Source organism: Coregonus lavaretus, assembly GCF_964263955.1.
Source record: "Coregonus lavaretus genome assembly, chromosome: 8".
Classification (NCBI taxonomy): Eukaryota; Metazoa; Chordata; class Actinopteri; order Salmoniformes; family Salmonidae; genus Coregonus; species Coregonus lavaretus.
Window position 1 is genome coordinate 59,808,110 of NC_139995.1, and position 116,720 is coordinate 59,924,829.

Here is a 116,720-nt window from a genome sequence, read left to right on the forward strand (position 1 = left end):
GGTGATCGGGGGCTGTTGTCCGAGCCTTTACCGTGTGGAGGCATTGGCTCGAGGGTGCAAAACACCCTTTCCTCGTCTGGACGGACCACCGTAACCTGGAGTACATCCGGGCAGCGAGGAGGCTGAATCCTCGCCAGGCCAGGTGGGCCCTATTCTTCATCCGGTTTGATTTCACTCTATCATACATCCTGGGTACGAAGAACGTGAAGGCAGACGCGCTGTCCCGGCTGTATGACACAGAGGAGAGGCCCAGAGACAACACTCCCATACTGCCGGCCTCCTGCATTGTGGCGCCGGTAGTGTGGGCGATGGACGCGGATATAGAGCAGGCGTTATGCACAGATCCATCTCCACCTCAGTGTCCAGCTGCGCTGCAGTACGTGCCTGCTCTTATCCGTGATCGTCTGATCTACTGGGCACACACGTCACCCTCCTCTGGTCACCCAGGTATCGGCCGTACAGTGCACTGCCTGACCGGAAAGTACTGGTGGCCTACCTTGGCTTAGGACGTGAGGCTGTATGTCTCCTCCTGCTCGGTGTGCGCCCAGAGTAAGGCACCTAGGCACCTCCCAGCGGGTAAGTTACAACCTTTACCAGTTCCACAACGACCATGGTCTCACCTAAGTGTTGATTTTTCTAACTGATCTTCCCCTCTCCCAAGGTAACACCACCATCCTGGTCATGTGGACCTCTTTTCTAAAGCCTGCTGCCTCCTTCCTCTGCCCGGTCTCCCCACGGCCCTGCAGACTGCGGAGGCCCTGTTTACACACGTCTTCCGAGTTCCGACACTACGGGGTACCAGAGGATATAGTGTCTGACCGAGGTCCCCAGTTCACATACAAGGTCTGGAAGGCATTCATGGAACGTCTGGGGGTCTCGGTCAGCCTGACCTCTGGGTTCCACCCCGAGAGTAATGGGCAGGTGGAACAGGTAAATCAGGACGTGGGTAGGTTCCTGTGGTCGGTGTTCTTGCCATGGGCAGAATATGCCCAGAACTCTCTCCGGCACTCCTCCACTAACCTAACGCCTTTCCAGTGTATTCTAGGTTACCAACTGGTTCTGGCACTGTGGCACCAGAGCCAGACCGAGGCTCCTGCGGTGGATGACTGGTTTCGGCGTGCGGAGGAGACGTGGGATGCTGCCCATGTTCACCTCCAACGTGCTGTGCGTTGTCAGAAGGCCAACGCTGACCGCCACCGCAGTGAGGCCCCCGTCTTTGTACCGGGGGATCGGGTCTGGCTCTCGACCCAGAATCTGCCCCTCCGCCTGCCCTGCCGGAAGCTGAGCCCGCGGTTTGTGGGGCCGTTCAAAGTCCTGAGGAGAGTCAACGAGGTCACTTATAGGTTATTACTTCCCCCTGATTACCGTATTAACCCCTTGTTTCATGTGTCTCTCCTCAGGCCAGTGGTAGCTGGTCCACTCCAGGAGTCTGAGGTGCGGGAATTCCATCCTGGATTCGAGGCGTCGGGTGGGGGGCCTTCAGTACCTCGTGGAGTGGGAGGGGTACGGTCCGGAGGAACGGTGCTGGGTTCCGGTGAGGGATATCCCCGATCCCTCCATGTTGCGGGATTTCCACCGTCGCCATTCGGCTCGCCCTGCTCCGCGTCCTCCTGGCCGTCCCCGAGGCCGGGGTCGGCGCGCTGCTGGAGCCGCGCGTCAAGGAGTGGGTACTGTCACGACTTCCGCCGAGGCTGCCTCCCCTCCTTGTTCGGGCAGGTTTCGTCGTTCGTCGTCACCGGCTTACTAGCTGCTGCCGATCCATTTATCATCACTCCACTTGTCTTGTCTAATTAATCACACACACCTGGTCCTTATCCCCAATTAGTCATTGTATAAGTGTTCCCTCTGCTTCCTTGTCTGTGTGGGTGATTGTTTGTAGTGAGCTGTGTGTAGCTCGGTTGAGCTACCCTTACCTTGTTGTTGCCAGGGTAGATATTTCCCCTGTGCCTGAGTGTTGTTGTCGCATGCTTGTGCAACTGTTTATCGACGGAATAAACTCTTTGGATACGTATTACTCTCCTGCGCCTGACTCCTTCTATCACACGCATCACAGAATATATATATACAGTGCTATGAAAAAGTATTTTCCCCCTTTCTAATTTTCTCGACTTTTGCATATTTGTGATACTGAATGTTATCAGATCTTCAACCAAAATCTAATATTAGATAAAGGGAACATAAGTGAACAAATAACACAACAATTACATATTTATTTCATAAACAAAGTTATGCAACACCCAATTCCCCTGTGTGAAAAAGTAATTGCCCCCTTACACTCAATAACTGCTTCATATAGTTGTTGATCAGTCTCTCACATCGCTGTGGAGGAATTTTGGCCCACTCTTCCATGCAGAACTGCTTTAACTCAGTGACGTGTGGGTTTTCAAGCATGAACTGCTCGTTTCAAGTCCTGCCACAACATCTCAATTGGGATTAGGTCTGGACTTTGACTAGGCCATTCCAAAACTTCCAATTTGTTGCTTTTTAGCAATTTTCATGTAGACTTGATTGTGTGTTTTGGATCATTGTCTTGCTGCATGACCCAGCTGCGCTTCAGCTTCAGCTCACAGACGGATGGTCTGACATTCTCCTGTAGAATTCTCTGATACAGAGCAGAATTCATGGTTCCTTCTATTAAGGCAAGTCATCCAGGTCCTGAGGCAGCAAAGCATCCCCAAACCATCACACCACCACCACCATGCTTGACCTTTGGTATGATGTTCTTACTGTGGAATGCAGAGTTCAACAACTACAGGAAGCATTTGGTTGGAGTCATTGCAGCTAAAGGTGGCACAACCAGTTATTGAGTGTAAGGGGGCAATTACTTTTTCACACAGGGGAATTGGGTGTTGCATAACTTTGTTCATGAAATAAATGAAATAAATATGTAATTGTTGTGTTATTTGTTTACTTATGTTTTGTATACATCTGGCCCTTCATTGGACACTGTGTTAACAAACCTCCAAACGAGCTTCAATGCCATACAACACTCCTTCCGTAGCCTCCAATTGCTCTTAAACACTAGTAAAACTAAATGCATGCTCTTCAATCGAACGCTGCTGGCACCCGCCCACCCGACTAGAATTACTACTCTCGACGGGTCTGACCTAGAGTATGTGGACAACTACAAATACCTAGGTGTCTGGTTAGACTGTAAACTCTCCTTCCAGACTCACATTAAGCAACTCCAATCCAAAGTTAAATCTAGAATCGGCTTCCTATTTCACAACAAAGCCTCCTTCACTCATGCTGCTAAACATGCCCTCGTAAAACTGACTATCCTACCGATCCTTGACTTCGGCGATGTCATTTACAAAATAGCCTCCAACACTCTACTCAGCAAATTGGATGTAGTCTATCACAGTGCCATCCGTTTTGTCACCAAAGCCCCATACACTACCCACCACTGTGACCTGTACGCTCTTGTTGGCTGGTCCTCACTACATATTTGTCTCCAAACCCACTGGCTCCAGACCATCTATAAATCACAGTTGTAAATGAGAACTTGTTCTCAACTGGCTTACCTGATTAAATAAAGGTGAAAAATAAAAAATAAAAATGTAATTTAATATTAGGTTTTGGTTGAAGATCTGATAACATTCAGTATCACAAATATGCAAAAGTAGAGAAAATTAGAAAGGGGGCAAATACTTTTTCATAGCACTGTATATGCAATTAAAAGTCTCATTAAAGTTTGGATACATTTTCAGGCGTGTCAGCATCGGTCTGGACATGACAGGCTGTAGCCAATAGTCTATCACCTACAATTCGACATTCTAATTATTTATGTACATTTACATACACATGTTTTTCTTACCAGAATACCTTGTTTTTCAGTTTTCAAATTAATTTCATTATTTTGGTTAATGGCCTTGGTGCCCTGGCAGATTGGGCACCTTCTGAAGGCAATCACGAAATTCCAGGCCTGTAGTTGTAGTTGTGTGGTTGTGTTGTGGTCCTCTGTAGCTCAGCTGGTAGAGCATGGCGCTTGTAATGCCAGGGTAGTGGGTTCGATCCCCGGGACCACCCATACGTAAAAATGTATGCACACATGACTGTATGTCGCTTTGGATAAAAGCGTCTGCTAAATGGCATATTATTATTCTTTGGTATGTATGGACGTGGTCAGTAGTTGTGGTTGTGAAGTGTAGTTGTGCTATAGTAGTTGTGGTCAGTAGTTGTGTTGTTCAGTGGTTGTGGTTAGTAGTTGTGTGGTTGTGGTCAGTAGTTGTGTGGTTGTGGTCAGTAGTTGTGTGGTTGTGGTCAGTGGTTGTAGTCAGTAGTTGTGTGGTTGTGGTCAGTAGTTGTGTGGTTGTGGTCAGTAGTTGTGTGGTTGTGGTCAGTAGTTGTGTGGTTGTGGTCAGTAGTTGTGTGGTTGTGGTCAGTAGTTGTGTGGTTCAGTGGTTGTGGTTAGTAGTTGTGTGGTTGTGGTCAGTGGTTGTGGTCAGTAGTTGTGTGGTTGTGGTCAGTAGTTGTGTGGTTCAGTGGTTGTGGTCAGTCATTGTGTGGTTGTGGTCAGTAGTTGTGGTCAGTAGTTGTGTGGTTCAGTGGTTGTGGTCAGTCGTTGTGTGGTTGTGGTCAGTATTTGTGGTCAATAGTTGTGGTCAGTGTCTAAATTACAGTTGTTGCATGTGAAAACTGAAAGGAGGACGATGCGCTGTTGCCTCCTTGTAGCTATTTTCTTGGTGTTCACAGTTCATCATCATCATTATACTATTGTTCTGAATTCAATAACCATCTTCACCTTCCTAATCATTTTGGCCTGCGCTGCCACATGTGCTCCTCTGCGTCTGAGAGTATCCATAGCAACGGCTCCGTTTGGACTGTTAGCTGACATTTGCTAGCTACTGTTTGTCACTCTAAACTCCGACAAACAGCTGTAACTTTTGATTAGTAGGAGATAATTATGTTCTGAGTCCAGATTTGTTTGGAAAAGGTTGTTAATGTGGTTACTAAAACAGCTGTATTGTTAGATTGGTAACAGATATGTTTGTTCCGACTTCAGATTTGAATCAGCAGAGAGGTAGATGAAGTCGTTATACCCTCTAACTCTTTGTCCAACTTGTGAAAAAGGTCAAAGTAGCTGATTTGTGTCAAAAGTTGCATTGCTGCGTTCACAGTGAATGGAATGTTGGAAGTCATGATGTCACAATGGAAGCTTTAGAATGTTGAAGAAATCCTATGAAAGTTGATGAAGTTTAATATGTTTAATAAAAGTGCAGTAGTTTAAAAAAGTATAAATAGTATCAAATCAGTTGTATGCAAGCACACTATTCCAGACCAGTCTGTATGGTGTTTCTAGCTTAAACGGTGTAAGAGGAGTAGCGTTGTAAAGAAAAAATAATCAGAATAAAGTCAGAACTAGATGGTAATTTTCCATTAAGAAAAATTGTGTGACTTGCTTCAGCTCTTTAAAAGTATTTTTGTGGCAGTGGATAGGATAGCCTGAACCTGTGAAAGCTTAAACGGTTCAAGAGTTACTGTTGGTGGGTTATTCTATGCTAATTTATGCACATTTATATAATTTCAACTTAGGATAGCCTGAAGATGTGAATGTTGGTTTGGTGTCTCTAGCTTGAGCAGTTCAAGAATGACTACTGGTGAGTTATTTCATGCAGATTAATACACATTTTTTAAAGTTATATTTGATAAAAGTTTTGAAGAATTGGGAAAGTGGTCAAAGTAACTGACGTGTCAAACGTTCCATTGTTTTACAGTGAATAGAGTAGAATGTTGGGAGTGATGATGTCACAATGGGACCTTTAGAATGCCCGAGGAAAATCCCATGAAAGTGGACGGAGGACAAAAAAAAAGGACAACAAGTGTAATATTTGAAAAGTTTAAAAGATATCAAAAAGTTGTACGCAAGCACACTATTCCAGACCCGTCTGCATATTTTAAAGTTTGAACAGCATGAACATATGAAAGTTGGTTTGCTGTATCTAGCCTGAACAGTTCAAGAGTTACCGTTGGTGGGTTATTTTTATGCAAATGCACGCAAATGTATATAGTCACAGTTGACACAAGTTTTAAAGAATTTGAAATTAGGAAAGCCTGAACATGTGACAGTTGGTTTGGTGTCCCTAGCATGAATGGTTCACGAACTACTGTTGGTGAGTTATTTTCTGCAACAAAAAATGTTTTACCCACGCTACAGAAGGCTATATGGGTCTGCTAATGCGGGACTGGTAAAGGCTCAGGGCACTACTTTTGTGTTTTTTTATAATAAAAAAATTATAAAAAAAGTTTTTATTATTGTGATTTTTCAGGGGGTCTGCAGCACCCTCAGCACTCCTATGCTCAAAACGGCAGTTGTTTGGAAAAAGTAGGGAAAAATGTGTTAATGCAGTTACTAAAACAGCTGTATTGTTAGATCCGTAGTGGATATTTTTGTTTCCGCGATCAGATTTGAATAGCACAGAAGTAAATGAAACTTGTTGGGGAAGTGGTCAAAAGTTCAGTTGTTTCAAAAAAGTTAGAGAAAATGTTGTTGATGCGGTTACTTAAACAGGTGTAACGTTTGATCGGTACCAGATAATTCTGTTATTATTTCATATTTGAATAGCAGGGAAGTAGAGGAAGCAATAACGTTTTGTCTAGGTTGGTTGCAAAGTGGTCAAAGTAGCTGATGTGTCAAAACTTACATTGTTTACAGTGAATGTTGGAAGTGATGTCAAATAATAATAATATTAAAAAGTCAGAAATAATTTGTACAATATTTAAAGTGTGGCTGCTTTTGCAAGCCACATGAATTACTGGCACAAAGGAGCTGATTGGCTGACACTGGCCATTCCAAAATGGTAGTGGTGGAAAAGTATTAAATTGTCATACTTGAGTAAAAGTAAAGATACCTTAATAGAAAATGACTCAAGTAAATGTCACACAGTAAAATACTACTTGAGTAAATGTCTAAAAGTACTTAGAGTAAGTAGAGTGGTGGAAAGTACTCAATTGCCATACTGGAGTAAAAGTAAAGAGTAAAAGCTATACATCAAATTCTTTATATTAAGCAAACCAGGCGTTTTAATTGGCGTATACTTACTTCTATTTTGACGTTACGCTGACTAAGATAAGCAGAGTGAGGCGTTTACATGACTATTGGATAATCTGACATAATCAGTTTAATATCGAATTATGAACGTGCATGGAACTATACTCTTACGTGTTGTTGTCATCCTTACGGTCTCTGATCTGGTGGACTAACTAAACACAAATACCGTGTTTGTAAATCAGTGCGGTTACATGCTCATAATAATGTTATTATTGTGGATAGTCAATATAATATTTAGATTAAAACATTTACAGTGGGGAGAACAAGTATTTGATACACTGCCGATTTTGCAGGTTTTCCTACTTACAAAGCATGTAGAGGTCTGTAATTTTTTATCATAGGTACACTTCAACTGTGAGAGACGGAATCTAAAACAAAAATCCAGAAAATCACATTGTATGATTTCAAAGTAATTAATTAGCATTTTATTGCATGACATAAGTATTTGATACATCAGAAAAACAGAACTTAATATTTGGTACAGAAATTGTTTGCAATTACAGAGATCATACTTTTCCTGTAGGTCTTGACCAGGTTTGCACACACTGCAGCAGGGATTTTGACCCACTCCTCCATACAGACCTTCTCCAGATCCTTCAGGTTTCGGGGCTGTCACTGGGCAATACGGACTTTCAGCTCCCTCCAAAGATTTTCTATTGGGTTCAGGTCTGGAGACTGGCTAGGCCACTCCAGGACCTTGAGATGCTTCTTACGGAGCCACTCCTTAGTTGCCCTGGCTGTGTGTTTTGGGTCGTTGTCATGCTGGAAGACCCAGCCACGACCCATCTTCAATGCTCTTACTGAGGGAAGGAGGTTGTTGGCCAAGATCTCGCGATACATGGCCCCATCCATCCTCCCCTCAATACGGTGCAGTCGTCCTGTCCCCTTTGCAGAAAAGCATCCCCAAAGAATGATGTTTCCACCTTCATGCTTCACGGTTGGGATGGTGTTCTTGGGGTTGTACTCATCCTTCTTCTTCCTCCAAACACGGCGAGTGGAGTTTAGACCAAAAAGCTATATTTTTGTCTCATCAGACCACATTACCTTCTCCCATTCCTCCTCTGGATCATCCAGATGGTCAATGGCAAACTTCAGACGGGCCTGGACATGCGCTGGCTTGAGTAGGAGGACCTTGCGTGCGCTGCAGGATTTTAATCCATGGCGGCGTAGTGTGTTACTAATGGTTTTCTTTGAGACTGTGGTCCCAGCTCTCTTCAGGTCATTGACCAGGTCCTGCCGTGTAGTTCTGGGCTGATCCCTCACCTTCCTCATGATCATTGATGCCCCACGAGGTGAGATCTTTCATGGAGCCCCAGACCGAGGGTGATTGACCGTCATCATGAACTTCTTCCATTTTCTAATAATTGCGCCAACAGTTGTTGCCTTCTCACCAAGCTGCTTGCCTATTGTCCTGTAGCCCATCCCAGCCTTGTGCAGGTCTACAATTTTATCACTGATGTCCTTACACAGCTCTCTGGTCTTGGCCATTGTAGAGAGGTTGGAGTCTGTTTGATTGAGTGTGTGGACAGGTGTCTTTTATACAGGTGACAAGTTCAAACAGGTGCAGTTAATACAGGTAATGAGTGGAGAACAGGAGGGCTTCTTAAAGAAAAACTAACAGGTCTGTGAGAGCCGGAATTCTTACTGGTTGGTAGGTGATCAAATACTTATGTCATGCAATAAAATGCAAATGAATTACTTAAAAATCATCTCTCACAGTTGAAATGTACCTATGATAAAAATTACAGACCTCTACATGCTTTGTAAGTAGAAAAACCTGCAAAATCGACAGTGTATCAAATACTTGTTCTCCCCACTGTACATGCTTTGCAAAAATAACGATTTCCCTAATAATCCTGTTTCCATGGACACATCTGAAATCAGGCTACCTGATGGCGCTCTGATAAATGCAGAACATCGGCAATCAAAATTAACGTTCTACCACAGCGACCATGTTGTTTTTTTGAGATTCATATTTGATTCAGAGATCGGACATCTAAAGTTTGTATGTGAAAACTACTTCCAAGAGGCATACATTCAGTTGTTCCGAACACACTTCACTCGCGCTGAAGAGGTAGGCTTGCTCGGCTGGTGCTATCACACAGGCTATGCCAGGGATGGCCAACTTTAATGGGGGTGGGGGCCACAAAAAAACGGAACTCATCATGAGAGCCCCCCCCCCCCCCTCCCCTCCCCTCCCCCACATTGCGAGCAAAACAAGAGAAACATTTACGTTTTAATGTTCATTTCCTGCAATTCTGCACATTTTGCCATGGGGCGTACAGAAAATGTTGCCATTTTAAAGCACGTTTGCTGCAATTCTACACATTTTCCATGGGGCGGAGAAAATATTGAGCAATTCTACACATTTTGCCATAGGGTGGAAGCAAATGTTTGCAGTTTTTAATATGATAACTGATGATCAATGGGCCCCACCCAGGTCGGTAATTCAACCCATGCTTACTACAAGTTTAGATAGCTGGCAGCTAGAGTAACCTATCAAATTAAAATGTTTTTGCTGACATGGGCTAATTTGCACACACTCGCTACATTTGCACACACTGTATATATATTTTCTGTTGTATTTTTTTGACTTTGTTTTTTTTACCCCATATGTAACTCTGTGTTGTTGTTTTTATCGCACTGCTTTGCTTTATCTTGGCCAGGTGGCAGTTGTAAATGAGAACTTGTTCTCAACTGGCTTACCTGGTTAAATAAAGGTGAAATAAAAAAATAAAAAATAAAAATTGAGTGGCTGTTGATGCACAACCACATTATGAAATTGCACCTTGTCTACTCCATTAAGTTAAGTAAGTTGAGACCGATTGTTATTATTTTTTTAATTGGTCCGCGGGCCTTCAAAAAGGTGAGGCTGCCAGTTGCCCATCCATCCTTGGGCTACGCAGATCAAATACACCGCTGGAACAGCATAGGTGCGTGAATTGGACCCCCACTGCTGTCCTGCCTGAGCATTCGAAATGTAACGAGTACTTTTGGGTGTCAGGGTGAAATGTAATGGGAGTAAAAAGTACAATATTTTCTTCAGGAATGTAGTGAAGTAAAAGTAGTCAAAAATATAAATAGTAGAGTACAGATGCCCCAAAATTCTCCTGAAGTTGTACGTCAATGTAGTTTTACTTACGCACATCACTGCCAAATGGCTGTGGTTGCCATGAGGACGAAAAGGGAAAACCAGCACCATTTTAATCTACTCGATAGGGCAGGGTGGATTAAAGGTCCAGTGGCACATCCCATCCCATCCAGCAGATCCGACCCGCTTGCCTACAGCTGCACTCGGGTCTGACAGCACGACTGTGTAGATCCAGACACCGTGGGATACGGCTCAGAAAACGTACCTCAATCCAGGGATGACAAATGCGTCGTACTCCCAATGGTCCCATTATCCCAACTGTTACACTGAGAAGATTGAACGACCGGTAGTTTTTCCCAGAAAGCTGACCTTTTCGTCCTCAAGCTAGGTAGCAGAAGCCACATAAGCCATTTTTGAAATGGCGCCAGAGAGTCCGTTGAATCAGGCTCTGTGCGGACTACGTCGTTGGAAATGTCAAAATAATGGCTTAGTATACACTGAATGTACAAAACATTAGGAACACCTGCTTTTTCCATGACCGACTGACCAGGTGAAAGCTATGATCCCTTATTGATGTCACTTGTTAAATCCACTTAAATCAGTGTAGATGAAGGGGAGGAGACGGGTTAAGGATTTTTAAGCCTTGAGATATGAATTGTGTATGTGTGCCATTCAGAGGTTGAACGGGCACGACAAAATATTTACTGTAAAATAGCTAATTAATTCACAGTGACAAATTCCTAACATCCAGTTGCAGGGGGTCCGTTTGAATATAGAAAATGCTCCATAATTGTTTTGCTCCATGAAGTGATCCAACAATGTGTACGCCGCCACCTTGTCTATTTCAAGTCCTCTCTCATCGAGACAGGTGGGTCCACCCCAAAGTGCTGCATGTTAAGATGAGACAAGACTTGAAAACAGACAAGATGGCGGCGTACACATTGTTGGATCAATTCATGGAGCAATTTTTTAATTTATTTTCTAAATTCAAAACTGACCCTCTGCAACTGGGCAATAACCTTTTAATGAGACAGCAGTCAGCTTGGCGATACTAAGGTTGGTCGAATTCTCTGTGCTACACCAAAACCGTACCTAACCTGGAAATCCCAGTATAATGGAAACCGAACATGTTTGGTTAAATCACATATCGTCTGGCGTTACAATCCATAGCTAGCTGCTGCAGTGAGTTGGTCAGTCGGAAATTGAAAACATGGCACCAACAACGGCAAGATCAAAAAAGGGGGATGCTCCACCAAAGATGGTTTGTAAGACTCCGCTGCCTGCGCCACAGAAATCGCGACTAGACGACCAACCAACCGCAACATTGCAACTATTAGCCAACTCTCCACTTCGATGTTCTTCTGATTAGGCACGCCTGAGCGCCAGTCTGTGCTATCATGCCAAATCCTTGTCACTCATTATGGTATTTAGCGGCTCTGGTCCATGGCGTTACATGCGGCCTGCATGACCCCGTCGCCTTGCGCACTGCCACACATGTAACGCCATGGACCAGAGCTAGGTACAGTAATTAGCGACTAAATTTTTTTTATTTTGCTTGTCTACAAAGATATTTGGAATGCAGCTATATCCTGGGAGGGCTTGTAATGCATACCTGTTTCCTAGTTGTTCAACGTCATCACCAAGCGAACGTCATCACCAAGCGAACGTCATCACCAAGCGAACGTCATCACCAAGCGAACGTCATCACCAAGCGAACGTCATCACCAAGTGTGAGAATAAAAGCGGCATTTCAAGACTGATAAAATGGGGAGTTTTATTTCTGTAACAAAGCCATTTACAGCAACAAAATAACAAGTGTTACAATAATAAATCGGCCATAATAAATACACTCCATTAAATCAACTGTAAATGTATTTGAGTTAGTCTCTCTTTTTCCATCAACAGATCTGTACAATACAAAGTTCATGTTGGTGTTATCACCGTCTTGTCTGTCCACCAACCAATCAGGAAACAGAAGTGCAAGTACTTGTAGGTATTACTGTATCTGAATAAGGACTATTTTCCTGTAGTCATGTGATGTGCGTATATTTACTGTTTAAGTTGACATGGGGGAGGAAATAAGTACAGTAAATACTGTACAAGTACTTACTATTGTATAAGTAAATAAGTACTTAGAAGTACTTAAAAAGGTTAATAAGGTCGGTTTGCAAGAAAAGGAGGGAGGGAGGGAGGGAGGGAGACATGGTGGGAGAGACATGGTGGGAGAGACATGGTGGGAGAGAAATGGTGGGAGAGACATGGTGGGAGAGACATGGTGGGAGAGACATGGTGGGAGAGACATGGTGGGAGACATGGTGGGAGACATGGTGGGAGAGACATGGTGGGAGACATGGTGGGAGACATGGTGGGAGACATGGTGGGAGACATGGTGGGAGACATGGTGGGAGAGGGAGGGAGACATGGTGGGAGAGACATGGTGGGAGAGACATGGTGGGAGAGACATGGTGGGAGACATGGTTGGAGAGACATGGTGGGAGACATGGTTGGAGAGACATGGTGGGAGACATGGTGGGAGAGACATGGTGGGAGAGGGAGGGAGACATGGTGGGAGAGACATGGTGGGAGAGACATGGTGGGAGAGACATGGTGGGAGAGACATGGTGGGAGAGACATGGTTGGAGAGACATGGTGGGAGAGACATGGTGGGAGAGAGAGGGAGACATGGTGGGAGAGACATGGTGGGAGAGACATGGTTGGAGAGACATGGTGGGAGAGACATGGTGGGAGAGAGAGGGAGACATGGTGGGAGAGACATGGTGGGAGAGAGAGGGAGGGAGACATGGTTGGAGAGACATGGTGGGAGAGGGAGGGAGACATGGTGGGAGAGACATGGTGGGAGAGACATGGTGGGAGAGGGAGGGAGACATGGTGGGAGAGACATGGTGGGAGAGACATGGTTGGAGAGACATGGTGGGAGAGACATGGTGGGAGACATGGTGGGAGAGAGAGGGAGACATGGTGGGAGAGACATGGTGGGAGAGACATGGTGGGAGAGAGAGGGAGGGAGACATGGTTGGAGAGACATGGTTGGAGAGACATGGTGGGAGAGGGAGGGAGAGGGAGACATGGTTGGACAGGGAGGGAGACATGGTTGGAGAGACATGGTGGGAGAGGGAGGGAGACATGGTTGGAGAGGAATGGTTGGAGAGGGAGGGAGACATGGTTGGAGAGGAATGGTTGGAGAGGGAGGGAGACATGGTTGGACAGGGAGGGAGACATGGTTGGAGAGGAATGGTGGGAGAGGGAGGGATACATTGGTATGTTTACATATTCAAGACCTTCTTGACTGAGAAGATGATGTCTTTGATCTGAGGTACACTGTGGTCCTCCAGGATCTTAGCGTATGGCATTGGGATGTCTACACCAGTCACTCTGACGGCAGGGGCGTCCAGGTAGTTGAAGGCTGGCCCTGGAAACAGGACAGATGGATCATCATTAACATAAACCTGAGAATGACTTGTATACGTTTCATGCTTTTTAAAAATTGTTAACTCTTACAAAACACTTTCCCCATGCATGCATTCCCATGTACAGTGCATTTCGGAAAGTATTCAGACCCCTTGACTTTTCCACATTTTGTTACGTTACAGCCTTATTCTAAAATTGATTAAATGTTGTATTTTTCTCTCTTCAATCTACACACAATAATGACAAAGCAAAAACACGTTTGCAAATGTATTAACAATAAAAAAAACGGAAATATCACATTTACGTAAGTGTTCAGACCCTTTACTCAGTACTTTGTCGAAGCACCTTCGCCAGCGATTACAGCCTCAAGTCTTCTTGGGTATGACGCTACAAGCTTGGCACACCTGTATTTGGGGAGTTTCTCCCATTCTTCTCTGCAGATCCTCTCAAGCGCTGTCAGGTTGGATGGGGAGCGTCGCTGCACAGCTATTTTCAGGTCTCTCCAGAGATGTTCGATCAGGTTCAAGTCCGGGCTCTGGTTGGGCCACTCTAGGACATTCAGAGACTTGTCCTGAAGCCACTCCTGCGTTGTCTTGGCTGTGTGCTTAGGGTCGTCGTCCTGTTGGAAGGTGAACCTTCGCCCCAGTCTGAGGTTCTGAGCGCTCTGGAGCAGGTTTTCATCAAGGATCTCTCTGTACTTTGCTCCGTTCACCTTTCCCTCGATCCTGACTAGTCTCCCAGTCCCTGCCGCTGAAAAACATCCCCACAGCATGATGCTGCCACCACCATGCTTCACCGTATGGATGGTGCCAGGTTTCCTCCAGACGTGACACTTGGCATTCAAGCCAAAGAGCTCAATCTTGGTTTCATCAGACCAGAGAATCTTGTTTCTCATGGTCTGAGAGTCTTTAAGTGCCTTTTGGCAAACTCCAAGCAGGCTGTCATGTGCCTTTTACTGAGGAGTGGCTTCCGTCTGGCCACTCTACCATAAAGGCCTGATTGGTGGAGTGCTGCAGAGATGGTTGTCCTTCTGGAAGGTTCTCCCATCTCCACAGAGGAACTCTAGAGCTCTGTCAGTGACCATCAAGTTCTTGGTCACCTCCCTGACCAAGGCCCTTCTCCCCCGATTGCGCAGTTTGGCCGGGCGGCCAGCTCTAGGAAGAGTCTTGGTAGTTCCAAACCTCTTCCATTTAAGAATGGCCACTGTGTTCTTGGGGACCTTCAATGTTGCAGATATTTTTTGGTACCCTTCACCAGATCTGTGGCTCGACACAATCCTGTCTCGGAGCTCCACGGAGAATTCCTTCGACCTCATGGCTTGGTTCTTGCTCTGACATGCACTGTCAACTGTGGGACATTATATAGACAGGTGTGTGCCTTTCCAAATCATGTCCAATCAATTGAATTTACCACAGGTGGACTCCAATCAAGTTGTAGAAACATCTGAAGGATGATCAATGGAAACAGGATGCACCTGAGCTCAATTTCGAGTCTCATAGCAAAGGGTCTGAATACTTATGTAAATAAGGTATCTGTTTTATTTTTAATACATTTACAACAACTTCTAAAAACCAGTTTTTTCTTTGTCAATATGGGGTATTGTGTGCAGATTGATAAGGGAACAAAATGATTTAATCAATTTTAGAATAAGGCTGTAACATAAAATGTGGAAAAGGGAAGTTGTCTGAATACTTATAAACTCAGCAAAAAAAACAACGTCCTCTCACTGTCAACTGCATATATTTTCAGCAAACTTAACATGTGTAAATATTTGTTTGAACATAAGATTCAACAACAGACAAACTGAACAAGTTCCACAGACATGTGACTAACAGAAATTGAATAATGTGTCCCTGAACAAAGGGGGGGTCAAAATCTAAAGTAACAGTCAGTATCTGGTGTGGCCACCAGCTGCATTAAGTACTGCAGTGCATCTCCTCCTCATGGACTGCACCAGATTTGCCAGTTCTTGCTGTGAGATGTTACCCCACTCTTTCACCAAGGCACCTGCAAGTTCCCAGACATTTCTGGGGGGAATGGCCCTAGCCCTCACCCTCCGATCCAACAGGTCCCAGACATGCTCAATGGGATTGAGATCCGGGCTCTTCGCTGGCCATGGCAGAACACTGACATTCCTGTCTTGCAGGAAATCACGCACAGAACGAGCAGTATGGCTGGTGGCATTGTCATGCTGGAGGGTCATGTCAGGATGAGCCGGCAGGAAGGGTATCACATGAGGGAGGAGGATGTCTTCCCTGTAACGCACAGCGTCGAGATTGCCTGCAATGACAACAAGCTCAGTCCGATGATGCTGTGACATACCGCCCCAGACCATGATGGACCCTCCACCTCCAAATCGATCCCGCTCCAGAGTACAGGCCTCGGTGTAACGCTCATTCCTTTGACGATAAACGAGAATCCGACCATCACCCCTGGTGAGACAAAATCGTGACTCGTCAGTGAAGAGCACTTTTTGCCAGTCCTGTCTGGTCCAGCGATGGTGGGTTTGTGCCCATAGGTGACGTTGTTGCCGGTGATGTCTGGTGAGGACCTGCCTTACAACAGGCCTACAAGCCCTCAGTCCAGCCTCTCTCAGCCTATAGCGGACAGTCTGAGCACTGTTGGAGGGATTGTGTGTTTCTGGTGTAACTCGGGCAGTTGTTGTTGCCATCCTGTACCTGTCCTGCAGGTGTGATGTTCGGATGTACCAATCCTTTGCAGGTGTTGTTACACGTGGTCTGCCACTACGAGGACGATCAGCTGTCCGTCCTGTCTCCCTGTAGCAATGTCTTAGGCATCTCACAGTACGGACATTGCAACATATTGCCCTGGCCACATCTGCAGTCCTCATGCCTCCTTGCAACATGCCTAAGGCACGTTCACGCAGATGAGCAGGGACCCTGGGCGTCTTTCTTTTGGTGTTTTTCAGAGTCAGTAGAAAGGCCTCTTTAGTGCCCTAAGTTTTCATAACTGTGACCATAATTGCCTACCGTCTGTAAGCTGTTAGTGTTTTAATGACCGTTCCACAGGTGCATGTTCATTAATTGTTTATGGTTCATTGAACAAGCATGGGAAACAGTGTTTAAACCCTTTACAATGATGATCTGTGAAGTTATTTGGATTTTTACGAATTATCTTTGAAAGATAGGGTCCTGAAAAAGGGACGTTTCTTTTTTTGCTCAGTTTATATTCACATGCATGTATTCCTACTACACTGAACAAAAATATAAAACGCAACATGCAACCATTTCAATGATTTTACTGAGGGAATCAGTCAATTTAAATACACTGCTCAAAAAAATTAAGGGAACACTTAAACAACACATCCTAGATCTGAATGAATGAAATAATCTTATTAAATACTTTTTTCTTTACATAGTTGAATGTGCTGACAACAAAATCACACAAAAATTATCAATGGAAATCAAATTTATCAACCCATGGAGGTCTGGATTTGGAGTCACCCTCAAAATTAAAGTGGAAAACCACACTACAGGCTGATCCAACTTTGATGTAATGTCCTTAAAACAAGGCAAAATGAGGCTCAGTAGTGTGTGTGGCATCCACGTGCCTGTATGACCTCCCTACAACGCCTGGGCATGCTCCTGATGAGGTGGCAGATGGTCTCCTGAGGGATCTCCTCCCAGACCTGGACTAAAGCATCCGCCAACTCCTGGACAGTCTGTGGTGCAACGTGGCGTTGGTGGATGGAGCGAGACATGATGTCCCAGATGTGCTCAATTGGATTCAGGTCTGGGGAACGGGCGGGCCAGTCCATAGCATCAATGCCTTCCTCTTGCAGGAACTGCTGACACACTCCAGCCACATGAGGTCTAGCATTGTCTTGCATTAGGAGGAACCCAGGGCCAACCGCACCAGCATATGGTCTCACAAGGGGTCTGAGGATCTCATCTCGGTACCTAATGGCAGTCAGGCTACCTCTGGCGAGCACATGGAGGGCTGTTCGGCCCCCCAAAGAAATGCCACCCCACACCATGACTGACCCACCGCCAAACTGGTCATGCTGGAGGATGTTGCAGGCAGCAGAACGTTCTCCATGGCGTCTCCAGACTCTGTGACGTCTGTCACGTGCTCAGTGTGAACCTGCTTTCATCTGTGAAGAGCACAGGGCGCCAGTGGCGAATTTGCCAATCTTGGTGTTCTCTGGCAAATGCCAAACGTCCTGCACGGTGTTGGGCTGTAAGCACAACCCCCACCTGTGGACTTCGGGCCCTCATACCACCCTCATGGAGTCTGTTTCTGACCGTTTGAGCAGACACATGCACATTTGTGGCCTGCTGGAGGTCATTTTGCAGGGCTCTGGCAGTGCTCCTCCTGCTCCTCCTTGCATAAAGGCGGAGGTAGCGGTCCTGCTGCTGGGTTGTTGCCCTCCTACGGCCTCCTCCACGTCTCCTGATGTACTGGCCTGTCTCCTGGTAGCGCCTCCATGCTCTGGACACTACGCTGACAGACACAGCAAACCTTCTTGCCACAGCTCGCATTGATGTGCCATCCTGGATGAGCTGCACTACCTGAGCCACTTGTGTGGGTTGTAGACTCCGTCTCATGCTACCACTAGAGTGAAAGCACCGCAAGCATTCAAAAGTGACCAAAACATCAGCCAGGAAGCATAGGAACTGAGAAGTGGTCTGTGGTCACCACCTGCAGAACCTTTCCTTTATTGGGGGTGTCTTGCTAATTGCCTATCATTTCCACCTGTTGTCTATTCCATTTGCACAACAGCATGTGAAATTTATTGTCAATCAGTGTTGCTTCCTAAGTGGACAGTTTGATTTAACAGAAGTGTGATTGACTTGGAGTTACATTGTGTTGTTTAAGTGTTCCCTTAATTTTTTTGAGCAGTGTACATTCATTAGGCCCTAATCTATTGATTTCACATGATACAGATATGCATCGGTTGGTCACAGATACCTTAAAAAAAAAAAAGGGCCTCAGGATCTCAACACTGTATCTCTGTGCCTTCAAATTGCCATCGATAAAGTGCAATTGTGTCTGTTGTCCGTAGCTTATGCCTGCCCATACCATAACCCCACCGCCACCATGGGGCACTCTGTTTACAAAGTTGACATCTGCAAACGGCTCGCCCACACACCACCATACACGTGGTCTGCAGTTGTGAGGCCGGTTGGACGTACTGCCAAATTCTCTAAAACGACGTTGGAGGAGGATTATGGTAGAGAAAATAAACATTAAATTATCTGGCAACAGCTCTGGTGGACATTCCTGCAGTCAGCATGCCAATTGCACGCTCCCTCAAAACTTGAGACATTGTGTTGTGTTACAAAACTGCACATTTTAGAGTGGCCTTTTATTATCCCCAGCACAAGGTGCACCTGTGTAATGTAATGATCAAGCTGTTTAATCAGCTTCTTGATATGCCACACCTGTCAGGTGGATGGATTATCTTGGCAAAGGAGAAATGCTCACTAACAGGGATGTAAACAAATTTGTGCACATCATTTGGAAAAATAAGCTTTATGTGCGTATGGAAATTGTCAGGGATCTTTTATTTCAGCTCATGAAACATGGGACCAACACTTTACATGTTACGTTTATATTATTCCCATGCATGTATTGGCCCTCCAACACCAGAAGGAGACCTGTACTGGCCCTCCAACACCACTCTCAGCAGCAACCTGATCTTCCCAGGAAGCATTCCATCTAGTTCGCCCATGTTTACCCAGGCCCAACGTAGCCTTCAGAGAAAAGCCAGCGTGGGGATGCATGGTGTTATGGCTGCAGTGAATGTGTCACACAACAATGCCAGCTTGAAGGCTGGTTTCCCAGACAGATAAAGCCCTGGACTAAAAAGCAAGCGAATCTCCATTGGAAATACTCTAGTCCAAGATTAGGCTTAATCTGCGTCCGGGAAACCAGTCCGTAATGTATAAATCAAGAGAACGTACCCTCCATGATCCTGGCACAGATCTCAGCCCCCACTCCGTACTGAGGCCAGCCCCCCTCCACTGTGACCAGATGGCCGGTCTTGATCACACTGGCCTCAATGGTGTCCACATCCAGAGGCCTTATAGTGCGCAGATTAACCACCTGGCAAGGGGAAGGGGACAGAACTTTTAAAAGAAAAAAAAAGAAAAAAACAACGGAAGTCTTTTGTACATCTATTAGATCGATAGAGGTGATAGGTAAGAGAGAGCACTGAAAGAGCAGTGAGACGGATTGAACTGATGCTGGCAGCGTTCCAATGTCCATGTGCTCCAGAAGCAGTGGCTTTGGACCGCTACACCAACGTAGGACACATGTACAATTTCAAACTTTGAAATTTAAATACAAATCGCCTGACTCGAACCTCAATCCAGACCGTATTTACAAGCGTAGATGTATGTATTCAACCATAGTCAAAACTTCAGCAAGCGCAGTGGGAGTTTCTAGAGGTTAAAAGTTAATACAAATCTGTTGTTTTTGAACACATACCTAAAGACGACACTCACCTCACATTCAACTCCCTCTTTAGCCAGGAAGGCCGCTGCATCCAGGCAGAAACCCACACACCGGGAATGTGACACTAGAGTGATGTGAGTTCCTGACGAAAAACACACAATGGTTGAGTACAACATTTTGTACAGTGCCTTCAGAAAGTAGTCCTACCTGGACCTATTCCACATTATGTTGGGTTACAGCCTGAATTCAAAATATATTATTTCCTCACCCATCTACACACAATACTGACAAATGGCAAATGTATTTAAAAAGAAAACACAGAAATAATTTACATACAGTGAGGGAAAAAAGTATTTGATCCCCTGCTGATTTTGTACGTTTGCCCACTGACAAAGACACGATCAGGTATGGCAGGTTTATTTGAACATTGAGAGACAGAATAACAACAAAAATCCAGAAAAAATGCATGTCAAAAATTTTATAAATTGATTTGCATTTTAATGAGGGAAATAAGTATTTGACCCCCTCTCAATCAGAAAGATTTCTGGCTCCCAGGTGTTTTTTATACAGGTAACGAGCTGAGATTAGGAGCACACTCTTAAAGGGAGTGCTCCTAATCTCAGCTTGTTACCTGTATAAAAGACACCTGTCCACAGAAGCAATCAATCAATCAGATTCCAAACTCTCCACCATGGCCAAGACCAAAGAGCTCTCCAAGGATGTCAGGGACAAGATTGTAGACCTACACAAGGCTGGAATGGGCTACAAGACCATCGCCAAGCAGCTTGGTGAGAAGGTGACAACAGTTGGTGCGATTATTCGCAAATGGAAGAAACACAAAATAACTGTCAATCTCCCTCGGCCTGGGGCTCCATGCAAGATCTCACCTCGTGGAGTTGCAATGATCATGAGAACGGTGAGGAATCAGCCCAAAACTACACAGGAGGATCTTGTCAATGATCTCAAGGCAGCTGGGACCATAGTCACCAAGAAAACAATTGGTAACACACTACGCCGTGAAGGACTGAAATCCTGCAGCGCCCGCAAGGTCCCCCTGCTCAAGAAAGCACATATACAGGGCCGTCTGAAGTTTGCCAATGAACATCTGAATGATTCAGAGGAGAACTGGGTGAAAGTGTTGTGGTCAGATGAGACCAAAATCGAGCTCTTTGGCATCAACTCAACTCGCCGTGTTTGGAGGAGGAGGAATGCTGCCTATGACCCCAAGAACACCATCCCCACCGTCAAACATGGAGGTGGAAACATTATGCTTTGGGGGTATTTTTCTGCTAAGGGGACAGGACAACTTCACCGCATCAAAGGGACGATGGACGGGGCCATGTACCGTCAAATCTTGGGTGAGAACCTCCTTCCCTCAGCCAGGGCATTGAAAATGGGTCGTGGATGGGTATTCCAGCATGACAATGACCCAAAACACACGGCCAAGGCAACAAAGGAGTGGCTCAAGAAGAAGCACATTAAGGTCCTGGAGTGGCCTAGCCAGTCTCCAGACCTTAATCCCATAGAAAATCTGTGGAGGGAGCAGAAGGTTCGAGTTGCCAAACGTCAGCCTTGAAACCTTAATGACTTGGAGAAGATCTGCAAAGAGGAGTGGGACAAAATCCCTCCGGAGATGTGTGCAAACCTGGTGGCCAACTACAAGAAACGTCTGACCTCTGTGATTGCCAACAAGGGTTTTGCCACCAAGTACTAAGTCATGTTTTGCAGAGGGGTCAAATACTTATTTCCCTCATTAAAATGCAAATCAATTTATAACATTTTTGACATGTGTTTTTCTGGATTTTTTTGTTGTTATTCTGTCTCTCACTGTTCAAATAAACCTACCATTAAAATTATAGACTGATCATTTCTTTGTCAGTGGGCAAATGTACAAAATCAGCAGGGGATCAAATACTTTTTTCACCTCACTGTATGTATTCACACCCTTGAGTCAATACTTTGTAAAAAGCACCTTTTGGCAGCGATTACAGCTGTGAGTCTTTCTGGGTAAGTCTCTAAGAGATTTCCACACCTGGATTCTGCAACATTTGCCCATTATTCTTTTCAGAATTGATCAAGTTAAGAAGGTCGCCTGTATCTTTGTAGTGACTGGGTGTATTGATACACCATCCAAAGTGTAATTAATAACTTCACCGTGCTCAAAGGGATATTCAATGTCGGCTTTTTTAAATGTTTACCCATCTACCAATAGGTGTCCTTCTTTGCGAGGCATTGGAAAACCTCCCTGGTCTTTGTGGTTGAATCCGTGTTTGAAATTCACTGCTAGACTGAGGAACCTTACAGATAATTGTATGTGTGGGGTACAGAGATGAGGTAGTCGTTCAAAAATAATTATTAAACACTATTATTGCACCCATAACTTATGTGACTTGTTAAGCACATTTTTACTCCTGAACTTATTTAGGCTTGCCATAACAAAGGGGTTGAATACTTATTGACTCAAGACATTTCAGCTTTTAATTTTTTATGAATATGTAAAAATAAAAACATAATTCCCCTTTGACATTATGGGGTATTGTGTGTAGGCCAGTGACACAATCTAAATTTAATCAATTTTAAATTCAGGCTGTAACAACAAAATGTGGAAAAAGTCAATGGGTGTGAATACTTTCTGAAGGCACTGTATCTATCTGTAACACAGAGTGTATCCCAAATTGCACCCTATTCCCTATAGTGCACTACTTTAGACCAGATTTGGGACGCACCTTATGTAGATCTCAATAAGCCATAATGAAAAATGTGTGTTTTACCAACGATGCAATTTGCTAACAACGCTACATCTGAAGCTATTTTCAATGAAATTGTCAATTATCTTTCACAATGAAATTCTCAATAAAATTCTCAATTCTCTCAATGTTTTAACAGAGGATGTTACAATTTACATTTACATTATTGTTAAAAATCGAATAAACATTCCTTTTCTCCAGCTCTTGTTATTTACATTTTTAGTCATTTAGCAGACGCTCTTATCCAGAGCGACTTACAGGAGCAATTAGGGTTAAGTGCCTTGCTCAAGGGCACATCGACAGATTTTTCACCTAGTTGGCTCGGGGATTAGAACCAGCGACCTTTCGGTTACTGGCACAACGCTCTTAACCACTAAGCCACCTGCCGCCTCTTACCTTGTCTTTCCACCTTGGCCTTTCCAATAGGTACGACAAAGTCTTTATGCATGACCTCCTCAGACAGCTCGAAGGGAACACCATACATCAACTCATTCTCCAGGAACACCACTGTTGGGAGAAAAAATAAATAAAAGGGTTTTGATTAGCAAGCGTCACCATGGTTACAGCACAGGAACTTAAATGTCTATACCACCGGACATCATCAGATCTACAGTGATCCCCCTCATCTACACTACAGGACATCATCAGATCTACAGTGATCCCCCTCATCTACACTACAGGACATCAGCAGATCTACAGTGATCCCCCTCATCTACACTACAGGACATCAGCAGATCTACAGTGATCCCCCTCATCTACACTACAGGACATCAGCAGATCTACAGTGATCCCCCTCATCTACACTACAGGACATCAGCAGATCTACAGTGATCCCCTCATCTACACTACATCAGCAGATCTACAGTGATCCCCTCATCTACACTACAGGACATCAGCAGATCTACAGTGATCCCCCTCATCTACACTACAGGACATCAGCAGATCTACAGTGATCCCCTCATCTACACTACAGGACATCAGCAGATCTACAGTGATCCCCCTCATCTACACTACAGGACATCAGTAGATCTACAGTGATCCCCTCATCTACACTACAGGACATCAGTAGATCTACAGTGATCCCCTCATCTACACTACAGGACATCAGCAGATCTACAGTGATCCCCCTCATCTACACTACAGGACATCAGCAGATCTACAGTGATCCCCCTCATCTACACTACAGGACATCAGTAGATCTACAGTGATCCCCCTCATCTACACTACAGGACATCAGCAGATCTACAGTGATCCCCCTCATCTACACTACAGGACATCAGCAGATCTACAGTGATCCCCTCATCTACACTACAGGACATCAGTAGATCTACAGTGATCCCCCTCATCTACACTACAGGACATCAGCAGATCTACAGTGATCCCCCTCATCTACACTACAGGACATCAGCAGATCTACAGTGATCCCCTCATCTACACTACAGGACATCAGTAGATCTACAGTGATCCCCCTCATCTACACTACAGGACATCAGCAGATCTACAGTGATCCCCCTCATCTACACTACAGGACATCATCAGATATACAGTGATCCCCCTCATCTACACCACAGGACATCAGCAGATCTACAGTGATCCCCCTCATCCTCGACCTGGGACCACCTTCTGCAAGGAATCATGGAAAGGCAAAATGGACCCTAGTCCCCCAAAAGTAGTGTGCTATATAGGGAATAGGGTGCCATTTGGGATGCAGGTCATTGCTCACCAGGGTTATCGTCTCTGATAGATGCTTTGAGGAGTCCTCTGGCGTCCTCGGAGTTCCAGGGGCTGACTACTTTGAGTCCGGGGCAGTGGCCGTACCAGGCAGCGAAGCACTGGGAGTGTTGGGCTGCAACGCCTGCAGACAGAGGAACCAAAATAACATTCTTCACCCCAGGACATTACAACTATCCCAGAAAGAAAAAGAAAAAAAGGAGCTCTGGTGTCTGTTACCCAATCCTGGTCCTGGGGACCCAAAGGGATGCACGCCTGTGTTTGTGCCCTAGCACTAAGACACTTAATTCAACTAAATCATTTCATTTTCATTTTGTTTGTTAACAGGTGTGTTAGTGCTGGGGCAAAAACTAAAATGTGCACCCTTGAGTCCCCAAGGACCCGGATTGGGAAACACTGGCATTGATGTTTGTTTATTTACCTGCGGAGGAGCCGTTGGGGCCGCGGAACACAATGGGGACAGGCTGCGCTCCGGCTGACATGTAGTAGGTCTTGGCAGCTGAGTTGATCACCTGGTCGATGGCTTGCATGGAGAAGTTCCAGGTCATGAACTCACAGATCGGCCTCAGCCCTGCCTGGAAACACAGGGGGAGAAGATGGCTGAGTCCTATATCGTTTACTGTTGACTAGGACCCATTAGGCTCTGGTCAAAAGTAGTGCACTACGTAGGGAATAGGGTTCCATTTAGTATGCACACAATGATAAGTCTCATCTTCCTACCATGATCAGACATTCAAATTGTTTGGGAAAATCTACCATTTACACTTGATTTGAGGGGTTAGTGAAGATATGCTTGTACAATGTTACTTTCTATAGGAATAGGACATTTCCATAAATGCCATAATAATAATAATAATAGTACTAACACTAATAATACTAATAATAATAATAACACTAATAATACAAATACTAATAATACTAACACTAATAATAATAATAATAATACTACCACTAATAATACTAATACTACTAATAACACTAATAATAATACTACTACTAACACCAATAATAATAATAATACTACTACTACTACTACTAACACTAATAATAATAATACTACTAACACTAATAATAATACTACTAACACTAATAATACTACTAATACTACTACTAATAATAATACTACTAACACTAATAATAATAATACTACTAACACTAAGAATAATAATAACAACAATACTAATTGACTTACGAATGCAGCACCAACGGCGATGCCTGCAAAGCCCATCTGTAAGGGGAGAAAATGCATCTGTTACAACATGTTCTAGAGCCCCATTACATTTAGGGCCACAACATGTTCTAGAGCCCCATTACATTTAGGGCCACAACATGTTCTAGAGCCCCATTACATTTAGGGCCACAACATGTTCTAGAGCCCCATTACATTTAGGGCCACAACATGTTCTAGAGCCCCATTACATTTAGGGCCACAACATGTTCTAGAGCCCCATTACATTTAGGGCCACAACATGTTCTAGAGCCCCATTACATTTAGGGCCACAACATGTTCTAGAGCCCATTACATTTAGGGCCACAACATGTTCTAGAGCCCCATTACATTTAGGGCCACAACATGTTCTAGAGCCCATTACATTTAGGGCCACAACATGTTCTAGAGCCCATTACATTTAGGGCCACAACATGTTCTAGAGCCCATTACATTTAGGGCCACAACATGTTCTAGAGCCCATTACATTTAGGGCCACAACATGTTCTAGAGCCCATTACATTTAGGGCCACAACATGTTCAAGAGCCCCATTACATTTAGGGCCACAACATGTTCTAGAGCCCCATTACATTTAGGGCCACAACATGTTCTAGAGCCCATTACATTTAGGGCCACAACATGTTCTAGAGCCCCATTACATTTAGGGCCACAACATGTTCTAGAGCCCCATTACATTTAGGGCCACAACATGTTCTAGAGCCCATTACATTTAGGGCCACAACATGTTCTAGAGCCCCATTACATTTAGGGCCACAACATGTTCTAGAGCCCCATTACATTTAGGGCCACAACATGTTCTAGAGCCCCATTACATTTAGGGCCACAACATGTTCTAGAGCCCCATTACATTTAGGGCCACAACATGTTCTAGAGCCCCATTACATTTAGGGCCACAACATGTTCTAGAGCCCCATTACATTTAGGGCCACAACATGTTCTAGAGCCCCATTACATTTAGGGCCACAACATGTTCTAGAGCCCCATTACATTTAGGGCCACAACATGTTCTAGAGCCCATTACATTTAGGGCCACAACATGTTCTAGAGCCCCATTACATTTAGGGCCACAACATGTTCTAGAGCCCCATTACATTTAGGGCCACAACATGTTCTAGAGCCCCATTACATTTAGGGCCACAACATGTTCTAGAGCCCATTACATTTAGGGCCACAACATGTTCTAGAGCCCATTATATTTAGGGCCACAACATGTTCTAGAGCCCCATTACATTTAGGGCCACAACATGTTCTAGAGCCCCATTACATTTAGGGCCACAACATGTTCTAGAGCCCCATTACATTTAGGGCCACAACATGTTCTAGAGCCCCATTACATTTAGGGCCACAACATGTTCTAGAGCCCCATTACATTTAGGGCCACAACATGTTCTAGAGCCCCATTACATTTAGGGCCACAACATGTTCTACAGCCCCATTACATTTAGGGCCACAACATGTTCTAGAGCCCATTACATTTAGGGCCACAACATGTTCTAGAGCCCCATTACATTTAGGGCCACAACATGTTCTAGAGCCCCATTATATTTAGGGCCACAACATGTTCTAGAGCCCATTACATTTAGGGCCACAACATGTTCTAGAGCCCCATTACATTTAGGGCCGCAACATGTTCTAGAGCCCATTACATTTAGGGCCACAACATGTTCTAGAGCCCCATTACATTTAGGGCCACAACATGTTCTAGAGCCCATTACATTTAGGGCCACAACATGTTCTAGAGCCCCATTACATTTAGGGCCACAACATGTTCTAGAGCCCCATTACATTTAGGGCCACAACATGTTCTAGAGCCCCATTATATTTAGGGCCACAACATGTTCTAGAGCCCCATTACATTTAGGGCCACAACATGTTCTAGAGCCCCATTACATTTAGGGCCACAACATGTTCTAGAGCCCCATTACATTTAGGGCCACAACATGTTCTAGAGCCCCATTACATTTAGGGCCACAACATGTTCTAGAGCCCCATTACATTTAGGGCCACAACATGTTCTAGAGCCCCATTACATTTAGGGCCACAACATGTTCTAGAGCCCCATTACATTTAGGGCCACAACATGTTCTAGAGCCCCATTACATTTAGGGCCACAACATGTTCTAGAGCCCCATTACATTTAGGGCCACAACATGTTCTAGAGCCCCATTACATTTAGGGCCACAACATGTTCTAGAGCCCCATTACATTTAGGGCCACAAACAGAAACAACAAATAAAAACCAGCGTTGTCTTATTTCCAGTGTGTGTGTCTTTACCTCGGTGATCGGAGTGTCGATGATCCGCTTGTCTCCATATTTCTTCCACAGTCCCCTGCTCACCTACAAATTCACCAGTCAGGAGAAATAAACACCAATCAAGTAGTCAAAATTAGCAGTTTGAACAAAATACATTTCAAATATATTGTAATGATAATATCATAGAACAAAATACATATACAAAATATACATTGAACAAATATAGAGAAAATATCATAGAACAAATATCCTGAACATAAATATAAACGGAACAATTTCATTGATTTTACTGAGTTCATGTGAGGAAATCATTTAATTTAAATAAATAAATTATGCCCTAATCTATGGATTCACGACTGAGAACACATTTGCATCTGTTGGTCACAGATACCTCAAAAAAAAAAAATGGGCCTCTGTATCTCGTCACGGTATTTCTGTGCATTCAAATCGCCATCGATAAAATGCAATTGTTTTCGTTGCCTGCCCATGCCATAACCCCACCGCCACCATGGGGCACTCTGTTCACAACGTTGACATCAGCAAACCACTCGCCCACACAACACCATACATGTGGTCTGCAGTTGTGAGGCCGGTTGGACGTACTGCCAAATTCTTTCAAATTACATTGAGGTGGCTTATGGTAGAGAAATTAACGTTCAATTCTCCGGCAACAGCTCTGGTGGACATTCCTGCAGTCAACATGCCAACCGCTCACGCTCCCTCAAAACTGTAGACATTTGTGGCATTGTGTTGTGTGACAAAACTGCACATTTTAGAGTGGCCTTTTATTGTCCCGAGCACAAGGTGCACCTGTGTAATGATCATGCTGTTTAATATGCCACACCTGTCAGGTGGAATAAGCTTTTTGTGCATATGTAAAATTTCTAGGATCTTTAATTTCAGCTCATGAAACATGGGACCAACACTTTACATGTTGCATTTATATTTTTGTTTAGTGTATATTTATTTTTTAAACAACTTTTTTGAAATCTGCATCCCTATTAGCATGTAGTTTGTCATTGTGTATTCATACCTTGTAAGCTCCATCATACTGGGCCACCTCCTCCCCCAGAAGGAAGACCCGCTCATCCCTCTCCAGCTCCTCATCCATCGCCTGGTTGAGGGCATCTCGGACGTTCACCTGAAACAGAGACATACACGACGTGACTATACAAAAATGACTTGATAATAAAGATATAAAATAAATCTATAGCGCTTTTCTTTACAAGCAGAATCTCAGTCGCTTTAAAAGATCAAAACAAGTGCAGAGCCCGGGGTCATGCAGTAACGGGGTCCTGCAGTAACGGGCTCTAGACATACAGTCCTCTCCCCACCAGAGACCGGGATTCAACCCCATCTCCAAAACGTCATACTGTTTCTCTCATCTCTCTGTCTACCGCTATGTGATTTCATAGCTGTTTTAATAAAGTGGGGATGGTGTTAGGGTTCTTGGGGGTGTTCTTGGGGGATGGTGTTAGGATCCTTGGGGGTGTTCTTGGGGGATGGTGTTAGGATCCTTGGGGGTGTTCTTGGGGGATGGTGTTAGGATCCTTGGAGGTGTTCTTGGGGGATGGTGTTAGGATCCTTGGATGTGTTCTTGGGGGATGGTGTTAGTATCCTTGGGAGGGTTCTTGGGGGATGGTGTTAGGATACTTGGGGGTGTTCTTGGGGGATGGTGTTAGGATCCTTGGGGGTGTTCTTGGGGGATGGTGTTAGGATCCTTGGGGGTGTTCTTGGGGGATGGTGTTAGGATCCTTGGGGGTGTTCTTGGGGGATGGTGTTAGGATCCTTGGGGGTGTTCTTGGGGGATGGTGTTAGGATCCTTGGGGGTGTTCTTGGGGGATGGTGTTAGGATCCTTGGATGTGTTCTTGGGGGATGGTGTTAGTATCCTTGGGAGGGTTCTTGGGGGATGGTGTTAGGATACTTGGGGGTGTTCTTGGGGGATGGTGTTAGGATCCTTGGGGGTGTTCTTGGGGGATGGTGTTAGGATCCTTGGGGGTGTTCTTGGGGGTTGGTGTTCGGTGGTTGAGGGTTTCTTGGGGGGTGGTGTTAAGGGTTTTTGGGGGTGTTCTTGGGGGATGGTGTTAAGGGTTTTTGGGGGTGTTCTTGGGGGGTGGTGTTAAGGATTCTTGGGGGTGTTCATGGGGGGTGGTGTTCCACAGCAGATGAAGATAGGCAGTTCAGAATGGCAGTAGTATCTTGAGCGGAGATATGACATACATTTGACTACATACAAAAATGACATACATGTGACTACATAAATGACATACACGAAACGGTGACCCAGACTACACAAAAATGACAGATTTGATTACATACAAGATTAAATACATTTGACACTTGAATAAATGGCAGATGTGGCTACTGCTAGTTAAAATGAGGACAAAACGGCAGTTGACCTAAAAACTATAAGTCGTTCAATCTTCTCGGTGTAACAGTTGGGATTATGGGACAGTTTGGAGTACAAGCCATTTCTGAACAGTGGATTGAGGTACGTTTTCCAAAACATTTCTCCTGCAGGGTCTGCGGTGTCTTAATCTACGAACCCCGAGTGCAGCTGTTTGTGAGCGGGTCGGATCTATTGGCTAAGGTCAGGTCCTAGACATCCCACATGAATACAACGTTCATCATACGCCGTGAGCTGGTTAACATTTCATGATTTCTTGAATCTATGTGTTACCATATAAGCTATTCACTGCTTTTCTTAACAGCGTAATTGCTCGTAGTGAACACAGTTGACAGCTGCAGTGAAGGTTATTAGCTAGCTAGCTAGATTAGCAAAGATGCTAGCTAGTTCTCACCTGCACAGCCACCGGAGAGGTCTTGCTGAACTCTCTTCGCAGGACCACCGAGACGGCACTCTACACAAGACAAGACAGAAAAGGGCTCTCATTAATGTCTCATCCTTATTTGAACAATATAATTGTCTGAACTTTGAATGAAAGTGTATAAATACCTTCCCGGATCGAAGAAAACACCTCAACGACGCCATCTTTGACCTGTCCTCTGTGTGGGAGGAGCGATTTGTCCTGGAAAAGGATATGGTCCAATCAGAGCGTTTCTTGGCGAGTCAGTCGAGGGCAACCGGTGTCGAAAACCAATCACGACTATTCTCATGGAAAGGAAGCGGAAGAACTCTGAGCGACTGGGAAAATCCAAGGGCAAAAGCAAAAAAGCAGCAGAATCACCAGCTTTTTGCATCCGAACGATATCTGTTTTACAAAAAAAACAGCCAACTACTCGTAAATGTAGAATAGCAGAGGTGTTATTCCGATATTTGTGCGCAGCTGCCACTTTAGATTGACAATGCTGAAGTTTTTGGTGTAGCCTAGCATAGCCCAGACTAGACAGTGATGACGCTGACAGCTACCACCAGAGACTGTATTTACATAGCAGGCTCAAAACACTAATCATATTTAGACATATGACGTTTGTATGTACATACCATAGTTGGACAGCACACAGGCTATCAAACCTGTCAGTTCTGTGCAGAGAAACTCATTAGACACTAGAAAGTGCATGTGAAGGTTGCTAGGAGACTTAGGTCCTGTGATGTGTTTTTTGTAGGGATCGTTACCTGTGGGGTGTCAAGTTACTTTACTACTGACAGAACTATACATTTCTATCCACTAAAATAACACGCAGAGCAAAGAGTACCACAAACCACACATTTCAGTCCATGATTTTAATAAAATAAGTATAATACGGCAATGTAGATAACATTGGATTGTTTTTAAGACACAGCTGTGCAGGGTCAAACATACAAACCCCAAACAGTTATGGATTTTAATGTTTTAATGCAGCAGACGGACAAAATATGTTTCATACAACACCCCCCACCCAAACTCAAAAAGAGTTTGGAAAATATTAGTAACTTCATCTTAAAGTGCAGTCATCTTCAATCATAAAATACTTTTGTTTTCCTGTCAACATGTTGTTACTCCATACTGCCAAAAGGCGGTATAGTATTTACTTGAAAACTCCATATTCAGCAGTGCAAATCAGAAAGGTTGGCAGCCAGCGATGATGGATTGGAGAAACGGCTGCCAAATGAACACAGAATTAATGTCATACTGAAGCCTCACTCAGACCCTGAACTGGACAAACAGAGCGAGAGAGGTGGAATTGGATAAAATGACATAATGGAGGGGAAATGTATTCTGGGTATTGTTACATAGAAGTGCTCACCACTGTTGGTGATGTAAAGAGCTGGTAACAATAAGCAAGAGATATTATTAAAACTCGATGGCTGCGTTTACACAGGCAGCACAGTTCTTATTTTTTTGCCCAATTATTGGCAAAGGATCTGATCTGATTGGTCAAAATACAAATTATTGGCAAAAGATAAGAATTGGGCGGCCTGTGTAAACGCAGCCAATTAGTAATTGTCCTGAATGTATCAATCTTCAGAACAGGTTAATCTTGTAAATGTTGACAAGACAAAGCATTTCAGACAGTTCTGCAGATTGTAACTTTGCTTTTCAGACAGAATGAGGGTGTCCCTTCAGTGCCTCTGACAGTGGTTGAATGTAGCAGAGGTACATGATGGTCAACGTCAGATTGTGACGATCAATAACAGTTTGACAAACAGATTAGCAAAATTAACTCATTTCAGGATTAGGATTATTTATTGTAAACACCAGAATCCATTCAGATACATTCTCCCAGTAAACTGCTCACAGTTGTGTGTCAATCCTGGATCATTGAGAAAACCCCTCCCTATCGGTAAAGTGCAGCAGAGAAATGGTCAATTCTTCAACAACTTTACACTGCTATTTTGGAGAGGAAAAGGCAAAACAATCTTTTAAAAGGTATTTGAATCTTAACTTGTTACTGATTTAATACCAGTAAGTACAGTATGTCATATCATTTGGGTTAATTATTTTGCATACTGAATGATGACAGATTTCTGGTGGTCCTCATTTACTAAACAAGCGGCCATGGGTAATCTGGGAGGTTTTAATCCTTGCAGCATCCATGATTTTTGAATCTATGTGTGCGTTTGAAATGGCACCCTATTCCCTATATAGCGCACTACTACTAAGTAGTGCACTATAAAGGAAACGGGATGCCATTTGGGAAGCAGACCAGGTATTGACGCAGGCACAGAGATGAATGTGGCACATAGACGTAAGCAACACAGACAGTCCAACAGCATCACATCTCCTTCCATTCATTCCAAGACAACAAAAAGCGAAGAGGAAAAAAATAAAGAATACAGATACGATAAACATTGAAGTACACAACTGTCCAAATTCAATACACATAATACAGACTGACAGTTCTTTCATTTTGTCGTCTCACTGTGGTCGAAACTGACAGTTCTTTCATAGTCGCTGTTGGTTGGTGGATGTCAGGTCAGAGTCCCAGTCCCTCTGAAACACGTGTGGTTCATGTGCTTGCTTTCTGAATCACTTCCCTCACAGTTGCTTGTACGTTCTATTCAGGTCATTTCGCTGGATTGACAAATAAGGGTTGGTAAATAAAAAGAAACACGCTCCACTGAAATCATCAGTCATTCACTGCAGTCCACCAGATAGACACCAGACTTGGCTGATGCCACCTCATCTTTAAATCCCCCTTTAAACCACCTGTAGAGTCCACTGACCAGTCATTTTAAACCACCTGTAGAGTCCACTGACCAGTCATTTTTGTGCTAAAGGGAGAACCAACCAGGCGGCTCTATTGGACAGGAGTTGATGCCCCGTCCCCTACCTCAAACCTTAAAGGGCCGGGGCTGGGGGTTAACTCATCGGACGGGAACGAAATTTAGAAGCAAAAAAACTAAAGGAGCAAAAAAGTGAATGAGCAGGACGACAGGTAACCTTTAGGGGTGGCTCGAACCACAGGGTCAGGATGACAGGTAACCTTTAGGGGTGGCTCGAACCACAGGGTCAGGATGACAGGTAACCTTTAGGGGTGGCTCGAACCACAGGGTCAGGATGACAGGTAACCTTTAGGGGTGACTCGAACCACAGGGTCAGGATGACAGGTAACCTTTAGGGGTGGCTCGAACCACAGGGTCAGGATGACAGATAACCTTTAGGGGTGGCTGGGACCACAGGGTCAGGATGACAGGTAACCTTTAGGGGTGGCTCGAACCACAGGGTCAGGATGGCAGGTAACCTTTAGGGGTGACTCGAACCACAGGGTCAGGATGACAGATAACCTTTAGGGGTGGCTCGAACCACAGGGTCAGGATGAGAAGGATGAGCGATACTCTTCAGAGTGTTGGATGTTGGGGTCGACGGTCACTGCTTTCTTCAGTTTGCCTATACTGAATGACGTGATGGAGCTGAGGAGGGCACCACGCCCCACACCGTTAGCAGGAGGAGGACCTGACCCAAGGGGAGGAGGATGTGGAGGGGCGTGGGACTGGCCAGGATTAGCACTTGGAGGAGGTAGAGGAGGAGGTGGTGGCGGTGGCGGTGGTGCAACTCCTACATCAACAAGAAATCAACTGTTAGAACACAGAGTGGTAGTCTTATGTAGAAGAATACATCAATATATATTTTTTCTGTAACAGTGTTTCCAATCCCATCAACAATACCACCACCAAAGGATCACAATCTGCAATGTACACTGGAGCTTCAAGCAGTGTTTGAGCCTCCAAGGGTTATCTGTGCAAAACGTTTGTTGGAGGTGGACAATATCCATGACAATGGTGAAAATAAATATCCCAAAAAAAGGAATAACCATTAATGTGTGGATCATTGCAGATTGTGACTTTTTAAAGTTGCAGACACCCTTTTACCAAGCAAGCAAAGGCAAATCAATGCAGGGAGATGAAATAAAATAAATATTTAAATTAAATTGTAACTACTAATCTTTGATGTTTAAGTGAGCAGAAATCTGAAGAAGGTTGGTGTTAGAGAAGTTGAAAGACCTTTACAGCAACTGACATCTCACTATTACAAAACGGATGTAATTTACTATGTTAATCAAGATGATGTCATCTAGAATAGGTTCTAGGTTCTATAGTATAAAGCTCTAAAATATTTCCATAATTAAAGATATGGTTCCTGCAAAACAATACGTTTCTCCGTTAGTATTCATTTATTTTGCTTTCATCTCGTTTTTTTTCTCTGAGCAACGTCATTCCATCCTTCTACTATGAGACATGCCAAACTACAGTGGTACAGAGACAGTCCTGTATTGTGGTGTACTTGCTGTGATTCAGGGGGCGACTACAGCTTTAAAAAACATATAGGAATCATTATTGATTTACTTTACCCCACACATGTTCAAAATGGTGCATGCTCTACTTGGCAGACAGACAGCAAAAGGGAGGAAAAGAGAGATAGATGGATTACTGTTATTGGTCATTGGTTCCTTGAGAGTTCAATCAATACTGCTGTTAATCAAAACTAAAAGCTCATTATTTACAGTATGTCGTGATTACTGATTAGCTGAGTGGAAAATGAATAAGTATGAAAACAAGAAGAAGAAAAATAACGTTGAAGTATGACCAGAATAACTACAATATTATCACATGATGACATGAGGACGAAGACATTAAAAACACCTTTAAAGTAACCAGTCAGCTTCACCAGCTAAAACGAATAACCTTCCTAGTCTAATATACAGTGTGGTTGTTGAAAAAATAAAATAATGATACACCATGCATACAAATGCAATCTTCCTTGTAATCACAGGCAATAACATTACATTTACATTTTAGTCATTTAGCAGACGCTCTTATCCAGAGCGACTTACAGTTAATTAGTGCCTACATTATGTTTTTCATACTGGCCCCCCGTGGTAATCGAACCCACAACCCTGGTGTTGCAAACGCCACGCTCTACCAACTGAGCTACATCCCTGCCGGCCATTCCCTCCCCTACCCTGGACCAATTATTCGCCGCCCCATAGCCTGGATTCGAACCAGGATCTCTAGTGGCACAGCTAGCACTACGATGCAGCGCCTTAGACCACTGCGCCACTCGGGAGGTTATTATTACATTGTCATGCTTTTGGTTTAGAAGTTAAGACATCATGAAGAGACATGAATCATAAAAAATTTTAAAAAAGTCTCAAACTGTCTCCATCTAACCTTCTAACACCATGTATGGTGTATCTATTCTCTATAACCATCTGATTGCCTCTTTCTGTCTTACCACAAGGGGGAGCACCACCACCATATGGAACACTGCTAAGACATGGTTACAAACGCAACACAGACCTCATGCACATCACTGAAGAGGAACTACTACTCCCATCAGCCATCAGTATTGGAACTACTACTCCCATCAGCCATCAGTATTGGAACTACTACTCCCATCAGCCATCAGTATCAGATGGGCAGGGTGCTGACTGATTTCAAAGCTGCCAGAGTTATAGTCTATGTGAACCTGAGGGTCTGGTATTTACCATACAGTTATAGTCTAGGTCCTGGTACACTGGCACCTAGCATAGACATATTTAACCAGTGTTTTCCACAAAGTACTTAGAGTAGCCAGCCAAATCGGAAAAGTAGGTGCCCTCAGGGCCGGGGAGGTCCGGGAGGCTTGCCACTACCTATTGTTTCTGCAGTGTTGATTCACCATCTTCGTCGAATGTTTTCATCGTTTATCTGCAGATAATCATCAAAAAGCCTTGGCCTACCAGTGGCCAATGTAAATTAGGGAGCCAAATGAACGTCTCTCTCACCGATGCCATTCGGTAGGCTACACTGGCTGACGAGACCAGAGTCACTCACTTTAGTGTCACTGTCTGTCAAGCCTCGACATCCTAGGAAAGGAAATCCTTCGGTTTACTTGTCCCAAAGCGATACCATGGACAAACAGTGCCTTTAGTATAATATAATAATAATAATAATAATAATAATATAATATGCCATTTAGCAGACGCTTTTATCCAAAGCGACTTACAGTCATGCGTGCATACATATTTTTTTGTTTAGAAAGTATTCACACCCCTTGACTTTTTTGCATATTTTGTTGTGTTACAGCCCGAATTTAAAATGTATTAAATTGAGATTTGTTGTCACTGGCCTACGCACAATACCCCATAATGTCAAAGTGGAACTATGTTTTTAGAAATGTTAACAAATTAATAAACAATGAAAAGCTGAAATTTTTTGAGTCAATAAGTATTCAACCCCTTTGTTATGGAAAGCCTAAATAAGGTCAGGAGTAAACATTTGCTAAACAAGTCACATAATAAGTTGCATGGACTCACTCTTTGTGCAATAATAGTGTTTAATGTGATTTTTGAGGGACTACCTCATCTCTGTGCCCCACACATACAATTATCTCTAAAAGGTCCCTCAGTCGATCAGTGCATTTCAACCAAAATGGCCAGGGTTGTTTTCCAACACCTCGCAAAGGAGGGCACCTATTCTTAGAAGAGTAAAAAAAATCAAAATAAAAGCAGATATTGAATATCCCTTTGATCATGGTGAAGTTATTAATTACACTTTGGATGGTGTATCAATACACCCAGTCACTACAAAGACACAGGCGCCCTTCCTAACTCAGTTGCCGGAGAGGAAGGAAACCGCTCGAGAATTTGATGAGGCCAATGGTGACTTTACAACAGTTACACAGTTTAATGGCTGTGATAGGAGAAAACTGAGGATGGACCAACAACATTGTAGTTACTCCACAATACTAACCTAAATGACAGAGTGAAAAGAAGAAAACCTCGACAGAATAAAAACATTCCACAACATGCTGTCTGCAATAAGGCACCAAAGTAAAACTGCTAAAAAGGAATTTACTTTCTGTCCTGAATACAAATCGTTATGTTTGGGGAAAATCCAATACAACACGTCGCTGAGTACCACTCTTCATATTTTCAAGCATGGTGGTGGCTGCATCATGTTATGGGTATGCTTGTCATCGTTAAGGACTAGGGAGTTTTTTAAAAATTAAAATAAACGAGGAAAATCTGGTTCAGTCTGCTTTCCAACCGAAACTGGGAGACAAATTCACCTTTCAGCAGGACAATAACTTAAAACACAAGGCCAAAGGTGATTCTAACATGTATTAACTCAGGGGGTTGAATACTTTGCATCTAATCAAGATAGTAGTATACACACACACACACACACACACACACACACACACACACAACCAGTCAAAAGTTTGGGGTTTTTCTTTATTTTTACTATTTTCTATATTGTAGAATAATAGTGAAGACATCAAAACTATGAAATAACACATATGGAATCATGTAGTAACCAAAAAAGTGTTAAACAAATCAAAATATATTTTACATTTGAGATTCTTCAAATAGCCACCCTTTGCCTTGATGACAGCTTTGCACACAAGGTAGGGTTGGTATACAGAAGATAGCCCTATTTGGTAAAAGACCAAGTCCATATGATGGCAAGAACAGCTCAAATAAGCAAAGAGAAACGACAGTCCATCACTACTTTAAGACATGAAGGTCAGTCAATATGGAAAATGTCAAGAACTTTGAACGTTTTTTCAAGTGTAGTCGCAAAAACCATCAAGCGCTATGATGAAACTGGCTCTCATTAGGACCGCCACAGGAATGGAAGACCCAGAGTTACCTCTGCTGCAGAGGATAAGTTCATTAGAGTTACCAGCCTCAGAAATTGCAGCCCAAATAAATGCTTCACAGAGTTCAAGTAACAGACACATCTCAACATCAACTGTTCAGAGGAGACTGCGTGAATCAGGCCTTCATGGTCGAATTGCTGCAAAGAAACCACTACTAAAGGACACCAATAATAAGAAGAGACCTGCTTGGGCCAAGAAACACGAGCAATGGACATTAGACCGGTGGAAATTTGGCCTTTGGTCTGGAGTCCAAATTTGAGATTTTTGGTTCCAACCGCCGTGTCTTTGTGAGACGCGGTGTGGGTGAACGGATGATCTCCGCATTTGTATTTCCCACCGTAAAGCATGGAGGAGGAGGTGTTATGTTGTGGTGGTGCTTTACTGGTGACACGGTCTGTGATTTATTTAGAATTCAAGGCACACTTAACCAGCATGGCTACCACAGCATTCTGCAGCGATACGCCATCCCATCTGGTTTGGGCTTAATGGGACTATCATTTGTTTTTCAACAGGACAATGACCCAACACACCTCCAGGCTGTGTAAGGGCTATTTTACCAAGAAGGAGAGTGATGGAGTGCTGCATCAGATGACCTGGCCTCCACAATCACCCGACCTCAACCCAATTGAGATGGTTTGGGATGAGTTGGACTGCAGAGTGAAGGAAAAGCAGCCAACAAGTGCTCAGCATATGTGGGAACTCCTTCAAGACTGTTGGAAAAGCATTCCTCATGAAGCTGGTTGAGAGAATGCCAATAGTGTGCATAGCTGTCATCAAGGCAAAGGGTGGCTATTTGAAGAATCCAAATATATTTTGATTTTTTTAACACTTTTTTGGTTACTACATGATTCCATATGTGTTATTTCATAGTTTTGATGTCTTCACTATTATTCTACAATGTAGAAAATAGTAAAAATAAAGAAAAACCCTTGAATTAGTAGGTGTGTCCAAACTTTTGACTGGTACTGTATATATATATATTTATAAATTTTTCAAACGTTAGAATTATTCTTCCACTTTGACAGAGTATTTTGTGTTAACAAAAAAAAAGACAATTAAATTCATTTGAATCCCACTTTGTAACAACAAAATATGGAAAATGTCAAGGGGTGTGAATACTTTCTGAAGGCAATGTATGATTTACATTTGCATGATTTATGAATGGCAAAGGGTTATATTAGATCAACTTTAAATCAGTAAGTTCGACAACTTTTATAAACTAGTCAACACTTGCTGTTCAGTTGTCAATTAAAACACAGTAAATGGCCTACTATGTGCCACGACTCCGCAAGGCTGGCTATGTGAAACACACAAAATAAAATAAATGAATGTGTCAGAAAACAATAAATTAGGCTAAGTGGATTTCAACTCATCGTTACCACTTCCATTACATTGGATGTGCAAATTCACCAGCATCGTGCTCTCCCCCTCCGCGTAAAGAGACTCGACTGCAACCAGAGATCTGTATATAATGACGAGATGCTCATGTCTTCGCCCTAACAATGGGAGTCGTTGTCGCAAAGGCGGGAAAGCAGGCGACAAGCTCAGGTCCAAAATAAGCTCATAGAAACGCATTGGGCTTTATTTTGGACAGATTTAGGTGAGAGAAAGGACCTCTCGCTTCGCCTCTTCCTCTCCGATGCGTTTCCCTGTCATGGCTTTGTGACTGACAGGAGCCTGTCCTGTCAACAGATCGCTAGAAGATGCACATGGTTAATTCTAGTGGGAGAGGTCTCGACGGACTAGCAAATTGAAAAACTTTTAAATGACAAGTAGCCTAGTTAATATGAAGTGGAAAATGTATCCGGCTGAAAATGAGTCTGTAACCGGCTGATTAGCCAGCCGCCAGCCGGCGCTATTGGAAAACACTGTTTAACATAACAGGCTGATTAGTTACTAAAGGCTACATATCGTCATGTTGATATAGTTGGTACCTACCTGTAGTGTGAGGAGGAGTGGGGGAGGAGGGAGAGGTGGGGGGGGAGCTGGCTCCTGAACCTAAAGACAGGAAGATGGACATCCGATCAGTCAGTCAGTCAGTCAGTCAGTCACTATGTGGAAGTATTGCATTGTAAACAGTGTTGCCATGTCAGTGTTGCCAGGATAAACAAAGCTGCCATGTCATCCACGTGTATTTACATTTTCTAACGACAGTGTTCAAATCCTAAACTATGGTACTATATATCCATCTAGGTCAGGGATCTCTAACCCTGTTCCTGGAGAGCTACCCTCCTGTAGGTTTTAACTCCAACCCTGTTCCTGGAGAGCTACCAGGAGGTTAGCTCTCCAGGAACAGGGTTGGAGTTAACCTACAGGAGGGTAGCTCTCCAGGAACAGGGTTGGAGTTAACCTCCAGGAGGGTAGCTCTCCAGGAACAGGGTTGGAGTTAACCTACAGGAGGGTAGCTCTCCAGGAACAGGGTTGGAGTTAACCTACAGGAGGGTAGCTCACCAGGAACAGGGTTGGAGTTAACCTACAGGAGGGTAGCTCTCCAGGAACAGGGTTGGAGTTAACCTCCAGGAGGGTAGCTCTCCAGGAACAGGGTTGCAGAGTCCTGATCTAGGCCTAATTCTACTGTGTGTTATTAGCCAATACTATATAACTACCTAGTTGTACTATGCTATTACCTTGCAGTCTCCACTAGAGCATGCTTTAGCCACATTGAAAACACAGTTCACATTTTAGTCTTATAATATTATAGAGTCAGGATAAGAACCTGACCTTAATATAATAATAATAATAATAATAATAATAATAATAGCCATTTAGTAGACACTTTTATCCAATGCTTTTTCCCATGCATACATACATTCTGAACCTGAAGATAATGAACATATTCGTAGACATTTCTGTTCGAGCACTCAGTAAGAGTGTATTCTCCTGGTCTGTTTAAAGCAGAGCGCTGAGGACGTACCAGAGTTGTTGTTGTACTTCACAGAGAGATCCTCCTCGTTCTCATAGGCCGACTGTCTGGACTTCTACAACAACAAACATATTTCTATCAACAACAATTCTGCTACAAAATGATAATGAATCTGCTTCTTTCCCATTCAAGATGATTCAATACATCTAGAGACATGGACTGATACCATCCAGGATCCATACGTATCTAGAGACATGGACTGATACCATCCAGGAGCCGTACGTATCTAGAGACATGGACTGATACCATCCAGGAGCCATACGTATCTAGAGACATGGACTGATACCATCCAGGAGCTATACGTATCTAGAGACATGGACTGATACCATCCAGGAGCCATACGTATCTAGAGACATGGACTGATACCATCCAGGAGCCATACGTATCTAGAGACATGGACTGATACCATCCAGGAGCTATACGTATCTAGAGACATGGACTGATACCATCCAGGAGCCATACGTATCTAGAGACATGGACTGATACCATACAGGAGCCATACGTATCTAGAGACATGGACTGATACCATCCAGGAGCCATACGTATCTAGAGACATGGACTGATACCATCCAGGAGCCATACGTATCTAGAGACATGGACTGATACCATCCAGGAGCCATACGTATCTAGAGACATGGACTGATACCATCCAGGAGCCATACGTATCTAGAGACATGGACTGATACCATCCAGGAGCTATACGTATCTAGAGACATGGACTGATACCATCCAGGAGCCATACGTATCTAGAGACATGGACTGATACCATCCAGGAGCCATACGTATCTAGAGACATGGACTGATACCATCCAGGAGCCATACGTATCTATAGACATGGACTGATACCATCCAGGAGCTATACGTATCTAGAGACATGGACTGATACCATCCAGGAGCCATACGTATCTAGAGACATGGACTGATACCATCCAGGAGCCATACGTATCTAGAGACATGGACTGATACCATCCAGGAGCCATACGTATCTAGAGACATGGACTGATACCATCCAGGAGCCATACGTATTAGTTTGAAACCATTTGGAGCGATTTGGTTTGACTAGAGAACGAATCGGTTCGATGCGATGCATTAACATTTGTTGCAAAAAATAATTAATTTTCTATTCCAAATTAAAATCTGCTGCTGATGGAGCTTGTGAGCAGGGCCTGTCTGACCTGGGCCTCTCTGACCTGGGCCTGTCTGACCTGGGCCTGTCTGACCTGGGCCTGTCTGACCTGGGCCTGTCTGACCTGGGCCTGTCTGACCTGGGCCTGTCTGTGAATGATGATCTGAGCCATTAGGTAGACTAGTCATCTACCATCTCACTACCACTATCCCCCCACTGGTTCTGAAATCACCATCACCCACTAATTAACTTGTCATGTTTGCAGATTAAGTGTTTGAGCTATTAATGTATCAATATTTATCGCTAACAAATTAGCTGTGACATAGCCAATGAATATATAGCACCATTTTGGATTTCACCCCTCTCCATCTCAAAATCGAATGGTTTTGACCGTTTGGAAGTTTTTACAGAGTGATCTTCTCTTCTCCTCTCACTTCGGCCCATGCAGTGGGGCTCGCAAAAGTGATTGCTGTCCTCGTTATGACATTTCAACTATACCCTGTATATCTAAAAATGCCCAAATACACGGATAGTTTAAAGCAAAACTACCAAAACTATTGTTGATGATTAACCTGAACAATCGAAAATAAAATCGATTGTAAGCCCCGTTCAGCAGGTATAGCCAGATGAGAGTTGTCCCTCTTAGCTTACTTTTATTCTGGTTAAACACAATGTTCAACAGCGCATAGATAACAATAACCTAGCAGATTACATACAGTGAGGGAAAAAATAATTTGATCCCCTGCAGCTCCGTCCACAGATTTTCTATGGGATTAAGGTCTGGAGACTGGCTAGGCCACTCCAGGACCTTAATGTGCTTCTTCTTGAGCCACTCCTTTGTTGCCTTGGCCGTGTGTTTTGGGTCATTGTCATGCTGGAATACCCATCCACGACCCATTTTCAATGCCCTGGCTGAGGGAAGGAGGTTCTCACCCAAGATTTGACGGTACATGGCCCCGTCCATCGTCCCTTTGATTTTTTTTTTTTATTTCACCTTTATTTAACCAGGTAAACCAGTTGAGAACAAGTTCTCATTTACAACTGCGACCTGGCCAAGATAAAGCAAAGCAGTGCGATAAAAAACAACAATACAGAGTTACATATGGGGTAAAACAAAACAAAGTCAAAAATACAGAAACAGAAATACATATATATACAGTGTGTGCAAATTTAGCAAGTTATGGAGGTAAGGCAATAAAATAGGCTATAGTGCAAAATAATTACAATTTAGTATTAACACTGGAATGATGTGCAAGAGATGATGTGCAAATAGAGATACTGGGGTACAAATGAGCAAAATAAATAACAATATGGGGATGAGGTAGTTGGGTGGGCTAATTACAGATGGGCTGTGTACAGGTGCAGTGATCGGTAAGGTGCTCTGACAACTGATGCTTAAAGTTAGTGAGGGAGATAAGTGTCTCCAACTTCAGAGATTTTTGCAATTTGTTCCAGTCATTGGCAGCAGAGAACTGGAAGGAATTGCGGCCAAAGGAGGTGTTGGCTTTGGGAATGACCAGTGAGATATACCCGCTGGAGCGCAGACTACGGGTGGGTGTTGCTATGGTGACCAATGAGCTAAGATAAGGCGGGGATTTGCCTAGCAGTGATTTATAGATGGCCTGGAGCCAGTGGGTTTGGCGACGAATATGTAGTGAGGACCAGCCAACAAGAGCGTACAGGTCACAGTGGTGGGTATTATATGGGGCTTTGGAGACAAAACGGATGGCACTGTGATAGACAACATCCAATTTGCTGAGTAGAGTGTTGGAGGCTATTTTGTAAATGACATCGCCGAAGTCAAGGATCGGTAGGATAGTCAGTTTTACGAGGGCATGTTTGGCAGCATGAGTGAAGGAGGCTTTGTTGCGAAATAGGAAACCGATTCTAGATTTAACTTTGGATTGGAGATTCTTAATGTGAGTCTGGAAGGAGAGTTTACAGTCTAACCAGACACCTAGATATTTGTAGTTGTCCACATACTCTAGGTCAGACCCGTCTAGAGTAGTGATTCTAGTCGGGTGGGCGGGTGCAAGCAGCGTTCGGTTGAAGAGCATGCATTTAGTTTTACTAGTGTTTAAGAGCAGTTGGAGGCTACTGAAGGAGTGTTGTATGGAATTGAAGCTCGTTTGGAGGTTTGTTAACACAGTGTCCAATGAAGGGCCAGATGTATACAAAATGGTGTCGTCTGCGTAGAGGTGGATCTGAGAGTCACCAGCAGCAAGAGCGACGTCATTGATATACACAGAGAAAAGAGTTGGCCCAAGAATTGAACCCTGTGGCACCCCCATAGAGACTGCCATAGGTCCAGACAACAGGCCCTCCGATTTGACACATTGAACTCTATCTGAGAAGTAGTTGGTGAACCAGGCGAAGTTGTCCTTCAAATCGCACCAACTGTTGTCACCTTCTCACCAAGCTGCTTGGCGATGGTCTTGTAGCCCATTCCAGCCCTGTGTAGGTCTACAATCTTGTCCCTGACATCCTTGGAGAGCTCTTTGGTCTTGGCCATGGTGGAGAGTTTGGAATCTGATTGATTGATTGCTTCTGTGGACAGGTGTCTTTTATACAGGTAACAAGCTGAGATTAGGAGCACTCCCTTTAAGAGTGTGCTCCTAATCTCAGCTCGTTACCTGTATAAAAGACACCTGGGAGCCAGAAATCTTTCTGATTGAGAGGGGGTCAAATACTTATTTTCCTCATTAAAATGCAAATCAATTTATAACATTTTTGACATGCGTTTTTCTGGATTTTTTTGTTTTTATTCTGTCTCTCACTGTTCAAATAAACCTACCATTAAAATTATAGACTGATCATTTCTTTGTCAGTGGGCAAACGTACAAAATCAGCAGGGGATCAAATACTTTTTTCCCCTCACTGTAGGTTGTGCCACTCTCTCTCTCTCTCTGTGCGTCTCTCTCTCTCTCTGTGTCTCTCTCTCTGTGTCTCTCTCTCTCTGTGTCTCTCTCTCTCTGTGTCTCTCTCTCTGTGTCTCTCTCTCTGTGTCTCTCTCTCTGTGTCTCTCTCTCTGTGTCTCTCTCTCTGTGTCTCTCTGTGTCTCTCTCTCTCTGCGTCTCTCTCTGTGCGTCTCTCTCTGTGCGTCTCTCTCTGTGCGTCTCTCTCTCTGTGCGTCTCTCTCTGTGCGTCTCTCTCTGTGCGTCTCTCTCTGTGTCTCTCTCTGTGTCTCTCTCTGTGTTCTACCTTTCTAGCCAGTATCTTTCTCCTCCTCTTCTCCTCCTCTGAGCCGTGGTGGGACTGAGCTCTGGTCAGCCTCCTGTGCTGCTGGTTCTGAGGAGATGATCAAACACCAATCAATCCATCAATCAATCGTTCCTTCCTTCCTTCCATCCTTCCATCCATCCATCCATCCATCCATCCAAGCTCATCTGGCTCCAGGAAACTGGCCGTAATACTTACCATTTTCTGCTGTTCTTGGAGTCTCTTTTCCATGCACTCTTTGGCAGTTTTCAAGGCGTCTCTTAATTTGGTGGGGATCTTGAACTGGAGTTTTTCTGAGTGAAACAGCAGCACATCGCTGAACAGCCTGCCGGGACAGAGAGAAAGAGACAGAAACTTCATTATATTCCGCTTCAAAGATGTGCAGCGCTTGTGTGCTCTCTAAAAAGGCAAAGTGATGACTGCTTCAGTGGTAGGCTATGATCAATCAATCAAATATATTTATGAAGCCCTTTTTACATCAGCAGATTCCACAAATAGCTATACAGAAACCCAGCCTAAAACCCCAAACAGCAGCAATGCAGATGTAGAAGCACGGTGGCTAGGAAAAACTCCCTAGAAAGGCAGAAACCTAGGAAGAAACCTAGAGAGGAACCAGGCTTCTGGCTGTGTGTGTCTCTCTCTCTGTGCCGGGTGGAGATTTTAACAGTACATGGCCTTTAAGGCCAGATTTTTCTCCAAGATGTTCAAACATTCATAGATGACCAGCAGGGTCAAATAATAATCTCACTGATGGGTTGTTGTAATGTACTCTACTCAAGGTGTCTGCAGCAGTGTGTGTGTGTGTGTTACTGTACTCTACTCAAGGTGTCTGCAGCAGTGTGTGTGTGTGTGTGTGTGTGTGTGTTACTGTACTCTACTCACAGTGTCTGCAGCAGTGTGTGTGTGTGTGTGTGTGTGTGTGTGTGAGACTGTACTCACGGTGTCTGCATCAGTTGTGCAACAGTGGGCATCCCAGTCTTACAGGCCTCTGTGGACAGGATGGATTGCAGCACAGACACTAAGGAGAGAGGCGAGGAAGGGGAAACATCAGGGTCACGTTCATTAGGAGAGGACAGGGAAACGTCAGGGTCACGTTCATTAGGAGAGGACAGGGAAACGTCAGGGTCACGTTCATTAGGAGAGGTCAGGGAAACATCAGGGTCATGTTCATTAGGAGAGGACAGGGAAACATCAGGGTCATGTTCATTAGGAGAGGACAGGGAAACGTCAGGGTCACGTTCATTAGGAGAGGACAGGGAAACATCAGGGTCATGTTCATTAGGAGAGGACAGGGAAACATCAGGGTCATGTTCATTAGGAGAAGACAGGGAAACGTCAGGGTCACGTTCATTAGGAGAGGACAGGGAAACATCAGGGTCACGTTCATTAGGAGAGGACAGGGAAACATCAGGGTCACGTTCATTAGGAGAGGACAGGGAAACATCAGGGTCATGTTCATTAGGAGAGGACAGGGAAACGTCAGGGTCACGTTCATTAGGAGAGGACAGGGAAACATCAGGGTCACGTTCATTAGGAGAGAGGAGAGGACAGGGAAACGTCAGGGTCACGTTCATTAGGAGAGGACAGGGAAACGTCAGGGTCACGTTCATTAGGAGAGGACAGGGAAACATCAGGGTCATGTTCATTAGGAGAGAGGAGAGGACAGGGAAACATCAGGGTCACGTTCATTAAGAGAGAGGAGAGGACAGGGAAACGTCAGGGTCCCGTTCATTAGGAGAGGACAGGGAAACATCAGGGTCATGTTCATTAGGAGAGAGGAGAGGACAGGGAAACATCAGGGTCACGTTCATTAAGAGAGAGGAGAGGACAGGGAAACGTCAGGGTCACGTTCATTAGGAGAGGACAGGGAAACGTCAGGGTCACGTTCATTAGGAGAGGACAGGGAAACATCAGGGTCACGTTCATTAGGAGAGGACAGGGAAACATCAGGGTCATGTTCATTAGGAGAGGACAGGGAAACATCAGGGTCACGTTCATTAGGAGAGGACAGGGAAACATCAGGGTCATGTTCATTAGGAGAGGACAGGGAAACATCAGGGTCACGTTCATTAGGAGAGGACAGGGAAACATCAGGGTCACGTTCATTAGGAGAGAGGAGAGGACAGGGAAACGTCAGGGTCACGTTCATTAGGAGAGGACAGGGAAACATCAGGGTCATGTTCATTAGGAGAGGACAGGGAAACGTCAGGGTCCCGTTCATTAGGAGAGGACAGGGAAACATCAGGGTCACGTTCATTAGGAGAGAGGAGAGGACAGGGAAACGTCAGGGTCACGTTCATTAGGAGAGGACAGGGAAACATCAGGGTCATGTTCATTAGGAGAGGACAGGGAAACATCAGGGTCACGTTCATTAGGAGAGGACAGGGAAACATCAGGGTCACGTTCATTAGGAGAGGACAGGGAAACATCAGGGTCATGTTCATTAGGAGAGGACAGGGAAACGTCAGGGTCATGTTCATTAGGAGAGGACTGGGAAACATCAGGGTCATGTTCATTAGGAGAGAGGAGAGGACAGGGAAACGTCAGGGTCCCGTTCATTAGGAGAGGACAGGGAAACATCAGGGTCATGTTCATTAGGAGAGAGGAGAGGACAGGGAAACATCAGGGTCACGTTCATTAAGAGAGAGGAGAGGACAGGGAAACGTCAGGGTCACGTTCATTAGGAGAGGACAGGGAAACGTCAGGGTCACGTTCATTAGGAGAGGACAGGGAAACGTCAGGATCACGTTCATTAGGAGAGGACAGGGAAACGTCAGGGTCACGTTCATTAGGAGAGGACAGGGAAACGTCAGGGTCATGTTCATTAGGAGAGGACAGGGAAACGTCAGGGTCACGTTCATTAGGAGAGGACAGGGAAACATCAGGGTCATGTTCATTAGGAGAGGACAGGGAAACGTCAGGGTCACGTTCATTAGGAGAGGACAGGGAAACATCAGGGTCATGTTCATTAGGAGAGGACAGGGAAACGTCAGGGTCATGTTCATTAGGAGAGGACAGGGAAACGTCAGGGTCCCGTTCATTAGGAGAGGACAGGGAAACATCAGGGTCACGTTCATTAGGAGAGAGGAGAGGACAGGGAAACGTCAGGGTCACGTTCATTAGGAGAGGACAGGGAAACATCAGGGTCATGTTCATTAGGAGAGGACAGGGAAACATCAGGGTCACGTTCATTAGGAGAGGACAGGGAAACGTCAGGGTCACGTTCATTAGGAGAGGACAGGGAAACATCAGGGTCATGTTCATTAGGAGAGGACAGGGAAACATCAGGGTCATGTTCATTAGGAGAGGACAGGGAAACATCAGGGTCATGTTCATTAGGAGAGGACAGGGAAACATCAGGGTCATGTTCATTAGGAGAGAGGAGAGGACAGGGAAACATCAGGGTCATGTTCATTAGGAGAGGACAGGGAAACATCAGGGTCATGTTCATTAGGAGAGAGGAGAGGACAGGGAAACGTCAGGGTCCCGTTCATTAGGAGAGGACAGGGAAACATCAGGGTCATGTTCATTAGGAGAGGACAGGGAAACATCAGGGTCATGTTCATTAGGAGAGGACAGGGAAACATCAGGGTCATGTTCATTAGGAGAGAGGAGAGGACAGGGAAACATCAGGGTCATGTTCATTAGGAGAGGACAGGGAAACATCAGGGTCATGTTCATTAGGAGAGAGGAGAGGACAGGGAAACGTCAGGGTCACGTTCATTAAGAGAGAGGAGAGGACAGGGAAACGTCAGGGTCACGTTCATTAGGAGAGGACAGGGAAACATCAGGGTCATGTTCATTAGGAGAGGACAGGGAAACATCAGGGTCATGTTCATTAGGAGAGAGGAGAGGACAGGGAAACGTCAGGGTCACGTTCATTAGGAGAGAGGAGAGGACAGGGAAACGTCAGGGTCACGTTCATTAGGAGAGGACAGGGAAACGTCAGGGTCATGTTCATTAGGAGAGGACAGGGAAACATCAGGGTCATGTTCATTAGGAGAGAGGAGAGGACAGGGAAACGTCAGGGTCATGTTCATTAGGAGAGGACAGGGAAACATCAGGGTCACGTTCATTAGGAGAGAGGAGAGGACAGGGAAACGTCAGGGTCACGTTCATTAGGAGAGAGGAGAGGACAGGGAAACGTCAGGGTCATGTTCATTAGGAGAGGACAGGGAAACATCAGGGTCATGTTCATTAGGAGAGAGGAGAGGACAGGGAAACGTCAGGGTCACGTTCATTAGGAGAGAGGAGAGGACAGGGAAACGTCAGGGTCACGTTCATTAGGAGAGAGGAGAGGACAGGGAAACGTCAGGGTCACGTTCATTAGGAGAGGACAGGGAAACATCAGGGTCATGTTCATTAGGAGAGGACAGGGAAACATCAGGGTCACGTTCATTAGGAGAGAGGAGAGGACAGGGAAACGTCAGGGTCATGTGCGGTACCTACCCACTGAGGTGTAAGGTACAGGAGGGTACTGGTCGACAGGTACAGCATCGGGTGGTCTTCCGTACGTCATTTCATACAGTAAGTGTCCAAATGAGTATACATCTATACTCTCTGTTGTCTGAAAGGGTTAACACCAGAAACAACACATTAGGGTTAGACATTGTCTGCATCTCAAAGCCCTATGGGCTCTGGTCAAATGTAGTGCACTATGTAGGGAAGCAGCGATTGACATTTACAGACAAAAATAAATTAAACACTCGTCACCACAGATGATTTATAATCCATTTTGTCATCAACTATTTAGGCTGGTTTACCAGACCTAGATTCGACTAATACACTTTGAGTGGAGATTCCTTCATTGAGAAAGCTTAATCTATGTCCGCGAAACTGGCCCTTTAAGTAGGGCCCTGAACTTTCCCTGGTGACGCCTTGCCTATAAGGTCAGTATTGTCCGACACTGCATTATAATCCTATGTGACCTGTATCAAAGACACTACAACATCTAAAATTGACATTTTAGTCTTTCAGCAGACGCTCTTAACCAGAGCGACTTACAGTAGTGAGTGAATACATTATATATATATATTTTATTCCCCATCCTTTTTCATATTGGTCCTTCGTGGGAATCTAACCCACAATCCTGGCGTTGCAAGCACCGTACTCTACCAACTGATACGCATCATGCTGTCCCAACAGATACGCATCATGCTGTCCCAACAGATACACACATCATGCTGTCCCAACAGATACGCATCATGCTGTCCCAACTGATACGCATCATGCTGTCCCAACAGATACGCATCATGCTGTCCCAACAGATACGCATCATGCTGTCCCAACAGATACGCATCATGCTGTCCCAACTGATACGCATCATGCTGTCCCAACTGATACGCATCCTGCTGTACCGACTGATACGCATCCTGCTGTCCCGACTGATACGCATCCTGCTGTCCCAACAGATACGCATCATGCTGTCCCGACTGATACGCATCCTGCTGTCCCAACAGATACGCATCATGCTGTCCCAACTGATACACACATCATGCTGTCCCAACAGATACGCATCATGCTGTCCCAACAGATACGCATCATGCTGTCCCAACAGATACGCATCCTGCTGTACCGACTGATACGCATCATGCTGTCCCAACAGATACGCATCATGCTGTCCCAACAGATACGCATCATGCTGTCCCGACTGATACACACATCATGCTGTCCCGACTGATACACACATCATGCTGTCCCGACTGATACACACATCATGCTGTCCCAACTGATACACACATCATGCTGTCCCGACTGATACGCATCCTGCTGTCCCAACTGATACACACATCATGCTGTCCCAACTGATACACACATCATGCTGTCCCGACTGATACACACATCATGCTGTCCCAACTGATACACACATCATGCTGTCCCAACTGATACACACATCATGCTGTCCCGACTGATACACACATCATGCTGTCCCGACTGATACACACATCATGCTGTCCCGACTGATACACACATCATGCTGTCCCGACTGATACGCATCCTGCTGTCCCGACTGATACACACATCATGCTGTCCCAACTGATACACACATCATGCTGTCCCAACTGATACACACATCATGCTGTCCCAACTGATACACACATCATGCTGTCCCAACTGATACACACATCATGCTGTCCCAACTGATACACACATCATGCTGTCCCAACTGATACACACATCATGCTGTCCCAACTGATACACACATCATGCTGTCCCAACTGATACGCATCATGCTGTCCCAACTGATACGCATCATGCTGTCCCAACTGATACGCATCATGCTGTCCCAACTGATACACACATCATGCTGTCCCAACTGATACACATATCATGCTGTCCCAACTGATACACACATCATGCTGTCCCAACTGATACACACATCATGCTGTCCCGACTGATACGCATCATGCTGTCCCGACTGATACGCATCATGCTGTCCCGACTGATACACACATCATGCTGTCCCAACTGATACACACATCATGCTGTCCCAACTGATACACACATCATGCTGTCCCAACTGATACACACATCATGCTGTCCCAACTGATACACACATCATGCTGTCCCGACTGATACACACATCATGCTGTCCCGACTGATACACACATCATGCTGTCCCGACTGATACGCATCATGCTGTCCCGACTGATACACACATCATGCTGTCCCGACTGATACACACATCATGCTGTCCCAACTGATACACACATCATTCTGTCCCAACTGATACACACATCATGCTGTCCCAACTGATACACACATCATGCTGTCCCAACTGATACACACATCATGCTGTCCCAACTGATACACACATCATGCTGTCCCAACTGATACACACATCATGCTGTCCCAACTGATACACACATCATGCTGTCCCAACTGATACACACATCATGCTGTCCCAACTGATACACACATCATGCTGTCCCAACTGATACACACATCATGCTGTCCCAACTGATACACACATCATGCTGTCCCAACTGATACACATCATGCTGTCCCAACTGATACACATCATGCTGTCCCAACTGATACACACATCATGCTGTCCCAACTGATACACACATCATGCTGTCCCAACTGATACACATCATGCTGTCCCAACTGATACACATCATGCTGTCCCAACTGATACACACCTCCACTTACGACAGTTAACAGAGTCAACTTATAAAACATGTTATCATTCATGAACCCTATAAATTGATACAAGTCAGTATTATCTGAGATATTTAAATTCTCCACAGCATCCTGCTATAGTCCTTCTGTTGTGATCTCCCTACGTTGATTTTCCTGAACTGTATGATGTATGGCCGGTAGTACGAGGGCAGGCCCAGTAGGCTGTTCTCTATGTCCAGTACTTACGTTGATTTTCCTGAACTGTATGATGTATGGCCGGTAGTACGAGGGCAGGCCCGGTAGGCTGTTCTCTATGTCCAGTACTTACGTTGATTTTCCTGAACTGTATGATGTATGGCCGGTAGTACGAGGGCAGGCCCAGTAGGCTGTTCTCTATGTCCAGTACTTACGTTGATTTTCCTGAACTGTATGATGTATGGCCGGTAGTACGAGGGCAGGCCCAGTAGGCTGTTCTCTATGTCCAGTATTTTACATGTGTTGTCTTCTATCACTATGTTAGAGGCATGGAGGTGGCCGTATGGAAAGCCCCTGTCATGGAGGAACTTCAGAACCTGATGGGAAAGAAACAGGAGAAGAGTTCAGATGGCATCACTCTGAACAGTGACATGTAGAAAACCAAGTGACTGGACTGCCATTGAGTGAAATAGGAATTAAGGACTGTGGCTTTAACAGTGACATGTAGTGTGACAATGACATTTAATAGCTACAGGGGGTGATGCTCTGAGGCTGATCCAGGGGGGTGATGTCCCTGATCCTGGGGGTGATATCCCTGATCCTGGGGGTGATGCTCTGAGGCTGATCCAGGGGGGTGATGCCCCAGATCCTAGGGGTGATACTCTGAGGCTGATCCAGGAGGGTAATGTCCCTGATCCAGGGGGGTAATGTCCCTGATCCTGGGGGGTGCTGTCCCTGATCCTGGGGGGTGCTGTCCCTGATCCTGGGGGGTGCTGTCCCTGATCCTGGGGGTGCTGTCCCTGATCCTGGGGGTGCTGTCCCTGATCCTGGGGGTGCTGTCCCTGATCCTGGGGGTGCTGTCCCTGATCCTGGGGGTGCTGTCCCTGATCCTTGGGGGTGCTGTCCCTGATCCTGGGGGTGCTGTCCCTGATCCTTGGGGTGCTGTCCCTGATCCTTGGGGGTGCTGTCCCTGATCCTGGGGGTGCTGTCCCTGATCCTGGGGGTGCTGTCCCTGATCCTTGGGGGTGCTGTCCCTGATCCTGGGGGGTGCTGTCCCTGATCCTGGGGGTGCTGTCCCTGATCCTTGGGGTGCTGTCCCTGATCCTTGGGGGTGCTGTCCCTGATCCTGGGGGTGCTGTCCCTGATCCTGGGGGTGCTGTCCCTGATCCTGGGGGTGCTGTCCCTGATCCTGGGGGTGCTGTCCCTGATCCTGGGGGTGCTGTCCCTGATCCTTGGGGTGCTGTCCCTGATCCTTGGGGTGCTGAACATGGCCTTGAGCTTTGTGTGAGTGTGTGTGTGTGTGTGTGCGTGCGTGATGTCATCAGGGATGGTTGAGGGGATAAAATACATTGAAAGACCACATTTTACAAATATTAGTGTTCATTCTTTCAGCTTGTGTGTACCTCCAGAATCTGTCGTCCGAAAGTCCTGATCTGCTGCAGCTCCAGCCCCTGGATCTTCCTGGGGTTGCAGTACTTCCTCATAAAGGCCTCTTTGGGCTTCACCTACAGTCAGGAACGAAAGCTTCAATTGAAAATGAACGAACGTCGCAAAAATGTATCTGTATTATTATTATTATTATTATAGTGTTTTAACCCTTTACACTCCTACCCCTATATCTGTAGTATTATTATAGTGTTTTAACCCTTTACCCTCCTACCCCTATATCTGTAGTATTATTATAGTGTTTTAACCGTTTACCCTCCTACCCCTATATCTGTAGTATTATTATAGTGTTTTAACCCTTTACACTCCTACCCCTATATCCGTAGTATTATTATAGTGTTTTAACCCTTTACCCTCCTACCCCTATATCTGTAGTATTATTATAGTGTTTTAACCCTTTACCCTCCTACCCCTATATCTGTAGTATTATTATAGTGTTTTAACCCTTTACCCTCCTACCCCTATATCTGTAGTATTATTATAGTGTTTTAACCCTTTACCCTCCTACCCCTATATCTGTAGTATTATTATAGTGTTTTAACCCTTTACCCTCCTACCCCTATATCTGTAGTATTATTATAGTGTTTTAACCCTTTACCCTCCTACCCCTATATCTGTAGTATTATTATAGTGTTTTAACCCTTTACCCTCCTACCCCTATATCTGTAGTATTATTATAGTGTTTTAACCCTTTACCCTCCTACCCCTATATCTGTAGTATTATTATAGTGTTTTAACCCTTTACCCTCCTACCCCTATATCTGTAGTATTATTATAGTGTTTTAACCCTTTACCCTCCTACCCCTATATCTGTAGTATTATTATAGTGTTTTAACCCTTTACCCTCCTACCCCTATATCTGTAGTATTATTATAGTGTTTTAACCCTTTACCCTCCTACTCCTATATCTGTAGTATTATTATAGTGTTTTAACCCTTTACCCTCCTACCCCTATATCTGTAGTATTATTATAGTGTTTTAACCCTTTACCCTCCTACTCCTATATCTGTAGTATTATTATAGTGTTTTAACCCTTTACCCTCCTACTCCTATATCTGTAGTATTATTAGTGTTTTAACCCTTTACCCTCCTACCCCTATATATGTAGTATTATTATAGTGTTTTAACCCTTTACCCTCCTACCCCTATATCTGTAGTATTATAGTGTTTTAACCCTTTACCCTCCTACCCCTATATCTGTAGTATTATTATAGTGTTTTAACCCTTTACCCTCCTACCCCTATATCTGTAGTATTATTATAGTGTTTTAACCCTTTACCCTCCTACCCCTATATCTGTAGTATTATTATAGTGTTTTAACCCTTTACCCTCCTACCCCTATATCTGTAGTATTATTAGTGTTTTAACCCTTTACCCTCCTACCCCTATATCTGTAGTATTATTATAGTGTTTTAACCCTTTACCCTCCTACTCCTATATCTGTAGTATTATTATAGTGTTTTAACCCTTTACCCTCCTACCCCTATATCTGTAGTATTATTAGTGTTTTAACCCTTTACCCTCCTACCCCTATATCTGTAGTATTATTATAGTGTTTTAACCCTTTACCCTCCTACTCCTATATCTGTAGTATTATTATAGTGTTTTAACCCTTTACCCTCCTACCCCTATATCTGTAGTATTATTATAGTGTTTTAACCCTTTACCCTCCTACCCCTATATCTGTAGTATTATTATAGTGTTTTAACCCTTTACCCTCCTACCCCTATATCTGTAGTATTATTATAGTGTTTTAACCCTTTACCCTCCTACCCCTATATCTGTAGTATTATTATAGTGTTTTAACCCTTTACCCTCCTACCCCTATATCTGTAGTATTATTATAGTGTTTTAACCCTTTACCCTCCTACCCCTATATCTGTAGTATTATTATAGTGTTTTAACCCTTTACCCTCCTACCCCTATATCTGTAGTATTATTATAGTGTTTTAAACCTTTACACTCCTACCCCTATATCTGTAGTATTATTATAGTGTTTTAACCCTTTACACTCCTACTCCTATATCTGTAGTATTATTATAGTGTTTTAACCCTTTACCCTCCTACCCCTATATCTGTAGTATTATTATAGTGTTTTAACCCTTTACCCTCCTACTCCTATATCTGTAGTATTATTATAGTGTTTTAACCCTTTACCCTCCTACTCCTATATCTGTAGTATTATTAGTGTTTTAACCCTTTACCCTCCTACCCCTATATATGTAGTATTATTATAGTGTTTTAACCCTTTACCCTCCTACCCCTATATCTGTAGTATTATAGTGTTTTAACCCTTTACCCTCCTACCCCTATATCTGTAGTATTATTATAGTGTTTTAACCCTTTACCCTCCTACCCCTATATCTGTAGTATTATTATAGTGTTTTAACCCTTTACCCTCCTACCCCTATATCTGTAGTATTATTATAGTGTTTTAACCCTTTACCCTCCTACCCCTATATCTGTAGTATTATTATAGTGTTTTAACCCTTTACACTCCTACCCCTATATCTGTAGTATTATTATAGTGTTTTAACCCTTTACACTCCTACTCCTATATCTGTAGTATTATTATAGTGTTTTAACCCTTTACCCTCCTACCCCTATATCTGTAGTATTATTATAGTGTTTTAACCCTTTACCCTCCTACTCCTATATCTGTAGTATTATTATAGTGTTTTAACCCTTTACCCTCCTACTCCTATATCTGTAGTATTATTAGTGTTTTAACCCTTTACCCTCCTACCCCTATATATGTAGTATTATTATAGTGTTTTAACCCTTTACCCTCCTACCCCTATATCTGTAGTATTATAGTGTTTTAACCCTTTACCCTCCTACCCCTATATCTGTAGTATTATTATAGTGTTTTAACCCTTTACCCTCCTACCCCTATATCTGTAGTATTATTATAGTGTTTTAACCCTTTACCCTCCTACCCCTATATCTGTAGTATTATTATAGTGTTTTAACCCTTTACCCTCCTACCCCTATATCTGTAGTATTATTATAGTGTTTTAACCCTTTACCCTCCTACTCTTATATCTGTAGTATTATTATAGTGTTTTAACCCTTTACCCTCCTACCCCTATATCTGTAGTATTATTATAGTGTTTTAACCCTTTACCCTCCTACTCTTATATCTGTAGTATTATTATAGTGTTTTAACCCTTTACCCTCCTACCCCTATATCTGTAGTATTATTATAGTGTTTTAACCCTTTACCCTCCTACCCCTATATCTGTAGTATTATTATAGTGTTTTAACCGTTTACCCTCCTACCCCTATATCTGTAGTATTATTATAGTGTTTTAACCCTTTACCCTCCTACCCCTATATCTGTAGTATTATTATAGTGTTTTAACCCTTTACCCTCCTACCCCTATATCTGTAGTATTATTATAGTGTTTTAACCCTTTACCCTCCTACCCCTATATATGTAGTATTATTATAGTGTTTTAACCCTTTACCCTCCTACCCCTATATCTGTAGTATTATAGTGTTTTAACCCTTTACCCTCCTACCCCTATATCTGTAGTATTATTATAGTGTTTTAACCCTTTACCCTCCTACCCCTATATCTGTAGTATTATTATAGTGTTTTAACCCTTTACCCTCCTACTCTTATATCTGTAGTATTATTATAGTGTTTTAACCCTTTACCCTCCTACCCCTATATCTGTAGTATTATTATAGTGTTTTAACCCTTTACCCTCCTACCCCTATATCTGTAGTATTATTATAGTGTTTTAACCCTTTACCCTCCTACCCCTATATCTGTAGTATTATTATAGTGTTTTAACCCTTTACCCTCCTACCCCTATATCTGTAGTATTATTATAGTGTTTTAACCCTTTACCCTCCTACCCCTATATCTGTAGTATTATTATAGTGTTTTAACCCTTTACCCTCCTACCCCTATATCTGTAGTATTATAGTGTTTTAACCCTTTACCCTCCTACCCCTATATCTGTAGTATTATTATAGTGTTTTAACCCTTTACCCTCCTACCCCTATATCTGTAGTATTATTATAGTGTTTTAACCCTTTACCCTCCTACCCCTATATCTGTAGTATTATTATAGTGTTTTAACCCTTTACCCTCCTACCCCTATATCTGTAGTATTATTATAGTGTTTTAACCCTTTACCCTCCTACCCCTATATCTGTAGTATTATTATAGTGTTTTAACCCTTTACCCTCCTACCCCTATATCTGTAGCATACAGTAGAAGACTTCGGTGGGTACGGATATCTAAACGCGTCTGGCAGGGAGACTACGGTGGTTACGGATATCTCCGTTCATCCAGGGTTTTTGGTTGGGGTATGTCCGGATTGTTATTGTGGGTACAACATCAGAATAGTCAACTTACACACAGCTCTGACACACACACACACACACACTTACCCCACCAGACATGCCACCAGGGATCTTTTCACAGCTCTGACACACACACACACACACACTTACCCCACCAGACATGCCACCAGGGGTCTTTTCACAGCCCTGACACACACACACACACACACTTACCCCACCAGACATGCCACCAGGGGTCTTTTCACAGCCCTGACACACACACACACACACACTTACCCCACCAGGGGTCTTTTCACAGCCCTGACACACACACACTTACCCCACCAGACATGCCACCAGGGGTCTTTTCACAGCTCTGACACACACACACTTACCCTACCAGACATGCCACCAGGGGTCTTTTCACAGCTCTGACACACACACACACCACCAGGGGTCTTTTCACAGTTCTGACAAACACACACTTACCCCACCAGACATGCCACCAGGGGTATTTTCATAGTCCGCAAATCCAGAATAAAGAAAGCGTACAGTATTATATAGAGCCATTATTGCATGTAACTCCCTTCCATCTCATATTGCTCAAATGAACAGCAAACCTGGTTTAAAAAAACAGATAAAGCAACACCTCACGGCACAACGCCTCTCCCCTATTTGACCTAGATAGTTTGTGTGTATGTATTGATACGTGCCTTTTTAAATTGATTTAGTTCTGTCCTTGAGCTGTTCTTGTCTATTAATGTTCTATATTATGTCATGTTTCATGTTTTGTGTGGACCCCAGGAAGAGTAGCTGCTGCTTTTGCAACAGCTAATGGGGATCTTAATAAAATACCAAATACCAAAAATCAACACATTTCCTAATGAAGCCTGTGACTGACAATGTACTGTATATTCTTCAATTCTTCAATGTTGATGGGTCCTGGTGGATGAATCTTCGAACATAGTAGAATTAATATTCTAAAAACAGTTCTGCAGCATTGAGTCCGCCTCCTCAATTGCATTGTGAAAGCCTAACACTAATATCTTATTAGCTATTCATGTTGGCAATAGTCATGTTGGCAATAGAACAAGCTTTCAAATGATGCCCACCTGACGCAGATTGAGATTTATAAAATGGACTGTTTTTGGGTTGCGTAAACAACAACAGTAACTGTGTGATGGCGGGGATGCAGGGTTGTGTTCCAAAGAAAACAACTACAAGTGTGTTTGCTCTAGTTTCTCAACAGCACAGCTAGGAGAGCTCAATAGAGCGTCTTATGTTACTGAATGTATCCAGAGTACTTTCAGATTTCGTTATCAACAAATGCGCCGAAAAGTACAGTAAACGTAAAAATCAACAGTGTAACGTCTTGTCAGGTGAACTGTTGTATCCTCACCTTTTGGTCTAATCATTTCCATCATAATCTCCAAAACTGTTCCCGTTCAATTGCTACCGTGGTTACGCATACGCTTTTCATATTTCTTCTGTAAGACACATATCCATATTAGGCCATATTCCCAGGAGTGTAAAGGGTTAAGATCAACCTGAGAGCAGCACCATGGTCATGTTCAGTAAGAACCAAACAGGGAGGTATTTAGTTGAATTTGTCCAATGAGAAATGTTTTTTTTTTTTTTTTTTTTTTGCTACGGTGTGTCCTAATGAACACAACCCAGCCTTGATGGTGCATTTACCTTACATATGTGATCCCTCAGAGTGCCTTTTTCGTTAAACATCCTGATGACCAGAGCAGACAACTCACTGGTGCTGGCAAACGTCACCGGGTAGATGTACGGATTCTGGAGAGGAAAAACGACATCAGTAACTCAGCCATTCTGTCCGTCTCAGTTCAGAGAGAGACTGTATACCAAATGGCACCCTATTCCCTATAGTGGAGTCCCAAATTATTGACCCCCTTGATAAAGATGAGAAAAAATTACTGTATAAAATAAATAATTATAATACTGAGCTATATTGTATGCTCCAAAAAAAAAAAAATATGGGGGAATGATATTATTTAATAATAACATTTCTCAGAGAAATAGATTTTGTGTAACAAGTAATATTTTTTTCTATCTAAAAAAATTAGACCCCTAAAGATTCTTAGAAATAAAGTAGTCAAAAGTGTAGTATTTGGTCCCATAGTCATAGCACGCAACGACTACATCAAACATGTTGGCTGCATTTGCACTTTGTTTTGGTTGTGTTTCAGATTAGTTTGTGTAATGGTAAATAATGTAGTCTGTCATTTTGTAATTTGTATTTTTGTAAATAAGAATAGAATTTGTTTCTAAAAATGTCTACATTAATGTAGATGCTACCATGGTTACGGATAATCCTGAATGAGTTGTGAATAATGATGAGTGAGAAAGTTTTAGAGGCTCAAAGATCATACTCAAGACATGCTAACCTCCTGTGTTATTGGTAATGGTGACATGCTAACCTCCTGTGTTATTGGTAATGGTGACATGCTAACCTCCTGTGTTATTGGTAATGGTGACATGCTAACCTCCTGTGTTATTGGTAATGGTGACATGCTAACCTCCTGTGTTATTGGTAATGGTGACATGCTAACCTCCTGTGTTATTGGTAATGGTGACATGCTAACCTCCTGTGTTATTGGTAATGGTGACATGCTAACCTCCTGTGTTATTGGTAATGGTGACATGCTAACCTCCTGTGTTATTGGTAATGGTGAAACTGCAAATGCATCCAGCACGTTTCTAGAATCACAAGCTTGATGTAGTCGTTGCGTGCTATGAATATGGGACCAAATACTACACTTTTGACTACTTTATTTCTAAGAATCTTTAAGGGGTGCCAATAATTTGACACCTATCTTTGACAACAAAATAATATTACTTGTTAAACAAAATCTCCTTCTCTGAGCATTTATATTAGTATAAAATAATACAATTCCCCCATTTTTTTGGCGCATACAATATAGCTCAGTACTTGAATTAATAATTTTATACAGTAATTTTCAAGGGTGCCATTTGGAACGAAGCCATGTTGAAGTATTAACCCGAGTCACAACTCTGTTAGCGTTTTAATTGGAAATTACTCGTGTTAACTTGGGAAGCGTGAATGGAGGGTAAGAGATGTTCAGCTGACTAAACTCATGCTTAGCATAGATAATGTCATCGTGTTTCTGTCGCGCTACAGACAGAGACAATGTCCCACACGGTACCCTATTCCCAACATAGCGCACTACTTTTGACTAGTGCCCATAGGGCTCTGATCAAACTTTGGTGCACTACACAGGGAACAGGGTGGCGTGAAGGACGCAGCCGTAGAGAGACGGGAGCACATTTTGAATCTGCACTCCGTTCAGCACAGGCAGTCACGCGATTTTCTCCACCCCATTTCTCTTACGTTTTAACCCAAAATGACACCCTATTCCCTACACAGTGCACTACTTTTGGCTAGGGCCCATAGGAAATAGGATGCTATTTGGGATGTAACCTTAGGCTACAATTTACTGCTCCGGGAACTACAGAGAGAGAGCTTGAGAAAGTGTAAAAAGGTGTATACAGGAGTATGAGGGGGAAATGACATGATTCTTACTTCTGGTCAGGTGGTTAGATCAAAATGTAATCTAGCCCACACCAGAACAACTACACACCCATATTCTAAAACACACACTTGGTATTAAAATGTGTCATGGGAATATTTAGGATCAATAAATTCATATTCAATTAGGAGTAAGTAACATTGCATAAGCACATTGATGTCGTCTCTGTCTGTAATACACACGAATTCCAGTGTTCCGTTCGACACTCATTTGTAGGGGTTGACGGTCAACACATTTGATAGTGAATGTTCCGGATTGTTCTTCTATATCTGTTGATAGTGGTTGACGTCAGAGCGGACACGTCATGTTATTGTATTGTGTGTTTACAGAAAATGTTTGATTAGGATATAAAGGGGCCTGCTCAGAGAAATTAGACTTTTCTCTCTGTGACTATAACTGTATGATCTTACGCCCTACTCGGAGGGGATATGTTTTACTGGGGGAGCTCAGGTAGCATTGGCAGGAAGGTTATTATCCCATCCCTAAAAAAACTAAAATGTTTTTTCGGCAAACGCCAAGGTCCTCTGATAATACTTCTCCCGTGTGAATCGTCCTCCCTGTGTTTTGAGGGATATTTCAGAGTTTAACAGGTGCTGTACCCAGTTTGGGTAAGAACATAGGAACAAATTGATGGTTAAAACAAAGTGCTATGCAGGCAGCCCACAGATGACTGATCTGTTTTTATCACATATCAACTTTCCTAGAGCCGTACTTCTCTTTTAAAAAGATGAAGTGGACGATATTGTGCAAATTAATTGATAAATTGCCAAATCCGTCAGGTATTTCAATGTCTGCGTAGGTTACAGTTCATGGTTGTTACTTTGACTTTCTGTGAACTGAAGGCCATTAGACCAATATTAGACTATCCCTAGACATTTGAAATATCTTCACGCCTAGAAGAGTGTCTCCAGGCATCCGTTATAACGGTCAGTTTTGAATTAGGAAAAACATTTATCACAGGGGCAGTTTGGTCAAACTAATCCCGTTCGAATCGTCCACTGGAAAAACACGGACATGCTGGGGTAATAATTACATAACCAACGTTCTATAGTAATACTAGACCCGTGCGAATAGGGCGATACTCCCCCTAAAGCAGCCCTTTGACTTGCTGAAGAGCTGCCGTGTTATTGTAGTCTGTACGGTACCAACAGACAGGCCCCACTGTTCCTTGTTTAGAGCTCCTCCAAGATTCAGTAACATTGTTGACAGAACAGTTGTTCCTGATAGTGGTTATCAGGGCCTTCTCTAGGAAGGCTTGGTACCTTGTTGACAGAACAGTTGTTCCTGATAGTGGATATCAGGGCCTTCTCTAGGAAGGCTTGGTAACTTGTTGACAGAACAGTTGTTCCTGATAGTGGATATCAGGGCCTTCTCTAGGAAGGCTTGGTACCTTGTTGACAGAACAGTTGTTCCTGATAGTGGTTATCAGGACCTTCTCTAGGAAGGCTTGGTACCTTGTTGACAGAACAGTTGTTCCTGATAGTGGATATCAGGGCCTTCTCTAGGAAGGCTTGGTACCTTGTTGACAGAACAGTTGTTCCTGATAGTGGTTATCAGGGCCTTCTCTAGGAAGGCTTGGTACCTTGTTGACAGAACAGTTGTTCCTGATAGTGGATATCAGGGCCTTCTCTAGGAAGGCTTGGTACCTTGTTGACAGAACAGTTGTTCCTGATAGTGGTTATCAGGGCCTTCTCTAGGAAGGCCTGGTACCTTGTTGACAGAACAGTTGTTCCTGATAGTGGTTATCAGGGCCTTCTCTAGGAAGGCCTGGTACCTTGTTGACAGAACAGTTGTTCCTGATAGTGGTTATCAGGGCCTTCTCTAGGAAGGCCTGGTACCTTGTTGACAGAACAGTTGTTCCTGATAGTGGATATCAGGGCCTTCTCTAGGAAGGCTTGGTAACTTGTTGACAGAACAGTTGTTCCTGATAGTGGATATCAGGGCCTTCTCTAGGAAGGCCTGGTACCTTGTTGACAGAACAGTTGTTCCTGATAGTGGATATCAGGGCCTTCTCTAGGAAGGCTTGGTACCTTGTTGACAGAACAGTTGTTCCTGATAGTGGTTATCAGGGCCTTCTCTAGGAAGGCTTGGTACCTTGTTGACAGAACAGTTGTTCCTGATAGTGGATATCAGGGCCTTCTCTAGGAAGGCTTGGTACCTTGTTGACAGAACAGTTGTTCCTGATAGTGGTTATCAGGGCCTTCTCTAGGAAGGCTTGGTACCTTGTTGACAGAACAGTTGTTCCTGATAGTGGATATCAGGGCCTTCTCTAGGAAGGCCTGGTACCTTGTTGACAGAACAGTTGTTCCTGATAGTGGATATCAGGGCCTTCTCTAGGAAGGCTTGGTACCTTGTTGACAGAACAGTTGTCCCTGATGGTGGTTATCAGGGACTTCTCTAGGAAGGCCTGGTACCTTGTTGACAGAACAGTTGTTCCTGATAGTGGTTATCAGGGCCTTCTCTAGGAAGGCCTGGTACCTTGTTGACAGAACAGTTGTTCCTGATAGTGGATATCAGGGCCTTCTCTAGGAAGGCTTGGTACCTTGTTGACAGAACAGTTGTTCCTGATAGTGGTTATCAGGGCCTTCTCTAGGAAGGCTTGGTACCTTGTTGACCGAACAGTTGTTCCTGGTAGTGGTTATCAGGGCCTTCTCTAGGAAGGCTTGGTACCTTGTTGACAGAACAGTTGTTCCTGATAGTGGTTATCAGGGCCTTCTCTAGGAAGGCCTGGTACCTTGTTGACAGAACAGTTGTTCCTGATAGTGGTTATCAGGGCCTTCTCTAGGAAGGCCTGGTACCTTGTTGACAGAACAGTTGTTCCTGATAGTGGATATCAGGGCCTTCTCTAGGAAGGCTTGGTACCTTGTTGACAGAACAGTTGTTCCTGATAGTGGTTATCAGGGCCTTCTCTAGGAAGGCCTGGTACCTTGTTGACAGAACAGTTGTTCCTGATAGTGGTTATCAGGGCCTTCTCTAGGAAGGCCTGGTACCTTGTTGACAGAACAGTTGTTCCTGATAGTGGTTATCAGGGCCTTCTCTAGGAAGGCCTGGTACCTTGTTGACAGAACAGTTGTTCCTGATAGTGGATATCAGGACCTTCTCTAGGAAGGCCTGGTACCTTGTTGACAGAACAGTTGTTCCTGATAGTGGATATCAGGGCCTTCTCTAGGAAGGCCTGGTACCTTGTTGACAGAACAGTTGTTCCTGATAGTGGATATCAGGGCCTTCTCTAGGAAGGCCTGGTACCTTGTTGACAGAACAGTTGTTCCTGATAGTGGATATCAGGGCCTTCTCTAGGAAGGCCTGGTACCTTGTTGACAGAACAGTTGTTCCTGATAGTGGATATCAGGGCCTTCTCTAGGAAGGCTTGGTAACTTGTTGACAGAACAGTTGTTCCTGATAGTGGATATCAGGGCCTTCTCTAGGAAGGCCTGGTACCTTGTTGACAGAACAGTTGTTCCTGATAGTGGATATCAGGGCCTTCTCTAGGAAGGCTTGGTACCTTGTTGACAGAACAGTTGTTCCTGATAGTGGTTATCAGGGCCTTCTCTAGGAAGGCTTGGTACCTTGTTGACAGAACAGTTGTTCCTGATAGTGGATATCAGGGCCTTCTCTAGGAAGGCTTGGTACCTTGTTGACAGAACAGTTGTTCCTGATAGTGGTTATCAGGGCCTTCTCTAGGAAGGCTTGGTACCTTGTTGACAGAACAGTTGTTCCTGATAGTGGTTATCAGGGCCTTCTCTAGGAAGGCTTGGTACCTTGTTGACCGAACAGTTGTTCCTGGTAGTGGTTATCAGGGCCTTCTCTAGGAAGGCTTGGTACCTTGTTGACAGAACAGTTGTTCCTGATAGTGGTTATCAGGGCCTTCTCTAGGAAGGCCTGGTACCTTGTTGACAGAACAGTTGTTCCTGATAGTGGTTATCAGGGCCTTCTCTAGGAAGGCCTGGTACCTTGTTGACAGAACAGTTGTTCCTGATAGTGGATATCAGGGCCTTCTCTAGGAAGGCTTGGTACCTTGTTGACAGAACAGTTGTTCCTGATAGTGGTTATCAGGGCCTTCTCTAGGAAGGCCTGGTACCTTGTTGACAGAACAGTTGTTCCTGATAGTGGTTATCAGGGCCTTCTCTAGGAAGGCCTGGTACCTTGTTGACAGAACAGTTGTTCCTGATAGTGGTTATCAGGGCCTTCTCTAGGAAGGCCTGGTACCTTGTTGACAGAACAGTTGTTCCTGATAGTGGATATCAGGACCTTCTCTAGGAAGGCCTGGTACCTTGTTGACAGAACAGTTGTTCCTGATAGTGGATATCAGGGCCTTCTCTAGGAAGGCCTGGTACCTTGTTGACAGAACAGTTGTTCCTGATAGTGGATATCAGGGCCTTCTCTAGGAAGGCCTGGTACCTTGTTGACAGAACAGTTGTTCCTGATAGTGGATATCAGGGCCTTCTCTAGGAAGGCCTGGTACCTTGTTGACAGAACAGTTGTTCCTGATAGTGGATATCAGGGCCTTCTCTAGGAAGGCTTGGTAACTTGTTGACAGAACAGTTGTTCCTGATAGTGGATATCAGGGCCTTCTCTAGGAAGGCCTGGTACCTTGTTGACAGAACAGTTGTTCCTGATAGTGGATATCAGGGCCTTCTCTAGGAAGGCTTGGTACCTTGTTGACAGAACAGTTGTTCCTGATAGTGGTTATCAGGGCCTTCTCTAGGAAGGCTTGGTACCTTGTTGACAGAACAGTTGTTCCTGATAGTGGATATCAGGGCCTTCTCTAGGAAGGCTTGGTACCTTGTTGACAGAACAGTTGTTCCTGATAGTGGTTATCAGGGCCTTCTCTAGGAAGGCTTGGTACCTTGTTGACAGAACAGTTGTTCCTGATAGTGGTTATCAGGGCCTTCTCTAGGAAGGCTTGGTACCTTGTTGACCGAACAGTTGTTCCTGGTAGTGGTTATCAGGGCCTTCTCTAGGAAGGCTTGGTACCTTGTTGACAGAACAGTTGTTCCTGATAGTGGTTATCAGGGCCTTCTCTAGGAAGGCCTGGTACCTTGTTGACAGAACAGTTGTTCCTGATAGTGGTTATCAGGGCCTTCTCTAGGAAGGCCTGGTACCTTGTTGACAGAACAGTTGTTCCTGATAGTGGATATCAGGGCCTTCTCTAGGAAGGCTTGGTACCTTGTTGACAGAACAGTTGTTCCTGATAGTGGTTATCAGGGCCTTCTCTAGGAAGGCCTGGTACCTTGTTGACAGAACAGTTGTTCCTGATAGTGGTTATCAGGGCCTTCTCTAGGAAGGCCTGGTACCTTGTTGACAGAACAGTTGTTCCTGATAGTGGTTATCAGGGCCTTCTCTAGGAAGGCCTGGTACCTTGTTGACAGAACAGTTGTTCCTGATAGTGGATATCAGGACCTTCTCTAGGAAGGCCTGGTACCTTGTTGACAGAACAGTTGTTCCTGATAGTGGATATCAGGGCCTTCTCTAGGAAGGCCTGGTACCTTGTTGACAGAACAGTTGTTCCTGATAGTGGATATCAGGGCCTTCTCTAGGAAGGCCTGGTACCTTGTTGACAGAACAGTTGTTCCTGATAGTGGATATCAGGGCCTTCTCTAGGAAGGCCTGGTACCTTGTTGACAGAACAGTTGTTCCTGATAGTGGATATCAGGGCCTTCTCTAGGAAGGCTTGGTAACTTGTTGACAGAACAGTTGTTCCTGATAGTGGATATCAGGGCCTTCTCTAGGAAGGCCTGGTACCTTGTTGACAGAACAGTTGTTCCTGATAGTGGATATCAGGGCCTTCTCTAGGAAGGCTTGGTACCTTGTTGACAGAACAGTTGTTCCTGATAGTGGTTATCAGGGCCTTCTCTAGGAAGGCTTGGTACCTTGTTGACAGAACAGTTGTTCCTGATAGTGGATATCAGGGCCTTCTCTAGGAAGGCTTGGTACCTTGTTGACAGAACAGTTGTTCCTGATAGTGGTTATCAGGGCCTTCTCTAGGAAGGCTTGGTACCTTGTTGACAGAACAGTTGTTCCTGATAGTGGATATCAGGGCCTTCTCTAGGAAGGCTTGGTACCTTGTTGACAGAACAGTTGTTCCTGATAGTGGTTATCAGGGCCTTCTCTAGGAAGGCCTGGTACCTTGTTGACAGAACAGTTGTTCCTGATAGTGGTTATCAGGGCCTTCTCTAGGAAGGCCTGGTACCTTGTTGACAGAACAGTTGTTCCTGATAGTGGTTATCAGGGCCTTCTCTAGGAAGGCCTGGTACCTTGTTGACAGAACAGTTGTTCCTGATAGTGGTTATCAGGGCCTTCTCTAGGAAGGTCTGGTACCTTGTTGACAGAACAGTTGTTCCTGATAGTGGATATCAGGACCTTCTCTAGGAAGGCCTGGTACCTTGTTGACAGAACAGTTGTTCCTGATAGTGGTTATCAGGGCCTTCTCTAGGAAGGCCTGGTACCTTGTTGATAGAACAGTTGTTCCTGATAGTGGTTATCAGGGCCTTCTCTAGGAAGGCCTGGTACCTTGTTGACAGAACAGTTGTTCCTGATGGTGGTTATCAGGGCCTTCTCTAGGAAGGCCTGGTACCTTGTTGACAGAACAGTTGTCCCTGATGGTGGTTATCAGGGACTTCTCTAGGAAGGCCTGGTACCTTGTTGACAGAACAGTTGTTCCTGATGGTGGTTATCAGGGCCTTCTCTAGGAAGGCCTGGTACCTTGTTGACAGAACAGTTGTTCCTGATAGTGGTTATCAGGGCCTTCTCTAGGAAGGCTTGGTACCTTGTTGACAGAACAGTTGTTCCTGATAGTGGTTATCAGGGCCTTCTCTAGGAAGGCTTGGTACCTTGTTGACAGAACAGTTGTCCCTGATGGTGGTTATCAGGGACTTCTCTAGGAAGGCCTGGTACCTTGTTGACAGAACAGTTGTTCCTGATAGTGGTTATCAGGGCCTTCTCTAGGAAGGCCTGGTACCTTGTTGACAGAACAGTTGTTCCTGATAGTGGTTATCAGGGCCTTCTCTAGGAAGGCTTGGTACCTTGTTGACAGAACAGTTGTTCCTGATAGTGGATATCAGGGCCTTCTCTAGGAAGGCCTGGTACCTTGTTGACAGAACAGTTGTTCCTGATAGTGGATATCAGGGCCTTCTCTAGGAAGGCCTGGTACCTTGTTGACAGAACAGTTGTTCCTGATAGTGGATATCAGGGCCTTCTCTAGGAAGGCCTGGTACCTTGTTGACAGAACAGTTGTTCCTGATAGTGGATATCAGGGCCTTCTCTAGGAAGGCTTGGTAACTTGTTGACAGAACAGTTGTTCCTGATAGTGGATATCAGGGCCTTCTCTAGGAAGGCCTGGTACCTTGTTGACAGAACAGTTGTTCCTGATAGTGGATATCAGGGCCTTCTCTAGGAAGGCTTGGTACCTTGTTGACAGAACAGTTGTTCCTGATAGTGGTTATCAGGGCCTTCTCTAGGAAGGCTTGGTACCTTGTTGACAGAACAGTTGTTCCTGATAGTGGATATCAGGGCCTTCTCTAGGAAGGCTTGGTACCTTGTTGACAGAACAGTTGTTCCTGATAGTGGATATCAGGGCCTTCTCTAGGAAGGCTTGGTACCTTGTTGACAGAACAGTTGTTCCTGATAGTGGATATCAGGGCCTTCTCTAGGAAGGCTTGGTACCTTGTTGACAGAACAGTTGTTCCTGATAGTGGTTATCAGGGCCTTCTCTAGGAAGGCCTGGTACCTTGTTGACAGAACAGTTGTTCCTGATAGTGGTTATCAGGGCCTTCTCTAGGAAGGCCTGGTACCTTGTTGACAGAACAGTTGTTCCTGATAGTGGTTATCAGGGCCTTCTCTAGGAAGGCCTGGTACCTTGTTGACAGAACAGTTGTTCCTGATAGTGGTTATCAGGGCCTTCTCTAGGAAGGTCTGGTACCTTGTTGACAGAACAGTTGTTCCTGATAGTGGATATCAGGACCTTCTCTAGGAAGGCCTGGTACCTTGTTGACAGAACAGTTGTTCCTGATAGTGGTTATCAGGGCCTTCTCTAGGAAGGCCTGGTACCTTGTTGATAGAACAGTTGTTCCTGATAGTGGTTATCAGGGCCTTCTCTAGGAAGGCCTGGTACCTTGTTGACAGAACAGTTGTTCCTGATGGTGGTTATCAGGGCCTTCTCTAGGAAGGCCTGGTACCTTGTTGACAGAACAGTTGTCCCTGATGGTGGTTATCAGGGACTTCTCTAGGAAGGCCTGGTACCTTGTTGACAGAACAGTTGTTCCTGATGGTGGTTATCAGGGCCTTCTCTAGGAAGGCCTGGTACCTTGTTGACAGAACAGTTGTTCCTGATAGTGGTTATCAGGGCCTTCTCTAGGAAGGCTTGGTACCTTGTTGACAGAACAGTTGTTCCTGATAGTGGTTATCAGGGCCTTCTCTAGGAAGGCTTGGTACCTTGTTGACAGAACAGTTGTCCCTGATGGTGGTTATCAGGGACTTCTCTAGGAAGGCCTGGTACCTTGTTGACAGAACAGTTGTTCCTGATAGTGGTTATCAGGGCCTTCTCTAGGAAGGCCTGGTACCTTGTTGACAGAACAGTTGTTCCTGATAGTGGATATCAGGGCCTTCTCTAGGAAGGCCTGGTACCTTGTTGACAGAACAGTTGTTCCTGATAGTGGATATCAGGGCCTTCTCTAGGAAGGCCTGGTACCTTGTTGACAGAACAGTTGTTCCTGATAGTGGATATCAGGGCCTTCTCTAGGAAGGCTTGGTAACTTGTTGACAGAACAGTTGTTCCTGATAGTGGATATCAGGGCCTTCTCTAGGAAGGCCTGGTACCTTGTTGACAGAACAGTTGTTCCTGATAGTGGATATCAGGGCCTTCTCTAGGAAGGCTTGGTACCTTGTTGACAGAACAGTTGTTCCTGATAGTGGTTATCAGGGCCTTCTCTAGGAAGGCTTGGTACCTTGTTGACAGAACAGTTGTTCCTGATAGTGGATATCAGGGCCTTCTCTAGGAAGGCTTGGTACCTTGTTGACAGAACAGTTGTTCCTGATAGTGGTTATCAGGGCCTTCTCTAGGAAGGCTTGGTACCTTGTTGACAGAACAGTTGTTCCTGATAGTGGATATCAGGGCCTTCTCTAGGAAGGCTTGGTACCTTGTTGACAGAACAGTTGTTCCTGATAGTGGTTATCAGGGCCTTCTCTAGGAAGGCCTGGTACCTTGTTGACAGAACAGTTGTTCCTGATAGTGGTTATCAGGGCCTTCTCTAGGAAGGCCTGGTACCTTGTTGACAGAACAGTTGTTCCTGATAGTGGTTATCAGGGCCTTCTCTAGGAAGGCCTGGTACCTTGTTGACAGAACAGTTGTTCCTGATAGTGGTTATCAGGGCCTTCTCTAGGAAGGCTTGGTACCTTGTTGACAGAACAGTTGTTCCTGATAGTGGTTATCAGGGCCTTCTCTAGGAAGGTCTGGTACCTTGTTGACAGAACAGTTGTTCCTGATAGTGGATATCAGGACCTTCTCTAGGAAGGCCTGGTACCTTGTTGACAGAACAGTTGTTCCTGATAGTGGTTATCAGGGCCTTCTCTAGGAAGGCCTGGTACCTTGTTGATAGAACAGTTGTTCCTGATAGTGGTTATCAGGGCCTTCTCTAGGAAGGCCTGGTACCTTGTTGACAGAACAGTTGTTCCTGATGGTGGTTATCAGGGCCTTCTCTAGGAAGGCCTGGTACCTTGTTGACAGAACAGTTGTCCCTGATGGTGGTTATCAGGGACTTCTCTAGGAAGGCCTGGTACCTTGTTGACAGAACAGTTGTTCCTGATGGTGGTTATCAGGGCCTTCTCTAGGAAGGCCTGGTACCTTGTTGACAGAACAGTTGTTCCTGATAGTGGTTATCAGGGCCTTCTCTAGGAAGGCTTGGTACCTTGTTGACAGAACAGTTGTTCCTGATAGTGGTTATCAGGGCCTTCTCTAGGAAGGCTTGGTACCTTGTTGACAGAACAGTTGTCCCTGATGGTGGTTATCAGGGACTTCTCTAGGAAGGCCTGGTACCTTGTTGACAGAACAGTTGTTCCTGATAGTGGTTATCAGGGCCTTCTCTAGGAAGGCCTGGTACCTTGTTGACAGAACAGTTGTTCCTGATAGTGGTTATCAGGGCCTTCTCTAGGAAGGCTTGGTACCTTGTTGACAGAACAGTTGTTCCTGATAGTGGTTATCAGGGCCTTCTCTAGGAAGGCTTGGTACCTTGTTGACCGAACAGTTGTTCCTGATAGTGGATATCAGGGCCTTCTCTAGGAAGGCTTGGTACCTTGTTGACAGAACAGTTGTTCCTGATAGTGGTTATCAGGGCCTTCTCTAGGAAGGCTTGGTACCTTGTTGACCGAACAGTTGTTCCTGGTAGTGGTTATCAGGGCCTTCTCTAGGAAGGCTTGGTACCTTGTTGACAGAACAGTTGTTCCTGATAGTGGTTATCAGGGCCTTCTCTAGGAAGGCCTGGTACCTTGTTGACAGAACAGTTGTTCCTGATAGTGGTTATCAGGGCCTTCTCTAGGAAGGCCTGGTACCTTGTTGACAGAACAGTTGTTCCTGATAGTGGATATCAGGGCCTTCTCTAGGAAGGCTTGGTACCTTGTTGACAGAACAGTTGTTCCTGATAGTGGTTATCAGGGCCTTCTCTAGGAAGGCCTGGTACCTTGTTGACAGAACAGTTGTTCCTGATAGTGGTTATCAGGGCCTTCTCTAGGAAGGCCTGGTACCTTGTTGACAGAACAGTTGTTCCTGATAGTGGTTATCAGGGCCTTCTCTAGGAAGGCCTGGTACCTTGTTGACAGAACAGTTGTTCCTGATAGTGGTTATCAGGACCTTCTCTAGGAAGGCCTGGTACCTTGTTGACAGAACAGTTGTTCCTGATAGTGGTTATCAGGGCCTTCTCTAGGAAGGCTTGGTACCTTGTTGACAGAACAGTTGTCCCTGATAGTGGTTATCAGGACCTTCTCTAGGAAGGCCTGGTACCTTGTTGACAGAACAGTTGTTCCTGATAGTGGATATCAGGGCCTTCTCTAGGAAGGCTTGGTACCTTGTTGACAGAACAGTTGTTCCTGATAGTGGATATCAGGACCTTCTCTAGGAAGGCCTGGTACCTTGTTGACAGAACAGTTGTTCCTGATAGTGGATATCAGGACCTTCTCTAGGAAGGCCTGGTACCTTGTTGACAGAACAGTTGTTCCTGATAGTGGTTATCAGGGCCTTCTCTAGGAAGGCTTGGTACCTTGTTGACAGAACAGTTGTCCCTGATAGTGGTTATCAGGGCCTTCTCTAGGAAGGTCTGGTACCTTGTTGACAGAACAGTTGTTCCTGATAGTGGTTATCAGGGCCTTCTCTAGGAAGGCTTGGTACCTTGTTGACAGAACAGTTGTTCCTGATAGTGGTTATCAGGGCCTTCTCTAGGAAGGTCTGGTACCTTGTTGACAGAACAGTTGTTCCTGATAGTGGTTATCAGGGCCTTCTCTAGGAAGGCCTGGTACCTTGTTGACAGAACAGTTGTTCCTGATAGTGGATATCAGGGCCTTCTCTAGGAAGGCCTGGTACCTTGTTGACAGAACAGTTGTTCCTGATAGTGGTTATCAGGGCCTTCTCTAGGAAGGCTTGGTACCTTGTTGACAGAACAGTTGTCCCTGATAGTGGTTATCAGGGCCTTCTCTAGGAAGGTCTGGTACCTTGTTGACAGAACAGTTGTTCCTGATAGTGGTTATCAGGGCCTTCTCTAGGAAGGCTTGGTACCTTGTTGACAGAACAGTTGTTCCTGATAGTGGTTATCAGGGCCTTCTCTAGGAAGGTCTGGTACCTTGTTGACAGAACAGTTGTTCCTGATAGTGGTTATCAGGGCCTTCTCTAGGAAGGCCTGGTACCTTGTTGACAGAACAGTTGTTCCTGATAGTGGTTATCAGGGCCTTCTCTAGGAAGGCTTGGTACCTTGTTGACAGAACAGTTGTCCCTGATAGTGGTTAGCAGGGCCTTCTCTAGGAAGGTCTGGTACCTTGTTGACAGAACAGTTGTTCCTGATAGTGGTTATCAGGGCCTTCTCTAGGAAGGCTTGGTACCTTGTTGACAGAACAGTTGTTCCTGATAGTGGTTATCAGGGCCTTCTCTAGGAAGGTCTGGTACCTTGTTGACAGAACAGTTGTTCCTGATAGTGGTTATCAGGGCCTTCTCTAGGAAGGCCTGGTACCTTGTTGACAGAACAGTTGTTCCTGATAGTGGATATCAGGGCCTTCTCTAGGAAGGCCTGGTACCTTGTTGACAGAACAGTTGTTCCTGATAGTGGTTATCAGGGCCTTCTCTAGGAAGGTCTGGTACCTTGTTGACAGAACAGTTGTTCCTGATAGTGGTTATCAGGGCCTTCTCTAGGAAGGCCTGGTACCTTGTTGACAGAACAGTTGTTCCTGATAGTGGATATCAGGACCTTCTCTAGGAAGGCCTGGTACCTTGTTGACAGAACAGTTGTTCCTGATAGTGGTTATCAGGGCCTTCTCTAGGAAGGCCTGGTACCTTGTTGACAGAACAGTTGTTCCTGATAGTGGTTATCAGGACCTTCTCTAGGAAGGCCTGGTACCTTGTTGACAGAACAGTTGTTCCTGATAGTGGATATCAGGACCTTCTCTAGGAAGGCCTGGTACCTTGTTGACAGAACAGTTGTTCCTGATAGTGGTTATCAGGGCCTTCTCTAGGAAGGCTTGGTACCTTGTTGACAGAACAGTTGTCCCTGATAGTGGTTATCAGGGCCTTCTCTAGGAAGGTCTGGTACCTTGTTGACAGAACAGTTGTTCCTGATAGTGGTTATCAGGGCCTTCTCTAGGAAGGCTTGCTACCTTGTTGACAGAACAGTCGTTCCTGATAGTGGTTATCAGGGCCTTCTCTAGGAAGGTCTGGTACCTTGTTGACAGAACAGTTGTTCCTGATAGTGGTTATCAGGGCCTTCTCTAGGAAGGCCTGGTACCTTGTTGACAGAACAGTTGTTCCTGATAGTGGATATCAGGGCCTTCTCTAGGAAGGCCTGGTACCTTGTTGACAGAACAGTTGTTCCTGATAGTGGTTATCAGGGCCTTCTCTAGGAAGGCTTGGTACCTTGTTGACAGAACAGTTGTCCCTGATAGTGGTTATCAGGGCCTTCTCTAGGAAGGTCTGGTACCTTGTTGACAGAACAGTTGTTCCTGATAGTGGTTATCAGGGCCTTCTCTAGGAAGGCTTGGTACCTTGTTGACAGAACAGTTGTTCCTGATAGTGGTTATCAGGGCCTTCTCTAGGAAGGTCTGGTACCTTGTTGACAGAACAGTTGTTCCTGATAGTGGTTATCAGGGCCTTCTCTAGGAAGGCCTGGTACCTTGTTGACAGAACAGTTGTTCCTGATAGTGGTTATCAGGGCCTTCTCTAGGAAGGCTTGGTACCTTGTTGACAGAACAGTTGTCCCTGATAGTGGTTAGCAGGGCCTTCTCTAGGAAGGTCTGGTACCTTGTTGACAGAACAGTTGTTCCTGATAGTGGTTATCAGGGCCTTCTCTAGGAAGGCTTGGTACCTTGTTGACAGAACAGTTGTTCCTGATAGTGGTTATCAGGGCCTTCTCTAGGAAGGTCTGGTACCTTGTTGACAGAACAGTTGTTCCTGATAGTGGTTATCAGGGCCTTCTCTAGGAAGGCCTGGTACCTTGTTGACAGAACAGTTGTTCCTGATAGTGGATATCAGGGCCTTCTCTAGGAAGGCCTGGTACCTTGTTGACAGAACAGTTGTTCCTGATAGTGGTTATCAGGGCCTTCTCTAGGAAGGTCTGGTACCTTGTTGACAGAACAGTTGTTCCTGATAGTGGTTATCAGGGCCTTCTCTAGGAAGGCCTGGTACCTTGTTGACAGAACAGTTGTTCCTGATAGTGGATATCAGGACCTTCTCTAGGAAGGCCTGGTACCTTGTTGACAGAACAGTTGTTCCTGATAGTGGTTATCAGGGCCTTCTCTAGGAAGGCCTGGTACCTTGTTGACAGAACAGTTGTTCCTGATAGTGGTTATCAGGACCTTCTCTAGGAAGGCCTGGTACCTTGTTGACAGAACAGTTGTTCCTGATAGTGGTTATCAGGGCCTTCTCTAGGAAGGCCTGGTACCTTGTTGACAGAACAGTTGTTCCTGATAGTGGTTATCAGGGCCTTCTCTAGGAAGGCTTGGTACCTTGTTGACAGAACAGTTGTCCCTGATAGTGGTTATCAGGGCCTTCTCTAGGAAGGTCTGGTACCTTGTTGACAGAACAGTTGTTCCTGATAGTGGTTATCAGGGCCTTCTCTAGGAAGGCTTGCTACCTTGTTGACAGAACAGTCGTTCCTGATAGTGGTTATCAGGGCCTTCTCTAGGAAGGTCTGGTACCTTGTTGACAGAACAGTTGTTCCTGATAGTGGTTATCAGGGCCTTCTCTAGGAAGGCCTGGTACCTTGTTGACAGAACAGTTGTTCCTGATAGTGGATATCAGGGCCTTCTCTAGGAAGGCCTGGTACCTTGTTGACAGAACAGTTGTTCCTGATAGTGGTTATCAGGGCCTTCTCTAGGAAGGCTTGGTACCTTGTTGACAGAAGTTGTTCCTGATAGTGGATATCAGGGCCTTCTCTAGGAAGGCCTGGTACCTTGTTGACAGAACAGTTGTTCCTGATAGTGGTTATCAGGGCCTTCTCTAGGAAGGCTTGGTACCTTGTTGACAGAACAGTTGTTCCTGATAGTGGATATCAGGGCCTTCTCTAGGAAGGCTTGGTACCTTGTTGACAGAACAGTTGTTCCTGATAGTGGATATCAGGGCCTTCTCTAGGAAGGCCTGGTACCTTGTTGACAGAACAGTTGTTCCTGATAGTGGTTATCAGGGCCTTCTCTAGGAAGGCCTGGTACCTTGTTGACAGAACAGTTGTTCCTGATAGTGGATATCAGGGCCTTCTCTAGGAAGGCTTGGTACCTTGTTGACAGAACAGTTGTTCCTGATAGTGGTTATCAGGGCCTTCTCTAGGAAGGCCTGGTACCTTGTTGACAGAACAGTTGTTCCTGATAGTGGTTATCAGGGCCTTCTCTAGGAAGGCTTGGTACCTTGTTGACAGAACAGTTGTTCCTGATAGTGGATATCAGGACCTTCTCTAGGAAGGCCTGGTAGACGACTTCTATGCCGATGCTGGATACTGTCTCCTTGTTGCAACTTGAATTAAACCAGATCGATTTTTGATTGACTTTATCAACGATTGTTCTCCTTTTTGTTTCACCTGGAAATGCCCTTTACAATATGAATCTGATCATCATCATCATCTGATCACCATCTGATCATAGTCTGGTTGATTTTGTGATACCAGCCCAGTATTGTCCACAACAACAGATACAGGCCTATACAGTAAATTTAACTATTTGTTTAGTAAATAGAGATAGACAAATCAAAGTATATTTGTCACAGCGGGCGTAAACGGTACAGTGAAATGCTGACTAGCCGCTATTCCTCAGTGCAGAATACATGTAAAGCAGCAAAGATAATCAATAGACAACACATAGATGAGGTACTAAGGCAACTCTCTGGGTCCTGGTCTAAAGTAGTGCACTATAAAGGGAATAGGGTGCTATTTGGGATACAGCCTGTGTCTGGAACGCAGATGCAGTATTGTGGTTAGCAGACTATGATGGTTACATTCCTGTGGGGCAGCAGATTAAATCTGGGCAACAGGATTGTCTCTAAATAAGGAATGCATCAGACCAGCTCATTCCGGCAGTCAGGGGGCAGGTAGTTGATTCCGGCAGTCAGGGGGCAGGTAGTTGATTCCGGCAGTCAGGGGGCAGGTAGTTGATTCCGGCAGTCAGGGGGCAGGTAGTTGATTCCGGCAGTCAGGGGGCAGGTAATTGATTCCGGCAGTCAGGGGGCAGGTAATTGATTCCGGCAGTCAGGGGGCAGGTAGTTGATTCCGGCAGTCAGGGGGCAGGTAGTTGATTCCGGCAGTCAGGGGGCAGGTAGTTGATTCCGGCAGTCAGGGGGCAGGTAATTGATTCTGGCAGTCAGGGGGCAGGTAGTTGATTCCGGCAGTCAGGGGGCAGGTCATTGATTCCGGCAGTCAGGGGGCAGGTAGTTGATTCCGGCAGTCAGGGGGCAGGTAATTGATTCCGGCAGTCAGGGGGCAGGTAGTTGATTCCGGCAGTCAGGGAGCAGGTAGTTGATTCCGGCAGTCAGGGGGCAGGTAATTGATTCCGGCAGTCAGGGGGCAGGTAGTTGATTCCGGCAGTCAGGGGGCAGGTCATTGATTCCGGCAGTCAGGGGGCAGGTAATTGATTCCGGCAGTCAGGGGGCAGGTAGTTGATTCCGGCAGTCAGGGGGCAGGTAGTTGATTCCGGCAGTCAGGGGGCAGGTAATTGATTCCGGCAGTCAGGGGGCAGGTAGTTGATTCCGGCAGTCAGGGGGCAGGTAATTGATTCCGGCAGTCAGGGGGCAGGTAATTGATTCCGGCAGTCAGGGGGAAGGTAATTGATTCCGGCAGTCAGGGGTAAGGTAGTTGATTCCGGCAGTCAGGGGGCAGGTAATTGATTCCGGCAGTCAGGGGGCAGGTAATTGATTCCGGCAGTCAGGGGGCAGGTAATTGATTCCGGCAGTCAGGGGGCAGGTAATTGATTCCGGCAGTCAGGGGGCAGGTAATTGATTCCGGCAGTCAGGGGGCAGGTAATTGATTCCGGCAGTCAGGGGGCAGGTAGTGTGCTGTGAGGCCTCTTTTCAGAGAATATTCACACAGACAGCATTGGTAGGAGCTAGATGTTACATACATACCGACAGTGGGCAGAAGAAATCTGCTACTAGAAATCTATTTTCAAAGATTATACGTACAGACTGGCTGGGTAGGAGCTTCATGGTCGACTGAAGATCTTTGTCTGACAGGAATTTATCTGGACCCAAATCAACCTGTGCAGCAACAAAACCACATAAACTTAACACATACTTTACCAGCCAAATACCTTCAGGTGATAACAACACAATATAATTAGTTTAGAACTATAAAATGCAGATACCAAAACAACAAGACTGTCGCCAGCAAGTCAAAACCAGTCGGCGCCTGGCCCAAGACAAGCTGCACCTACAGTATAAAACAATTTTTGATTCGACCTCTCTGTACTTGTAAAGTAGATACAAGATAACAATTAAGTTCTAAAATCATTTATTAAAAAGTACCAATAGCAATAGTAAACAGTAGACTCACCCAACTCAACACTTGTCGTTCCTTGGGTTGATCTTTGTTTTTGATTAAGAAATATTTCTTCCGTATCCTCCAGCCTGAAAGGTTATAAAACAAGTCCATTTTAATATCACAGTTTCCTGATTAACAGTCCACTTAACATGTCAGGTTTTATCTGAGTCACAATGGTAAGTTCATGGTCAAATAGAGATGGTGCATTTAACCAATCAATTTAGCCCACCTAATTATGAAATCAATTCACTTTATTTACAAAAGCACTTCAAGGCTATCTGAGCTTTAAAAGCACTCACTAACTGTGGGGGGGGGGGGGGGGCAGTATGAAAAATGTATGCACTCACTAACTGTAAGTCGCTCTGGATAAGAGCGTCTGCTAAATGACTAAAATGTAAAATGTCATAACATCAGCTGTCTCAGCCACTGCCTGTCACCAAGGGAGTACCCCAAGGCTCCATCCTAGGCCCCACGCTCTTCTCAATTTACATCAACAACATAGCTCAGGCAGTAGGAAGCTCTCTCATCCATTTATATGCAGATGATACAGTCTTATACTCAACTGGCCCCGCCCCGGATTTTGTGTTAAACGCTCTACAACAAAGCTTGTTTAGTGTCCAACAAGCTTTCTCTGCCCTAAACCTTGTTCTGAACACCTCTAAAACAAAGGTAATGTGGTTTGGTAAGAAGAATGCCCCTCTCCCCACCGGTGTGATTACTACCTCTGAGGGGTTAGAACTTTAGGTAGTCACCTCATACAAGTACTTGGGAGTACGGCTAGACGGTACACTGTCCTTCTCTCAGCACATATCAAAGCTGCAGGCTAAGGTTACATCTAGACTTGGTTTCCTCTATCGTAATCGCTCCTCTTCCATCCCAGCTGCCAAACTAACCCTGATTCAGATGACCATCCTACCCATGCTAGATTACGGAGACGTAATTTATAGATCGGCAGGTAAGGGTGCTCTCGAGTGGCTAGATGTTCTTTACCATTCGGCCATCAGATTTGCCACCAATGCTCCTTATAGGACACATCACTGCACTCTATACTCCTCTGTAAACTGGCCATCTCTGTATACCCGTCGCAAGACCCACTGGTTGATGCTTATTTATAAAACCCTGTTAGGCCTCACTCCCCCCTATCTGAGATACCTACTGCAGCCCTCATCCTCCACATACAACACCCGTTCTGCCAGTCACATTCTGTTAAATGTCCCCAAATCTCCTATTTTCAGTTCTCTGCAGCTAGACTGGAACGAGCTGCAAAAAACACTCACACTGGACAGTTTTATCTCCATCTCTTCATTCAAAGACTCAATCATGGACACTCTTACTGCCAGTTGTGGCTGCTTCGCCTGATGTATTGTTGTCTCTACCTTCTTGCCCTTTGTGCTGTTGTCTGTGCCCAGGAATGTTTGTACCATGTTGTGCTGCTACCATGTTGTGCTGCTGCCATGTTGTGTTGCTACCGTGTTGTTGTCATGTTGTGTTGCTACCATGCTGTGTTGTCATGTGTTGCTGCCATGCTGTGTGGTTGTCTTAGGTCTCTCTTTATGTAGTGTTGTGGTGTCTCTCTTTATGTAGTGTTGTCTCTCTTTATGTAGTGTTGTGGCGTCTATCTTTATGTAGTGTTGTGGCGTCTCTCTTTATGTAGTGTTGTGGTGTCTCTCTTTATGTAGTGTTGTGGTGTCTCTCTTTATGTAGTGTTGTGGTGTCTCTCTTTATGTAGTGTTGTGGTGTCTCTCTTTATGTAGTGTTGTGGTGTCTCTCTTTATGTAGTGTTGTGGTGTCTCTCTTTATGTAGTGTTGTGGTGTCTCTCTTTATGTAGTGTTGTGGTGTCTCTCTTTATGTAGTGTTGTGGTGTCTCTTTATGTAGTGTTGTGGTGTCTCTCTTTATGTAGTGTTGTGGTGTCTCTCTTTATGTAGTGTTGTGGTGTCTCTCTTTATGTAGTGTTGTGGTGTCTCTCTTTATGTAGTGTTGTGGTGTCTCTTTATGTAGTGTTGTGGTGTCTCTTTATGTAGTGTTGTGGTGTCTCTTTATGTAGTGTTGTGGTGTCTCTCTTTATGTAGTGTTGTGGCGTCTCTCTTTATGTAGTGTTGTGGTGTCTCTCTTTATGTAGTGTTGTGGTGTCTCTCTTTATGTAGTGTTGTGGTGTCTCTTTATGTAGTGTTGTGGTGTCTCTCTTTATGTAGTGTTGTGGTGTCTCTCTTTATGTAGTGTTGTGGTGTCTCTTTATGTAGTGTTGTGGTGTCTCTCTTTATGTAGTGTTGTGGTGTCTCTCTTTATGTAGTGTCTCTCTTTATGTAGTGTTGTGGTGTCTCTTGTCGTGATGTGTGTTTTGTCCTATATTTGTCCTATAGGCCTTTTACATTTTGGTAGGCCGTCATTGTAAATAAGAATTTGTTCTTAACTGACTTGCCTAGTTAAATAAAGGTTAAATAAAATAAATAAATAAACTTACCGATGTCTTTCAAAGGCTCCACCACCTCCCACTTGGGATCTGACCTGAAGAACATGGACACCTGCTGTAAGGCGATTTCTGTAGAGAAGAAGAGATGGGGCTCAGTTTAACAACCATACAGAAAAACAACTATTAGCCAATTTATCAACAACAAAAAATACTAACAAAAAAATATATATATATGGGATAATAGTAGTTTGAAATATGAATATATTTGACTCTTTTAGAGGCGCTCTCACACCAGGGTTTCCGTTAGCTGGTAATAGCCGTCTTTTGGCCGATAACAAAATAGAAAAGCCAATAAATAAAAATAGTGAAATCCCATTGTGAAATAATGTTTTTAGCCTCTTGACTGATGGAGTACCAGTCGACCGGTCAGGCTTATTGGTCTATAGGTTAATTTGCATAATTTAATGGAATTAAATTGGTGCGTGTCTACAGTATATTCGTTATGTATCTTATTTATCACACGCATACAGATAGGGAGCCTTGGAGCGGAAAATCTGTCAGACAGCGAGAGAGCAGCTACTGCATCTTTAACAGCAAACGTAGGCAACCGAAGGCAGGCCAAAATCAGACCATATCCGTGGAGCCAATTATTTCATATCAAAGGCCAAAATCAGACCATATCCGTGGAGCCAATTATTTCATATCAAAGGCCAAAATCAGACCATATCCGTGGAGCCAATTATTTTATATCAACTTTCTTTCGTTGTCCAGTAGCCAAAGGCACAATCCTAGTCGACCTTTCTACGATGGGGGAGAGCAGACTGACAGACTAGTGATTTTTGCTGTTCGTTACTCGTCTTGTTGGCTGAGGAAAAGTAAATGTGACCAGTTATTCTAACATCTTCAAAGTGCGCGTCAGAATTCGGTAAGAAGGACGCGCACATCGTTGCATCTTCGACTAGCATGTTCTGTTAATACGAACGACAATAATCTAAATGTGATTTCTGTCATTCTGAGCACCGTGGGTGGACACCCTAATCAGGTTACGCACCCAATGCAAATGGGTCTGGTACATTTCTCAAATGTCCGGTAAATTTAAAAAATGCTGCCGGTCAAACATCCGGCGCCATATTTTCCTAACAGAAACCCTGCGTCACACCCCACAACCTCAACCCTAAGAGGTCACACACCTGTGTAGTTGGCAGAGTAGTTGTTGGTGTCGAGGAACTTCTTGACCAGTTGGCAGGTGGCTAGGATGTGATGCTGGGTAATAAAGTCTAGGTAGACCTGTAGTCCTCTCTGTCTCTCTGCTATGAACTCCCTGTCCATGTTACCTAGCAACTTCTTAGGTGGTAGAGGTAAGCTGACGCCAGAGACCTGGGGGGGGGGGGGGGGGGGGTAGCGAGAGGGAGAGAGAGAAAGAGAACGATAGAATGAGCGAGAGCGAGAGAGAGAGAGAGAGAGAGAGAGAGAGAGAGAGAGAGATAAAGAGAGAGAGAGAGAGAGAAAGAGAGAGAGTTAAAGAGAGACAGAGAGAAAGAGAGAGATCGAGTTCACACATAGGAATGTAGAGTTCATTGAATGAATAACCGTCAGGAAATGAGCTAGTAAAACCTCAGCAGAAACCTCAGCTTCCTCTTAACAATGGCTTCTCAACAATTAGTAATGACCAAAAAAGATTAGTCAGTATGTTCATAAAAACACAAAGACTGCATCCCAAATGGCACCCTATTCTCATAGGGTTCTGGTCAAAAGCAGTGAGCTATGTAGGGAATTGGGGGACATTTGGAACGCAGACAGAAAGATGTGGTGCGGGAAAAGATACTTGTGACCTTTTTGTACCGGTGAAAGTCAAGCTGCACTTACCAACAAACTGCTATTCAGCATATCAAAGTCACTGTATCGCTTTATGACCTGCAACAATAAGAAACTTGTTGTATTGGGGGGAAACAACAACCAAAGGCTTCTTTCTTGAGGTTGAGAGAGCTCAGTCAAAAAGGTAAAAATAGATTTATAATCTTATTTACAGTACACAACATGAAAATGTGTTGTGTTGAAGAACAAAAAGTCTCGTTGAGGTAAGGTTGAGGTTTAAGTAGGCTAAAAATAGATTCTTATTTACCTGCCAACTGTTTTCTGTAGTCACACCCCTCTGTACTCGGATGATGTATTCCTGGACAAGAAATTAAAAAAATACAATATGATTCCACTATATTATATACACAGTGAGCTCCAACAGTGCTGGGACAGTGACAAACGTGTTGTTTTTAGGCTCTGTACGCCAGCACAAATATCATACCCCCAAGACATGCTAACCTCTCACCATTACAATAACAGGGGAGGTTAGCATTTTATATCATACCCCCAAGACATGCTAACCTCTCACCATTACAATAACAGGGGAGGTTAGCATTTTATTTCATACCCCCAAGACATGCTAACCTCTCGCCATTACAATAACAGGGGAGGTTAGCATTTTATATCATACCCCCAAGACATGCTAACCTCTCGCCATTACAATAACAGGGGAGGTTAGCATTTTATATCATACCCCCAAGACATGCTAACCTCTCGCCATTACAATAACAGGGGAGGTTAGCATTTTATATCATACCCCCAAGACATGCTAACCTCTCGCCATTACAATAACAGGGGAGGTTAGCATTTTATATCATACCCCCAAGACATGCTAACCTCTCACCATTACAATAACAGGGGAGGTTAGCATTTTATATCATACCCCCAAGACATGCTAACCTCTCGCCATTACAATAACAGGGGAGGTTAGCATTTTATATCATATCCCCAAGACATGCTAACCTCTCGCCATTACAATAACAGGGGAGGTTAGCATTTTATATCATACCCCCAAGACATGATAACCTCTCACCATTACAATAACAGGGGAAGTTAGCATTTTATATCATACCCCCAAGACATGCTAACCTCTCGCCATTACAATAACAGGGGAGGTTAGCATTTTATATCATACCCCCAAGACATGCTAACCTCTCACCGTTACAATAACAGGGGAGGTTAGCATTTTATATCATACCCCCAAGACATGCTAACCTCTCACCATTACAATAACAGGGGAGGTTAGCATTTTATATCATACCCCCAAGACATGCTAACCTCTCACCATTACAATAACAGGGGAGGTTAGCATTTTTGGGGAGGTATGATATTTGTGCGTCTTTCTCACTCATCATTATTCACGATTAATTCAGGATTATCTGTAACCATGGTAGCATCCACATTAATGTAGAAGTGTTTAGAAAGATATTCTATTCCTATTTACAATAAAAGTGACTCCAAAATGACACAATATATTATTTACCATGAATTCCTAATGGGCACAAAATAATCTGAAACACAACCAAAACAAACAGCAAATGCATCCAACAAATCTGTGGAGTCACAATCTTGATCTAGTCAGTGTTTCAATAAAATTTCCCCCCTGGGGACAAAGGTTTACTGAACTGAAGGCCTACTTTTCTAGATGAAAAAAATATGAAAAAGATGACTATTAGAAATGTTTATTGATAACTAAGGCCTACTTTCTCCTTGCCTGGATCCATAATGAAATTATAATGAATATTTTTCACTTTTCATCAAACTTCGAAACGGAAGGATTGCGTTAGGATCCAGGCTAACTTTCCCTGCCTTATGTGAGGCATGGCTAACTGAGATGAACTTGCTGTAGTCTGCTTGTCATGCCCGACTCATGTGATTCCTCCGTGATAAAGTTACCTCCACAGCACAGCAGTCAGGGATAAAAGGAGATGACACAGAACAAGAAATACCAGAAGGGGTAAAGCCCCTCAGAACATGGCAAGACTGTTCTGATAGTTGTATTTCTATGGGAGAGGACACAGCGGTAAGCAACCTTCATCCGCCTCGAACGATGTCTCACTCCAGGTCGCAATGTTCTATGACGATAAACGCGTATGTTTCACTGCATATTTAGTTAACCAGGGACATATTTCACAGAGCAGGTGTGCTAATCTAAGATCAGTGTTGCCTTTCAGATCATAACGAATCAGATTACATGGAGACCTGATCCCAGATCAGCACTTCTACTCCGATACTCTTTATTTGAATAATAGGTTCCCCAAATCATTCACTACGGCTGAAGGCTAACACTATAGGCCTGAGTGGGGTGGTACTGTGGCTACATCTCAAATGGCACCCTATTCCCTTAACAGCGCACTACTTCTGACCACTACCCTATAGGCCCTGATCAAAAGTAGTGCACTACATAGACAATAGGGTGCTGTTTGGGACACACCTAAAGGTCTGACAGTTGTGACACGGTAGTACGGTGGCTGGAATAACACAAGCAAAGGGTCCAAAGGTCTGGCTTAAACCTCACCAGGATAATCCACTGCAGGCCACTTAAACGCCACTGAGCTTCAGCTATATACCATTCACATAAACATTACTGTTCAATGTGCTAAAGGTGATACATTCAGGCTGGCAGCAAACGGTGGTACATCCCAGTTCAAAACAACTACACCTGAGTGTATAATTAAGTCTTTTTTTATTTTTATTTTTTTACATTCAATTCACATCAGAGGGGGCACCTGCTCATAAGGGGCAACTGCCTCCTCAGATTTGTCCTGTAAAAAAAAAAAAAATCTGAAATAATACTAGCCACCTAGCAGTTTTATGAAGTTGCCTTTAGCTAGCCCAGATAGTTTTCCAATCAATCAAGTTAGAGTGGCAAGGTTGGTAGACTCTAGATAAGCAAGCAATAACTAGATGTACTGAATAAGACTCACATTCCTTTCAATCTTTTACCCAGATTTTTAGCAGAGAAGCATAGTTTCTAAAAGATTGAGACAGCTCACGAGCAGAGGAGGCTGGTGGGAGGTGTTATAGGAGGACATGCTCGTAATGGCTAGAATGGAATAACCGGAAAGGTGTCAAACGTGGTTTCCATGTTTGATACCGTTCCATTCCAGCCATTGCAATGAACCTGTCCTCCTATAGCTCATCCCACCAGCCTCCTCTGCACAAGAGGTACACTTAACATGCAGACCACACCCCTCGCGTTGCAAAATAAAATGTACACATACATGTTATTCAATCATTGCACCCACACTGCTCGCGCGCATCAACTAGCATCTGTGTAGCCAGGCGCTAATATAGAACTTGGTTCTATTTGTGATGCTTGAGGCCCTGCAAGTCCCGCCTCTCCCGTCTCCTCATTGGGTTTTAGGAGCATCTACCGACGTGGGTGATTGAAAGATGAACTGAGGTCCACACTCCAGTCCAGTTGGTGGTGGTGATGCACCTTAAAGTTGGTTGCCAACCCCAATATAAAATCCAAAGAAGAAGCGATTACTAGAAATAACTCGATTTACCCTTTTATCTGTGGATTAATTGTCAGGGTAGAGGACCTTGTGCATTTCGTAAAATAACAACCCAATGTTTATACAAATTAGATAGCAACAGCAAGCCATACATGTTTAATGCTTTTCGACCTGTCCCCAAATTAATATAGTTGGTTCAGAGTTCGTTTTTATATTTCAACTGGCGTGTCCTGATCGTGTCTGGACAAAAATAAATATGCCCATGCGAGCAAGCGGTCTCGTCAGCATATAAAATAAGCAGAAAAATATGTATATATATTATTATTTTTTACATTGAATTAAGCGTAATGATTATGGCTCTAGGTTGGTCTTTGAAAAATGCTAAATAAAAATGGTATCCACGAGTTCATCTGACTTTGGGAAAGTAGAGAAAAGGGCCTCATTGCCAATAAACCCGAAGTACCCAGCCATCCTCAAGTACTTTGTGGCTCCTCAGATTTTTGGGGTGCATGACGGCCCTGGTTCGAATCCATATTATCTAGTTAGCTGTAGGCTACCTTAAGTTATCACTTCACCCTGACCTCACCCAACACAATGGTATCATCAAGATGTGGCAATTTGTCTGCCAGTGCTTTGGCCGTGCTTATTGTCAAAGACTCAACCATGACAACGACAGGAAGACTCCAACCAGCTCACATTCCACAAACAACCATCAACCGTCACAGACTATTTAGCAAAAGGCCCCATAAGCGATACATTGCATTTTAGTTAGGCGTCTAACTAACAGCTGTCATTGTTAAGACAGGAAGAAAAGAGCTGTTAGGTTAGTTAAACGTTTGCTCATTTTACTCTGTTTGCTTCCGTTTGGTTCTTAAAACGGTAAACGACTTCCGTAATGAATGCACCCCTAAGCTAAACTAGCTACAGTAACTAGCTAAATAGTTAGCAGCTGAGCTAACTATACAGCTGACGGTCAAAATGTCAACAAGCGATTCAATGGCAGCCGTTTTTACAGCGACCTGGTTGATAAACCCTTTCCAACACATGCAGTAAACAACCGGTAATGTTAAAGACCAGCAACGACACCGGTTTATAGAAGCGGTCTGACACCATAAATAGCTGTTTGTTAAACCTTCGCCGTGATAAATTAGCTAGCTAACGTTAGCTAACTACTTCCGCGGCTTGTCCGTGCCTGACCCGAACCAGACTCACCGTGTGAGAATTTATATTTTGGCTGGCCTCGATCAGCGCTGTAAGGGCCACCGTATCATCCAACAGCACCCTTCCCGGGGACTGCTTCTCCAAAAACGCCATCCCGGCGCCCGATCAGTAACGAACCCAACGATAAAACACCTCTGGGGTGGGGAAACCAACGCAGGTTAACGCGCAGTCAAGCTAGCCGACTAAGCTAGCTGAGTATGTCGTCAGAAATGAGAGCAGGAAGCGCAGGGCTGACACTTTGACAGAATAGATTCCGACCCTGCGCTTGGTAACAGCTGCACTGGGGTCAGACAGACTTCCCGTTTAGAGCTGCACTGGGGTCAGACAGACTTCCTGTTTAGATTAAAACACGACTGAGCCAGCGAGAGTTATGGCTAGGAAAACCTATCTCAAACCAGGGATGAGGAGATTGAAACATCTGGTCGTTTTTTGTTTTTTTTAGCAGTCTTTCAATCTTCTCAGTGTAACAGTTGGGATAATAGGACCATTTGGAGTACAACACATTTATTTCTCATCTCTGGATTGAGCTACATTTTCTAAACCATATACGATCTTGCGTCGGCTCTGCAGGTGTTTTAATCTAAACAGGAAATCTGTCTGACCCCAGTGCAGCTGTAAGCAAGCGTAGGGGTCGGAATCTATTATGGCTGGCTGTTGTCATCCGACCAAGTTCAGGGCTGGTAATGGGGCTAGTAGATAGTACATAGCTGCCTGCAGGTACACGCCCCCAGTCAAGGGATTGAGACAGCAAACGGTCGGAGTTTTTTATTTCACAAAACAGGTTTGGCCATACATTTGGTAATCTGATTAGGAAACACATTTCGAATAAATACAAAAATAGGGTTGGAAATATCTATGAAGTATATGTCCATGTGTGATTAACTAGGAGTTTATATTTATCACTAAATAAATAATACAAAATGCATAGTAGGCAGCCTTTAAAATGCTTAGATTCAATTTATTTGGAACTCAGGTATGCCTACATACATTGACCTAGGTCTTCATAATGCAATTTATTTAACAACTGCTAAGAAGGATCTTTGATCAAACAAAAGTAGCCAAAAAAGTAGCCAAAAATTCAATAAATCATTTAACTTAAGAACATTGGGCACAATTATTTGTAATACAAGAGCACAAGACCATAACAGTTATCAGAAAATTAAGAACACACACACACACAAAACAAGGACCATTCCAATGCCACTGATTTAACAGGCATTTGTCAGAAGATGCTTTGGAGAGGCAATGAGGCACATCCCACAACATAGACATCTCTGAGCTGTTCCTAGAGAGATCCGTGAGACGGATACATTGTCTATCACACAGGTACCCAGCGATACAAACATAAAAACGATCTCCAAGAGCCAGTTAAACAAAAAGTACTTTTCAGCAGGTTCACCACAACATATTTTTTTTTAAATCCCTGCCCGCCAGAACCAAATCACACGTTAGCTCAAGTCTGTCATGTCAAGAGATACTACAATATTCTCCACCAACTAGCCTCAAATGCAGTCCGTTAGTGCTGTTTGGCGTGACAAGGAGTGGAATGTTAGCACAAACGGAGTGGGATTTCAGGCTACAATATTCCCTCCAACTTAACATCATCGCGCCCTTGGTTGCTGATCCTCTGGCATCATAATCATGACCTCCCCCTCCATGACCACTTTATCTTTGACGGAGCAGGTCACTGCGATGAAGGCGAACGACATCTTGATCTTCTTCACCTCTGCCTCAGCCAGCACCTCCTCCCCGATGTACAGCGGCGCCGGGAACCTGATCTCCTGGTACAGGAAGACACAGCCGCTCCCCGGCATCTTGGTCCCTAGGATGGCCGAGATCAGTCCATTTATCAGCACGCCATGGACGATGGGCATCTCGAACGACGTGGTCTTGGCGTAGGTCGGGTCAAGGTGAATGGGGTTTACGTCCCCGGTGAGCTCGGCGAAGAGCGCCACGTCCCTGGCGCTGAAGGCCTTGGTGAGCGAGGCCCGCTCCCCGACATGGAGGTGACGTGGCTGGGGTAACGTAGCCAACGGCAGGGGGCCCCTGGCCCTTTGAATGCGGTTAAGGGCTGCAGAGTTGAAAGCAGAGCACAAACGTTGTTTACTAAAGACATTTCTGAAAATGAAGCTCATTCTAGGTTTTGTTTTGTCTGGTCTTCACAGTGTTATGGGATTCAAGAACCAACAGCTCTGCTCAGTCCAGCTCCAGCTCACGACTATTCCCAGACAGAGCTAACAGGAAAGGTGACACCTGGGAAGAGGAAAAAGTTAAGTTTTGATACAGATGTTTACATTATGCAGCAGGGTTGGTCAATTCGAATGAAAAAGGCGGTCAGTAGTTTACCTGAGTAACTCTGAAAGAGCACAGCTCATTCTGATAGGATCCCAACAGTGTCAGGGCGCTCCACAACTTCACCAGACCACTGAAAGAAAGAAACAGACCCAAGGAATAGTCACATCCTCTAAAGCAGGAATCTCCAACCCTGTTCCTGGAGAGCTACCCTCCTGTAGGGTTAACTCCAACCCTGTTCCTGGAGAGCTACCCTTCTGTAGGGTTAACTCCAACCCTGTTCCCGGAGAGCTACCCTCCTGTAGTTAGATTTTTGTTGTTGTTGTTGTATTTTACATCCTTTTTCGATCTCGTCTCATCGCTGCAACTCCCCAACGGGCTCGGGAGGCGAAGGTCGAGTCATGCGTCCTCCGAAACATGACCGTGCTTCTTAACACCCGCCCGCTTAACCCGGAAGCCAGCTGCACCAACGTGTCGGAGGAAACACTGTTCAACTGATCACCAGGGTCAGCCTGCAGGCTCCCGGCCTGCCACAAGGAGTCGCTAGAGCGCGATGAGCCAAGTAAAGCCCCCCCCTGGCCAAACCCTCCCCTAACCCAGATGACGCTGGGCCCTATGGGACTCCTGATCACGACCAGTTGTGATACAGCCTGGGATCGAACCCAGGTCTGTAGTGACGCCTCTAGACTTAGACCGCTGCGCCACTTGGGAGTCCACCCTCCCTCCTGTAGGTTTTAACTCCAACCCTGTTCCTGGAGAGCTACCCTCCTGTAGGTTTTAACTCCAACCCTGTTCCTGGAGAGCTACCCTCCTGTAGGTTTTAACTCCAACCCTGTTCCTGGAGAGCTACCCTCCTGTAGGTTTTAACTCCAACCCTGTTCCTGGAGAGCCTCCTTCCTGTAGGTTTTAACTCCAACCCTGTTCCTGGAAAGCTACCCTCCTGTAGGTTTTAACTCCAACCCTGTTCCTGGAGAGCTACCCTCCTGTAGGTTTTAACTCCAACCCTGTTCCTGGAAAGCTACCCTCCTGTAGGTTTTAACTCCAACCCTGTTCCTGGAGAGCCTCCCTCCTGTAGGTTTTAACTCCAACCCTGTTCCTGGAAAGCTACCCTCCTGTAGGTTTTAACTCCAACCCCGTTCCTGGAGAGCTACCCTCCTGTAGGTTTTAACTCCAACCCTGTTCCTGGAGAGCTCCCCTCCTGTAGGTTTTAACTCCAACCCTGTTCCTGGAGAGCTACCCTCCTGTAGGTTTTAACTCCAACCCTGTTCCTGGAGAGCTACCCTCCTGTAGGTTTTAACTCCAACCCTGTTCCTGGAGAGCTACCCTCCTGTAGGTTTTAACTCCAACCCTGTTCCTGGAGAGCTACCCTCCTGTAGGTTTTAACTCCAACCCTCTGTTCCTGGAGAGATACCCTCCTGTAGGTTTTAACTCCAACCCTGTTCCTGGAGAGATACCCTCCTGTAGGTTTTAACTCCAACCCTGTTCCTGGAGAGCTACCCTCCTGTAGGTTTTAACTCCAACCCTGTTCCTGGAGAGCTACCCTCCTGTAGGTTTTAACTCCAACCCTGTTCCTGGAGAGCTACCCTCCTGTAGGTTTTAACTCCAACCCTGTTCCTGGAGAGCTACCCTCCTGTAGGTTTTAACTCCAACCCTGTTCCTGGAGAGCCTCCTTCCTGTAGGTTTTAACTCCAACCCTGTTCCTGGAGAGCCTCCCTCCTGTAGGTTTTAACTCCAACCCTGTTCCTGGAGAGCCTCCCTCCTGTAGGTTTTAACTCCAACCCTGTTCCTGGAGAGCTACCCTCCTGTAGGTTTTAACTCCAACCCTGTTCCTGGAGAGCTACCCTCCTGTAGGTTTTAACTCCAACCCTGTTCCTGGAGAGCCTCCCTCCTGTAGGTTTTAACTCCAACCCTGTTCCTGGAAAGCTACCCTCCTGTAGGTTTTAACTCCAACCCCGTTCCTGGAGAGCTACCCTCCTGTAGGTTTTAACTCCAACCCTGTTCCTGGAGAGCTACCCTCCTGTAGGTTTTAACTCCAACCCTGTTCCTGGAGAGCTACCCTCCTGTAGGTTTTAACTCCAACCCTGTTCCTGGAGAGCCTCCCTCCTGTAGGTTTTAACTCCAACCCTGTTCCTGGAGAGCCTCCCTCCTGTAGGTTTTAACTCCAACCCTGTTCCTGGAGAGCTACCCTCCTGTAGGTTTTAACTCCAACCCTGTTCCTGGAGAGCTACCCTCCTGTAGGTTTTAACTCCAACCCTGTTCCTGGAGAGCCCTGCTCTAAGGACCAACTAGGCTGCATTCCAATTCTCTCCTCTTCTCCAGAAGTGTGGACTCGTTCACTCCCCCTGGAGGAAGTCTCCACCATATTCATCATTACCTGTCCATTCCTTTTAAATCCATGAGGGAGAGAGAGTGTACAAGTGCCCACTATAGGAGAAGGGTGGAGAATTAGAATGTTGCCCAAGACTTGCCTGGGGGTAAATTGTATGGCCAGTTAACGTACCTGTTGTACACACGGAGCACGCCTGTTAGTGTGCTCTCATCAAACTTCAACAGATCAAAAGGGAAGGCACCTCCAACCTAAAACAGAGGACAGAAGATAAAGTTGCCCATTAATGTTAAGCACTGTTTTTCAGCTCAGACTGTCCTAAGGGAATCCCAAAGTGAGCTCGAATAGAAATAACATTACATTTACATTTTAGTCATTTAGCAGACGCTCTTATCCAGAGCGACTTACAGTACTCACCCCCCAGGCTAATGGAATATAAATAACCTCACCCCCCAGGCTAATGGAATAGAAATAACCTCACCCCCCAGGCTAATGGAATAGAAATAACCTCACCCCCCCCAGGCTAATGGAATAGAAATAACCTCACCCCCCCCAGGCTAATGGAATATAAATAACCTCACCCCCAGGCTAATGGAATAGAAATAACCTCACCCCCCAGGCTAATGGAATAGAAATAACCTCACCCCCCAGGCTAATGGAATAGAAATAACCTCACCCCCCAGGCTAATGGAATAGAAATAACCTCACCCCCCAGACTAATGGAATAGAAATAACCTCACCCCCCAGGCTAATGGAATAGAAATAACCTCACCCCCCAGGCTAATGGAATAGAAATAACCTCACCCCCCAGGCTAATGGAATAGAAATAACCTCACCCCCCAGACTAATGGAATAGAAATAACCTCACCCCCCAGGCTAATGGAATAGAAATAACCTCACCCCCCAGGCTAATGGAATAGAAATAACCTCACCCCCAGGCTAATTGAATAGAAATAACCTCACCCCCCAGACTAATTGAATAGAAATAACCTCACCCCCCAGACTAATTGAATAGAAATAACCTCACCCCCAAGGCTACACTCTATACATGACATCTATATCAGCAACATTCAATACATTACAACACTCTATACATTACATCTATATCAGCAACATTCAATACATTACAACACTCTATACATTACATCTATATCAGCAACACTCAATACATTACAACGCTCTATACATTACATCTATATCAGCAACACTCAATACATTACAACGCTCTATACATTACATCTATATCAGCAACATTCAATACATTACAACGCTCTATACATTACATCTATATCAGCAACACTCAATACATTACAACACTCTATACATGACATCTATATCAGCAACATTCAATACATTACAACGCTCTATACATTACATCTATTTCAGCAACATTCAATACATTACAACGCTCTATACATTACAGCTATATCAGCAACATTCAATACATTACAACACTCTATACATTACATCTATATCAGCAACATTCAATACATTACAACGCTCTATACATGACACCTATATCAGCAACATTCAATACATTACAACACTCTATACATGACATCTATATCAGCAACATTCAATACATTACAACACTCTATACATTACATCTATATCAGCAACACTCAATACATTACAACGCTCTATACATTACATCTATATCAGCAACACTCAATACATTACAACGCTCTATACATTACATCTATATCAGCAACACTCAATACATTACAACGCTCTATACATGACATCTATATCAGCAACATTCAATACATTACAACGCTCTATACATTACATCTATATCAGCAACACTCTATACATTACATCTATATCAGCAACACTCAATACATTACAACTCTCTATACATTACATCTATATCAGCAACACTCAATACATTACAACGCTCTATACATTCCATCTATATCAGCAACACTCAATACATTACAACACTCTATACATGACATCTATATCAGCAACACTCAATACATTACAACACTCTATACATTACATCTATATCAGCAACATTCAATACATTACAACACTCTATACATGACATCTATATCAGCAACATTCAATACATTACAACACTCTATACATTACATCTATATCAGCAACACTCAATACATTACAACGCTCTATACATTACATCTATATCAGCAACACTCAATACATTACAACGCTCTATACATTACATCTATATCAGCAACACTCAATACATTACAACGCTCTATACATTACATCTATATCAGCAACATTCAATACATTACAACACTCTATACATTACATCTATATCAGCAACATTCAATACATTACATCTATATCAGCAACATTCAATACATTACAACACTCTATACATTACATCTATATCAGCAACACTCAATACATTACAACGCTCTATACATGACATCTATATCAGCAACATTCAATACATTACAACGCTCTATACATTACATCTATATCAGCAACACTCTATACATTACATCTATATCAGCAACACTCAATACATTACAACACTCTATACATTACATCTATATCAGCAACACTCAATACATTACAACGCTCTATACATTACATCTATATCAGCAACACTCAATACATTACAACACTCTATACATTACATCTATATCAGCAACACTCAATACATTACAACACTCTATACATTACAACACTCTATACATTACATCTATATCAGCAACATTCAATACATTACAACACTCTATACATGACATCTATATCAGCAACATTCAATACATTACAACACTCTATACATGACATCTATATCAGCAACACTCAATACATTACAACACTCTATACATGACATCTATATCAGCAACATTCAATACATTACAACACTCTATACATGACATCTATATCAGCAACACTCAATACATTACAACGCTCTATACATTACAGCTATATCAGCAACATTCAATACATTACAACGCTCTATACATTACATCTATATCAGCAACATTCAATACATTACAACACTCTATACATTACATCTATATCAGCAACACTCAATACATTACAACACTCTATACATTACATCTATATCAGCAACACTCAATACATTACAACACTCTATACATTACATCTATATCAGCAACATTCAATATATTACAACGCTCTATACATTACATCTATATCAGCAACACTCAATACATTACAACACTCTATACATTACATCTATATCAGCAACACTCAATACATTACAACGCTCTATACATTACATCTATATCAGCAACACTCAATACATTACAACACTCTATACATTACATCTATATCAGCAACACTCAATACATTACAACACTCTATACATTACATCTATATCAGCAACACTCAATACATTACAACACTCTATACATTACATCTATATCAGCAACATTCAATACATTACAACACTCTATACATTACATCTATATCAGCAACACTCAATACATTACAACACTCTATACATGACATCTATATCAGCAACATTCAATACATTACAACACTCTATACATTACATCTATATCAGCAACACTCAATACATTACAACACTCTATACATGACATCTCTATCAGCAACATTCAATACATTACAACACTCTATACATTACATCTATATCAGCAACACTCAATACATTACAACACTCTATACATTACATCTATATCAGCAACACTCAATACATTACAACGCTCTATACATTACATCTATATCAGTAACACTCAATACATTACAACACTCTATACATTACATCTATATCAGCAACACTCAATACATTACTACTAGTGGTATTTATTCCCCTGCTGTCTTTAAGCTCTGGTTGTAATGGATTTGGTTGAGTGTGTATTTGTATTTGGAATGGTTTACTTTAGCCTGGATCCATATTAGAGCTGGCTGGTATACCGTATTTCTCCATGCTGCCTGCCACCTCCCACACCAAGCCCTGCCACCTCCCACACCAAGCCCTGCCACCTCCCACACCAAGCCCTGCCACCTCCCACACCAAGCCCTGCCACGTCCCACACCAAGCCCTGCCACCTCCCACACCAAGCCCTGCCACCTCCCACACCAAGCCCTGCCACCTCCCACACCAAGCCCTGCCACGTCCCACACCAAGCCCTGCCACCTCCCACACCAAGCCCTGCCACGTCCCACACCAAGCCCTGCCACCTCCCACACCAAGCCCTGCCACACCAAGCCCTGCCACCTGCCACACCAAGCCCTGCCACCTGCCACACCAAGCCCTGCCACACCAAGCCCTGCCACCTGCCACACCAAGCCCTGCCGCCTGCCACACCAAGCCCTGCCACCTCCCACACCAAGCCCTGCCACCTCCCACACCAAGCCCTGCCACCTCCCACACCAAGCCCTGCCACCTCCCACACCAAGCCCTGCCACCTCCCACACCAAGCCCTGCCACGTCCCACACCAAGCCCTGCCACCTCCCACACCAAGCCCTGCCACACCAAGCCCTGCCACCTCCCACACCAAGCCCTGCCACCTCCCACACCAAGCCCTGCCACCTCCCACACCAAGCCCTGCCACCTCCCACACCAAGCCCTGCCACCTCCCACACCAAGCCCTGCCACGTCCCACACCAAGCCCTGCCACACCAAGCCCTGCCACGTCCCACACCAAGCCCTGCCACCTCCCACACCAAGCCCTGCCACCTCCCACACCAAGCCCTGCCACGTCCCACACCAAGCCCTGCCACCTCCCACACCAAGCCCTGCCACCTCCCACACCAAGCCCTGCCACCTCCCACACCAAGCCCTGCCACCTCCCACACCAAGCCCTGCCACGTCCCACACCAAGCCCTGCCACCTCCCACACCAAGCCCTGCCACGTCCCACACCAAGCCCTGCCACCTCCCACACCAAGCCCTGCCACACCAAGCCCTGCCACCTGCCACACCAAGCCCTGCCACCTCCCACACCAAGCCCTGCCACCTGCCACACCAAGCCCTGCCACGTCCACACCAAGCCCTGCCACATCCCACACCAAGCCCTGCCACACCAAGCCCTGCCACCTGCCACACCAAGCCCTGCCACCTGCCACACCAAGCCCTGCCACCTCCCACACCAAGCCCTGCCACCTCCCACACCAAGCCCTGCCACCTCCCACACCAAGCCCTGCCACCTCCCACACCAAGCCCTGCCACCTCCCACACCAAGCCCTGCCACCTCCCACACCAAGCCCTGCCACATCCCACACCAAGCCCTGCCACCTGCCACACCAAGCCCTGCCACCTGCCACACCAAGCCCTGCCACCTGCCACACCAAGCCCTGCCACCTCCCACACCAAGCCCTGCCACCTCCCACACCAAGCCCTGCCACCTCCCACACCAAGCCCTGCCACCTCCCACACCAAGCCCTGCCACGTCCCACACCAAGCCCTGCCACACCAAGCCCTGCCACCTGCCACACCAAGCCCTGCCACCTGCCACACCAAGCCCTGCCACCTCCCACACCAAGCCCTGCCACCTGCCACACCAAGCCCTGCCACCTCCCACACCAAGCCCTGCCACCTCCCACACCAAGCCCTGCCACCTCCCACACCAAGCCCTGCCACGTCCCACACCAAGCCCTGCCACGTCCCACACCAAGCCCTGCCACACCAAGCCCTGCCACCTCCCACACCAAGCCCTGCCACCTGCCACACCAAGCCCTGCCACGTCCCACACCAAGCCCTGCCACCTCCCACACCAAGCCCTGCCACCTCCCACACCAAGCCCTGCCACGTCCCACACCAAGCCCTGCCACGTCCCACACCAAGCCCTGCCACACCAAGCCCTGCCACCTCCCACACCAAGCCCTGCCACCTGCCACACCAAGCCCTGCCACGTCCCACACCAAGCCCTGCCACCTCCCACACCAAGCCCTGCCACCTGCCACACCAAGCCCTGCCACGTCCCACACCAAGCCCTGCCACACCAAGCCCTGCCACCTGCCACACCAAGCCCTGCCACGTCCCACACCAAGCCCTGCCACCTCCCACACCAAGCCCTGCCACCTCCCACACCAAGCCCTGCCACCTCCCACACCAAGCCCTCCCACACCAAGCCCTGCCACACCAAGCCCTGCCACCTGCCACACCAAGCCCTGCCACCTCCCACACCAAGCCCTGCCACCTCCCACACCAAGCCCTGCCACCTCCCACACCAAGCCCTGCCACCTCCCACACCAAGCCCTGCCACCTCCCACACCAAGCCCTGCCACCTGCCACACCAAGCCCTGCCACGTCCCACACCAAGCCCTGCCACCTCCCACACCAAGCCCTGCCACACCAAGCCCTGCCACCTGCCACACCAAGCCCTGCCACGTCCCACACCAAGCCCTGCCACACCAAGCCCTGCCACCTGCCACACCAAGCCCTGCCACCTGCCACACCAAGCCCTGCCACCTCCCACACCAAGCCCTGCCACCTCCCACACCAAGCCCTGCCACCTCCCACACCAAGCCCTGCCACGTCCCACACCAAGCCCTGCCACCTCCCACACCAAGCCCTGCCACCTCCCACACCAAGCCCTGCCACGTCCCACACTCACCTCCCACACCAAGCCCTGCCACGTCCCACACCAAGCCCTGCCACCTCCCTGTTGAAGGCACACCGTTTTGAAAATTGTTTTACGTGAAACCACACTTTCTGCGCTGTTGTTCAAATAATTTGTTTTATTTAGTATAGTATAAGCTTTTGTCTTAAGCATCCTAAATAATGCCATAGATTCATTTTTTTTAGTATATAGTCAACTTGAAGGCAACAAAGGGAAGAATGATACGATGCGAACCTGGGATTCCAACTCATTACAGGCTACTAAAGCCAACAACTTACTACGGAGTTTTGATGAAAACAGTGGAAAGAAATTACATTTATCTGATAATCCCATGCTGCTATATTGCTGACCAGCAGATGTCACTAATGTGCATAATGAAGCGCAGAGTAATTCACAGTTTTTTCCAGGCACAATTTGGTGAAAGCACCGAAGCCTTCACAAGCACTTTCTTGCGCTTCACTCTGCATGGTCAGACAGATGCAACAACACATTGGTGACATGCTGCTTTCCACAACTACTATATTTACACTATTAGTGTAAATGAATTGTGGTCCTCCGTAGCTCAGCTGGTAGAACACGGCGCTTGTAACGCCAAGGGTAGTGGGTTCGATTCCCGGGACCACCCATACGTAAAAATGTATGCGCGCATGACTGTAAGTCGCTTTGGATAAAAGCGTCTGCTAAATGGCTTATTATATTATATTTATTATTATATTATATCTTACTGTCAGCTAATTTTGTCTTTTCATAGAAAGTTGTTTCTAAAATAAATCTTGTTAGCCGCTTATGCTAATCGCTAGTTAGCTGGCTAGCTACATGTACTAAGAGTCGGAGCAAACGTAGCTTAGCTAATAAAGCCTGCCACCAGTACTGGTGTAGGCCCAGACAAGCCCGTTGTATCTTCTAAAACAAAGAGGAATAGACTAAGCATGAATATGTTAGCTAGCTACACGAAGTAAGAAAACATGTAACGCAATATCTAATTAGGGTCACCTGTTGATGTAGTTCTGTACTTGTCTGTTAATGTTCTGTATTATGTCATGTTTCATGTGGACCCCAGGATGAGTAGCTCCTGCTTTTGCAATTGCTAATGGGGATCCTAATAAAATACCAAATACCTGGAAACACTGACCAACACTTTGGTTCCTACCCTGTCAACAATTCCTCCCTGGCTTATTAATTCCTGTCGTGTCAAACAACAATGTATTCAAGGTTCTGCCCACTATGTTCCAACTATATAAATTAGAATATTCATTCTCTTTCCATGATTCCAACAGTTAAATGAACTAGGCCTAGATGTTTAGCCCATATCATGCAGCCTGTCGTGGCACAGTGTGGAAATGATAACAAAAGTGCAGGAAATAAAGAAATTAAGGCTGTCCCCGACTAAAAAAAAAATATTGCTAGACTGAGAGTCGTCTGTTCTTTCGACCAATCGATTGGTCAACATTTTTATACGTGTATTTTTCCATATATAGACACATCCTATGTGTTTTAATCAAATCAACTATATGTACTGAGCTTGTCTGATGCTTTAAGTGTACTGTTTGATTAAATAATTAAGACATGACTAGAGGGAGTCCGACCACAATTGATTTGATTGTTATATATTATGTTATATTATGTTATATTATGTTACATTATGTTACATTATATATGTTATATTATAATATGTTATGTTATATATTATGTTACGTTATATTACGTGATATTATATGTTATATTATATAATGTTATTATATTATGTTACATTATGTTATATTAGATGACAACATAATTCTTCTGACCATTTGGAACAATGTAAACACTGCATTCGTGAATGAAATTGCCAACATGGAACGGTTTATTTATTGTTTACGCTAATTATTCAAGGGTCGCTTTGTTATTTTAAAACAAACGCTTGATTACATTTCAAATCATGAATGACTCGTGTGCTGTGCTATGACGTGAACGAATGAATGATTGATACAGTAGCCTATATGAGTATTGAAATATAGGCCTAAGTTACGGTATTAAGTCCAAACAGGCCTACAGCTCAATGGTGATAATGACATTACTTATTATAAAGATGATCATAATAATAATAATAACAATAAGAAGGCGATCAAGAAAAAGGAGGGTTATTATTATAATAAATATTATTCTCCTGACAATTTGGAACAGTGTAAACACTAAATGAAATGATAAGTAATACCAGAAAGGCTGTTCTAACGAAACAAAAGTGTAAAGCATTTATTACAGCACAACAAAAGATTAAAAACAGCCACATTTGTGAAATTGTTTATCAGACGTTGTGGTTGCCGTGGTGCGCATGGAATCCGTAGGCTATTAAACAAACACTCAAACAGGAAACACAAGCAGGATCTGTCTTATTTCTGTAGCTTTATGGATGATTTATAAAGCCAGGCCCATTTAACAGTTAGGCTGTTGATTATACACCTAATTAAAGTTGGCGTTTCCTCTCTCCTCACTATTCTTAGACAATTAAGGCAAGGGCTGTTTTCTCGTCTCCTAACTCCGCTGCTGCCTCCGCCGCATTGTTCTCAACACCATTACGCACATAGCAACATGGTCTAGGAAAAGGTGCCAATTCAACAGCGCACTGATGTTTCAGAACCGCGGACAGCGACCGCTATCCAACGCGGGAGAAAGTGCATTTGTTATAAAATAATTGTATTTTGTATTAGTGTTGCATCATTGTTCTTACAGTGCCTTTGGAAAGTATTCAGACCCCTTTACTTTTTCCACATTCTGTTACGTTACAGCCTTATTCTTTTTTAAGATCTTCAGCAATCTACACACAATACCCCATCATGACAAAAGCGAAAACAGGTTTGGACATTTTTGCAAATGTATTAAAAATAAAAAACAGAAATACCTTATTTACATAAGTATTCAGATCCTTTGATATGAGACTCGAAATTGAGCTCAGGTGCATCCTGTTTCCATTGATCATCCTGAGATGTTTCTACAACTTGATTGGAGTCCATCTGTGGTAAATTCAATTGATTGGACATGATTTGGAAAGGCACACACCTGTCTATATAAGGTCCCACAGTTGACAGTGCATGTCAGAGCAAAAACCAAGCCATGAGGTCGAAGGAATTGTCTGTAGAGCTCTGAGACAGGGTTGTGTCAAGGCACAGATCTGGGGAAGGGTACCAAAAAAATTTCTGCAGCATTGAAGGTCCCCAAGAACACAGTGGCCTCCATCATTCTTAAATGGAAGATGTTTGGAACCAAACTGAGCAATTGGGGGAGAAGGGCCTTGGTCAGGGAGGTGACCAAGAACTTGATGGTCACTGACAGAGCTCTAGAGTTCCTCTGTGGAGATGGGAAAACTCTCTGCAGCACTCCACCAATCAGGCCTTTATGGTAGAGTGGCCAGATGGAAGCCACTCCTCAGTAAAAGACACACAACAGCCCGCTTGGAGTTTGCCAAAAGGCACCTAAAGACTCTCAAACCATGAGAAACAAGATTATCTGGTCTGATGAAACCAAGATTGAAATCTTTGGCCTGAATGCCAAGTGGCACATCTGGAGGAAACCTGGCACCATCCCTAAGGTGAAGCATGGTGGTGGCAGCATCATACCGTGGGGATGTTTTTCAGCGGCAGGGACTGGGAGACTAGTCAGGATCGAGGCAAAGATGAACGGAGCAAAGTACAGAGAGATCCTTCATGAAAACCTGTTCAGGACCTCAGACTAGGGAGAAGGTTCACCTTCCAACAGGACAACGACCCTAAGCACACAGCCAAGACAACCCAGGAGTGGCTTCGGGACAAGTCTCGGAATGTCCTTGAGTGGCCCAGCCAGAGCCCGGACTTGAACCGATCAAACATCTCTGGAGAGACTTGAAGCTTGTAGCGTCATATCCAAGAAGACTCGATTCTGTTATCGCTGCCAAAGGAGCTTCAACAAAGTACTGAGTAAAGGGTCTGAATACTTACGTAAATGTGATTTCAGTTTTTTATTTTAAATAAATTAGCAAACATTTCTAAAAACCTGTTTTTGCTTTGCCATTATGGGGTATTGTGTGTTGATTGATGAGGGAAAAAATAACTTAATCAATTTTAGAATAAGGCTGTAACGTAACAAAATGTGGAAAAAGTCAAGGGTTCTGAATACTTTCCTAAGGCTCTTCCAAAGGCAATATAACCATATAGCCTACGATTTCAGTAGCAAGTCTTAGAGTGATGGACTGTGCCATCCCCACGGCCTCCACAACGGATCAGTCCACTCAGACAGGAGCCAATCAGAATGGAGAAAGCCTAATTGAAATCACTTATAATGCCACCCTAGGGTCATGAACTACACATAAAGTATATTTAGAAATTGTACATTTAAGTCACTTTAGCAGACGCTCTTATCCAGAGCGACTTACAGGAGCAATTAAGGTTAAGTGCCTTGCTCAAGGGCACCGATTTTTAACCTAGTTGGCTCTGGGATTCGAACCAGCGACCTTTCTGTTACTGGCTCAACGCTCTTAATCGCTAGGCTACCTGCCTCAAGTTTTTCAAAAACATGAAATACCGACAAAAATACCATTCAAAACTGTAAAAACAAAAAAAAGGAAGATATTGTGGTTTGATATTTTGGCCATATCACCCAGCACGAATCCATATGGATTTATTCTGTTTAATTCAGTTCGGATCCAGCCAACCAGGCTAGCTTCACTTTACCTCTCCATACAGGTCCCTGAGGCCAGAGACGATGAGCTGCTTCAGTTGGGCTGCACTGAGTCTGATGCTTTCATTCTCCAACTCTCTGAGGAGGGAAGTGTTCAAAATAGGACATGAATGAACAAGCGTTTACTATGAAGCTTTCAAATCAAATCTTTGTGAATGCATGCATCCTTACTGGAGGTTCAAAGCGCACAAACAGCAGGAAGTAGTTTGAAAGTGAGTTGTGAACACTGATGCTCTGGCACCTCAGTTGTTTGTCTAGTGTTTACTCAGGGAAAGGAGTTTTTCCTGACCACATCAAGAAAAACTCTAGTGCTTCGAAAAAGAGGCAGAAAGTAATTTGAAAAAGAAACATTTTGCATCAAATGGAAAGAAACTTTGATCGAGTGATGGTGACACTTACAGGGAGATCCTCATATAGTGGTAAACGGATGTGTTTTTGTACACAAGTCGCTCATAAGTCGCAGGTTCGTCCTTTATGTCTGCGCGCCGCATTCTATTTGGCTACAAGCGTCGCGTGTCCTTCAAAACAAACAAGCAGCAGTACGGTTAAACCTGCTACGGTCTGATAATGTAACGTTAGGTCAGTATTCTAGCTACAGCATGTCAAGGGTGATATACAAATTGGCGATTCAATGCATTGCAATGTGTAGATAATAATGATTGAACGTTATGTACAGTTCCGCTGTCGCAGAAACCTGGAACTGATGAGGCTAACTAGCCAGCTACTGAGGATTGAAATGGGCCTAGCTAAATATCTGAAATATTACATTGGTTCTTGATGACATAATAGTTTACTGTACTCTGTACACTCACCAACTGCTTCAACTTGTTCTGCTGAAACCACTTTAACCTGTTATAAAAGGCTGTAATAACAAACTTGCTTGTTGAGAAGCGCTTGACCCAACGTGATTGACACAACGTGCTTGACCTGAAGCTACGCATGCGCAGAAAATTGTAATTTTGTAAACAGTGGTAGAATTGTCCTCGCCTCCTTCTTAAAACCCATTGGATAAGAAGGTCAGAGGGGCGGGACCTCTGGCTTTCTCATCCAATGGATTTTGAGAAGGAGGCGAGGAGAGAGCAGAGAGGACGCGAGGAGATCAATTGAGATTTTCCCAACGACAGCGGAAGCGCTAAGCACTCTTGCTAAAATCAAGTGTCGCCACCTAGCGAGACAATGAGGCATTAACACAAATCAAAGCGTATTGGTCGCGTACACAGTTTAGCAGATGTAATAGCGTGTGCAGCGAAATGCTTATGTTAATAGCTCCTAACAATGTAGTAAAATGTCAAACAAGTATACAAATTATAAAAAATTAAAAATTAAAAAGAATTAACAAATAGAACAATGAGACAGATATTTCACCAGATGTATATATGTGAAGCATCCGGTTGGCGTTTCCTCTCACTACCAAATATGGTAGTGAGAGGAAGCCCAGTGGCCGGCAGTGGGAGAAGATGGAGCTAGAGGAATTTCTGGCCGACATTCTGCAAATTCTCTCATCAATGAAACGTTTGATCTCCATACAGTTTTCTGTTTCCAAAACTACAATCTGTAACAAACTAAGTTTGGTGGACTTGACTTTATAGAGATTACTTTGTTTAGGACGAGTGCACTAGATAGTGGGCGTTTTCCTAATGAACGTCATGCATATTCAGTAAGGCACAAATGGTCTTCATCCTCTTCTATCTAGCTGGCGTGTCCCAAGTAGATATCTAGCTAGCTTGTCCCAAGTAGATATCTAGCTAGCGTGTCCCAAGTAGATATCTAGCTGGCTTGTCCCAAGTAGATATCTAGCTGGCGTGTCCCAAGTAGATATCTAGCTAGCTTGTCCCAAGTAGATATCTAGCTAGCTTGTCCCAAGTAGATATCTAGCTGGCTTGTCCCAAGTAGATATCTAGCTAGCGTGTCCCAAGTAGATATCTAGCTAGCTTGTCCCAAGTAGATATCTAGCTGGCTTGTCCCAAGTAGATATCTAGCTAGTTTGTCCCAAGTAGATATCTAGCTGGCGTGTCCCAAGTAGATATCTAGCTAGCTTGTCCAAAGTAAATATCTAGCTAGTTTGTCCCAAGTAGATATCTAGCTGGCTTGTCCCAAGTAGATATCTAGCTAGTTTGTCCCAAGTAAATATCTAGCTGGCTTGTCCCAAGTAGATATCTAGCTAGTTTGTCCCAAGTAGATATCTAGCTGGCGTGTCCCAAGTAGATATCTAGCTAGCTTGTCCAAAGTAAATATCTAGCTAGTTTGTCCCAAGTAGATATCTAGCTAGCATGTCCCAAGTAGATATCTAGCTGGCTTGTCCCAAGTAGATATCTAGCTAGCGTGTCCCAAGTAGATATCTAGCTGGCTTTTCCCAAGTAGATATCTAGCTGGCTTGTCCCAAGTAGATATCTAGCTGGCTTGTCCCAAGTAGATATCTAGCTGGCTTGTCCCAAGTAGATATCTAGCTAGTTTGTCCCAAGTAGATATCTAGCTGGCGTGTCCCAAGTAGATATCTAGCTAGCTTGTCCAAAGTAAATATCTAGCTAGTTTGTCCCAAGTAGATATCTAGCTGGCTTGTCCCAAGTAGATATCTAGCTAGTTTGTCCCAAGTAAATATCTAGCTGGCTTGTCCCAAGTAGATATCTAGCTAGCGTGTCCCAAGTAGATATCTAGCTAGCTTGTCCAAAGTAAATATCTAGCTAGTTTGTCCCAAGTAGATATCTAGCTGGCTTGTCCCAAGTAGATATCTAGCTAGCGTGTCCCAAGTAGATATCTAGCTAGCGTGTCCCAAGTAGATATCTAGCTAGCTTGTCCCAAGTAGATATCTAGCTGGCTTGTCCCAAGTAGATATCTAGCTAGTTTGTCCCAAGTAGATATCTAGCTGGCGTGTCCCAAGTAGATATCTAGCTAGCTTGTCCAAAGTAAATATCTAGCTAGTTTGTCCCAAGTAGATATCTAGCTGGCTTGTCCCAAGTAGATATCTAGCTAGTTTGTCCCAAGTAAATATCTAGCTGGCTTGTCCCAAGTAGATATCTAGCTAGTTTGTCCCAAGTAGATATCTAGCTGGCGTGTCCCAAGTAGATATCTAGCTAGCTTGTCCAAAGTAAATATCTAGCTAGTTTGTCCCAAGTAGATATCTAGCTAGCATGTCCCAAGTAGATATCTAGCTGGCTTGTCCCAAGTAGATATCTAGCTAGCGTGTCCCAAGTAGATATCTAGCTGGCTTTTCCCAAGTAGATATCTAGCTGGCTTGTCCCAAGTAGATATCTAGCTGGCTTGTCCCAAGTAGATATCTAGCTGGCTTGTCCCAAGTAGATATCTAGCTGGCTTGTCCCAAGTAGATATCTAGCTGGCTTGTCCCAAGTAGATATCTAGCTAGCGTGTCCCAAGTAGATATCTAGCTGGCTTGTCCCAAGTAGATATCTAGCTAGCTTGTCCCAAGTAGATATCTAGCTGGCTTGTCCCAAGTAGATATCTAGCTGGCTTGTCCCAAGTAGATATCTAGCTGGCTTGTCCCAAGTAGATATCTAGCTAGCGTGTCCCAAGTAGATATCTAGCTGGCTTGTCCCAAGTAGATATCTAGCTGGCTTGTCCCAAGTAGATATCTAGCTAGCGTGTCCCAAGTAGATATCTAGCTGGCTTGTCCCAAGTAGATATCTAGCTGGCTTGTCCCAAGTAGATATCTAGCTAGCTTGTCCCAAGTAGATATCTAGCTGGCTTGTCCCAAGTAGATATCTAGCTGGCGTGTCCCAAGTAGATATCTAGCTGGCGTGTCCCAAGTAGATATCTAGCTGGCGTGTCCCAAGTAGATATCTAGCTAGCTTGTCCCAAGTAGATATCTAGCTGGCTTGTCCCAAGTAGATATCTAGCTGGCTTGTCCCAAGTAGATATCTAGCTGGCTTGTCCCAAGTAGATATCTAGCTGGCTTGTCCCAAGTAGATATCTAGCTGGCTTGTCCCAAGTAGATATCTAGCTGGCTTGTCCCAAGTAGATATCTAGCTAGCGTGTCCCAAGTAGATATCTAGCTGGCTTGTCCCAAGTAGATATCTAGCTAGCGTGTCCCAAGTAGATATCTAGCTGGCTTGTCCCAAGTAGATATCTAGCTAGCGTGTCCCAAGTAGATATCTAGCTAGCGTGTCCCAAGTAGATATCTAGCTGGCTTGTCCCAAGTAGATATCTAGCTGGCAAGCTAATTCACAACAAAAATAATTAAGTACTTGGCTTAAATAGCTAGAAATCGATGTCTTTGCAAGTTTTTCCACTACTAGTACTCCTTCTGTGAATAAAAATGTTTTACGATAAGAAACATATGTCATCAATAAATACCTTGTTTACTGTAAAATTGTATCTGTGATTTTGTTTAGGGGGAGGGGTAGCAATATAAAAAAAACAAATCATTATGCAAAGCTAATTTCCTGCTTGATTATGAAATTGTTGAGCTGGAATGTCGTGTTTGTTGTCAAATATACTGATAACTACTGCAATTATTAGGAAGATACAAAGATGAGGCAATGTGCAGCAATCGGCTGCAATACTGTCCAGAGGAAGGGAGGAAAATAATTTTTCCAGTTTCCAACAGACGTTGAAAGGTATGTAATAAATAATGAGAAGATGCATTTGGAGTAATTATTGCATGGTGAGGAACAAGTCATTGGTTGTGTAATCAGTAGTGTGCTGTATCCATGACTACCCATCAAATCAATCACCAAAGCAATGATCACTGATAGATAAAACATGCTAGCTACCAGTAATGAAACAAAACTATAGCTGGGTTTAACACAACTAGCACGAGGCAGCATGTCCAGCTAACGTTAGTTTACCAATGTGTCCAACTATATTACATCCAAGGCTATCCCAGGATATGCTGCACAATCAATAGAAGCCATCATTTGTGACACTGGGTCATTGCTAAGTAATTTATCGAGCTGTAGAACACCATTAAGTACCTCTTAAGTTATGGTAGATGTCTATAAAACATTGTATAGGAAACTACTTATGTTCTGTTGCCCTATGATCAGATTAGGTCAGAATACCATAAAAAATAGTCTACTATAATTACAGTTGAAGTAGGAAGTTTACATACACTTAGGTTCGAGTCATTAAAACTCGTTTTTCAACCACTCCACAAATGTCTTGTTAACAAACTATAGTTTTGGCAAGTCGGTTAGGACATCTACTTTGTGCATGACACAAGTAATTTTTCCAACAATTGTTTACAGACAGATTATTTCACTTATAATTCACTGTATCACAATTCCAGTGGGTCAGAAGTTTACATACACTAAGTTGACTGTGCCTTTAAACAGCTTGGAAAATTCCAGAAAATGATGTCATGGCTTTAGAAGCTTCTGATAGGCTAATTGACATTATTTGATTTGAGGTGTACCTGTGGATGTATTTCAAGGCCTACATTCAAACTCAGTGCCTCTTTGCTTGACATCATGGGAAAATCGAAAGAAATCAGCCAAGAAAAAAATTGTAGACCTCCACAAGTCTGGTTCATCCTTGGGAGCAATTTCCAAACGCCTGAAGGTACCACGTTCATCTGTACAAACAATAGTACGCAAGTATAAACACCATGGGACCACACAGCCGTCCTACGTGTTCTGTCTCCTAGAGATGAACGTACTTTGGTGCGAAAAGTGCAAATCAATCCCAGAACAACAGCAAAGGACCTTGTGAAGATGCTGGAGGAAACAGGTACAAAAGTATCTATATCCACAGTAAAACGAGTCCTATATCAACATAACCTGAAAGCAAGGAAGAAGCCATTGCTCCAAAACCGCCATAAAAAAGCCAGACTACGGTTTGCAACTGCACATGGGGACAAAGATCGTAACTTTTGGAGAAATGTCCTCTGGTCTGATGAAACAAAAATAGAACTGTTTGGCCATAATGACCATCGTTATGTTTGGAGGAAAAAGGGGATGGCTTGCAAGCCGAAGAACACCATCCCAACCGTGAAGCACGGGGGTGGCAGCATCATGCTGTGGGGGTGCTTTGCTGCAGGAGGGACTGGTGCACTTCACAAAATAGATGGCATCATGAGGAAGGAAAATTATGTGGATATATTGAAGCAACATCTCAAGACATCAGTCAGGAAGTTAAAGCTTGGTCGCAAATGGGTCTTCCAAATGGACAATGACCCCAAGCATACTTCCAAAGTTGTGGCAAAATGGCTGAAGGACAACAAAGTCAAGGTATTGGAGTGGCCATCACCATCACATCAGTGGCCATCAGCCCTGACCTCAATCCTATAGATTTGTGGGCAGAACTGAAAAAGCGTGTGCGAGCAAGGAGGCCTACAAACCTGACTCAGTTACACCAGCTCTGTCAGGAGGAATGGGCCAAAATTCACCCAACTTATTGTGGGAAGCTTGTGGAAGGCTACCCGAAACGTTTGACCCAAGTTAAACAATTTAAAGACAATGCTACCAAATACTAATTGAGTGTATGTAAACTTCTGACCCACTGGGAATGTGATGAAAGAAATAAAAGCTGGAATAAATCACTCTCTACTATTATTCTGACATTTCACATTCTTAAAATAAAGTGGTGATCCTAACTGACCTAAGACAGGGAATTTTTACTAGTATTAAATGTCAGGAATTGTGAAAAACTGAGTTTAAATGTATTTGGCTAAGGTGTATGTAAACTTCCGACTTCAACTGTATATGCATCTTCAGAAAATAGACATAACTCAAAAGGTTGTACATTTATTAAACACCCGTTAACATGGTGAAAAATATATAACATCTAGAAACCATGAAAGTAGAGCATTTGATCACAACCTGAAAGAACACATTGAATTCTCCTCAACAGCAACATGGTCAAAAACAGAAACACAGTCATTGTCAAAAGTATTGGTCTTCACAAAGTTCGCTGCTTCAGTGTTATGAGATAATTTTGTCAGATGTTACTATGGTATACTGAAGTATAATTACAAGCATTCCATAAGTGTCAAAGGCTTTTATTGACAATTACATTTAGTTTATGCAAAGAGTCAATATTTGCAGTGTTGACCCTTCTTTTTCAAGACCTCTGCAATCCGCCTTGACATGCTGTCAATTAACTTCTGGGCCACATCCTGACTGATGGCAGCCCATTCCTGCATAATCAATGCTTAGAGTTTGTCAGAATTTGTGGGTTTTTGTTTGTCCACCCGCCTCTTGAGGAACGACCACAAGTTCTCAATGGGATTAAGGTCTGGGGAGTTTCCTGGCCATGGACCCAAAATATCGATGTTTTGTTCCCCGAGCCACTTAGTTATCACTTTTGCCTTATGGCAAGGTGCTCCATCATGCTGGAAAAGGCATTGGTCATCACCAAACTGTTCTTGGATGGTTGGGAGAAGTTGCTCTCGGAGGATGTGTTGGTACCATTCTTTATTCATGGCTGTGTTCTTAGGCAAAAATGTGAGTGAGCCCACTCCCTTGGCTGAGAAGCAACCCCACACATGAATGGTATCAGGATGCTTTACTGTTGGCATGACACAGGACTGATGGTAGCGCTCACCTTGTCTTCTCCGGACAAGGTGTTTTCCGGATGCCCCAAACCAGGGTTCTTCAATTCCGGTCCTGGAGGGCCGAAACACCTCTGTTTTTCATCCTCTCCTTCTAATCAGGGGCTAATTCAGTCCTGGGACACCAGGTGAGTGCAATTAACTACCAGGTAGAAATAAAAAACAGAAGTGTTTCGGCCCTCCAGGACCGGAATTGAAGAACCCTGCCCCAAACAATCGGAAAGGGGATTCATCAGAGAAAATGACTTTACCCCAGTCCTCAGCAGTCCAATCCCTGTACCTTTTGCAGAATATCAGTCTGTCCCTGATGTTTTTCCTGGAGATAAGTGGCTTCTTTGCTGCCCTTCTTGACACCAGGCCATCCTCCAAAAGTCTTCGCCTCACTGTGCGTGCAGATGCACTCACACCTACCTGCTGCCATTCCTGAGCAAGCTCTGCACTGGTGGTGCCCCAATCCCGCAGCTGAATCAACTTTAGGAGACGGTCCTGGCGCTTGCTGGACTTTCTTGGGCGCCCTGATGCCTTCTTCACAACAATTGAACCTCTCTCCTTGAAGTTCTTGATGATCCGATAAATGGTTGATTTAGGTGCAATCTTACTAGCAGCAATATCCTTGCCTGTGAAGCCCTTTTTGTGCAAAGCAATGATGACGGCACGTGTTTACTTGCAGGTAACCATGGTTAACAGAGGAAGAACAATGATTTCAAGCACCACCCTCCTTTTAAAGCTTCCAGTCTGTTATTCTAACTCAATCAGCATGACAGAGTGATCTCCAGCCTTGTCCTCATCAACACTCTCACCCATGTTAACGAGAGAATCACTGACATGATGGCAGCTGGTCCTTTTGTGGCAGGGCTGAAATGCAGAGGAAAAGTTTTTGGGGGATTAAGTTCATTTACATGACAAAGAGGGACTTTGCAATTAATTGCAATTAATCTGATCACTCTTCATGACATTCTGGAGTATATGCAATTTGCCATCATCAAAACTGAGGCACCAGACTTTGTGAAAATTAGTATTTGTGTCATTCTAAAAAATTTTGACCACGACTGTACACCATGTGTAGCATTAGAGCATCGCTTCAAAAGATCAGGTTTAAGAGGGCAGCAACTGAAAATGTTTCACAGGATAAAGTCTTTATTCTATAACATGTTCTCCGTTATTGGGGGTGTTGATAATAAGGCGATGGTTGTTAAGGTGGTGTCTCACAGAGAGGAATGTGTCCGTTTTGATTGAAGAGAAGGAGTGAGACGTAGACCCCAGAAGTCTGCAGGGATGGAGTCCATCTACACTACTAACTATAGCAGGACACCATCAGTAAGAATAGAAGGTCCTCATTTGGGTACTGCCGACAAATTGTCGATATCCATTTGTCGGGTTCCGCGTGTCAGCCCGAAGCCATCCTCTCTCAAAGAACTGCTGACCACTTCACCTGTCCTGGCCCACTTTAACCTCACCAGCCCAACTCTGGTCACCTGTGACGTGTCAGCCACAGCAGTGGGAGCGGTCCTCTCTCAGCTTCAGTACGGTGTTGAGAAGCCGGTGGCTTTCGCGTCTCGCGCATTGAGCCCCAACGAACAAAAGTTGGAGAGAGGGAGGCACTAGCATGTGTCTAGGCCTGCGAGCGGTGGCACATTTACCTCTACGGACGTTCTTTCACCCTGCGCACCGACCACCAGGCCCTCACATGTCTACCTCCGGGTCGGGTCACAAGCCCCTCCGCATGTACCGCTGGTCAGACCGCCTCCAGCAGTATAACTTTAAGCTGCAGTTTACGCCGGGCAGGGACAATGTGGTGGCCGACCTATTTTCGCGCTCAGTTCTCCCAGACTTATGCCTAGGTTGACTCCGAGGAGGACCTCATCCACCTCCTACACTCACCTCTCCAAGACACAGTGTCGCTCAAGGAGCTGACCCAAGAATCAGCCAACGACCCCATCTTCACGACCTTTGCGGGAATACGTAGACCAGGTCGGAACTCCAACCATATACCAGGTTCGAACATGAGCTGTCATGCTGGAAATGACACGTCTGGCTCGCAGAAACTGCACCGTCATACCGAGCAGCCTCAGAGGACGAGTGTTGGCCATGGCTCACGAGGGCCACCTTTGGCATTGTGAAGCCGAAGCAGCGCTGCAGGGACCTGGTGTGGTGACCTGGCATCGATCATGATGTCGAAGGGCTAGTACGTGGACTGTGCTCCATGCCTTGTCAGTGGAAGGACAGGCCCACCTCCGCACACCACCACTGCAGCCACTGGCCTGGCCCTCCCGTCCATGGGAACATGGTCCAACTGGACATCTGCGGTGAACTCTACAATGTGCCTCGTCACCAACGCTTCCTGGTGGTTGCATATGACCTACGTTCAAAATGGGCAGAGGTCACATACATGGGTTCCGGCGAGTAAACTGCCTCTTCCGTCAATCCTATTAGCCAATCTTCAATCAGTTGAGAATAAATTGGATGACCTAAGATTACGGTTATCCTACCAACAGGACATTAAAAACTGTAATATCTTATGTTTCACAGAGTCGTGGCTGAACAACGACATGGATAACATACAGCTGGCGGGATATACACTACATCGGCAGGATAGAACGGCTGACTCCGGTAAGAAAAGGGGTGGCGGTCTGTGTATATTTGTCAATAACAGCTGGTGCATAAAATCTAATACTAAGGAAGTCTCGAGGTTTTGCTCGCCTGAGGTAGAGTATCTCATGATAAGCTGTAGACCACACTATTTACCAAGAGAGTTTATCTATATTTTTCATAGCTGTCTATATACCACCACAAACCAATGCGGGCACTAAGATTGCACTCAATGAGCTGTATAAGGCCATAAGTAAACAGGAAACGCTCATCCAGAGGCAGCGCTCCTAGTGGCCGGGGACTTTAATGCAGGGAAACTTAAATCCGTTCTACCTAATTTCTACCGGCATGTTAAATGTGCAACCAGAGGAAAAAAAACTCTAGACCACCTTTACTCCACACACAGAGACGCGTACAAAGCTCTCCCTCGCCCTCCATTTGGTAAATCTGACCATAACTCTATCCTCCTGATTCCTGCCTTAGACCACTGCGCCACTCGGGAGGCCGGAATTGAGACACTTTGGCGGTGCGGAGATATTCCAAGTTCTTGTGGTCTGAACGGATGTTCCGCCTTCGCAGAAGGTCAAAGGTCATACACAAGTAGGCAAACAGGCAGGTGAATCAAAACTAGGACTGAAGGCTATAACTGGTTCTCACAAACGAGCTTGGAAAAGGCTTAGTAGAGTCAAAACGAACAATACCTCGAAGCCAGCATAAAAGGCATTTAGCTCATCTGGTAGGCTCGCGTCACTGGGCAGCTTGCGGCTGGGTTTCCCTTTGTAGTCCGTAATAGTTTTCAAGCCCTGCCATATCCAACGAGCATCAGAGCCAGTGCAGTAGGATTCAATCTTAGTCCTGTATTGACGCTTTGCCTGTTTGATGGTTCGTCTGAGGGCGTAGCAGGATTTCTTATAAGGGTCCGGATTAGTGTCCCGCTCCTTAGCTCGGTGCGGATGTTGCCTGTAATCCATGGCTTCTGGTTGGGATATGTACGTATGGTCACTGTAGGGACGACGTCGTCGATGCATTTATTGATGAAGCCGGTGACTGAGGTGGTATAACTCCTCAATGCCATTGGATGAATCCCAGAACATATTCCAGTCTGTGCTAGCAAAACAGTCCTGTAGCGTAGCACCCACGTCATCTGATCACTTCCGTATTGAGCGAGTCACTGGTACTTCCTGCTTTAGTTTTTGCTTGTAAGCAGGAATCAGGAGGATAGAATTATGGTCAGATTTGCCAAATGGAGGGCGAGATTTGTATGCGTCTCTGTGTGGAGTAAAGGTGGTCTAGAGTTTTTTTTCTCCCTCTGGTTGCACATGTGACATGCTGGTAGAAATTAGGTAAAACTGATTTAAGTTTGCCTGCATTAAAGTCCCAGCCACTAGGAGCACAGCTTCTGGATGAGCATTTTCTTGTTTGCTTAGAGACTGTGGCCTTATACGGCTCGTTGAGTACGGTCTTAGTGCCAGCATCGGTTTGTGGTGGTAAATAGACAGCTAGGAATAATATAGATGAGAACTCTCTTGGTAGATAGTGGGTCTACAGCTTATCATGAGGTACTCTACCTCAGGCGAGCAATACCTCGAGACTTCTTTAATATTAGACATCGTGCACCAGCTGTTATTGACAAATAGACACACCCCCCCGCCCCTCGTCTTACCAGACGTAGCTGCTCTGTCCTGCCGATGCGATGGAAAACCCAGCCAGCTCTATATTATCCGTGTCGTCGTTCAGCCATGACTCGGTGAAACATAAGTTGTTACAGTTTTTAATGTCCCGTTGGTAGGATATTCTGGATCGTAGATCATCCTGTTTATTTTCCAGTGATTGCACGTTGGCCAATGGAACGGATGGTAGAGGCGGTTTACCCACTCGCTGACGAATTCTCACAAGGCACCCCTGTAATTCCGTATTTTCTTCAAGCGAATGACGGGGATTTGGGACTGGTCTCGGGGAAGCAGTATATCCTTCACGTCGGACTCATTAAAGAAAAAATATTTGTCCAAGTTCAAGGTGAGCAATCGCTGTTCTGATGTCCAGAAGCTATTTTCGTTCATCAGAGACGGTAGCAGCAACATTATGTACAAAATAAGTTACAAACAATGCGAAAAAAACAAACAAAATAGCACAGTTGGTTATGACCCATCAAACGTATGAATTGTCCACTAAAATTACAAAAAGTTAACTGATGAACTCTGACAGCGCTAATTTTAACGTTATGCTTCTCTGTTCTTTC

At 44.5% G+C, this 116,720-nt stretch overlaps 4 protein-coding genes across 4 annotated transcripts; all 4 read right to left on the reverse strand.

The window, feature by feature from the left end:
* Positions 1-11,896: 11,896 nt before the first annotated feature.
* Positions 11,897-31,007, reverse strand: LOC311133769 (pyruvate dehydrogenase E1 component subunit beta, mitochondrial-like). Its single transcript, XM_084167325.1, has 11 exons — positions 30,910-31,007; positions 30,755-30,814; positions 28,986-29,093; positions 27,974-28,036; positions 25,662-25,697; positions 24,891-25,044; positions 24,462-24,593; positions 23,135-23,245; positions 20,042-20,133; positions 19,499-19,640; positions 11,897-13,572 (listed from the first exon to the last, which is right to left on the reverse strand). Exons 1-11 carry the CDS (start codon positions 30,943-30,945, stop codon positions 13,427-13,429), a joined length of 1,080 nt encoding a protein of 359 aa, XP_084023451.1. The 5' UTR covers positions 30,946-31,007; the 3' UTR covers positions 11,897-13,426.
* A 616-nt stretch (positions 31,008-31,623) lies between these two features.
* On the reverse strand, positions 31,624-88,758 carry pxk (PX domain containing serine/threonine kinase). The gene is made up of 17 exons (XM_084167398.1): positions 88,537-88,758; positions 84,129-84,179; positions 83,873-83,920; positions 83,197-83,383; positions 82,058-82,135; positions 79,607-79,680; positions 79,237-79,311; positions 60,511-60,615; positions 54,474-54,575; positions 53,286-53,447; positions 50,200-50,317; positions 46,690-46,768; positions 45,949-46,075; positions 45,733-45,819; positions 41,397-41,460; positions 40,421-40,480; positions 31,624-34,393 (listed from the first exon to the last, which is right to left on the reverse strand). Exons 1-17 carry the CDS (start codon positions 88,636-88,638, stop codon positions 34,149-34,151), a joined length of 1,764 nt encoding a protein of 587 aa, XP_084023524.1. The 5' UTR covers positions 88,639-88,758; the 3' UTR covers positions 31,624-34,148.
* Positions 88,759-89,295: 537 nt separating this feature from the next.
* On the reverse strand, positions 89,296-90,680 carry LOC311134402 (hydroxyacyl-thioester dehydratase type 2, mitochondrial-like; the record flags this gene model as incomplete). The annotated part of the gene is made up of 1 exon (XM_084168080.1): positions 89,296-90,680. The coding sequence occupies one exon, from the start codon at positions 90,678-90,680 to the stop codon at positions 90,147-90,149; it is 534 nt and encodes a 177-aa protein (XP_084024206.1). The 3' UTR covers positions 89,296-90,146.
* Positions 89,296-105,333, reverse strand: rpp14 (ribonuclease P/MRP 14 subunit). The gene is made up of 6 exons (XM_084168081.1): positions 105,201-105,333; positions 104,788-104,906; positions 104,382-104,466; positions 93,338-93,414; positions 90,892-90,970; positions 89,296-90,798 (listed from the first exon to the last, which is right to left on the reverse strand). The coding sequence occupies exons 2-6, from the start codon at positions 104,877-104,879 to the stop codon at positions 90,742-90,744; spliced, it is 390 nt and encodes a 129-aa protein (XP_084024207.1). The 5' UTR covers positions 104,880-104,906; positions 105,201-105,333; the 3' UTR covers positions 89,296-90,741.
* Between the last annotated feature and the right edge of the window lie 11,387 nt (positions 105,334-116,720).

What these genes read in the sequence shown, in the direction of transcription:
- LOC311133769 (XM_084167325.1), bottom strand. Translation starts at nt 30,945, where the DNA reads ATGGCGTCGTTGAGGTGTTTTCTTCGATCCGGGAAG. An exon ending in CCTCTCCGGTGGCTGTGCAG is followed by an intron (nt 29,094 to 30,754) that starts GTGAGAACTAGC and finishes TCTCTGTTTCAG; the next exon opens with GTGAACGTCCGAGATGCCCT. An exon ending in TCGCCGTTGGTGCTGCATTC is followed by an intron (nt 25,045 to 25,661) that starts GTAAGTCAATTA and finishes CTGTGTTTCCAG; the next exon opens with GCAGGGCTGAGGCCGATCTG.
- pxk (XM_084167398.1), bottom strand. Translation starts at nt 88,638, where the DNA reads ATGGCGTTTTTGGAGAAGCAGTCCCCGGGAAGGGTGCTGTTGGATGAT. An exon ending in CTACTCTGCCAACTACACAG is followed by an intron (nt 82,136 to 83,196) that starts GTGTGTGACCTC and finishes TCTTCTCTACAG; the next exon opens with AAATCGCCTTACAGCAGGTG. An exon ending in GCACAACTGATGCAGACACC is followed by an intron (nt 46,076 to 46,689) that starts GTGAGTACAGTC and finishes CTGTCCCGGCAG; the next exon opens with GCTGTTCAGCGATGTGCTGC.
- rpp14 (XM_084168081.1), bottom strand. Translation starts at nt 104,879, where the DNA reads ATGCGGCGCGCAGACATAAAGGACGAACCTGCGACTTATGAGCGACTT. An exon ending in TCAGGGACCTGTATGGAGAG is followed by an intron (nt 93,415 to 104,381) that starts GTAAAGTGAAGC and finishes CCTCTGTTTTAG; the next exon opens with GTTGGAGGTGCCTTCCCTTT. An exon ending in GCTCTTTCAGAGTTACTCAG is followed by an intron (nt 90,799 to 90,891) that starts GTAAACTACTGA and finishes TCCTCTTCCCAG; the next exon opens with GTGTCACCTTTCCTGTTAGC.